At 42.0% G+C, this 101,857-nt stretch overlaps 1 protein-coding gene and 1 long non-coding RNA gene across 3 annotated transcripts; one reads left to right on the top strand and one right to left on the bottom strand.

Moving 5' to 3' along the window:
• Nucleotides 1-39,417: 39,417 nt before the first annotated feature.
• On the top strand, nt 39,418-101,641 carry LOC138751723 (glycerol-3-phosphate dehydrogenase 1-like protein). Of its 2 annotated transcripts, none has more exons than XM_069914396.1 (8): nt 39,418-39,581; nt 63,689-63,866; nt 73,044-73,184; nt 77,168-77,306; nt 79,955-80,067; nt 88,279-88,512; nt 89,104-89,210; nt 96,649-101,641. In XM_069914396.1, the coding sequence occupies exons 1-8, from the start codon at nt 39,538-39,540 to the stop codon at nt 96,743-96,745; spliced, it is 1,053 nt and encodes a 350-aa protein (XP_069770497.1). In that variant the 5' UTR covers nt 39,418-39,537; the 3' UTR covers nt 96,746-101,641. The 2 variants fall into 2 exon arrangements, with proteins under 2 accessions (XP_069770497.1, XP_069770498.1); XM_069914397.1 differs by lacking the exon at nt 39,418-39,581 and adding an exon at nt 39,875-40,010.
• LOC138751724 (uncharacterized) lies at nt 47,308-68,834 on the bottom strand. The gene is made up of 4 exons (XR_011350134.1): nt 68,524-68,834; nt 60,991-61,091; nt 56,588-56,684; nt 47,308-51,308 (listed from the first exon to the last, which is right to left on the bottom strand). It is a non-coding gene; the product is annotated as an uncharacterized lncRNA (long non-coding RNA).
• Nucleotides 101,642-101,857: the final 216 nt, after the last annotated feature.

Genomic DNA, 101,857 nt, shown 5'->3' on the forward strand with positions numbered 1-101,857 from the left:
GTGTACCAAACACATTGAAAAGGCTTTGGTTTGCATGGTATTTAGGCAAGTCACCTTACAGTTAAGTACAGTGAATAATGAAAAATAAAACAAAGTGCAGAGAATAATGTTACAATAAGTCAAATAGTGCAGCATTTATTGTTACTAGGACAATTTTCAGGATATTGTGAAAAATACAGTTAAACAGTGAGAGGTCCTTTCAAGAGACTGATAACAGCTGGAAAGAAATTGTTCTTGAATCTGGAGATCTCTTGTATTGATTTTCCTTTCATCCTGTCTGTCGGACAGTTGACCCCTCTCCAACTCATACATCTTCTCTGTTCTGAAACACCCGATATGGAGTTCCCCAAACTCCTCGTCCAATTATCTCTCTTTGTGAGAATGAAGTTAGAGTGGTGCTTCCGACTGATTTACTTCCGTCCTCAGATGACATAGGAACTAGAATCAAAACCTCCTCATTAATATCACATTTCTTCGATCAGAAATACTCAGCAAATACACAAACTTCTATTATTAAATTAAAACCAGATAAATAACCAATAGCTGCTTTTATTTTGGGCCAATGTTAGCATCATTTATGTTTTTTTACGTAGAACTTACATGATTTTTCCATTCTGAAGTGTCTTCCTACCTTCCAGGAATGATCGTTCATACAGGAACGACCAAAACTACAAATATTTGTATCACCATGAATTTAGACACAATACCTGAAGTGCAGTATTTAAGGAGGCTGGACATCCTATTCATTATCCCATTGCTCACAGATCACCTGCAGTTCAATATAGAGTCCAGGTGATCCATGAAAATAACTATGGGTCGAGAAGGTAAAACGTCGAAATGGGACTGAGTCCTTATTCCCATTCCAATCTCTTTACACAGACTGCATTCTGGAAAATTAAGAATAAATTCCTGGAACATACTGGCTGTGTTAAAAAAAACATAATTGTCTCCCCAAGAATGATTTTTGTAGAGATCTCAGGATAATCTTTAATGTCTACTGGAGAGAGCCAGAGGAAACAAAGTTTTTTGACAATAAGACTAAATAGTCTTTTAGCTTTAATTCTTAGCAATGAACCACAGTACAAGTACAGAGTCCAAGAGCTAAAAAGTATAGAAACAGGTCCTTTCTCCAAACTCTTCCATTTCCATGTGTTTGGCCTATATCCCTCTGAACTTTTCCTAATGTCTTTTAAATGCCATAATTGTACCCACGTTTACAGTTAACTTTGGAAACTTGTTCCATGAGCTCATCACTCTCCGAATGAAAAATTTGTCCCTTTGGTCCCTATTACATCTTTTCACTTCTCCCCTTAAATCTATGCTGTCTAGTTTTACATTTCAATAGCCTGGGGAAAAGACTATGACTATTTACCTTATCTTTGCACTTTTTGATATTATATACCTCCACATGGTCACCCCTCAAATTCTTACATTCCTGGGGAAAAATCCTAGCCTATTCAGCCTCTCAAGCCCTCCAGACCTGGTAACATCCTGTAAATCTTATTCGTATCTTTCCACCTTGGTGATATAATTCCTCTAGATGGATGACCAGAAATGCACACTACATGCCAAATGTGGCATTATCAATGTCTGTACAGCTGTAGTAACACCAAACTCTTGTACTCAATTTCCTGCCTGTTGAAGGCAAGCATATTGAGCGCCAACTTCACCAGGTAGTCTACCTGTGTCACCACTTTCAGAGAACTGTAACCCCCTAAATCTCTTTTGTACATTCTGCAAGGCCCTAAATTTACTGTGCATGCCTTGCCTTAGTCTGACTTACCAAAAGGCAACATCTTACACTTAGCTGAATTAAACTTCATCTGCCATTCCTTAACCCACTTTTCCATTTGATCAAAATCCCATTGAAGTCTTAGATAACCTGCTTTGCTGTTAAGTAGACAAATAACTTTTCATTTTTGAAGGTCGCTTTGGCGGTAGCCAGGAGGTGTATAGAGTTTTGTGGAAGTTCAACTCCCAATTAAATACCACACAATGGAATATGGAAATACAGAGTTGCAATCCCATGGAGAAAATCACATATAACCTATGGAGGAAACATGACACATTCATTAGACAATAGACAATAGACAATAGACAATAGGAGCTGGAGTAGGCCCTTCGGCCTGTCGAGCCAGCACCGCCATTTTACAGATCATGGCTGATCACTACCATCAATACCGCTTTCCAGCCTTATCCCCAAAACCCTTAACTCCTTTGACCACTAGAGTCTTATCTAACTCTCTTTTGAACATAATCAGCGAATCTGCCTCTACCACCCTCTGTGGCAGAGCATTCCACAGATTCACACTTCTCTGGGTAAAAAAATGTTTTCTCATCTCCGTCCTAAAGGCCCTACCCTGTATTCTTAAACTATGCCCTCTAGTCCTTACTTGCAGTACATTGGTACCCAGATAGATTGATTCCCCCCTTTTAAAAAGGAATAAGGTCCTTTAAATGCCATTTCGGACAGAGGTGTGATTATGGAAATAGGTCTTGGTGCAGACGATGGACCTGCCCTTTTCTTTTCAGGTCCTTGGTTTTCTTTTTCTTTTGAGTTTCTTTCTTTTCTTTTTAGTGTTTACTTTGAATGGTTTTGCCATTGTGATTTCTTTTCATACAGATCTTCATAGGGGTCATGTGCCCCAAGATGAGTGGGATCGAAATAAGTTTTTGAAATGTATTCACTGTGGTGGGTAGTGGGGGGGGGGGGGGGAGTGGGACAAGTACAGATTTTGGGTATGCATATCTTCGCTAGGATTCTCCTAAATAGAATAATAACTAGTGTCACCGAGAATGTTCTCCCAGAATCACAGTGCGGCTTTCGCGCAAACAGAGGAACTACTGACATGGTCTTTACCCTCAGACAGCTCCAAGAAAAGTGCAGAGAACAAAACAAAGGACTCTACATCACCTTTGTTGACCTCACCAAAGCCTTCGACACTATGAGCAGGAAATGGCTTCGGCAAATACTAGAGCGCCTCGGATGCCCTCCAAAGTTCCTCAACATGGTTATCCAACTGCACGAAAACCACCCAGGATGAGATGAGGCCCCTGGCGCGCAAGATTGTGGATGTGCCTGCCAGTGGGACTGCTTCTGGGCACCTGGTGAAGCGGTTGACCATCGTGAACAGATAGCGGAAACCCTGGGATGCTGGCAAGGGTCCTACTACGTCCACGTGGATGTGGTTGAACCTTTGTTCTACAGGCTTGAAGTGCTAAGATGGGGTCTTGGGGTACTGCTGTACTTTGGTTGTTTGGCACTGTGTGCATGCCTTCACCCACTTGCTGACCTACATGCACAATCCATGCCACATGTATTTGCTGGTCACCAGCTGGACTGTGGTCCTGATGGATGGATGAACCAGTCTGTGGATGGAGTCGAAAACCTGTCATCTCAAAGCCGCCTGGTTGATGAGTCTGACCTTACCGGTGGCCACGTCGCACAGGAAGGTCATGTTACCTGTGCCGACTGAGATGTCCTGGAGCTTCAGTCCCAATATGGCAGTCCTGCATCTCCTCATCTTTCTGCTGTGCTTCCGCCAGTGCCACGAAGTACACTCCCCTCAATAACATGTGGATACTTTGCCTGGACAGTGCGCCGGCCACCATGATGTCCTTGCCAGAGACATTCCTTACATCTGTGATGTACTCCAAGATGTAACATAGGTGTCATTGGTGGCTGGCAGACCAGGGATCAGATTTTAGCCAAGGTGAAAGTCAGGGGCTTGTGATCTGTGAAAGACGTGAAGGACCTACCCTCTTGGAAGTACGTGGTGGCAGATGGCTAAGTACAGTGCCAGTAACTCTCTGTTGAAAGCACTGTACTTTAGTTCTGGAGGCTGCAGATGTTTGCTGAAGAAAGCCAGTGGCTGCCAACTTCCTTCGATCTGCTGCTCCAGAACTCTGCTGATCACCATTCCTGAGACATCCACTTTCAGGACCGTTGGAGCATCTGACCTGGAATGTGCCAGGAGAGCATCATCTTCCAGGGCTTTCTTGGCCTTCACGAAGGCCCAGGTGGTGTCCTTTGCCTTGCCTGCCATCTGGACAAACAAGGGCTTCATGATCCAGGCAGCTGAGGGGAGGAGCCTGTGATAGAAATTGATCATCCCCATGAACTCCTGTAGTCCCTTGGTCTTGTTGAGTCTGGGGAACTTCCGGATGGTCTTCGCTTTACAGGGTAGTGGTGTGGCCCCTTCCCTGGCTATCCTGTAGCCCAGGAAGTTGATGGCCTCCAATTCAAACTGGCATTTGGCTGGGTTGATCGTCAGGCCAAACTCGCTCAGTAGATTGTAGAGGTTGCGAAGGTGTGCCATCTGCTCCTGTTGGTTCCTACTCGCCACCAGGATGTCATCCAGGTCCACGGAGGTGCTGTCCAGTTCTCGACCACTGGGTCCATGAGTTGCTGGAAGGTTTGTGTGGTGTTCTTTAGACCTGAACCAAGAGGCACCACATGAACTCACCAGGTCCATGATGGACATCCAAGTAAACGGGTGCGTTACCAACTGCTTATGGCTGGTGGTCCAGAATAGCGGCCCCCATAACTCACACATTGCATCACTGGTTTGTAGAGGAGATGGTGCCGATTGCATGGTCCAAAGTGGCAACTGTCCGCATGTGGCAATACATGTGGCAATACCTTGGACTGGCAAACTTTGGTATAATGTTCCTTTTTCCTTCATCTATCGCATACTGCCTCCTTGGCAGGGTAGTGTTTCCTCGGGTGCTTACTTTACCCACAGAAGTAGCAATTGGGGAGATCACTGCAACAGTGGCCAAGGTCAGGTCACTAAAGGAGTGGGACAGTGTGGGCGACCAGTTGCTCATGGCGCGGGATGATTCCGCCATGCCAGGATAATGGCGCCCGCAGCAACCAAGTGACGGCCAAGTAATCGTCTGAATTTTGGAGGGCCACATCCAGTGTCTCTGTCAGCTTAACCACCCTGTGTAGATCAAGTACCTTTTGTTCCAGGAGTCTCTGTTTTATGTACCTGGAGCGGACACCGACCTAGAAGCATACCAGATGAGGTCTTCAGCATTCTGGACAGCCGTCATACCCTTAGAGTTGCACGTTATGCATAGGCTCTGAAGGGCCCGTAGGTACTGATGCTTGATTCCCCAGTGGCCAGGCGGTACCTGGCGCATACCTCATTTAGTTCCTTATGCCTTCAGGATCTCCATAGCTGCTGGGTATGAGCTGGCGTCACTGATCATCGGGAATACTTGGGGGCCGACTTGCGAGAAGAGTAATCTCAGTTGGTTAGCATCCTTGGTGATAATATCCACAGCCACCGCCAGGAAGTCTTCAAAACGATGTAGTCAGAGTTTGAATGTGTTCGGGGCGTCCAGCGATTGAGGGTCGATGTTGAGCCTCTCAGGTTTCAGATACTGTTCCATGCTTCTTTTGAAAAATATAGTTAATAAAATTGATGCACCATCAATAATCATAAAAGACTAGAGTTGTAATACTATCAGGCTTTTATTAATATGGACTGGAACACCCATTGACTGATTGAGGCAGAGTGGAATGGGGAGCATGCAAGGGGCTATGGGTAGGATTGGTCTGGGGGGGGGGGGGGGTGAGTCCAGCTGGCAGCAGCCAATCATAGCATAATAGTAGTTTACCACACTGAGGCAGAAGACCAGAACAAATTCAACAAGGCTATTGAGATGTTTGATGAACACTGTTCATCAAAGGAAAATGAAACCTTCAAGAGGTATGTGTTTTCATGCACACACAATTGTAGGGAGAGAGCTTTGATACTTTTTTAACAGACTTATTTCCAGATTGGGCAACAGTTTTTTTTCCCCAAGCCATCAGGGTCCCGAGTTCACAGAATTCCTAGAAAACGTGGATAGAATGGACAGAGTACTGTGAACTTCTACTGTATACGTCTTAATATTTTAATATTTCAATGTGTTTAACTTCTATTCAACGTATATTTATGTAAATATGTTCTGTAGTCCTGGAGAAATGCTATCTTTACCGTGCAAGCATGGTATGAAGGATGCCCAATCTGGACATAAAGGCCTGAGTGCTACGGTACTTCCTACCAGATGGCAGAAGGAGAACAGTTTACCTGAGGGGTATGTGGACTCCTTCACAATATTTATTGCCTTTCACCTGCATCAAGTGTTATAGATATCCTTCATGGTTGGAAGAAAACCCCAAATGATCTTTTCCACTGAATTCGCTATCCTCTGCAGGGTCCTGTCGTCTGAGGAGGTACAACTTCCAAACCAGGCAGTGATGCAGTTTGCATAGGATGCTCTCAATACATCCTCTGTAGAATGTCATGAAGACTGAAGGCGGGAGATGAACTTTCCTCTGCAGGAAGTAAAGGCACTGCAGGGCTTTCTTCACTATGGAGCTGGTGTTAAGATCCAGGTGAGATTCTCTGCCAAGTGCACTCCAAGAAATTTGATACCCTTGACGACCTCAATGGTAGAGCCATCAATGGTCAGCAGTGCGTGACCCCCCAGGGCCCACCTGAAGTCGACCACCATCTCTTTTATTTTATTAATGTTCAGATACAGGTTGTTGGCTCTGCACCAGTCTGTTAGTGACTGCACCTCATCTCTGTACACTGACTCCCCATTCTTACTAATAAGTTAGCTGCACACTCATAGATCAGCAGAGTGAACAGCAGTGGACTAAGCACGCAGCCCTGAGGGGGAGGTGGTGTGGGGGGGGGGGGGCTCCCGTGCTCAGTGTGATGGTCTTGAAAGTGCTGATACTGATCCAAATTGCTTGAGGTCTCCCCGACAGTAAGCCAAGAGTCCAATTGTGGAGGGAGGTGTTTAAACCCAGCAGGCCCAACTTCCTTATAGGTACTGTGCTATGATTGTGTTGAATGCCGAAGTGAAGTCGATAAACAGCGTTCAAACAAACGAGCCCTTATTTTCCAGGTGGGTGAGGGCTAGATGGAGGGTGGTGGCGATGGTATCATCCATAGAACAGTTGGATCTATATATGAACTGGAAGGGGCATATTGATGGGGGCAGTTGGAGCTTGATGTGCCCATGACGAGCAACTCAAAGCTCTTCATGATGACAGATGTGAGTGCAACAGCACAGTAGCCATTGAGGCAGGACACAGACGACTTCTTAGGTACATTAGGACCATGATGCTTCTCAGGGAGATGTTAAAGCTGTCGGTGAGAATATCTGCTCGCTGAGCCATACATCCCCTGAGCAATCTGTCGGGAATGTTATCCAGTCCAGCAGCTTTGCGTGGATCGACCTTGCCTAACTCTTTCTTTTCATCAGCCACTGCAAGGCACAGGTCCTGATCATTTGGAGGTTAAGTGGTCTTCTTTGCCGGCATATTATTTTTTTTGCTTCAAAATGTGTAGAAGTTGTTCAGTGCATCTGGGAGGGAGGCATCACCAGCACAGGTAGATGGTGTAGCCTTGTGGTTGGTGATGTCTTGGATGCCCTTCCACATGTGTCACATTTCCTAGCTGTCCAGGAAGTGAATATGAATGCACTGGGCATGTGCACACTTTGCTTCCCTGATGGCTTTTGCAATATCTAGGGCTACCTTGTCATTCACTATGAAGGCAGTGTCACGGTTCCTGAGCACAACACCCCTCCAGTCCTCTCCTCTCCATGTAACTATCCAGTCTATCCTTAAATGTAACCAATGATCCCGCCTCAACTACGTCTGCCGGAAACTCATTCCACCTCCCTACCACCCTTTGTGTAAAGAAATTTCCCCTCATGTTCCACTTATAATTTTCCTCTAGTTTGAATCTCCCCTACTCTTAATTGAAAAAGCCTATCCACATTTACTCTGTCTGTCCCTTTTAAAATCTTAAAAACCTCTATCAAGTCCCCCCTCAATCTTCTACACTCCAGAGAAAAAAGCCCTAGTCTGCACAACCTTTCCCTGTAACTCACACCTTGAAATCCTGTCAACATTCTCGTGAACCTTCTCTGTACTCTCTCTATTTTGTTTATATCTTTCCTATAATTTGGTGACCAAAACTGTACACAGTACTCCAAATTTGGCCTCACCAATGCCTTGTACAATTTCATCATAACCTCCCTACTCTTGAATTCAATACTCCGATTTATGAAGGCCAACATTCCAAATGCCTTCTTCACCACACCATCTACCTGAGTATCAGCCTTGAGGGTACTATTTACCATCACTCCTAAATCCCTTTGTTGCTCTGCACATCTCAATAGCCTACCATTTAATGCATATGACCTATTTAGATTTGCCTTTCCAAAATGTAACACCTCACACTTATCTGTATTAAATTCCATCAGCCATTTCTCAGCCCACACCTCCAGCCTTCCTAAATCACCTTTTAATCTACGGTAATCTTCCTCACTGTCCACAACACCACCAATCGTTGTATCATCCGCAAACTTGCTTATCCAATTCTCCACCCCTACTTCCAGATCGTTAATATATATAACAAACAATAGTGGACCGAGGACCGATCCCTGAGGAACTCCACTAGTCACCGGCCTCCAATTGGACAAACAATTTTCTACCACTACTCTCTGACACCTCCCATCCATCTATTGCTGAATCCATTTCACTACCTCCTTATTTATACCTAATGCCTCCATCTTTTTTCCTAACCTCCTGTGGGGAACTTTGTCAAAAGCTTTACTAAAGTCTAAATAGACAACATCCACAGCTTTCCCTTCATCAACCTTTTTTGTAAAAGTATGGCAATAATTTATATATAACCATATAACAGTTTACAGAGCGGAAACAGGCCATAAGGAATGTCAATTGCGGATAGGTTAGAAAGACTTCGATTATATGCGATGGAGTTTAGAAGGATGAGGGGAGACATGATTTTTTTTTTTTTTTTTTTATTTTTCACACCATAAATCACAATAGCCATGATATACACTTTTTCTTTTTCACACATTTACAGTGACATTTTCTCCCCCCCCCACCCTCCCTCCTCCCAAGCCACCCCCCCCCTCTCATCCATTTTAGGTATACAATCTAGGTTGCATTAATTCAGTCAGACAATGTTGTCATTCAACAAAAATACACCAGAAATTCTACAGAGTCCATTCTTTTCTTTCCTTCTCCTTCCATCAACTTAGGTAATGTTTGTTCCCGGTAGGTTTTCGCTATTGTATTTAATGTAAGGCTCCCATACTTGTTCGAATATTTCAATATTATTTCTTAAACTATATGTTATTTTTTCTAATGGAATACATTTATTCATTTCTATATACCATTGTTGTATTTTCAGATTATCTTCCAATTTCCAGGTTGACATAATACATTTTTTTGCTACGGCTAGGGCTATCTTAACAAATCTTTTTTGTGCATCTTCCAAGTCAATTCTAAATTCTTTATTTTTTATGTTACTTAGGAGAAAGATCTCTGGATTCTTTGGTATATTGTTTTCTGTTATTTTATTTAATATCTGATTGAGATCATCCCAAAATTTTTCTACTCTCTCACATGTCCAGATTGCATGAATTGTTGTTCCCCTTTCTTTTTTACATCGAAAACATCTATCAGATACTGTTGGGTCCCATTTATTTAACTTTTGCGGTGTAATGTATAGTCTGTGTAACCAATTATATTGTATCATACGCAGCCTCGTATTTATTGTATTTCTCATCGTTCCAGAACATAATTTCTCCCATGTTTCCTTTTTTATCTTTATATTTAAATCCTGTTCCCATTTTTGTTTAGTTTTACCATTTGTTTCCTCATTCTCCTTTTCTTGCAGTTTAATATACATATTTGTTATAAATCTTTTGATTAACATTGTATCTGTAATCACATATTCAAGGTTACTTCCCTCTGGTAAACTCAAATTGCTTCCTAATTTATCTTTCAAGTAGGATCTCAGTTGGTAATATGCCAGCGCTGTATCTCCAGTTATATTGTACTTATCTCTCATTTGTTCAAAGGATAAGAATCTACTTCCTGAAAAACAATTTTCTATTCTTTTAATCCCTTTTTTTTCCCATTTTCTAAAGGAAAGGTTGTCTATTGTAAAAGGGAGTAGCTTATTTTGTGTCAATATTAGTTTTTGTAATTGATAATTTGTTTTATTTCTTTCTACATGAATCTTCTTCCATATATTGAGGAGATGGTGTAATACTGGAGAAGTTCTATGTTGTACCAATTTTTCGTCCCATTTATATAATATGTGTTCAGGTATCTTTTCCCCTATTTTATCTAATTCTAATCTCGTCCAGTCTGGTTTTTCCCTTGGTTGATAAAAATCTGATAGGTACCTTAATTGTGCGGCTCTATAATAATTTTTGAAGTTTGGCAATTGTAAGCCTCCTTGTTTATACCATTCTGTTAATTTATCTAGTGCTATCCTCGGTTTCCCCCCTCTCCATAAAAATTTTCTTATTACTTTCTTTAACTCTTTGAAGAATTTTTCTGTCAGCTGTATTGGCAATGCCTGAAGTAAGTATAGTATCCTTGGAAAAATGTTCATTTTAATACAGTTTATCCTTCCTATCAGTGTTAGTGGTAGCTCTTTCCAATGCTCTAAATCGTCCTGTAATTTTTTCATTAGTGGATTGTAATTGAGTTTATATAATTGGCCTAGATTTTTGTTTATTTGTACACCTAGGTATCTTATTGCCTGCATTTGCCATCTGAATGGGGATTCCTTCTTAAATTTTGAGAAATCCGCGTTATTCATTGGCATTGCTTCACTTTTATTTACATTTATCTTGTATCCCGACACTTCTCCATATTCCTTCAATTTCTTATATAGTTCTTTTATTGATAGTTCTGGTTCTGTTAAGTACACTATCACATCATCCGCAAAAGGGGAGACATGATTGAGGTATTTAGGATTATCAAAGGGCTTGACAGAGCACATGTTCCCAATGATGGGAGAGACTAGGACTAGAAGGCATAGTTTAAGAATACAGGGAAGGCCATTTAAGACAGAAATTAGGAGAATTTTTTTTACCCAGAGAGTTGTGGGTCTATGGAATACATTGCCATGGAGGGTAGTGGGGGCGGATTTGTTGGATTGATTCAAGAGAGAGTTGGATAAGGGTCTTGTGAGTAGGGGAGTTAAGGGTTATGGGGATAAGGCTGGGATTGGTTATTGAAAGGGAAAGATCAGCCATGATCCGATAAATGGCGGTGCTGGCTCGAAGGGCCAATTACTCCAGCACCTATTGTCTATTGTCTATATCGGCCCTTCGAGTCTGCGCCAGTTCACTTGAACAAATTCACTAGTTCCCCCCTCCCAGTCTCCACCCGTAACCCTCCTTCTGTGGTAATAGCTGCTACTTGACTCTGGGTATGTATTAGGGACAGGAAAGTAAACACTGTTTGTCAATTGCTCAAGGGCAGCTCCTAAATTAATGATCTCTCATGAATTTCTAGCCTATGGGACAAAGTCAACCTTCCCTGCCTATGGGACAAAGTCAACCATTTAGAATCTTTTGCCCTCAAAAATAGCCCGTCACTGCCTATTCAAATGAGGATGGTCTCACAATTGGGGTAAGATCCTTAAATTGGAAACCACGTAAGCCAAATAGCAATAGCCAATCCATTGCTTAAGATCAGATTGGCCATCTCTCCAGCGGGCTGTTTCCCTGGGGAGCCTAGTTTAGGCTCGAGTGCCACATACCCAATAGGTACCTTCACTGGCCTGGGTAACACTTTAACTGCCGTCCTGCTAGTCGTGCAGCTACTGTTCCCCAAAAAGATTGTATCCTCCCTCTTTTGGAAATTCCAGTAACATACAGTGTTTACTTTCCTGTCACTAAAAACTCCAGGCACCCGCATGTATAGCCAATGGGCACATTTGGCTTTATAGGGCGTATAATCGATAAAGGATCCCTCCAAGCATTGACAGCGACAATCGACCCTGTTTCCTGGTAGCTAGGTGCCTCACTCTTCCGATTGTAATTAGCTAAAGCCCATGCAGAGAGTAACTCACTCTGGTTAAGGGGAACTACCAAAATGGGGACTTTGGCACATACCCAACATTGATCACCGTAAACTATCTTAGCATAGTGAAAATACAAAACGAGAAAGGTGTTCTTATCTTCCTTCCCTGGAGTGGGCAGGATGGTGGCTTCAGAGTTGTCATTCTGGGAGGTCAAGTTCTGGGGGGCCCTTGTATGGTTTAGGATGCAGGTTAACAATTATGGGCCCTGCCATGAGATGGTGGAAGTGTCCTAAGGGAATAGAGATTGATAACAGAAAGAACATTATAATGTTTAGTCCCATCAGTCTTTGTTTGAAGTAGTTGCGCCGATTCATTTGCAGTCCATGTTGTGAATCTTCCTGGGGTGTCTCTTGACCTTCATTACTGAAGGGGTGGTGAGTAGAACTTGGACCTGTCCTTTACATCTCGGGCCCAGCTTCTTGTGGTCCCAGTTCTGAATGAGCATGTAATCCCCTGGGTGAATGGAGTTGTCACCCTGGTCTTCAAGGGTCATTTTCTGTGTGGCCCTGACCTGTAAATATAAAGCTGACAATATGTGGGTTCGAACTGGATGTAGTTAATCATTTTTTAAATTTAGATCAAGAGCAAGCTCCATGTTTTTCTCTGCCCTTCAAGGGGTGCGTAAAGGGTGACTGTAGATTACCTCAGTAGCTGTCAGGCTGGTGGCAAAGTGCAGGGTTACCCTAATTTCAAACAGTGCCAACCCGGCAAGACTTTTACCCACTTTAATCCCGTTTCCTCAGCCATCTTAGCGAGCTTTGTTTATAACGTTCTGTTGGCTCGTCCACTACCTCTGCCGCCAGCTGTTGATGGACACAGTGAAATTGCTGCCTTATTCTGAAATGTCTGCATATTTATTTTAGCTATGAAGTGTGGCCCATTATCAGAGCTGATGGTAGTTGGCAGTCCAAATCTAGGGATTAATTCTTGTAGTGTTATCCCCACCATTATTTCTGCTATGATGTTAGTCATGGGTACAGCTTTAATCCATCTACTAAAAAGATCTATTATTATTAAATAATATTTATAACATTGGACTCTAGGTAATTCAATGAAGTCAATTTGTATGCTTTCAAATGGACTTTGTGACATGTGCGTTACTTCCTTGGGCACTTGTCTTGGGTAAACTTATACCTCTCATTTTGTTCGTTTTAGATTGGTCACAGTGTTTGAGCTACCGAAAGAAAATAGACACACACACCGAGAGCAGTTCAGATTATATAAATGTTTATTACAAATTCAAAAGCTGATTTCACACTACAATATGCAAGCCCTTCCCAACTATACTTATCAACGCTTGGACTGGTCCCAACTGCCGAAGCGAGGCAACGACTGCACACTTGTAGTAGGTCGTCAGGGCGCCAGTAGCAGCTTCTCCACCTCCCCTGACCGGGACGTTGGCTGGACTCTAGAAGTTCTTCTTCTTGCTGAGAGATGTTGCCACCTCTCAGAGAGTCTCAAACTTCAGCAGCGGGACCATGGCTTATATTACCCAAAAACTGCTTGCCCAAGCACCTATTCCCAGCACAGCAAGATAAGCGAGCAAGTTAGCATGCCTAGGCTTCTATCGAATAACATAATTTTCAGCTTATCACTTTGAATACAATGGTTTATTTTGCATCAAGGCTAGGCCTCTGACAGTCTGTGACCAAAACAAGCAGGAAGCTTAAATGTTCTTGGTACTCAGACGTCCTTTCGTCAGATAACTGCATCTCTGGCTCCTCGGTGGAATTTAGCTTATGTCTGCTGATTCTAAAAAACAAGCAGGTTCTCAGCCTTGCAGAAGCAAAGGCTGCAAAAGTAAAAAACACGGTTAGAATCTTCCATTACAGCACTGCAATGCCTTTCCGGGATTGTTTCTTTTACATTCTGATACCTGTTTCAGGGCTTCCTGGTGAAATTTCTGGTGCCACCATTTTTCCATTCCCTCCTTTCCAGAATGAGTCAAAGAGTGCATATAAGTTAAGAGTAGTGATTGATAAGAAGATATCAGGTACACAAACTTGTCTGAGAGGGATGAGCCAAAGACCTGTGGCACCATTGATAGAACACCCTTGTCGATTGCACTCCGTAAGTTGCATGGCAATTGCTCTGCATTTGAATCACCTCCCTTATGTCAGACATTGTTTTGTCTCCCGCCAGGGAACGAGGAGGTGTCATCCTCTTGCAGCGTCCTTTGTTACCTCATCTGTAAAGGCATTCCCCAGGGTGACAAGATCGCTACCATTAGTGTGGGCATCACATTTAATGACAGCCAGAGAAGTAGGAAGGGAAATGGCTGATATGAATGAAAAAGGAATTCTTAATCAGGGTTCCTGAGGATGTCAAGTACCCCTTTTGTTGCCATGAAACCCCAAAGTCGTGTGCCACCCCAAAAGCGTATTCGGAATCAATGTAATTGTTCAGAGATTGCCCTGTCTGAGAACGCAGGAATGGGTTAAGGCAAATAATTCTGCTTGATGGGAAGAAGTGAGTGCTTGGAAAACTGCTGCTTCAATGACGGAGGTTCCTTTAGTGATGGCATACTCCAACTTCTTTTGGCCAAGTTCATTCACATAGGCAGATCCATCTACAAACAAAGTTTTGACTCCTGGCAGAGGGGTAACTTTTAAATCCATCCTTGCTCCTGTAATGGGTTTGTTCCTCTGGAGAAATTCATGGTCTGGATCATCTTGTTCTGTTGGGAGATGAGTCAGGAAAGCAGACAGGTTGATTGTAGTACAATGGTGAAATATCAGGCTCAACCTTGCCTGGGTAAGGTGGCGTGTCTGTTCAGATGTCAGCAGTGTAGCAACAGAGTACTGAGTGTAGACTTGAATTGGCTGATGAAGTGTGATATTGGCAGCTCCGGCCACAATGACATGTAAGGCTAAGAGTATTTGAGTACTGGGCTATCAGGTCTAGTCTTACTGATAAGTATGCCACTGGACTCTGGACATCCCCATGATATGAGTGAGGACTGCCGTGGCACATTCCTCCTTTAAAGAGATATATAGTTGAAATGGGTGATCATACAATGGATGTCCTCAGCTGGTGCTGAAGACAGGGCTGCCTTTAAAGCCGAAAAGGAAGCCTCTTGTTCTGCTGTCAAAGTCAAATGGTGTGATGCTTTGCCTGAGGTGTTTGGTATGGAGCACAATGTATCCATTATCCATTATCGGCAGAAATTTACTAACTCCAGCAAGTCACCCATTTGCTTTGGGATCTGTGAATGCTCGAACCTTGCATTTGGTTCCATGTGGGTGGGTGTCAATCATCTCTCCATGGCAGTCAGAGTGATTCTGAGGGATTTACCTCCCGCTATCCCCTGGTTACCTTCTTTTGCGAGATCATATATCCCCAGTTGTGTAGTGAGTTCAGCAGAGTGACCATGTCCTCTCAGTTTTTCTCCTCGCCAGGCCTGGCCATCATATTGTATCATGCTGGATCCCCTGGGGAAAGATAATTCTCCCAGCTCTTGTTGCAATATTTGGGCAAATAAGGTGGTCGAGTGCACAAAACCCTGTGGTAACCTGGTCCATGTATTCTGCTGTCCCTCGGAGGAGAATGCAGAGGTATTAGCTGTCCTGATGCAATGGGATTGCGAAGAAAGCATGCTGTAAAGATGATAGCGTTTGCCCGTACCTGACTTAATATAGTGGCAGGGTTCGGGACATTCATGTGCATGGGTGCCACAATGTCATTTATAGCACACAAATCCTGGACTAGATGCCAGTCAGATCTCCCTGGCTTGGGAACAGGGAATATAGACATGTTGCTTGATGATTTGCAAGGGACTAGCATGCCCTGAGCCAACAGGAACTGAACTAGTGGCCAAATTCCTTTCTTCACCTCTGCCTTAAATGTGTACTGTGGTATAGATGATAACCTTACTGAAGGTTTTAAAGCCACTTGAACTGGGGTGCAATTTGTCTTTCCCACCTTGTATGGAGAGGCAGACCATGCTGTTTGTAATTGCACCAGTTAAGGGTACTCGATATCAGGTGACTGTTCCTTGGACCGTCGACACCTGGGGCCACAATTCAATAGTCCCTTGCGTAAAGATCTGGGGTTCACATGTGAAGTAAGGTCACCTTGTGTCATCAGAGTCTGTGAGAGAAAGCCCAGCTCCTTACCCCTATGACCCTCATTTACTTTTAAGGTTACATAAAGGTGGACTAAGCTTGATTGTCGCCAGAGGGTGTCAGGTACCTCAATTATTAGTGATTCTCCAGGGGACCCTTTATCCCTTCCATGAATCTAGACTTCAATCTGGGTTCCCTCAAAACATGTGAAGTGATCCTCCTCTTTTCTATCTACCCCCCCGACGGGTCGTATTAGAGTGTGACATGGGGGTTTGGGATGTTGCAAAAGGTGGATGATTGCGAGAAATCCACTGACCACCATTGTGGGGTCATTAAGCGTAGTGCCATCATTCTGTTTTTAAGGTGTTCATTAAGACCCCTTTATCCACGCAAATGATCTCCAGCCCCATTCTGATCAGTAGATCTCATCCAGCCCATGAGTGATTGAGAAGGGTAGGCAGTGCATCATGCTGCCATATTCCACATTTAAGAGGTCTGTTGAATGGTATTCTTGGATTTGTCCTTCTGGCCCAGAAAGGCAGACGGTTTTGTTGCACTCCGGAATCTATATTGTTCCACCAGTTCCTGATCCAGGCTTGAGAGTGTTGCCCCAGTATCGATCAAAAATGAAATTGTGATTCCCTGTACTGTCATTTCCACGATTAGCTCACGTTCTCCCTTTGCCACCAAAGGGAACATGGTGTGAGGTGGATCGTAGTGTCGGTCATTGTCTGAAGGGGTTCCGAGAGCTAAAGGGCACTTGCCTGCCTTGTGGGGCATCTGCATAGGCATTTTTAGTGGGGTAATCCCTACACCAATGTCCTCTTCCCCCACACTGGAAACATCTATTATTCTTTGGTCAGAGGGGGGCCATTAACCATTCTGTTATAGGGTCTATCATTCTTGTTGTACATAGGCATGGGGGGTAGTGGTTCTCTTCCCCACACCCATCTTCTGGGGACAGGCGGTTGAGCCCTTTGAAATAGGATCTGAGCCCTGTCCTCTCTGACAATTTCCCTGTTGTTCCTTGAGGCTGATCAATCGGGATCATATTCATAACTGTCATCGGGGCAGAGAGGAAATTCATATTTAGTTTTGGCTTAACTGCTGTTTCCTGTTCTCTGCCGTTGGGTCAGAAAGCGATAACTGCATGCCGCTGCTGGTCTCTTGAATTGTCTGCCCAGTCAAGATTTGTCTTTATTAAGGAGGCTGTTTTATCGGTAGACTCTGCATTAATATGGCGATAAATTGTGATGTCCCTCCATTATTATAGTTTGGTCACCCGCATATCTCCAATATGCTGTAGTGAAACTTTCCCAAAAAATCCTGTGCTGTTTCCTTAGGGAGTGGATGGCACTGAATCACTTCATCCCTATCAATTGGGCGTTTTAGTCACTCAGCGAGTCCTTCAAGTATACAATTTGCTTGTGTTTATTCTGCATTTTGGGTGTGGACTAGTGTGGTAAAATCTGTGATTACAGAACCTCCCTTACCAATAAGCTGGAGCCATTTGTCATTTTCTTTTGAATCCAGAATGGCATATATCAGGGAAAACACATCTTGTGGTTGCGCTGCAAACATGATCATGTTGTGTTTATATATTTTACAAAACTTACAGGATCTTTATTTCTATCCAGGGTGTTTTTGTATATGAGCATAATCTCTTGCAGCTTCCAGGGAGTGCCTAGTTCCATAGTATCGCGCTGGTTTGCACGTCCTGCTCTTAGGTTGGGACAGTTCTGTTTGGGAATCGTCTGTTTGCCTTTTTACATCCTTGCTTTGGGCGCATTCTCATTGCTTTGGCTGTCACTCCATACCATTCCTCCTCTCTTTTTCATCATGTTTCTCCTGTGTCTGAGAGGAGTGGGATTGTTGGAAGGGGGGGGGGCACATCTTAGTTTTGGATGGGGGAAATGGGGAAAATCTGGGGTTGGGCTGGCGCATAGGGTGGAGGGGAAGCCCATGATTCCTCTTCCTCATTGTCATGTATAAATAGGGTCACTATGCCTGACAAGATGTCCTCGGGTGTATCATTCTTCTGTTGCTTTCTTTTAATAATCATCTGGCACTTTTGTTGTTTCTCCCTGTCTTCTCTGTCCTCCTGTTTATCGTGCCATTCATAGTGACTGTAAAATCTGCCATGATATGTGTTCTCCATTCAGAGTGCATATCGCTATTGCCCTGTGGGTCGCATTGCCTCTCCAGCTCTTACCTTTTTTTTTTAATCATCCCACTTCTTGTGGGCTTCCTCTTTCCATTTTTTAGCTGCAGCATTTTTCCACATTAATTCCTCCTGCTGCCAATGCTTTGTCTCCCAGTCTTTTAGTTAAAACCTCTGGCAGGAGATGGTATAGTTTACTATGGTTTGGGGGCAAATAACATATTTGCTGTACCAAGGTTCCCCCATCATTTTTGTCCATAGCTTGTCCCATTTCCCTAGCCTAATTGCCAAAACATTTCTCAAATGCAGGAGAAGGTGGAACAGAGAAAGAGAGAGAGAGAGAGAGAGAGAGAGAGAGAGAGAGAGAGAGAGAGAGAGAACTGGACTGTGTTTAAACTACTTTTTACAAACCAAGAAAATATTGAGTTCAATAGTTGCGCAGATTGTTAGGAGAGGAGGAAGTAGCCGTATTTTCCTAAGGTCATCCTAAATAGTTATTGTGAGAGATGGGAAAATTGATCTAAAATTATGAACATGGAAGAAACTAAAGTTCATCAGTAAAATGGCTGTAACCAGTTCAAACAGGATAAGCTTGGGGCTTAGGATGCAGGAAAGCAGAGTCAGCACGATTAACATAAGAATCTTCTAGTCTTTGTGACAAGACCATAGGACTAAGATAAGGAATGGTAAGGTACAATAGAATGTAGGAAGTTGAGGTAGTCTGGATCAGATAAGGGTCTCCTAGCCCTGGACAGAAGTACCAAGTCATACATTTCTAATTAGCTAACCATACACAGATTTATACATATGAAATTAGCCAACCCTAGATAGAATGAGTCAACTCTGCATATCAAGAGACTGTAGCCCAGAGAATCAGGAAGGTGTGAATAAGGACAATGACATGATGGGGCACCCACAGGATACCCCCTGGTCCTCCAAGTGTACTGAAACTGCACGTAGGCAGGAAGGATTACCTATGCCAAACCCATCCAGGGGGGCAGAAGAATGTAAGGGGGAGGGCATTCTGATACTGAAATTGACTGTATAAAAGTTGGGTGAGCCCCAGTATGTGTGTGTATTCCCAGGGTAAGGGGAAGCACCCAACTTTGCATTGTTGTAGTAATAAATGTTCTTTGTTCTCAATTTTTGTCTCGAGCAATTTCTTTAAAGGTACTTTAATTCCTAACAAATGGGGGCTCGTCCGGGATCACACTCCCTCCACTGACAGAGTGCCCCGACGACGAGAGTAGGTGCACCCCGGCTGATTCAGCTGGACTCACGGGCGACGGGTGGCTGGTCAGTGGAAGAAGCGAGTGATATCCGAGAAGAGGCATTGAGAACAAACGGCGGAAGGACGCGCGCTAGGGCAGTACTGCCAGAACTCGGTAAGAGTATTTTACTTGTTCCTAAGCATGGGAATAGCGGGCAGTAGAGATGAGAGTCCTGACACAGGACGTGACCACCAGATAGCTACGTACAGCCCGCTTGGGTTGATGTTATCTGAGTGGGGCACAGGAAAGACCCGCAGTAAAGACAAACTGACGATGGTCAGGTATTGTTGTAATGAATGGGTTAAATACCCGGTTAAAGGGAGCTCCGTGTACTGGCCAAAATTCGGATCCGAGGATGAATGGATGTGTAAAGCTTTGAACCTATGGCTCTATCAAAACCAGAAAGACAATGTTGAGAGCAGGGAATATGCAGCCTGCTGGCTCAAGGGATCCATTGAACAGCTGGTTTTGAATGAGAAAGAATCCAGGGATAAGAGAGAGGAGGAACCTTTTGTCCCTGAATCACAGGGTTGGGATGTGTTACATTCCCTCCCTCCACCCTATGTTCCTCCTATGCCAGCTCCTATCTTTCCTTCCCCTCCTATGACCTACCCTTCTGCACCTTCCCCACCTCCCCCACCACTAGAGAAGAGAGAAGAGAGCAGGAGTGGTATGATAACTTGCTCACAAAGCACTCGATTACCACCTCTGTTGGCAGGAGAGAGAGGTAACTTTAATTCAGAACAGCGTGAGACTCTTCAGGAAGAAAGGGCAGAACCCTTTGATTCATTTCCCAGGGAGCAGGAACCCAGACCTAATAAGCCAGAAACCAATTGGATGAGACCACTGCGGGAAGTTCCCATGGGAGAGGGTCTCGGTTTCGTAAATGTGCCCCTGACCAGTACTGAAGTGTGTAACTTTAAGAAAGAACTGACCTCCCTGATAGAAGATCCCCAGGGATGTGCCGAACAGTTAGACCAATTTTTGGGACCAAATATATATACAATATGGGGGTCTCGACATAGAATCCCCAGCAGGGGAACAATTGGTACTAACAGGTTTTGTTACCAACTCAGCCCCAGACATTAGGAGAAAATTACAAAAGACAGAAAATTGGCATGAGCAGGGAATAACCCAGCTTCTACAGATCACACAAAAAGCATTTGTCCAGACATCTGAGGATAAGCAGAAAGCAAAGGCTAACATTTTGATGCAAGCAGTTAAAGGAATAGTAGATGAGTAACATGAAAAAAGGCAGGGATTGTGTGCCAGCTCCTGAATGTTGGGAGAAGTGCAGGGAGTGGGAGAGTAGAGACCAGAGATAATTTCATAAATCACGACTTCCCACTTCAGTCACTGACCAATATTGATTAAAATTCATGCTAAAATTTAAATGTCATAAAGGATCATTTTTCAATACTGTAGAATTAGCGAATTTAACTACCAGTTAATTCCAATTTATGAAATAAATTGTATTTAAATGTGATTTTGCACAGGGAGTACCTGAGAGTTGAGTGATGTTATAACATTTGCAGGGAGAAATGTTTGCGCAAATAGGGTGAGTTCTATACATCTTAACTTTAAGTGTATGTGAGATAAAGAAAGGATCTGATGTGTAAAGTGGCTGGATCAGCCAGTTGAAGGGGGAGTGTGCATGTCCCTTTAAGTGCACTGTGGCACTTGAAATTGAGGCTTCAGGCTCTTGTCTTGCAGTTAGAGGTATGGAGCCCTATCAACACATTTAATACATTTCTTCTACACATTCAGCAGTCAAGGTCCGTGAGTTTAAAGATCACCCACCTCTGGAGAATAAAGATACCTCTGGGGATTCCTATGGGGATTCCTATAAGCTTAATCATTTCTCTGGTGCATTTTCCTCTGGAGTGAAATTAATGCCTCAGCACAATTTCTCTGTATTGCCGCTGTTATTTAATTCATGATAACTTTCCCCCATTCATCAGGTTTATATTTAAATCCGGTAGTGCGGAAGTTACATTGTAAATGATCACGGAGGTAAACCCTGCGCGAGTGGATTCAGCTTAATGGAGAAATAAACCTGCGAACTGGTCTATGGTGGTGTGTGAGTACTGCAATAGGTGGAATATGATTTAAATTGGTGGCATCGTTCAGAACAATTGGGCGCATAGGAATAATAATATCATTAAGAACTCACAGATCTTGTACCAGATGCTATTCAGTACATCTTGACTTAAGGACTGGAGAAATTGGCATGTTAGAATGAGATTGGCATGGCACCAATATTTCTTGATTCAATAATGACTCCACAAGCTCCAGGATTCATGCAGCAGAACTTTTAAGTGGAATATAATAGAAACTAGCCTGTACTTAAATGATTGTGTGTGCAATCTTCATAAGAACATCTTTTAACTTTTTTTGGTGCCTGTTTTACAGACTGTTTTAAATAAGGCCAGCTCCTGTGAGCTGTGGCACAAGGCATTTTACTTAAGGCAGAACTAAAGGTTGAATATGTTTCAAGTTCTCTTGCAGGGGCTCTTGTGCTGCAATGTCTGTTATGTACCCACTCTAACAAATTGGAGGGTTGTGCCCCATACAGACAAGCAGCTCCAACTGCATTTTAATAAGGTCTAACATATTCAAAACCCATGCAAATATGGTTTGTGTTTCATTTTACAATTTTTACACTAACACAAAGGAAAGTCAGATTGTTATTCATTTTATTAAAATCTAGTGATTGGTTATATGTAAAAGCATGGCAAGAGGATCAACTAAAACCTGCCTGGGATGGTCCCTTCTGTGTACTTTTAATTACAGACACCGCAGTAAGAACAAGAGAGAAAGGCTGGACCCACATTCAAAGAATTAAACCAGCTTCTGAACCACAACATCACGACACACAGATTCAAATGAGCTTTACATTTTTTGTGGTTTATTCAGTTATTGTTGTATTTTATTGCTGTTTTCAATGAGCTTTACATTTATTGTGGTTTATTCAGTTATTGTTGTATTTTATTGCTGTTTTCAATGAGCTTTACATTTTTTGTGGTTTATTCAGTTATTGTTGTATTTTATTGCTGTTTTCAATGAGCTTTACATTTAGTTGCCCATTCAGAGCCAGCTCTTCAGCGCTTGACGTCCTGCTTTGCGGAAACTGCCAAAATGTTTGGCCTGGAAGTCAGCCTGAAGAAAACTGAGGTCCTCCATCAGCCAGCTCCCCACCATGACTACCAGCCCCCCCACATCTCCATCGGGCACACAAAACTCAAAACGGTCAACCAGTTTACCTATCTCGGCTGCACCATTTCATCAGATGCAAGGATCGACAATGAGATAGACAACAGACTCGCCAAGGCAAATAGCGCCTTTGGAAGACTACACAAAAGAGTCTGGAAAAACAACCAACTGAAAAACCTCACAAAGATAAGCGTATACAGAGCCGTTGTCATACCCACACTCCTGTTCGGCTCCGAATCATGGGTCCTCTACCGGCACCACCTACGGCTCCTAGAACGCTTCCACCAGCGTTGTCTCCGCTCCATCCTCAACATCCATTGGAGCGCTCACACCCCTAACGTCGAGGTACTCGAGATGGCAGAGGTCGACAGCATCGAGTCCACGCTGCTGAAGATCCAGCTGCGCTGGATGGGTCACGTCTCCAGAATGGAGGACCATCGCCTTCCCAAGATCGTATTATATGGCGAGCTCTCCACTGGCCACCGTGACAGAGGTGCACCAAAGAAAAGGTACAAGGACTGCCTAAAGAAATCTCTTGGTGCCTGCCACATTGACCACCGCCAGTGGGCTGATAACGCCTCAAACCGTGCATCTTGGCGCCTCACAGTTTGGCGGGCAGCAGCCTCCTTTGAAGAAGACCGCAGAGCCCACCTCACTGACAAAAGGCAAAGGAGGAAAAACCCAACACCCAACCCCAACCAACCAATTTTCCCTTGCAACCGCTGCAATCGTGTCTGCCTGTCCCGCATCGGACTGGTCAGCCACAAACGAGCCTGCAGCTGACGTGGACTTTTTACCCCCTCCATAAATCTTCGTCCGCGAAGCCAAGCCAAAGAAGACATTTATTGTTGTTTATTCAGTTATTGTTATATTTTATTGCTGCTTTCAATGGGTTTTACTTTCATTGTTGTTTTACTCATTTTTTGGAATATTGTTCGTTAATGTTTTAAGTCCCCCTGGAATAGGGGCAGCAGAGGTTACAATTGTGCTCCTTTAGAATGTAGACAGGGCATAGATTTAATGTATAGTCATAGTGGGATATGGGTTAACAAGGGATTCCAATACGGACCAGGGGAACTGAACAGCTTTAGTGGAGTACATCTAATTTGTATCTTAGCCTACACAGGTATTAAAGACAGGAGTTTTGAAGCGATAGCACAAAGGACATGGTGGGACAAAGACAGACAGAATGGTAGTCAGGATTGTACATGTAACAGAGAGAGAGAGAGTTAATACATATGCTAATGTACACAGACAGGCTGCAACTCACAAGTTCAATGATACATATGCTAATGTTAGCAGACAAGCTACAACACACAGTTAAATCACAAGAAACAACCCCCCCCAGCTTGGTCTCTTTTCATCACCCCGTGAAGGGGAGCACCAGTTTCCAACAACCGTGAGCTGCTTGACACTTTAATATCAGGCTCCAAACAGCCTTCGGAGATCGGTGGCCCTAGGGTTCGGGGCTGAAGAGGACATCAGATACTAGCCACAATTCAACGGAACCGCCTGACTACTGCTACTCATTCGCTGCTGAAGGCAGCGCTTCTCACAGACTGCTACTCGTTCGCTGCTGAAGGCAGCGCTTCTCACAGACTTCGTCAGGACAACGCTTACAAAAGTCGGGTGGTTCAAAGACACTGCTTCAATGTTTCAACGTGTGGGATGGACTAGACTCTTTACTGAGAACTGGAGCCTGATACTCAAAACCCTAATAAGCAGCTGGACTCGCTACTCTGACCTTCATGGTGCTCCCCTACCTAAAGACTTTACACAGACATTACAATTCGGTTATTGACCAGCTGGGTAAAACTACACCTTACACTTGAAAGATCAGTGTTACTGATCTAAAAGAAAAGTGAGGAAAGGGTGGGGGGGGGGGGGGGATCAGTCACACTGACACTAGTAACCAAAGATCAGTAACACTGATCATGGTGAAAGATCAGTATTACTGATCTAAAAGAAAAGTGAGGATTGTGAGAGATGGGAAAATTGATCTAAAATTATGAACATGGAAGAAACTAAAGTTCATCAGTAAAATGGCTGTAACCAGTTCAAACAGGATAAGCTTGGGGCTTAGGATGCAGGAAAGCAGAGTCAGCACGATTAACATAAGAATCTTCTAGTCTTTGTGACAAGACCATAGGACTAAGATAAGGAATGGTAAGGTACAATAGAATGTAGGAAGTTGAGGTAGTCTGGATCAGATAAGGGTCTCCTAGCCCTGGACAGAAGTACCAAGTCATACATTTCTAATTAGCTAACCATACACAGATTTATACATATGAAATTAGCCAACCCTAGACAGGATGAGTCAACTCTGCATATCAAGAGACTGTAGCCCAGAGAATCAGGAAGGTGTGAATAAGGACAATGACATGATGGGGCACCCACAGGATACCCCCTGGTCCTCCAAGTGTACTGAAACTGCACGTAGGCAGGAAGGATTGCCTATGCCAAACCCATCCAGGGGGCAGAAGAATGTAAGGGGGAGGGCACTCTGATACTGAAATTGACTGTATAAAAGTTGGGTGAGCCCCAGTGTATGTGTGTATTCCCAGGGTAAGGGGAAGCACCCAACTTTGCATTGTTGTAGTAATAAATGTTCTTTGTTCTCAATTTTTGTCTCGAGCAATTTCTTTAAAGGTACTTTAATTTCTAACATTATGGATGACTTTGTTTGCACTCCAAATCTTGTATTGTAAGGATCAATTAGATCTATAGAGGTTCTATGAGTTTTTTAAAAAAATATAATTTTTGGGATGTGCCTCTAGCTGGTCTGGCATTATTGCCCGTTCCCAATTGTCCATGAGAAGGTGGCAGTGAGCTGTCCTTGGTATTCCCATTATACCATTGGGGAGGGAGTTCAAGGATTTTTAGACCCAGCAGTGATGAGGTTATGATGATGTGCAACTTGGTGGAAGAGTACATGGGTGTGGGAGGTGCTGTCAGAGTAACCCAGCTGAGTAACTGAAGTGCACTTAGTAGATCAGTGGATGCCATAGGTGTTCTATGGTTAGTAAGGGATTACTTAAAGTGATATGTGAGTGGAAAAAAAGGTTGAGAACCACTGTAGTATATGATACATATTAAAGCCACTGGTAATGGAGAAAATGAATAGTCATAGTGATGGATGAGGGTACCAATCAAGCCACAGTATGAATATACCTGTCCAGATTAATTTTTGTTCAGTGGTGACACCTAATAAAATTGACAGTGGGTAATGGCAAGAGTAATGGTGTTAAACATCAAGAATTGTTGTTGGACATGGTCACCATCTGGTGGTTTTATGCCATAATTAAGTCTTCACAGCCTAGGACTAGCAGCAAGTCACAGGCTGCTTCATTTACTGAGGAGCTGCGAATTAAAATTGATCCTTTGCAAACATCACTGAATGTCCCGTCTTTTAATCTTGCAGTGGAAAAAAAGTCAGTGATAGAGCAGCTAAAGGTGGTTGGACAAATGAGGAACATGCTCAGTAATGTACCAGGGCTGATTGACCTCCTAATCTATCTCCATCTTCATTTGTGGGGAATTGCCCAAAATGCAGATGAATCTGTGGTGATATGTAATTACACCACTAGGTCACCCACCAGGGGTCATCCCGGTGACCTTATATATAAAGCAGTCCAGAGCTACAGTCTAGCCTTCTAGGTTCGTCTTGCAGAGAGACAATACCTCTTAGTGTACATATTAGTTTATTAAAGCTGTTTTATACTCACACTGTTGGTGTGGTTATTGTCAGTACAATTTAATAAACTAATATCATAGCTACTAGGGTGGAAGCTGCTTCTACTCCAACGTGCATTCCCGACCACCTGGAGTCTCTTCATGAGGAATGGAATCCGGGGACGACCAGCACGCACGTGCATCCGAGGTCAGAGATGGCGAGGTACTGCTGTATTGGAATTGTGGTAAAATGCAGGGAAGACCACAGAAGTACGATAGGGCAGGTAAAAAATGGCCAAGAGCCCAGCCTGCCCATGGGTTTGCCAGTACAGGCGCTGCCGACCCTAAACCCCGGTCTGATCAGAAAAGGGCCACTACAAGCCTGGGTGGAAGGATCTCTACAAGTCATGCTCCCGATCACCAAGTATATGCAGAATTCCCAACCACTCCAGAGCCACAGAAAGCAGACACCTCTACCGTCACTCCCCCAGCAGCAGTTCCCCAGTACCACGGAGACCTGACGCTACCACTGTGATCCACCCTAAGCCCACTGCAAACGTCCCAAAGCCAGAGACTCAGCCAACAGCCCCAAGCACCCAGGTTACTCCTCCAGCAGACACAAGCCCCACAGAGGCTCTACCAGCAGGTCCCAGTACCCCAGGGTCCGCCCTTGCTACACCTAGACCCAGAGACCATGTGGAGACTGAGAACGACCCCTGGGGTTCCCCCACATTACCTAAGGGACCAGAGACTGCGGCTTAGCCATGTGCTGCGACCAGACGGGCTGGAGCTCAACCCCAGAAGTCCCGGAGCCGGCACGCACTTCGGCCGCTGGCAGAGATGCTTTCTGAATTACGTGGAGGCTGCTAAGGCAGCTATTAATGCTGCTGTTAGCGCAGCTGGGAGACCACTCTTACTCCCTTATACAGGATGCCAGGTCCTACCAAGAGGCAATGAGGAATTTACAGCGGCATTACAGTAAGGGGCATAGCGAAATCCACTCCCGGTACAGGCTCATGACCAGGTTACAACAAGTAGGGAAGTCTGCCAGAGACTGTCGGTCTCTGGCTTTACCCTACCCTCAATTTAGTCTATGTGTCCCCTGAGTCCAGCGTGTTGGTTAAATGAAGTGATAGGAGAAGGTATTCGGTTAAACAATCAGTTTATTACACAGCACAAGAATAAAGCTTAACAGAGCTCTGGTTCAGTCGTTAGTTCATAGGTCACCTGCACAGTGAGCTATTCCCCAAGACTGACCTCTACTGTCCAGTCTCTACAGTTTATGTAGCTCAACCTTATCATACAGAACAAAAGTTGGCTTTCTTTGCTAGATTTCTTGCATAAGATTTATCACAAGTAATTTCCTGCTCTGCAGATATCTGGGGTGTAGAGCTCCCATCTTAATCCTCAAGGCCAGAATATCCTGTTGTTTTGATCAGAAATCAATTCATACCCCAGATATTTCTAATTATTTCTTTGTTCTCATCTGTATTCTTCTGTTCTACTCAACACCTCCTTCTGTCTTAGCCTTCTTACTGAGTTAGTTTCCATTCTCTTTGTTTCTGACAGTCTCTGTCAGGATTCTCTTTGTTCTTGTCTGGCCGTCATCTCCTGTGCTCATCAACACCTCCTTTTTTAACATTCTTACTAAATTGTTTCATACATATTCTCTCTTTTGTATTTTGGGAACAGACAATTCTAAACCTACTGTAATCAGCCAACTTTGCTACATACTGTGGCTGCCCTTTACTTACATTACTCTTTCCCTTCACCATGAGGTAAATATTAAATTGTTACATAGTACTGGATTAATGAATACATAATGAATTGTACATAGGCATATTTTCTATGATTACTTAACCCCTTGGTTCCAACAAGACTTTATACTCTCTCTGAAAGACCTGGCGAGAGGCTGCAACTTTAAAGCAGTATCAGCTCAGGAGTATGCGGAGGACCTTATTAGGGACAGAATTGTTGTGGGCATACAGTCCACTGAGACGAGACATTGATTGCTGGAGGAAGGAATGGTGGGGCTAGATGAGGCAGAAACTATTGCAGAAGCTTTAGAAAGCACTGTTGGAATATAGGGGTTAATTAATCATAGAAAATATGTAGAATATATGCTTATGTACTATTCAGTTTGTATACATGAATCCAGAACTATGTAACAATTTAATATTTACCTCATGATGAAGGGAAAGAGTAATGTAAGTAAGGGGCAGCCACAGTATGTAGCAAAGTTGGCTGATTACAAGTAGTTTAGAATTGTCTGTTCCCAAAATACAAAAGAGAGAATATGTATGAAACAATTTAGTAGGAATGTTAAGGCAAAAGGAGGTGTTGATGAGCACAGGAGATGGCCAGACAAGAACAAAGAGAATCATGACAGAGACTGCCAGAAACAAAGAGAATGGAAACTTAACTCAGTAAGAAGGCTAAAACAGAAGGAGGTGTTGAGTAGAACAGAAGAATATGGCCAGATGAGATCAAAGAAATATGAATTGATTTCTGATCAAAACAACAGGATATTCTGGCCTTGAGGATTAAGATGGGAGCTCTACACCCCAGATATCTGCAGAGCAGGAGATTACTTGTGATAAATCTTATGCAAAAAATCTAGCAAAGAAAGCCAACTTTTGTTCTGTATAAGGTTGAGCTATATAAACTGTAGAGACTGGACAGTAGAGGTCAGTCTTGGGGAATAGCTCACTGTGCATGTGACCTATGAACTAATGACTGAACCAGAGCTCTGTTAAGCTTTATTCTTGTGCTGTGTAATAAAATGAACCGAATACATTCTCCTATCACTTCATTTAACGAACACGCTGGACTCAGACAACACATAGACTAAATTAAGGGTAGGGTAAAGCCAGAGTCCGACAGATGGAAGCAGATTATGAATAGGGGGGGTCACGGTTCTCAGTCAATACACACCGTGGGGCTGCACAGAGAACCATTGGTAAATTTAAGCATAGAACCCCACAGTGACAAGATGACCTTTTTAGTAGATTCTGGGGCAGCCCGGTCTAGTATTTTGCAACCACCCGAGGGTGTTAAGATAGAGGGGACAGTGATGATTTCGGGAGTAGGAGGAAGAGATTTTACGGTCCCTGTATTAAGGGATGTAAGAATACAAATGGGAGAGAAGATAGTAACAGAGGACATTCTACTGGTTCCCCAAGCTAGAGTTTGTTTGTTAGGATGAGATTTTCAGGACCAATTGGCTATCGGTCCTCCAGACCACAGGAATCAGGTGTCGGGGTTCAATTGTATGTATTAACCGAGGAGGATTGGTAACTAATAAATCCTGGAGTATGGGCAAAAAGAGGCAATAGAGGAGTGTTAGATATTCCTCCCTTGCAAGTTACGTTAAAAGATCCTGAGCAAGTAATTAGACGAAAGCAGTATCCAATTCCGATGGCTGGCCGAAAGGGGCTGCAGCCAGTAATCGACCAGTTGGTGAAAGATGGTATACTCGAAACTTGTATGTCACATTTTAATAACCCTACCCCTGAGGCGAACGACCAGTACATATCCAAATATTTAAAGGGACTTTCTGCCTCTCTAAAGGAATTAAAACGGAAGGGTTTATTAGCATCCTATTCATTTTATTAAATCTGGTGATTGAGTATATGTAAAAGCATGGCAAGATCACCAACTAAAACCTGTCTGGGACAGCCCCTATTGTGTACTTTTGATTACAGACACTGCAGTGTAAACGAAAGAAAAGGGGTGGACTCACATAGAACGAATTAAACAAGCTGCTGATCCACGGACTAAAGACATTGATAATCTACCCTCCACCTGGCGTGCAGTCCTTCATCCTTCTGATCTGAAAGTTACACTATGCCGGGAAAAAGTGCTGTAATGTTTTTACCATTTGCTGTTTTGTTTACTTGTTGGTTCCCAATTTTTGGGAAATCACCAAATTGCTCACAATATATTAAGTCCTACTGGAATAGGGGCAGCAGAGGTGACAATTATTTACCTTTAGAATGCTGACAGGGTGCAGGTATATAGTCATAGTGGGGTACCTTATTTAGTATGGGTTAATATAGGATCCCAGCATGGACCAGGGGAACAGAACGGCCTAGGGGAGTAGACTTGGTTTGTATTCCGGCCTCTACAGATATTAAAAAGAGGAGTTTTAAAGAGATAGCACAAAGAAGATGGTGGGACAATGACAGACAGAATGTTAATCAGGATTGTACATGTAGCAGAGATGATAGAGTGAATACATATGCTAATGTTCGCAGACAAGCTGCAACTCACAGGTTTAGTGACAAGAAACCCCCCTCCCCAACTTGATCTCCTGTAAATCATCCTTTGGGTCACACAGACATTCAGAATGTTAAGAACCACCACTGTAAGGGGAGTTCCAGTTGTAAACGATGTAAGCTGCTCCAGAACACCTGCTTGGCATTTAAATTGTTTAATCAGACTCCAGCCTTGGAGATCATCACCGAACAGACAGTGATGGCCCTGAATTTATGGGCTGAAGAAAGACGACAGATACGAGCCACAGTTCAACAAAACCGCCTGGCTCTCGATTACTCGTTGGCTGTGAAGGCAGCTTTTGTGAAAGACTGGTTAATGACAATGCTCACAACGGTCAGGCGGTTAAAGACACTTCTTCAGGAGTTCGAAAATCTTCCCATGCCCAGGTTCAGACTTGGCAACCTTGGTCCGGTGTGGGATGGACTAGACTTTTTATTGGTAATTGGAGTCTGATACCCACAGCCCTTATAGCAGCTGGACTCACTATTCTGGCCATTATGGTGCTCCCCTGCCTAAAGACGTGTTCAGTATTTAATTCAACGGACCCCTCGTCAGAACACTATAACCCAAAGGATGTATGTTTCCCAAATTCTGTCTGATGATGCTGAGACTGCAGTTCGTTTACTGACCCGCTGGGAAAAAGACCAAGTTTACAAGTGATAGATTCCAGTTGAGAATTCACGAAGCGTAGCTAAAAGAAAAGTGAGGATTGTGAGAGATGAGTAAAACTAATATGAAAATATGAAAGATGAAGAAAACTAGTATGGATATATGTGTAATGAATAAAGCCAGTATGAATAGGTTAAGGATAGATAATAGAATGTAGGAAGTAAAGTTAGTCTGAATAAGATAAGTGTCTTCTAGTCTTTTAGACAGAATTAGCAAGTTCTGCATATAAGAAGTTAGTAAGCCCTGAGTCAGGAAGGTGTGAATAAGGACAATGACATGACGGGACACCGACAGGATACCCCCTGGTCCTCCAAGTTCACAGAAATAGCACGTAGGCAGACAGGATTGCCTAATGCCAAACTCATCCAGGAGGCAGAAGAATGTAAGGGGGAGGGTACTTCTATACTGAAATAAACTGTATAAAAGTTGGGTGAGCCCCAGTGTACGTGTGTGTTCCCAGGGTAAGGGGAAGCACCCAACTTTGCATTGTTGTATAATAAATGTTCTTTGTTCTCAATTTTTGTCTCGAGCAAATTCTGTGAAGGTACTTCTGTTTCTCACAATGTGGACAAAGAAAGCACCCCAGAGTCCTCTGCCCTGCCAGAGAAAATGTCTGTTCCAACAGTGGAAAATGTGGGCATTATGCAAAAGTCTGCAGAAGCCCCAAGGCCACAGCCAAGGCCCATTCTCATGCTAATGAGAGCCATGAAAGCTTTTGCTTTTCTTCCTCCACAGACAAACAGAAGAAAGCCATGTGCAGCCAGCCACCTTGGACAAATGCTACAGAGCAGAGGACACGGTCTTCAGGAGATGAATATGACACCGTACTATTGGATGGAAGGACACGCCAGACTTGCTTCCCTGCGCATGAATCAGGTGAGTCCACACAATTTATCTGATGCCATTGTGTGCATCAAAATTAATGATGTGAGGGTAAATTGCTTAATAGATAGTGGAAGCACTGAAAGTTTTATTGACCAGGGTTAGTCAACCGCCTTGCCCTCCCCACATGCTCGAGTGAGCACCGGATCCTGTTAGCAGCCAGCAGCCTTGCGGCTGAGGTAAAGCAGTTTTGCAGCGTTACTCTAGAAATCCAGGGCACAAAATACAAAGGGTTCAAATTACTAGTACTCCCTCACCTCTGTGCCCCGATACTATTGGGGTTAGATTTTCAGTGCCAGTTAGAAAGCATTCCAATAGTGCTCAACGGGCCTCACCCCACACTACGCCTTACAAAGAAACAACACTGCAGCCTGTCTGTCCTGAACATAAAACCCCCTCCACTGTTCACAGACCTAACCCCAGAATGCACACCAATCGCCACAAAGAGCAGGAGGTACAGCCCGAGGGACAGAGTCTTCATTAGGACAGAGGTCCGCAGGCTACTACAGGAGGGCAGCATAGAGCAGAGCAACAGCCCCTGGAGAGTCCAGGTGGTTGTAGTCGTCAGGAGAAAAACTGTGCATGGTAGTGGATTACAGCCAGACAATCAACAAATTTACACAACTAGATGCCTACCCCCTGCCACGCATAGCAGACATGGTCAACAACATTGCGCAGTATAAGGTGTTCTCCACCATAGATCTGAAGGCGGCATACCACCAACTGCCCACTAGAAACAGCGATCACATTTACACGGCATTTGAGGCAGACAGCAGGCTGTATCAATTTCTGCAATTCTTCGATGTCACCCAATGGAGTGTCCCTGTTTCAGAGAGAAATGGACCGAATAGTAGATGAGTTCCAACTGAAAGCGGTGTTCCTCTACTTAGACAACGTGACAATCTGTGGCCACACTCAGGAGGATTTTGAGAATTTAAAATGCTTCTTCCAGGCAGCCGAGGAAAGGAACCTAACATCTTCTTTGGCTTGGCTTCGCAGACGAAGATTTATGGAGGGGGTAAAAAGTCCACGTCAGCTGCAGGCTCGTTTGTGGCTGACACGTCCGATGCGGGACAGGCAGACACGATTGCAGCGGTTGCAGGGGAAAATTGGTTGGTTGGGGCTGGGTGTTGGGTTTTTCCTCCTTTGTCTTTTGTCAGTGAGGTGGGCTCTGCGGTCTTCTTCAAAGGAGGTTGCTGCCCGCCAAACTGTGAGGCGCCAAGATGCACGGTTTGAGGCGTTATCAGCCCACTGGCGGTGGTCAATGTGGCAGGCACCAAGAGATTTCTTTAGGCAGTCCTTGTACCTTTTCTTTGGTGCACCTCTGTCACGGTGGCCAGTGGAGAGCTCGCCATATAACACGATCTTGGGAAGGCGATGGTCCTCCATTCTGGAGACGTGACCCATCCAGCGCAGCTGGATCTTCAGCAGCGTGGACTCGATGCTGTCGACCTCTGCCATCTCGAGTACTTCGACGTTAGGGATGTAAGCGCTCCAATGGATGTTGAGGATGGAGCGGAGACAACGCTGGTGGAAGCGTTCTAGGAGCCATAGGTGGTGCCGGTAGAGGACCCATGATTCGGAGCCGAACAGGAGTGTGGGTATGACAACGGCTCTGTATACGCTTATCTTTGTGAGGTTTTTCAGTTGGTTGTTTTACCAGACTCTTTTGTGTAGTCTTCCAAAGGCGCTATTTGCCTTGGCGAGTCTGTTGTCTATCTCATTGTCGATCCTTGCATCTGATGAAATGGTGCAGCCGAGATAGGTAAACTGGTTGACCGTTTTGAGTTTTTTGTGCCCGATGGAGATGTGGGGGGGCTGGTAGTCATGGTGGGGAGCTGGCTGATGGAGGACCTCAGTTTTCTTCAGGCTGACTTCCAGGCCAAACATTTTGGCAGTTTCCGCAAAGCAGGACGTCAAGCGCTCCGGTCCGGAACCTAACATACAACAGAGACAAATGCGTCTTTAGCGCCAGGAAGTTGCCAACCTGGGCTACATAGTGCAGAATGGGGAAATCAGCCCAGACCCAGCCTGTATGTGCCTTCTCCTAGACCTCCCAATGCCACACTTGCTGAAAGCACTACAAAGGTGTTTGGGACTGTTCGCTTACTACGCCCAATGGGTCCCCAACTATGCCGACACGGCCTGCCCATTTATAAAAGCCTCAGTTTTCCCACTGTGCCCAGCAGCCACCAGAGCATTCAGGGACATTAGGGACCATATCGCTAAAGCTACCTTGCAGTCCATAGATGAGTCGATCCCGTTTGAAATAGAAACAGATGCATCCAATGTGGCTCTGACAGCCACCCTAAACCAAGACGGACGACCGATGGCCTTTTTCTCGCAAACTCTACAGGGGTCAGAGGTAAGACACTCAGCAGTAGAGAAGGAGGCCCTAGCCATTGTGGAAGCAGTAAGGCACTGGCAACATTATCTGGCGTGGAAACACTTCACCCTCGTCACGGACCAACGGTCTGTGGCTTTTATGTTTGATAACCAGAACAAGGGGAGAATTAAAAACGACAAAATCCTGCGCTGGCAAATAGAATTGTCTACATTTAACTATGACATTCTATACTGCCCCGGGAGACTCAACAAGCCCCCGGACGTGCTGTCCAGAGACACTTGTACCATCCTTAACCACACGTCCCAGTTGCAGAGCTTGCACAATGAGCTGGGCAACCCGGGGGTCGCTAGACTGTTTCACTTCATTAAAACCCAAAATCTCCCATTTTCGGTAGAGGAAGTGAGGTCAGTGAACAAGAGCTGCCCCATCTGTGCGGAATGCAAACCGCAATTTTACTGGCCAGACAAAGCCACCCTGATAAAAGCTACCATACTTTTTGAACGCCTCAGCTTTGATTTTAAAGGCCCGCTCCCGTCCAATAATAGAAATGTCTATTTACTAAAAGTAATAGATGAATATTTCCATTTCCCCTTCGCAATCCCGTGTTCTGATGTATTAGCAGCCATGGTTATAAAATGCCTCCAACCCATCTTCAGCATATTTGGGTACCTGAACTACATACACACAAACAGGGGTGCTGCATTCATGAGCTTAGAAGTACAGCAGTACCTGCACGAGAGAGGAATTGCTACCAGCCACACTACAACTTACAGTCCCGGGGAAATGGACAAGTCGAAAGGGAAAATGCCACTATCTGGAAAACGGTCCTCTTGACTTTAAAAGCAAAAGACCTGCCTGTTACTAGATGGCAAGAAGTGTTGCCAGAAGCCCTACACTCTATACGTTCTTTGTTGTGTACTGCCACTAACATGACGGGCACAGTGCTCACTAAATGGATGATGACACCAGGACCTGTTCTCCAGAAGCACTGCAGACCCCACAAAGCGGACCCACTGGTGGATCAAGTGGAGTTGAGGCACGCGAACCCTCAGTATGCATTCGTCACATTCCCAGATGGAAGAATGGAAGAGAAGACTCGGTGGCCACCAGGGATCTCGCGCCGGCTGGGTGTGTGAACAACGCAGAGGAAACACAGATGTCTACGGATCAACAAGGAGCGCAGCAGCAGTCACTAGAACAGTCGTCTATCAAGTCACCCCAGAGGACTATACCACCGACCCCAGAAATCAGGAGCCTGGATACACCCGCCCCACAAAATATCACCACCCTAGACTTGATGGCAGGACCTAATCCCATACAAGAGGATCCCCAGCCCACATGGCCATCTAGTACTTCCCACTCCCACACCTCCACCAAGAAAGGCCAAAAGGCAGACCTCACTCCCCACCCCTATTCCACTACCGAGGAGGTCCAGAAAGCAACAGGAGCCACGAAAAATTTTGGACTTATGAACTTACAAACAAGGGAAGGAGGATGGGTGGGGGGGGGCAGGGGGAATAACAATATTTTAAGGGGGGGGTGAATGTGGTGATATGTAATTACACCACTAGGTCACCCACCAGGGGTCATCCTGGTGACCTTGAATATAAAGTAGTCCAGAGCTACAATCTAGCCTTCCAGGTTCATCTTGCAGAGAGACAAGACCTCTTAGTGTACATATTAATTTATTAAAGCTGTCTTATACTCACACTACTAGTGTGGTTATTGTCAGTACAGAATCAAATATATTGGGTCTGTTTTTACAGATGAGAACAGATGTTACCTGCAGTACCTTCCAAAACAATGGCCCTCTACCACCCAGCAGGTGTATTGGAATACCACTACCCACAACCCCTCTGTCAGTCCCGGCCAAATTCTGGAGCCTTTGTGAATGATAGCACTGTGGAACGATATTCGTGATCCTTGCAATTCAAGGATCTCCTTTTTTTTAAATTTTTTTTATTTTTCACACCATAAATCACGTTAGCCATGATATACACTTTTTCTTTTTCACACATATACAGTGACTTTTTCTCCCCCCCCCCTCCCTCCTCCCAAGCCACCCCCCCACCCCCCCCCTCTCATCCATTTTAGGTATACAATCTAGGTTGCATTAAGCCAGTCAGACAATGTTGTCATTCAACAAAAATACACCAGAAATTCTACTGAGTCCATTCTTTTCTTCTCTTCTCCTTCCATCAACTTAGGTAATGTTTGTTCCCGGTAGGTTTTCGCTATTGTATTTAATGTAAGGCTCCCATACTTGTTCGAATATTTCAATATTATTTCTTAAACTATATGTTATTTTTTCTAATGGAATACATTTATTCATTTCTATATACCATTGTTGTATTTTCAAATTATCTTCCAATTTCCAGGTTGACATAATACATTTTTTTGCTACGGCTAGGGCTATCTTAACAAATTTTTTTTGTGCATCCTCCAAGTCAATTCCAAATTCTTTATTTTTTATGTTACTTAGGAGAAAGATCTCTGGATTCTTTGGTATATTGTTTTCTGTTATTTTATTTAATGTCTGATTGAGATCATCCCAAAATTTTTCTACTTTCTCACATGTCCAGATTGCATGAATTGTTGTTCCCCTTTCTTTTTTACATTGAAAACATCTATCAGATATTGTTGGGACCCATTTATTTAACTTTTGCGGTGTAATGTATAGTCTGTGTAACCAATTATATTGTATCATACGTAGCCTCGTATTTATTGTATTTCTCATCGTTCCAGAACATAATTTCTCCCATGTTTCCTTTTTTTATCTTTATATTTAAATCTTGTTCCCATTTTTGTTTAGTTTTACCATTTGTTTCCTTATTCTCCTTTTCTTGCAGTTTAATATACATATTTGTTATAAATCTTTTGATTAACATTGTATCTGTAATCACATATTCAAGGTTACTTCCCTCTGGTAAACTCAAGTTGCTTCCTAATTTATCTTTCAAGTAGGATCTCAGTTGGTAATATGCCAGTGCTGTATCTCCAGTTATATTGTACTTATCTCTCATTTGTTCAAAGGATAAGAATCTACTTCCTGAAAAACAATTTTCTATTCTTTTAATCCCTTTTTTTTCCCATTTTCTAAAGGAAAGGTTGTCTATTGTAAAAGGGAGTAGCTTATTTTGCGTCAATATTAGTTTTGGTAATTGATAATTTGTTTTATTTCTTTCTACATGAATCTTTTTCCAAATATTGAGGAGATGGTGTAATACTGGGGAAGTTCTATGTTGTACCAATTTTTCGTCCCATTTATATATGTGTTCAGGTATCTTTTCCCCTATTTTATCTAATTCTAATCTCGTCCAGTCTGGTTTTTCCCTTGTTTGATAAAAATCTGATAGGTATCTTAATTGTGCGGCTCTATAATAATTTTTGAAGTTTGGCAGTTGTAAGCCTCCTTGTTTATACTATTCTGTTAATTTATCTAATGCTATCCTGCAATTCAAGGATCTCCTTAAGGATAATGAGGTATAATGTTCACTACTGCATATGCTTGTGAAGCCTTGATAATAAAAATGAACAGAAATTTTCCCAGAAATACTGGACAATAAAAGGTCCAGCACAAACAAGTCAAGAAATTCATACTGACTTGCCCATGAGATAAACCTGACACCCTAATCCCAGAAATACTGGAGAATAAAAGGTCCAGCACAAACAAGTCAAGAAATTCATACTGACTTGCCCATGAGATATACCTGACACCCTAATCCCAGAAATTCTGGAGAATAAAAGGTCCAGCACAAACAAGTCAAGAAATTCATACTGACTTGCCCATGAGATATACCTGACACCCTAATCCCAGAAATTCTGGAGAATAAAAGGTCCAGCACAAACAAGTCAAGAAATTCATACTGACTTGCCCATGAGATAAACCTGACACCCTAATCCCAGAAATACTGGAGAATAAAAGGTCCAGCACAAACAAGTCAAGAAATTCATACTGACTTGCCCATGAGATAAACCTGACACCCTAATCCCAGAAATACTGGAGAATAAAAGGTCCAGCACAAACAAGTCAAGAAATTCATACTGACTTGCCCATGAGATATACCTGACACCCTAATCCCAGAAATTCTGGAGAATAAAAGGTCCAGCACAAACAAGTCAAGAAATTCATACTGACTTGCCCATGAGATAAACCTGACACCCTAATCCCAGAAATACTGGAGAATAAAAGGTCCAGCACAAACAAGTCAAGAAATTCATACTGACTTGCCCATGAGATAAACCTGACACCCTAATCCCAGAAATACTGGAGAATAAAAGGTCCAGCACAAACAAGTCAAGAAATTCATACTGACTTGCCCATGAGATATACCTGACACCCTAATCCCAGAAATACTGGAGAACAAATAAGCAGATACCTGTATTAGAAATTACTGATCGTATTGTGGAACAAAGATATATCAATGTTGAAAATCTATTTAATCCCAAGGAATTATTCCAAGCCAGAGTTTTGAAAGAGATGACCTGGTAATACTTGGATTAGGAACTTCAACTACGCAAAGAGCTGTTGGCCAGCTGGGGAGGTTTGGGGGGTGACCTGACCATCCTGATTGTCGAGGGTTTCCCCAAGAGTTGTTCCTCCCTTGGCATCCTCGAAAGGCAAGCGCATCATGTCCACACGGCCCGTGAATGGTATTAGGAGGTCGTTAGAATCGTGTTTAAAGAGAACAACGTTAGAGGTTTTATTTCTGATAGACATTTTCCAACGACTTTCTCCCTCCCAGAACACACGTTGAAAGGGGGGAGTGGGGGGAATTGGACTCTACTCCGTCCGATACGGAGCTCCTCCCTGCACTCGCCCATCAAGAAGAAAAGTCGGCGCGGGCCATTCTGCTCCCCGCCCCTTGCCCGGTTGCCTCCGCAGAGGGAGGAGCGTCATCAGCTGACCCGGAGCGGAGGGCTGAGCGCATGCTCAGTGCCGGCTGTCAGCCTTTTCTGCTGACGCCCGGCACTTCCACTCCAGCTGCGGCGACACAACGTCAAGTGCAAATTCAGGGTGGCTTCTTTTCACTCGTTTCGGGCGCAAATGGCTGCTCCTCTGAACGTGTGCATTATTGGCTCTGGAAATTGGTGAGTCAGGTGACGGGGATGTGGTTGCGAGCCCCCCCGGTTTGGTCGCTGTTCGAGAGAGGGGGTGGGGGGGAGAGGGCAGTGCGCGGTGGCCCCGTTGGCGTTCAGTTTCGGGGGGACGTGTTTTTGTTGTTGCACGGTTTGAATGTGTGAAATTACCTTTGGCTCGGAATGTGGTCGTTTCACTGCATCGAGACTCTTCCAACGAGTCTCCCTGTTGCATGCCTTATAAAGGGATGACATTTGAATGTACTTGCCAACTTTGAATTGACATTTCAAGTGCAGGATCAACCTTTCACTGCGGGTAATTGTAGGAGAGATGAAGCCTTGACCCTCTATGCCAGGGTTATCCGAGAAGATCTTGATTACTCTGTCTATGAATCCCCTTCTAAGTTTGAGTTAACCTGGCGACCAATATTTTCATTTGTGGTGAGTTGATCTGGCTCTGTTTTCTTTCTCTGATTATGTATGATAATTGGGCTGTAAGAAGAGATCGGAGTGATCGGCGTGGTTTAGCTATATCTGTAGGTTTTTTTTAAATTCAGATTTGTTTTTTCTTCTTTTTTGGGTTTTTTTTCTCTTTTTTCATATATTGTTATTAATTATATTTTTTTTTAGAGATAGTTCACACCCTAAACTGATCAAAATTTTTTTTTAATGATATATTTTTATTCTGTAATATTATTGTTTAATATCTCTGTATTAATTCATTACTTACTATGTATTTTTTTTATATCTCTTTGAACTGTATGTGTTTATAAATTATAATAATAATAAAAAGATTGAAAAAGAAAGAAAGAAAAGAAAGAGAAGATCTTGATCAGTGGGTAATATTATACAACATAAAGGCTGAATTTATTTTCTCTCAGCTGGTTCACAATCAAATATACAGCGTGGCTGTACCTATCCGAAGTTGTGCTTGTCATTTAGAAGATGACAAGTGAACTCGACCTAGGATTAAGATTAGGAATTATGGGTGCGACCCTGCATTTCGTGCCCACGTGAATTACTCCGATCGCTGTCGCGGTTTACAAAGCTCAACAGGGTCAACAATCTCAAAGTTTCAGGAATGGTTACATCGCATCATCCGTGTTTTGTCGAGTTGGGAACTCGTGGCCAGATTCCAGAACTGAGTGGAGTTCTGCAGATACTTGCTGCTGGCCCTCAGTAGAGTTTGAACTTCAACAGCGGTATTTTATATAAAAGGCCTGTTTCAATACTTGCAATAATAGAATGCATTACATTTCCACAATCTTGGCAAATGATGATCTCTTCTGATCACTGATAACATTGTTTACAAGTTACTCTGTTCGTTTTTACAGTGAAATTTGTTTAACATCTCAGATTCATTTTGATTCAATCATTTGGAGAAAAGAAGCTGAAGGGATTTGGCAGAACAGGGAAAAAACATCATTTGGCAGCTGGTCCTAACTGTCAGATTCTCAGAAATGGAATTGAATCGGAATCAGAATTTATTGTCATCCCAGGGCAAACATTCATATTATAACCATCTTTTAACATTACTGTCAATAAAAGAAATAATGCACAAAAAGTAAGGCAGTGCCTTTGATTGGTGGGGAAAAAGCTGTTTATATCTATATATGTTTCTAATAATTTGATCTTTTTTCCCCCAATTGGTTAGTTAAAGTGAAATGGTGATCAATTTCATTGAAATATGAAACTGTAACAATATTGGTAAATAGAGTGAATACCCGATCTCAATCACATTGTACCATGGGTGTAAAGAATAAATAGTGAAAGTAACACAACACCAGTGTAACCATAGGAAAATTTAATGAAAAAGACTACATCAGGCCACTAAAAAAATATGATGGACAATGCTAACAGCCAAAACTGTAATAATTGGCATTTAAGGGATCTCTGTTTAAGTTAATTCTGTTCTATTTTCCAGCACAATGTCAGGAAATGACAAGGGTTGACTTCTGTGGTTATTTACAATGGTATATTCCCTCATGTGAATAAACTAAAAGCTTTTGAAGATAACCTCAGCTGGTTGCCAGGTCTATCAACAAGTGAAGGTCATTTATCTATAACATGTTATATAACTGAAAAACTGAAATAATGGATTTTGATTCTACTTCAATGTTTCCTCAATAATGATGTATTGAAGGAAGTTTTTATATATTTCAGTTGTGTGCAGCAAATTATCCTTTTGAGGAAATTGACAATTTGAATAAATTGAGGTTGATAACTAGAATGTTTAAAACTCTCTACCAGATATATTTATTCAGGCACTAGGCACACTTTACTTGATTCTACATACACATTCCTTTAAAAGAAAAATACATTGCATTAAAACAGAAGGTGATGACATGGACATTTTGAATCTTTGCATGAGGAATTGAAACTTTACAATGTGGTTATTTTCTTCCAAAGTTTTTGTAAAGAGTATTTGTATTCATGACTCTGCTGTGCAGAGTGTCTTGAGACAGTTGTGAAACTAAAGCACTTTATTGTGCTGTCTACAGAAAGGAAATTGGGTGGTCTGAGAATGGAACTATGCCTACACAGCATTGGCATTGTTTTCCTTCTTTGCCAATGGGATGTAAGATAGAACATTACAGCACAATACAAGCCCTTCAGCCCTTGATCCTGTGCTGACCTATATATTCCTACCAAAAATAGTACTAAACCCTTCCTATCTTTATTTTTCTTTCATCCATGTGCCTGCCTAAGAATCTCTAAAATGCCCCTAATGTTTCAGCCTCCGCCACCATCCTGACAAGGTATTCCAGGCACCCACAAGTCTTTGTGTATATAAAAAAAAAACTTACCCTTGATGGCTCCCCTAAACTTTGTATATCTGTCCTCTGGTGCTTGCTATTCCTGCCCTGGGGAAAAGGTGCTATTGTCCACCTTATACATGCCTCTCAGAATCTTGTAGACTTTTATAAAGTCTACTCTCAACCTTCTTAGCTCCAAAATGAAAAGTCTAAAACTTAATTTCCAATCCATGCAACATCCTGGTAAACTTCCTCTGTACCATTTCCATAGCTTCTGCATCCTTCCAAAAATGATGTGACCAAAACTGAACACAATACTCTTAAGTGTGGTCTCACCAGAGATTGTAGAGTTGCAACTGACCTCTTGACTCTTGAAGTCAATCCCCATATTAATGAACAGCAGCATCCCATAGGCCTTCTTGGCTATCCTATCAACCTGCATGCCAACCTTGAGAGATGTATGGATTTGGACCCCAAAGTCCCTACACTGTTAAGTATCTGACCATTAACTCTATTCTCAGCCTTCTGGTTTGACCTTCCAAAATGCATCACACTTATCTAATGGAACTGCATCTGCCTCTTTTCCACCCAACTCTGCATTCAATATCCTTTTGTAACCTACGACAACCTTCAGCACCATCCACAACTCTTCCACCCTTTGTATCATCCACAAAATTACTGACCCATCCTTCTGTCTCTTCATCTAGGTCACTTATAAAAATCACAAAGAGCAGAGGTCCCAGAACAGATCCCTGCAGAATTCCACCAGTCACTGACCTTCAGGCAGAATACTTTCCATCCATGACTAGATGCAAGCTGAATTTTGATCCATGCAGCCAAGGTTCTGTGGATCCCATGCCTCATGACTTTCTGAATGAGTCTCTCATTGGGGACCTTGTCAAATACTTAATACAGAAAAAATACTAACCTTAACGTAATGAATTAATCACTAAAGTACTGGTTAAGTTTAAATGCTTTTTTTGTTTGCCTTTAAAAGTACTGGTAATGTAACAGTTAACAATTTAATCTCTATTATAGCGTTAATGCAAAAGCCATAAGCATGAATAAAACTCATCTATGGGTTTCTAGTCAGCAGACACCTGGTACACATTGTGAGCAAAGAGAAGCTGGAGGAACTCAGTAGGTTCATGCAGCATCCATGGAGAGAAATGGTTAGTCACCATTTACATCCACGACCCTTTATTGGGGCTCTTTATTTAGGGTCCCAACCTGAAATGTTGGCTAACCATTTCTGTCCATGGATGCTGCTTGAACCTGCTGAACTCCTTCCTTTACTCCTTCAATATTCCAGTTTCTGTAGTTTTTGTGTTTCACATGGTGCATGCTGATCTGTTCTTATTCTTCCATCTGATTTAATTGGTTCTCATGTAAGTAGCTTTATTTTGAATACTATGGTATAATTATTGTTAATATTCATCTCTTACGTGTTTTCTATTAATTTTTAAATGGATTTTAAAAAAATATATCACAAAATGGCATCTCTCACATTTTTGGCTGCCTTAGTACAATATTCAGCTACCGATTTAGCTTTATAATTGCAGTAAAGTAGAAAAAAGGTCAGGGTATTTTTAACTCTTTGGACTCTGGCCATTTTTAACCTTTCATAAAATATATACCATACTCTGGACCGGGTCCATAAGTAAACCATTCCTGGAAAACCGGGACACAGAATATACATGCTTGTGGTTAGTCCCTGAAAACCATGACATGGAGTCCAAAGGTAAATATTCTCGGTGTCAATTGATCTTTTACTTTTACCCATATTTTTTGGGATCTGGTAGTCTTTAATATTTATTTCCAATCCCAACCTATTAATATGGTTGGGAATATTATTATAATACTGGAATAGCTTGATTAGGTCAGGTTGTTAGAATTATACTTAGCTTGTCTGGTCCCACATCCAGCCCTTGTCCTCCACCAGTCTTTGATGTTGCATGTGAATGGATTTGGCTGAAGATTGACTTTGACGGTCAGGATAGATAGGAAGAAGCTGAGTGCGTCAGCAGCTCATGCTAAAGACTGAACGTTATTTTGACAATTTCAGCCTTTGATTTTTGCTTCCTATCTGATGGACACGTCCTCCATTGAGGATAGGGATGTTATTGGAACCTCTTCCTCCTGTTAGCTGTTTATTTGTCCACCACAATTCTTGACAGGATGAGATAGGACTGCTGAAATTCTGTTTGATCTGAGAGCACCTTTATGAGTCTACAAAGTCAGTTGGTGTAAGTGAGGCACAAGTTTTAAGAACTTGAATCTCAAATCACACTCAGTGCATTTTAAGTTGCTACAATCTTGGCAGCATTGCTGCTGGTGCAGACCTGTGGGGAGCAAGGGAGTGGAGATGCAGCTCTCCCGTTGAGTCCAGCTACCCAGTCAACTGCTGTCGGCTCTACACAGGCTTGGAATGGCCTGTTGAGGGAGCCAACGGTGATTTTATTTGAGATCCCACTACCTCGGGGTGTGCACCCAAGATGGCAGCTCCTATTACTTAGCAGCAGCCACGAGGGGTTGCAGACTTCAGGGAAGTGGAAGAACTGGAGCTGGGCATCAGAGGGTGGGAAGATCACACCCCCCCACCCCCTGTCTGAGAAGGAGAAGTGGAAGAGATGACCCATGGGACTGTGACCATGGAGGTGGACCAGTGAGGAGGCTCTGCAGCTGAGGGGACAGTACAAGTGGCAGACTGCTGGCAATTCAAGATGAGGAACCCATGGAAACTGCGGGCTGCTGGAGACTGCTATCGGAAGACTCACACCGGGCTGCAGACTGCTGGAGACTGGCTTGATCTGGCCGGAGGATTACCAGGTATATTGGAACCGGAATGTGCTGAAGGTTTCCTGACCGTGTCAGAAATTTGGATCTAGACTTCAGGTTGTCAATGGTTTGGACTGGACTCTGGGAAGGAGTGGAGGCAAATCTACAGACTTCCCACCCTCTGATGCCCTGCTCCAGTTCTTCCACTTCCCTGAAGTCTGCAACCCCTCGTGGCTGCTGCTAAGTAATAGGAGCTGCCATCTTGGGTGCACACCCCGAGGTAGTGGGATCTCAAATAAAATCACCGTTGGCTCCCTCAACAGGCCATTCCAAGCCTGTGTAGAGCCGACAGCAGTTGACTGGGTAGCTGGACTCAACGGGAGAGCTGCATCTCCACTCCCTTGCTCCCCACAGGTCTGCACCAGCAGCAATGCTGCCAATGACTCTGGGGGGACTCTTTTACTTCTCTCACTCTCTCTGACTATAAGAAATGTGAAAGGTGCTTAGGCAATTTCTGCTGGTGCTGAATCTGTCTGCCTTGCGGCAGGCAAAGGGGAATTTTGTGGAGTAGGACACTGTTTTATTACTATGACAATAAGTTGAATCTTGAATCATTTGAGGTTGGTTCAGAAAACAACACCTTGATGCACCAAACCCTCTTTTGATCCTGGAGTCAATTAATTAATTACCAATCTTCATAGAAAAGGAGTGATAGTATGATATCGCTAAATTGTTCTTGCAAAGAGTTGACATAAACTCGATGGTAATTCTGTGACTCAGGATTTTAATTGGGATTTCAGGAGTATCTAAAAAAAATAATGAAATTGGTTCTTTTGGGTGAGCAAACTAATAGGAATGTTTCAAAGGCAGTTGAATTTCATTGTTTTAATATGCAAACAATGTCAATTATAACACTAATAATTATTAAAAGATTCCATTATATTTTGAAAAAGTCACTTAAAAAATGTTTAACATTTGAAGATTCTAAAAATATTTTTCAAGATGAATTGCAGCTGTATTAAATCACATTGCAACATGATAGTGCTTTTTTTAAACAAGGAATATTTAATTTTTTTAAAGTAAATTATATTCTAGTAATCTTACTTTTTGAGTTGATTCATGACAGCTTGTGCAGTTTTGTCAATTAGTCAAATTAACTGCTTTTGTATTTTGAATATCCAGCTACTAAAATCTGAAGAAAAAAGGTTCAAAGAATATGCCAAAGAATAGCCTTTGTTTAGAAATCATGGAACAGTTCTGTGGTTGTGGTGTTGGAATTGTTTCTTCTGACCAGTACAAGTGAATTAATTGGTCATTTTTCCATTTGAAACAGATAGCAAAGTCTGTGACTCTGGTCTCTTTTTGGTACAAAAGACCCTCCTCTTATTGCAAGTTAACTAATAGTTCAAGAAAAAATAAAAACATTGCATTTTTTTGTTGCAATTTGGAGTACTTTGTAATTCTGGTCCAAAAAAAATGCTTTGCAGGAGGAACAGTTACATGTATTTGTAATATCAAAATAAAAATAATTTAGGATCTCCTGCAGTTTATAGACTAAAATAATTTGATCTATTCCTTCTGTAAAAATAATAGATAGGTGTTAAATTAAGTGCTTACACATTTTAATTAACATGATCAGGTAAATGTAACCAACTCCTCTAGAATATGACATGAGGTTTTATTTTTCCCAGAAATATGAGCATGTCACAACATCTGTAATTGTAGCACATTATGCTATGAAAACGTATGAGGCTTAATTGGTGTATTTGGGGCAGCAATGGGTTTGTGGGTTAGAAATGCCTGTCAGCATGCTGTTTTGCTAAAATTTTAAATTGTTTTAAAAAATGCTAGCGCTGATAAGAGGACCTGATAAGAGGATCTGAAATCTATGTGCCCTCTTAGACTTTGCCTATCCATGCTCTGGTGTTTGCAACCTGTGTTACTAATGCCACTCCTCCTATTTCCTAATGGTTGTAAACCTCTGAATATTTTGAAATGCAGACCCTGTCCCTAGTTATTACGCAGTAATGAAAGGTCATTTTGCAAGCCTGCTAATCACATGATATGGTGGCTCACTTATAAATGAACCTTTGACTTGTAGTACACCACAAATCCCAGGATAATATTAACTGGTTGACAAAAATTTTATTACTTTCCACTGCCCTCTTGATTTTTAATTCCACAAGTTCTCTAACAAAGTTACTCAGTACAACAGTTAATAATGAGGTTTGAGAATTTATTGTTACTTACATAAGTACAATGTACATGTCCCTTTTTTGTTTGTAGCCATAAAGGTACGGAAGATGCACCAACATTAGTACAAGTTAAATGACCTTGTAATACCATGAGACAGAACAAGGAGATATAAAATGGATAGATTAAAAATATTCACAATTTGAATGAGTGCAGATATGTCTCTTGGTGATCCGGGAGTAGTTTAAGGTTAGGATAATGTGGGGAGGTTCAAGAACCTGATGGCTATTGAAGGTTTTTAAAAAAAGCTGTTCTTGAACCCAGAGGAGCTGGACCAGGGAATGGGGATCTTTTATGATGTTGGCTGCCTTACATTCATGTTAGGCTGTAATCTCTTTGCAGAAAGTAAACCTTTACCAAACAGCAATGTCAGAAAGCTTAATTTTTTTTGAGGAGAATAAAATGTTTGTAGGTTGTTAGTGACTTCGGATGTTGCAGCACAGAATCAAGTCTTTGGGATGACCAGGGCAGGGGTGGGGGGAGGGGTGAAAGGAAGGTGGAGGCAGAGGGACAGTAGGTGGAACTTGGTGTTCCTCAGTGAAGAAAAAATAAAAGATAGAAAAAGGAAAATTCCCCTAGGGAAAAAAGACCTAGAAATGAAGAACAAATCGCCAAAACAAAAAAGAGAGGAAAAAAATAGGCAGAAAGCAAAAGACAACAAATCCAGAAAAGATTAAAAAGTTGGATCATGAAGAACTTCATCTTGTAGCAGCCAGGACAAAGAGACCGGCCTCGGGCCTACACTGAAATCCAGACCGCCCCACGGGAAGAGACCTCACCCAGAAGGGTGAGTGAAGGCAGCCTAGATTTACGAGTGGACCGAGAAAAAGCCACAGTTAAAGTGCAGGAGCGCTGTTGGATACTCAAGAAGGTAGGACCTATGGACAGAAGGAGCGACCTTCTGTGGAGAGGTTGGCAGCGGCAATGGCAGGAGAAGAGCCTCAGACCACCTGAAATGAGGCTGGAATGAGAGGGACTCACATGGAGAGGTGATAAAAACTTCAGTAAGGCTGATTGAGCTGAGGGCTAGGAAGCAGTGATATTGGATACGCAAAGCGCTGGGCCTAGCGGGCAGCAGGAACAATGTGACCAGGGAGGCGTTGGGACTCGATGGAGAGGCAGGTGGCTGGGAAACACAGGCAGCCTGAGCCCGACAATGTCAGAAGATGAGGAGGACAATTCAAGTGGGGAGGAGGAGGAAGGAAGTGATCAGAGACAATGGACAGCGGGGAAAGGAACGAGGCAGGGACTCGATGCACTTTACAAGGGTCATCATGGAGGCCATCGACAAATTTAAAAAAACATTAAAAACACTTGATGGGCCAAAATGTGATAAAAAGAAAGACTAGATAATCTAACGGAGAGAGTAACAGTTACAGAAGATAGGGAAAGAATGGAGGAGAGATTTGAAAAGATTGAAAGTGAGGTGGACATGTGGGTGAGGGAAAGGGAGAAGATATGGGAGAAGATGGACTCCTTGGAAAATTTTAGCAGAAGAAACAATATTAAAATAGTTGGGTTGAAGGAGGGTGTGGAGGGAAGAGATCCGGTGGGATTCTTTAGAAAATGAATCCCAGAAATGCTGGGATGGGTTAACATTGAGGGAAAATTAGAAATTGAGAGGGCCCACCAGTCTCTCTCTTCCCCCCCCACCAAACCTGGACCCAGATCAACGACCTCGCTTAGTCCTGGTCAAATTTCTTTGCTACCAGGACAGAGAATTTTGTGGGCGGCAGCAGTGGGAGTGAAGGTAAAGGGGGTGCAGGGGGCTAGCAGAATAAGGAGGAAGGAAGGATCTGCACTAATATGGTGCAGAAAAGAATTCGACCAAGTTTAAAAAAAAATTAAGACAGAAGGGGATAGAATTCACCCTCCTTCACCCATAACTTTAAAAATAATAAGACATGGAGGGAAGAAGAAATTTTTGACAGATGCAAGGGAGGCAATGTGCTACGTAAAACCTTGCCATCATCATGGAACTAAATCCAATGAGGGAAAAGGCATAAAAGGGGGAATTAATGGAATTATATTGTAAATGATAAGAATTTAGATAGGAATGTTTTATTGTTTTAAAAGATGAATGTTAAAGTTAAATGAAGAGTTAATATGGGGAGCTCTAAGAAGGGTGGGGGGGAAGAATAGTGAAGGAGTTAGATAGGTGCAGTAGGCACACTCCAAAGTAATGGGCAAGTTGATACCAGTATCTTGGACATTGGTGCTGGGAGGGGAATGGGAGGTCAAGGAGGATGAAGAGAATGGGGAGGGGGGATTATATGGGGGTATATCTTGTCTTTTCCTTTTTATGATTTGTTGGTTCTAGTTTTTCTTTTAGTTTGTTTAGGTTTTATTTGGAGCAAGGCCATCTCCATCAGAGATCTGTGGAAGATAAGCTGGATGGAGGTTAAGTATCATGGAAAAAGAAGGAAGGGGAGGAAAATAATGGAGAAACTCTGGGGTAAATGATAAGGCAATTAAATTTGTGAGTTTTAACATAAATGGAATGAAAGGGTGGATAAAGGGAAAAAGAGTTTTGGCACACCTAAGAAAATAATGCAACTAGATACTGTATTTCTACAGGAGACCCATCTCACAAATCAAGAGCACATAAAGTTAAAAAGCGGGTGGGTGGACCAGGAGGTGATATCCTCCTTTAATTCCAGAGCCAGGGGAGTGGCATTCTTTGTGAATAAAACTGTTCTGGTGGTGATTTTGGGCTTAGTCGTTGACATGGATGGGAGATTTGTGATCATTCATTGTCAAATATACTTAGAATCATGGATACTTATGAATGTATGTGCCCTGAATTTTTATAACAAACAATTTTACAAAATATATTTTTGAAAGTAACAGGGGTGTGAGAATGTTTTGATTGGAGGGGATTTTAACTTTTGTCTGGATCTGGTCTTGGATAAGTCAGCAAGGAAAGTAACAAGGCCCAGAGGAGCCAAATCTACCTTGGCCTTCACGAAAGAGTTGAATTTAATGGATGTCTGGAGAAGGTAACGTCTGAGAGAGAGGGATTATTCTTTTTACATGATACAATATGTTTCCTACACTAGAATTGATTTATTTTTGGCATCAGCCCAATTGGAGGGTAGGATAATGGACACCGAGTACGTGGGTCAGACACTGCTGACCATTCATCCTTGAATCTGTTCATTATAATGCCAGATAAACAGGCCATAGCATTTAGATGGTGCCTTAAATTGTTGATGTTGGGAAAACAGGAATTTTGAAGCTTCAGTAGAGCTCAGATAGATTTGTTCTGTGAGACAAACTTTCCCTTACTGCCAATAGTTTCTTACTATGGGATTTCTTCTTCTTTGGCTTGGCTTCGCGGACGAAGATTTATGGAGGGGTAATGTCCACGTCAGCTGCAGGCTCGTTTGTGGCTGACGTCTGATGTGGGACAGGCAGATACGGTTGCAGCGGTTGCAGGGGAAAATTGGTTGGTTGGGGTTGGGTGTTGGGTTTCTCCTCCTTTGTCTTTTGTCAGTGAGGTGGGCTCTGCGGTCTTCTTCAAAGGAGGTTGCTGCCCGCCGAACTGTGAGGCGCCAAGATGCACGGTTTAAGGCGATATCAGCCCACTGGCGGTGGTCAATGTGGCAGACACCAAGAGATTTCTTTAGGCAGTCCTTGTACCTCTTCTTTGGTGCACCTCTGTCTCGGTGGCCAGTGGAGAGCTCGCCATATAACACGATCTTGGGAAGGCGATGGTCCTCCATTCTGGAGATGTGACCTGCCCAGCGCAGTTGGATCTTCAGCAGCGTGGATTCGATGCTGTCGGCCTCTGCCATCTCGAGTACTTCGATGTTAGGGATGATACACTGGCCTTATTTAAGGGGCCAGATAATTGGATATACCAAAGGTATTAAAAATGGGCATATGAAAGAGATAAACGACTTAGAGCTGGAAATAGCCCAATTGGAATAAGACGATCAAAAATCAGGCTCTGAGGGAAAAATATAGGAATTTAATGAAGAAAAAGCATAAATACAACACAATGCGAACATATAAGATAGAAAAGATGATCCTAAGATCTAAGCAACAGTATTATGAGCTGGGAGGAAGGGCCCATAAAGACGTTTCTTGGCAGGTGAGGGTGGAAGAGGTCTCAAGAACAATCAATGCGGTTCATATGGGGGGGTGGGGGTGGGGAGAGGGGAAAGACAAGCTTTCATATAAACCAAAGGAAACAAATGGAACATTTAGAGCAGGGGTGGCCAACCTTTTAATTTTTAATCTTTAATTTAGACATACAGTATGGTAACAGTCCATTTCAGGACACGTATACTTACCAGGAGTGTAGGTTAATTGGTAGCCACGGACACATAGGCCAAAATGGCCCGTTACTGTGCTGTATGTCTAAATTAAAATTTTTAAATTAAAAGGTTGGCCACCTCTGATTTAGAGAGTTCTATATAGAATTGTATAAATCAGAATTAGTGGGACATTCTGCTAAAATAGATGATTTCTTGCTTACATTGGAATGCCAAGTTTAGATCAAGATAAGCGAGAGAGGCTGAGTGCCCCCTTCTCTAGAGAGGAGATTGAGAAAGCGCTGGACTCATTGCAGGCCAACAAATCACCAGGGGAGGATGGGTTTACTGCTGTGAATTTTATAAAATGTTTAAGGATCTTTTAATGCCCCTTATTTTTTAAGGCAGTGAAACAGGCGGTGGAGACACATACACTCCCGGAATCTTTCTCAACAGCAATTATTATTAGAGATCTCCAAAATAGACAGGGACCTAATGAACCCTTTCTCCTATAGGCCCATTTCATTATTGAATGTAGATTATAAAATTATAGCAAAAGTTTTGGCTAATAGATTGGTTCAATATTTACCAAAGTTAACAAATCCAGATCAAGCTGGATTTGTACAAAAGAGACAATCAGCAGAAAATACAATGCATTTGGCACAGTCAGGGGTGGATTCAGGTGTGGCCATAGCTCTGGACACTGGACTGGAGTGGGACTTTTTTAAAGTACTGGAGAGTTTTGGAAGGGGGAACCATTTATTAATTGGGTAAGGACACTCTATCATAAACCCCAAGCTAAAATTATTACAAATGTCTAGAGTGTTCCTGCTTGGGTAGTTCTAGTAGGGAGGGCTGCCCACTGTCCCCAGCATTGTTTATACCAGCTATTGAACCACTGGCAGAAGCCATCTGATGGGATCTAGACATAAAAGGGTTCAAAGTGGGCCAGGGGGGAGTGCATAAAGTCAATTTATTTGCGGATGATATGTTAGTATATTTGACTGACCCGGGGGGTGGGGGGGCAGGGTTGTTGGCCAGGCTGAGGACCACACTGGAGGATTATGGCAAGATCTTTGGGTATAAGATAAATCTCGATAAAAGTGAAATCATGCCCTTGACAAAGGGGGAATTACAGACAATACCAATAAGGGAGTCAATTTAAATGACTTCAAGAGGGCAGTAAATATTTGGGTTTAAAAGTGGATAAGGATTTACACAACTTATATAAACAATTGCTTTGCTCCAGAAGATTGAGCAGGACCTTGGTAGATGGAGAACCTTGCCCATAACTTTGGTGGGCAGAGTTAATTGCATTAAAATGAAGGTGATGCCAAGACTATAATATCTATTTTGGTCCTTGCCCATTCCAATGCCCCAGAGCTTCTTTAAGATGCTCAACGGATGATTCAGAAAGTTCTTGTGGAATTGTAAAGTTGCTAGAATCTCCATGGAAAACTTGATTTGGGATTATAAATTGGGAGGTTTGAAATTGCCAGATTTAAAAAGTATATATTATTGGGTGGCCCAGATGAGGTTTATTGCTTCACTTTTTGAGGGGGATGTTACCCCCTCCTGGGCACAAATTTTTCTACACACAGTAGGAGAAAAGATAGGAGAGTTTATATATAAATGGGGGACGAAATTGATATCAAAGAAAACGGATAACCCTATATTAAAAGATGTAATTCATACGTGCAAAAAAAAAAAATCAATGTCTCGGAATAAAAGTGGGGATAACTCCTAAAGTGCCCTTGACCCAGAACAAATTAATACCCATGACTCTGGATAATAAAATCCTGGACACTTGGTAGTCGAAAGGGATCAGGTGTATTGAGGATTGTTATGAGCAAGGGCAGTTTGTACAGGTACACAATCCTTTATCCGGACATCTAAAATCCGGAAGTCCCAAAAACCGGACTTTTTTTGGAGCGCTTGTTTGGTGACCCAACTCACACAGGTATGATGTGGCAACGCTTGAAAGGTAGCCCGCCACATACCATCAAGTGTCAGTTGTGGCTCAGTAGTGATAGAGAGAAGACATCCATTTGCTGTCTTTATGTTTCTTGTGTCTTTGTATATAAAAATGTCAAAAAGAATTGCAGAAACCTCAATGGATAACAACGAGAAAAAGAAAAGGAAACACTTTTCATTATCAATAATGCAGAAAGTGGAGTTACTACAGAAACTTGATAGTGGTGTGTCTGTGTGCAGGCTCACTGAAGAATATGGTGTTGGAGCTAGCACTATGTATGACTTAAAGAAACAGAAAGACAAATTACTGAAGTTTTTCAGTAACATTGATGATCACAAACTTATATATAAAAAAAAATAGGAAAATTACATAGAGCAAAAAATGAAGATATTGACCGTGTGATGATAGAATGGATTCGACAACGAAGAAGAGAAAATATGTCGCTGAATGGCTTGTTGGTAATGAAACAAGCTAGAATGTATCATAAAGAATTGAACATTGAAGGAGAGTGTCGATATTCAGAAGGTTGGCTGCACAAATTTAGGAAGCGTCATGGTGTAAAATACCTGAAAATCTGTGGTGAAAAAGCTTCTGAAGATTATGATTATGAAGCTGCGGAAAATTACATTGACGAATTTGCCAAGATCGTATCCGATTGAAAACCTTTCTCCTGAACAAATTTACAATGCTGATGAAACAGCTTTATACTGGCACTACGTTCCAAGAAAAACTTTAACAAAGGCAGATGACACAGCACCAATAGGTTTTAAGGATGCTAAGGAAAGGTTAACTATTCTTGGATGTGTTCATGCATCAGGCACACACAAGGTGAAGTTGGCAGTCATTGGAAAAAGCCAACGTCCGAGATATCTGAAAGACGTACTTAATTTACCTGTGCATTATTACGCAAACAGGAAAGCAGAGGGTAACCTGAGAAATATTTTCTGACTGGTTCAATAACCACTTTGTACCAGTGGCATGAGCTCATTGTAGACAAGCTGGACTGGAAGAAAACTGTAAAATTCTTTTGTTTCTGGACAAATGCTCTGCACATCCCCCTGCCGAACTTCTTGTGAAAAATAATGTTTTTGACATTTACTTGTGACATCTACAATGTCACATTTACAATGTGACATCTATTTTACAGCCTTGTGACCAAGGAATTTTACACTCCCTGAAGAGCAAGTATAAAAATCATTTTATAAACTGTGTGCTTGAAGCAGTCAACAAAGGAGTAAGAATGGAAGACTACCTGAAAGAGTTCACACTTAAGGATGCCATTTATGCTATTGCTTGGAATGATGTTGATAAATCAACACTAACAAATGCTTGGCACAGAATTTGGCCAATACGATGTTTGATGAAAACGATCCTATCAATGATGAGTTCGAAGGATTTTGTGTCACTGATAAGAAGATGATATCAGACCTCCTAACTTATGCTAAAAGTCTATCGGATGGAAGTCTAAGTAAGTGAGAAGAAGCAGACATTAAAGAAATGCTAAACATTGACAATGATGCACCTGTTGTGCATTCCTTGAGTGTTGGGGAAATTGCTGAAATGATGTTAAATATGGATAAGAATGATGACATAGTGAACACAGGTGAAAAAATTCCTATAGATGATGTGGTGAAACTTTGTGATCAGTTAATAGCTGGCCTTAAACAACGTGCATTTATCAGTGAGCAACAGATTATGGGAGTTTACTTAATTAAAGAGACATTGCTTGGACAAAAACCTATGCTGATGAGACAGGTGACACTTGAAGAAGTCTGTAAAAATGCCTTCTCTCATAGTGCTATTTCATCACTTAAGAATCCCTTTCCTGGCGCATCAATGGAAGTCTGTCTGCAATCTGATTATGACATTGGTGACACTGACTTCTGTAGCTTAACTGCAGTCACATATTTAGCCTAGTTCGATCAAATTTATGGCTATAGCATATAAATAAACTGTAATAGTATTTGTATTCTTTCTTTATTCAAATTAGTGTGAATACTCATGCGTCTCTCTACAGAAATATTGCGGTAATGTGTATACTTATGGATTGTGTATTTTCGTTTCAAATTTTCCCACTACAGGTATTTCATTATTCATTACCAGTATATTACTCTATAAATAAATTGTAATAATGTTTTTTTACTGATTGTGAGTATTCATATGTTCTTGCTGCTGTAGTAGGACATCTGTTTTGATGTCTAGTTTACAGTCGGGCTTTTGTTCCAAAATCTGGAAAAATCCGAAATTCGGAACACACTCTCCCCCAAAAGTTCCAGATAAAGGATCGTGTACCTGTATCATTTGAACAGCTAAGGAATAAATATAATTTGTCTAATAAAACTTTCGTCTGCTATCTTCAGGTAAGATCTTTTTTAAGGGATCATTTGGGATGGTCAATGGCCCTGCCCGTGTATAGTGACATGGAGATTCTAATTCGTAAGGGGAATATGCTCAGGTTCATCTCTATGATGTATCTCCTATTCCAAAGTGAGGGTCCGAAGCTGGGCTTAAACAAGTTGAGGGTAAGGTGGGAGATTGACTTGGGCACAACAATCCATGAGCAGTGCTGGTCAGATCTGTGTCTGGACAGCATGACAGCAGTTATTAAGGCCAGGTACAGGTTGGTGCAATACAATTTCTTGTATTAACTGTACCTCACACCACAAAAATCATATAAATCTAAATCAGAAATTTCAGATATGTGTTTAGTTGTGGCAGGATCAGTGCCAGAATGAATGTTGGAGGAGGCAATTAGCGTGTTAGAGGTGGGCTCGTTCAGCAGTGGGTGTGGGTGTGGGACCTACTTGTGGACCCGGGGGGATGTTTGCCATCCAGGACCTACCTGTCAACCAGGTAACACCATCCACCCCTCTGATGTAGGAGACAAGGGCGCTCCTTTTATTGTGTCAAGTGTCACTAGATACTTCTGATGCCTACTGACGTTACGGGCATGAGTTTTAAACTGTCCAGATACCAAATTCAGTTTGTGAAGGTCACCTTGTCGATAGCCAGGAAGTGTAGAGCGGTCACATGGAAGTCCAACCCCTAACTAAGAATTACACAATGGAATACGGAAATGCAGAGTTGTACTCCCCTGGAAAACAAAATCATGTACAATTTAAGGAGGAAATATGGCTTATTTGTGAGGGCATGACAACCCTATTTGCAACACATTGATATGCAGATATAATTATACCCCTTCTGGATAAAGGAAATGCAACAATCCATTCCAGTAGTGAAACGATTGAGATCAATGAAATGAGTCGTGGCGTAGATGATGTGCTCTTGTATTTTGTTCCTTATCTTTTTTATTTTAGGTTTCTTTGGGTTTTTCTTAAGTTCCCTTAAGGGTTTGTGACTTTACTGATATTTGGTTCTTTGTATTTGTTTAATTTTTATGATCTGTTCTTTGTTGTATTAGGGTACGGGAGGGAAGGGATATTGTTGAGAGAGCTTGTGCTTGGATTTTTCTGAGTCTTTGAAAATCAAAAATAAAATATTCAAAAAGATGTAGTTGATATTCCTGTTCCATACAATATACAACTTCTTTGCAGCCAACTCTAGTTAAAGTTCTTATGTCTACAGCTTTTTCAAACTGTCTCCATTCTTTTCTGCACAAGATTTGTGGACATGATTTGAGAGACCAAAATAATTCCGGTCCACAGTGCACTGGTATCTAAAGGCCTGAACCTGTGATGCTCAAATACAAATCGGATCAGGGAACATAGGGAAATTAAGGAGTTAAACACATTGGAAATTAAAAGATAGTATCAATATCAGTGAACATTAGACCATTGGATTGTTACACAAATTTATTTGGTCCATAAATGCCTCGAAGGAAGCAAATCTGTCACATTTAACCTGTTTCGTAATGATAGAAAATCTCAATCAACTGAACTGTTTACACAATTATAAAGTTGATTAACCATAAAATTTCACTATTGTATATTTAACCAATTATGAATCCTCTCAATTTCTTTGTTCACTGAACTTCACTGTAAGTTACACTTGATTATTTTTAAGTATCCACTCAAGTCAGTTCATCGCTTTCCTTGGGAGGCCTCCTGCGCATCTGGCCTTAGTCCATTCTGCAACTGTTGTTTCAGTGTAGTTGGTTTATGACTTTGAATACATTGGATCATATTCTTAGCGTCACCTGTGTACACGAACCAATTGATATAAAATTCTTATCAAGCTAATGTCTAGACACGCTGAACTTGGTTGCAGTAATTCAGCAGATGTGGCAGCATCTCCTGGAGACAAAGCAGTTTAGGTTTTGGGTCAAAGACCCCACATCAGAACCGATTCTATGATAATCTCCACTTCAGCTGTTTCTTAAAGCTCTCCATTTTTCAGTCTTCACTTTCATACCACCCTCCATTTTGACTTGTGGAAGGCACTGGCCCTTTTCCTCTGTCCTCCTGTCTGAGCGGCAACAACATGGATACATTCTATTTCGCCTATCATAGTAACAGGTCTATGGCAGATGCCATCTCACTGGCTCTACACAAAGCCCTGGAATATCTGGAGAGCAAAGATGCATGAATCAGGATGCTCTTTATCGACTACAGTTCGGCATTCAACACCATCCTCCCCTCAAAATTGATCAGCAAATGCCAACTGCGTAATTGGATCATGGATTTCCTCACCTCCATACCAGTGAAGATTGGTAAAAACTTCTCCACAATCTCCATCAGTATCGAAACACCACAGGCCCGTGTTCTTAGTCCCCTGCTCTACTCACTTTACACTTACAACTGTGTGGCTCGGTAAGGCAATAGCACCATCTACAACTTTGCTGATGATGCCACAGTAGGGGGTTATATAAAGGAAGGGGATGAGTCAACATAAGGGATGAAGGTTGAAAACTTGGCTTAATGTTGCACCAGCAACAGCCTTGCACTCAATGTCACCAAAACTAAGGAGCTGATGGTTGACTTCAGGAAAGGAAAGTCAGAAGTAGACAATCCAGTGATCATTGAGGGATCAGAGGAAGAGAGGGTGAGGAAATTTAAGTTCTTGGCTGTCTCTATCTCGGAGGATCTCTTCTGGACCCAACATGCCAATGGTATCGTGAAGAAAACATTTCAGCGCCTCTACTTCCTCAGGAGTTTATGGAGGTTTGGTAGGACATCAGAAACCTGGCAAATTTCTACAGAGGTGCGGTGGAAAGTGTGCCAACTGGCTACATCTCAGTCTGGTATGGGGACACCAATACCCTTGAGCATAAAGCTCTTCAAAAGGTAGTGGACGCAGCCCAGGACATCACAGGCAAAACCATCCCTTCGATTGAGTACACCTATAGGGAACACTGCTGTTGGAGGGCAGCAGCAATCATCAAAGACCCACATCACCCAGCACATGCTCTGTTCTTGCTGCTGCCATCAGGAAAGAGGTATAGGTGTCACAAGACTCGCACCACCAGGTTCAGGAACAGCTGCTCCCCTCCACCATCAGACTCCTCAACAACAAACTCAATCAGGGACTCATTTAACGAATCTTACTTGTGCACTTTATTGATTTTCTTTTTGTTCTCTCGGTATTGCACAGTTTGTTAATGTTTATTATCTGTTTACAGTTCTTTATTTGTTTATGTTTGCATTGTGTACAGTTTATTTTTGCACACCAATTAGTAGTAATTCTGCCATGCCCACAGGAAAAGGAATCTCAGGGTTGTATGTGATGTGACGTATGTACTCTGACAATAAATCTGAAATCTGATTGGCAGTGCGGGGAGGTTCTGCTGCTATTGACAGGGAACTGGCGATGATGCACCTTCAGTACTGTGTATGTTTTATGGTGTCTTGAGAAACCCTGCAGAGAGGGTGCAGAGGAAGTTCACTGGGTTGATCCCAGAGATGAGGTGTTTGCCTATGATGTGGGATTGAGTCACCTGGGACTATGTTCACTGGGATTGAGTCACCTGGGACTATATTCACTGGAATTGAGAAGAATGAGAGGCGGCCTTGGAGAATCCTATCTATCCCTTTCATAATTTTATAGACTAGAGACAGGAAATTTGTTTCTACTTTAGGGAGACTAGAGCTAGGGTCATTCCCTTAAGATTCAGGGAGTAGATGTAAGACAGAGTCACAGAGATGAGGAGGAGGTACCTTTCCCAGAAAGTAGTGAATCAGTGGCATTCTCTGCCCAAGGAAGTACAGAGGGTTCCTCATTAAATATATTCAAGACACAGTTTGATATTTTGTACAGCGGGGAATTAAGGATTATGGGGAAAAGCTGAATCCACAGTCAGTTCAGCCATGATCTTATTGAATGGCAGAGCAGGCTTGCTGGACCATATGGGCGACTCCTATTGGTTAGGTACTTATGTTCTCTGCATTTGTTTAATATTGCTAGACCAGCTGATATCAGCTCACTGCAGCACCCTGTGTGGAGTTTGTTATTTCTCATCTTGCATATGGTCTCTTGTAGTCAAATGATGTTGTGAACTGCTCTCATTATGCTCTTCCCAGTCCAGTTTTCTGATTGTATTGTTATCTTGCTCTGCATTTGTTTATCAACATCACAGTTGATTCTGTAATTGCTACCAAGATAGAAGTGATACTGTTACCTTGTGCCTCAGTAACTGGTTCATTTATTATCTTACCGTTATTTGTCATTCACTCTGGAGTAAGACCAATATATAAAAATGTGATGAGTTTGAAGGTGATCGCAAAATATGCATGCATGTTGCAGTCGTATAAGACATTGGTAAGGCCCTATTTGGGGTATTCTGATCAATTTTGGACCTTGTGCTAAAACAAAGATGTTGCCAAGCTGAAGATGGTGCAGAGAAGATTTACTGCAATGTTGCCAGGACTCAGCCTGAGCTGTCGGGAGAGGTTGCATAGACTAGGACTTTATTCCTTGGAATGCAGGAAGGATGAGGGTGATCTCATAGTGGTGTATAAAATCATGGTAGGGAAGGGTAGGGGAATTAGTAACCAGAGGATATAGGTTACAGAGGGTGATAAATAGATAGAATGAGCTGCCAGAGGAGGTGTTTGAGGCAAGTACTATTGTGAAGCTTAAGAAAAATGTGGATAGGTTCATGGGTAGTATAGATTTAGAGGGACATGAGCAATTATGCCAAAGGGCCTATGATTCTATGTACCTGATCTTGCTGGCATTTGATCAGTCAGTTCCATGAAACCATGCATACCTTCAGTATGCTGAAAGATTACCCTTTGTTGGAGTTATCCATTTTCACTGTAAATCCATGTTTCCACATTGTTATGGTGCTTAACCACATCCTTTGGCTCTGCCATATACTGATCTTCAAGTTCCTCTCAGTTGCTGCTTGTACAAACATGTTATTTAAGAACAGCACTCCCTCTAGCGAAGGCAGTATGTGTGAGTGCACCAATTCATCAAGAGTCATACTGTGTTATACAAACCTGTCCTTAAATGTATTGCGTCCACCTCTTGCTGCTGGATCATTCCCTCAAAGAAGCACGGCTTATTTCATATGACAGTAAAAGTTGCAGATCCTAGTAAACTGAAAATAAAGAGGAAAATGGCAATATTTAGCAGGTCAGACAGAGTCTGTGAAAAGTAACTGGGTTAATGAGCAGGCTGAGTTAATTTTGTCAAAATTGACCAATTCAATGCAAACTGGAAAGGCTGCTTATCTGAAAATGTTTAATTCAGTGTTGCCTTTAGGAATTGTAATGTTCTGAGTTTGGCAATGAGATACTATTCCCAGAAAGTATTTTGGAATAGTGTTACAGGTAAGAGACAGAGGTTGGAGTGGGATTAAAAAAATCGAAGTTCCAGGTTACGCTTGCAGACTGACTGAAGATGCTGTTCTTCCAGTCGGCGTTTGATTTCTCCAGTGCAGAGGAGTCCACATTTTGAGCACTTTGGAAGAAGTGCAAGTGAATCACTGTTTGACCTGGAAAAGATATTTGAATCTCTGAACGCTCAGAATGGAAGCATTAAAAGGGCAGGCGATTCATTCAAAGGTGGTATGGGAAGAAAAGGAGTTGGTGGAGATAGAAGAATGAACACTCCCTTTAGAAAGGAGTTCTCAGTAATTCCCTTTGCAGATGAAGTTATGGAGAATGTACTGTGAATAGTAAGAATAAGAGTTACCTTGACCTTGTTCTGGATGGGAGGAGAGCAGGAGGGAGCAGAAGGATGGGGAATAGAACAGATATAACTGAAAGCCTTGTCAACTCAGGTGGAAGGAAAATAAGAGTTTAAAAAACAGAAAGACCACTTGGAAGCACTGATTTGCAACCATTGTCCAAATAGACATGATAGAGCATGAAACTATACAAGAATCCTTTAGAGATTAAAGGTGAGAGGGGATGGCATCAAGCTTGTTACTAATTTTTAAACTATAGACTAGAGAAGTGACCAGGAAGAGACACCAATGCAATCATCCAGAAAAAAAGAGGAGAGGACCCAAGTAGGACTCAAGTAAGGACATTTCACATATCACATGTAGAGACATATTCTGGTCTACATGGGTACTGCAGCTACATCCTTAGAGCAAGTGAGTTGATTTAAAGTAGACACTACTCAATGTAAGAACAAGTTCAGCCAGGTAAAGAAAATTGGTGGTGGAGAGAAAAAGAGCCTGATTGGACCTCTGTTTGAAGCCCACAAGCCATCTGGTATGGAATGGAGGTGTAGAGGGATTAGACATTCAGACCAGGAAGTTAGAAACTGTCAAAGTGGTAGTGAGCATCAGAACTGGTGTTAAAAATTGTGCTGAGATTGAGAATACAGTCATGATAAGGAGGTCTACTAGATGTGTCTGATTTGTGGATCTCCTAAAATGAGGTAGAAATGGACCTGGACACTTTGTGATTGGAGGAAAGATCTGATGCTCAATGGGAGACAAATGATCTAATGTTCATTGATGGAGTCTTGGACCAGAAGGAGGTATGATGAAGGATCAGAGGACTGGCATTTTGCCTGGGCAGGCAGGAGTCAGATTTGTGACCTCTCCTTTGGTAGGTTTGTGGGGGACCTTTGTGAGTGGAATACTGCAATTTCAGAGCTTGGTGAGTTAGATTGAGTAGTTGTAGTGGAGGTTATGATAGTGAAGGAAATTAGGTGAATACTACATTGAACTTGAACATATTCTAAGAATGTCTGAGGCATCATCTGTTTTTAGAAACTGGATGATTTATAGTTGACATTAAATATAATGACATTGCCTGTTGATGGTTTAAAAAATAGAAGTGCTTAGTTAGGGGCATTGGCCTTGAAAGAAAGATTCCATTCTACAAAATGAGACAAGATGTTATTTGTGCAAACATCTTTCTCCCATAGCACTTGTCCTTCTGGCGAAATAAATCTCTTTTTAAAGGAAAGCATTCAATGCAGTAGTGGTGTGGAAATGGAGGGAATTAACTTCGGTTTCTATGTTCCTACTAGATTTAATTAAAATCTTCTGTCATCTTAACTGTTCCATGACTTTCTTTTTCCCCCCTCTCTGCTTTTCCTTTTGGTTTTCTCCCTTTATCCCATTTCTCTTGAAGGAAGTGAATAATTCTACAGTGCAGTTCTACTTGTGGCAGCACCGCTTCAATATCTTGTCCACATGGCCATTCATCATGTGAGACTGGACAGTGAGTATTGCCCGATCATTTGACTGTGAGCATCATCACAGTCAGTTCCTTCTCGCCCATTGTCCATGCACTTAATAGCAGCCAGAGAACCTGAGTTAGTTCTGTTCTCTACTTTATTCCCCTCCCCTTGCACTCCAAGCAGTTTGGATACCAATTGTAGTTCCCCCAGTGCCAGCCTAGCTTATCAATGCCAAACTCAACTAGAATGGTTCTCATCTGTATGGCCTAATGCTGCCAGGTCATGAACGCTTCACTGCACTGATGTGAAGGGGGATGGAGAACTTCTGTGAATTGCAAAGAGAAAATAAGTCAATTAAAATTTGGATCTTGCATCATTAATGCATTGGCATCACTGTTCTCTCATCACCTCACTTAACTATATTTTGCACTTTTTTTGTCACGGCAAATCTCTATGTTGCACAAGTACCAATCAAATGGCATAGAAGAGATAAATAATGCAGAGAAAGGAGACAAATTTTGACCTTTTACACAAGGTTACATGTTTCCACAGGGGATCTGCAATTGCGAAGATAATCGGAAAGAATGTCCAGAAAATTCCAAAGTTTGCCAGAACAGTCAATATGTGGGTCTTTGAAGAACTGGTTAATAACAGGAAATTAACTGAAATCATCAACCAAGAACACGAGAATGTTAAATATCTGCCTGGATATAAACTGCCTGAAAATGTGGTAAGTTAATAGTCAGAAAATATGTTGCTGATGAATTGTTTCCATGGAAACTTGCTTTGATAAAGAAATCATTCTTATGCTCAAACTTGTAGTATTTTTGTTACTTTTTTAATATTAACAAATGGGCACTGGATGGTTGGCATGAGCTGAAGGGTCTATTTCCATGCTCAATGGGCGCTGGATGTTTGGCATGGGCTGAAGGGTCTTCTTCCATGCTCAATGGGTGCTGGATGGTTGGCATGGGCTGAAGGGTCTATTTCCATGTTCAATGGGCGCTGGATGGTTGTCATGGGCTGAAGGGTCTATTTCCATGCTCAGTGGGCGCTGGATGGTTGTCATGGGCTGAAGGGTCTATTTCCATGCTCAATGGGCGCTGGATGGTTGTCATGGGGTGAAGGGTCTATTTCCATGCTCAATGGGTGCTGGATGGTTGGCATGGGCTGAAGGGTCTATTTCCATGTTCAATGGGTGCTGGATGGTTGTCATGGGCTGAAGGGTCTATTTCCATGCTCATTGGGCGCTGGATGGTTGTCATGGGCTGAAGGGTCTATTTCCATGCTCAATGGGCGCTGGATGGTTGGCATGGGCTGAAGGGTCTATTTCCATGCTCAATGGGCGCTGGATGGTTGTCATGGGCTGAAGGGTCTATTTCCATGCTCAATGGGTGCTGGATGGTTGGCATGGGCTGAAGGGTCTATTTCCATGCTCAGTGGGCGCTGAATGGTTGTCATGGGCTGAAGGGTCTATTTCCATGCTCAATGGGTGCTGAATGTTTGGCATGGGCTGAAGGGTCTATTTCCATGCTCAATGGGCGCTGGATGGTTGTCATGGGCTGAAGGGTCTATTTCCATGCTCAATGGGTGCTGGATGGTTGGCATGGGCTGAAGGGTCTATTTCCATGCTCAGTGGGCGCTGGATGGTTGTCATGGGCTGAAGGGTCTATTTCCATGCTCAATGGGTGTTGAATGTTTGGCATGGGCTGAAGGGTCTATTTCCATGCTCAGTGGGCGCTGGATGGTTGTCATGGGCTGAAGGGTCTATTTCCATGCTCAATGGGCGCTGGATGGTTGTCATGGGGTGAAGGGTCTATTTCCATGCTCATTGAGTGCTGGATGTTTGGCATGGGCTGAAGGGTCTATTTCCATGCTCAATGGGCGCTGGATGGTTGGTATGGGCTGAAGGGTCTATTTCTTTTTTTAAAATTTTTTATTTTTCACACCATAAATCACATTAGCCATGATATACACTTTTTTTACACATATACAGTGCCTTTTTCTCCCCCCCCCCCCCTCCCTCCTCCCAAGCCACCCCCCCACCCCCCCTCTCATCCATTTTAGGTATACAATCTAGGTTGCATTATGCCAGTCAGACAATGTTGTCATTCAACAAAAATACACCAGAAATTCTACTGAGTCCATTCTTTTCTTTCCTTCTCCTTCCATCAACTTAGGTAATGTTTGTTCCCGGTAGGTTTTCGCTATTGTATTTAATGTAAGGCTCCCATACTTGTTCGAATATTTCAATATTATTTCTTAAACTATATGTTATTTTTTCTAATGGAATACATTTATTCATTTCTATATACCATTGTTGTATTTTCAAATTATCTTCCAATTTCCAGGTTGACATAATACATTTTTTTGCTACGGCTAGGGCTATCTTAACAAATCTTTTTTGTGCATCTTCCAAATCAATTCCAAATTCTTTGTTTTTTATGTTACTTAGGAGAAAGATCTCTGGATTCTTTGGTATATTGTTTTCTGTTATTTTATTTAATATCTGATTGAGATCATCCCAAAATTTTTCTACTCTCTCACATGTCCAGATTGCATGAATTGTTGTTCCCATTTCTTTTTTACATTGAAAACATCTATCAGATCTGTTGGGTCCCATTTATTTAACTTTTGCGGTGTAATGTATAGTCTGTGTAACCAATTATATTGTATCATATGTAGCCTCGTATTTATTGTATTTCTCATCGTTCCAGCACATAATTTCTCCCATGTTTCCTTTTTTATCTTTATATTTAAATCTTGTTCCCATTTTTGTTTAGTTTTACCATTTGTTTCCTCATTCTCCTTTTCTTGCAGTTTAATATACATATTTGTTATAAATCTTTTGATTAACATTGTATCTGTAATCACATATTCAAGGTTACTTCCCTCTGGTAAACTCAAATTGCTTCCTAATTTATCTTTCAAGTAGGATCTCAGTTGGTAATATGCCAGCGCTGTATCTCCAGTTATATTGTACTTATCTCTCATTTGTTCAAAGGATAAGAATCTACTTCCTGAAAAACAATTTTCTATTCTTTTAATCCCTTTTTTTTCCCCATTTTCTAAAGGAAAGGTTGTCTATTGTAAAAGGGAGTAGCTTATTTTGCGTCAATATTAGTTTTGGTAATTGATAATTTGTTTTATTTCTTTCTACATGAATCTTCTTCCAAATATTGAGGAGATGATCTAATACTGGAGATGTTCTATGTTGTACCAATTTTTCGTCCCATTTATATAATATGTGTTCAGGTATCTTTTCCCCTATTTTATCTAATTCTAATCTCGTCCAGTCTGGTTTTTCCCTTGTTTGATAAAAATCTGATAGGTATCTTAATTGTGCGGCTCTATAATAATTTTTGAAGTTTGGCAATTGTAAGCCTCCTTGTTTATACCATTCTGTTAATTTATCTAGTGCTATCCTCGGTTTCCCCCCTCTCCATAAAAATTTCCTTATTATTTTCTTTAACTCTTTGAAGAATTTTTCTGTCAGTTGTATTGGCAATGCCTGAAATAAGTATAGTATCCTTGGAAAAATGTTCATTTTAATACAGTTTATCCTTCCTATCAGTGTTAGTGGTAGATCTTTCCAATGCTCTAAATCGTCCTGTAATTTTTTCATTAGTGGATTGTAATTGAGTTTATATAATTGGCCTAGATTTTTGTTTATTTGTACACCTAGGTATCTTATTGCCTGCATTTGCCATCTGAATGGAGATTCCTTCTTAAATTTTGAGAAATCTGCATTATTCATAGGCATTGCTTCACTTTTATTTACGTTTATCTTGTAACCCGACACTTCTCCATATTCGGCTGAAGGGTCTATTTCCATGCTCAATGGGTGCTGGATGGTTGGCATGGGCTGAAGGGTCTATTTCCATGCTCAATGGGTGCTGGATGGTTGGCATGGGCTGAAGGGTCTATTTCCATGCTCAATGGGCGCTGGATGGTTGGCAATGGCTGAAGGGTCTATTTCCATGCTCAGTGGGCGCTGGATGGTTGTCATGGGCTGAAGGGTCTATTTCCATGCTCAATGGGCGCTGGATGGTTGTCATGGGCTGAAGGATCTATTTCCATGCTCAATGGGCGCTGGATGGTTGTCATGGGCTGAAGGGTCTACTTCCATGCTCAATGGGCGCTGGATGGTTGTCATGGGCTGAAGGATCTATTTCCATGCTCAATGGGCGCTGGATGGTTGTCATGGGGTGAAGGGTCTATTTCCATGCTCATTGAGCGCTGGATGGTTGGCATGGGCTGAAGGGTCTATTTCCATGCTCATTGATCTGATTCTAAATGCATACTTTTGACATGTCTTTCATCAGAACTGAGAAAATTTTAAGAGCCAATATTTTAAGTTTAGAGAATGGGGAGAAATGGGAGGAACAAAGGAAATGTCAGTGATAAGTTAGATACCCATAATTTTGATATTCCCAATTACACCTGTCCTTTATTTGTTAACATTTCCATTTATGGTCTGGCATGATATATCCATTGTTGCACCTTGGCCTAGTACAATTCTATGAATTGTATGCATTGAAATAGGCCCAACTTATTTAAGCCAACCAGTAGGCACCTTTCCATTAGCCTATACAAGTAAGTGATACAAGTGTTCATCTGGACACTTCTTTAATGCAATCAGTGACCCAGCTTCAAATTCTCTCTCAGGCAGTGCATTCCAGGTACTTGCCACTCTCTGGGTGAAGATGGATTCCCTCAGATCCCCTCTGAATCTCCTCCCCACTCGCCTTAAACCTATATCATTTAATTTAATCTATCACTAAAGTGGATAATGCTTTCTTGCTGTCTATCTAAGAACCCGTATTATTTTATTTATCTCAATCATTTCCCCTCTTAACCTTCTCCACTCCAGGCAGAATTGATTTCACTCCTCTACTCTTTCTTCATAACTGAATTGCTCCATCCCTGATGAATCTCCTCGGCATTCCTCTGCACTGTCATATTTTTTCTTGTGACCAGACCTACACGCAGTACTCCTGTTGATGTTTTCCGAAGTTGGAGGTTATTCTACTTTTGTATTCAATCCTTCATTGGTGGCTAGTACAGTACTTTTCCAATTATCTGAAACCCTCGGGACTAGACGTGTATCAGTTAACTGCATTTTCCAGATATCTGAGAAATGGCTTTAAGCAGCAGAATACTTGTATCAGTCATTGCTGATCCAGACACCTCCCCACCGCCATCGCCAAACCTGCCCAGGTGCCCGAGGTCCCCGCTCCGATCCCCGACACCTCCCCACCGTCATCACTGAGCCTGCCCGCGAGCTTGAGGTCTCCACTTCGATCCCAGCCCAGTAGCATCAACATGAAATAACAACAAAAACAAGGGAAGGTTTTTCAAGCATGAAATAAAGTTTAAATTCTTACCTTGAGTGCACTTGAGTACACGAGAGCTTTGTTGGATTCAAAATGGTGCTAACAGCGCGTCAGAGTCCCACTTGAATATACCAGAGCTCTGTCAGATTCAAAATGTCCCATTTGACTGCAGCGGGTAACAAAAAAAATTCAACTTGTGAAGTCATGTCGCCAATGCCGAAAATTTTCTTAGATAACTGAGAATTCAATAAAGTGGCTTTTGGATCATTGGAAACATATCACTAACCCTCCCTCAGCCCACCCTCAACTGAGTGGCCAAATTCTGCTCTAACTCCATTTACAAATTTGCAGATGACAGCATGTTAGTGGGCTGGATATCAAACAATGAGAGACACAGGAAAGCAACGGAGAACTTAGTAGCGTCATGTCATGACACTAACCTCTCCAAAATATCACCAGCAATTTGTCCTGATCCAACCTTATTGATTCTACGACCAATAAAGCACACAAGTACCTCTACTTCCTCAGAAGGCCAAGGAAGTTCAGTGTGTTCCCAATGACTCGTACAATTTATTATCGATGCACTGTTGAACTGCCTCCCTCCCACTGACTTCCCGCCAGCATGGGAAAGCATCCAACATAAAGGCTCATGCCACCTCGGTCACAGCCTCATCTCGCAGTCTCCTGTCAGAACATGTATGTTTGAAAATACCTACCACCAGATTCGAGGACAGCTTCTTTCCTGCTGTTGAACAGATTTCTCATGTAAGATGATCTTTTGATCTCGCAATCCAATCTCACCCCAATCCTTCACTGTTTTAACAGCACTTTTCTCTATAACACTGTATTCTGTACTTTTGTTTTATTCTGTTGTACATGTATACATGTTGATTCATTTGGATGGTACGTGAAACAAAGTTTTTCATTGTTGACTACTACCACTTACTCTGAGATACAATTCGAAGGTCAGGATTGAGGCTGCTTTTGGATTATACCAACAGCTGGGCTTAACTAAATTTTTTTTTCCAAAGGTCAAGGTTTGTACCACTGAAAACAAACTGATTCTTGGTACTGGTTGCTGATTTGTGGAGAACAACCATTATCAAGTAGTTCACCTTATTGTACTGGATGCAGAGCTGGTGGACGGTAGATGAACTGCATCCCAGATCCAAGAGAAAGAAGGGATAATATTCTGACCTTGTATTGTTACTTCAGTTATTATTCAAGATTCCTTTGTTGTTGTTTAATAATACAGAAATGTAATAACACACAAAATTGCCTTCTACTCTAAGGCAGAGTTGCCTTTAGTATTGCCCGGCGCCCCTTTCACTAAGTGAAAAAGTAGCAAAACAGAGTCCCTTTAGAGACACTAATTGTTTTTAGACTGCAGTGATGGGAACATTGTTTACTGATATCTCTGGCACCATTGCATTAATTCCTTCAACTCTCTGACTTATACATACTTTAATATGAGCCTTCACTTGTTGAATCAGTGTTACATGGGACAGATGGCAGTTGTGTTGCAACTCCAGAGTGTCTGGTGTACAGTAGCAGATTAACTACCACCCAGGTCCCAAGGCTGATCTTTAGTAAGACACCCCCTGATTTTTTCCCCCCCAGGTGATGCCCTCACCTTATATATTCTAAATTCACCTTATATATTCTAAATTTATTCATGTGTCCGCAGTGCTCGGCGATGGCACCATAGAATTGATGGGCAGAGTGGGAATAGCCTGGTGGAGAGGGGTGCATGGGAGGGGAGGGATGGGGCTGGTAGTGGGGTGCCTTGATGGGGACCTTAGCGTCGGGCTCCTGACACTGATGACCGTCCACGTAACAGGTTCGGCTGTGTTGGCATTTTATCCTCTGAGCCTTCCGGGTTGGGGTCAGAGAAATAACTGGAGACAAAAAACAGCTGGGTAAAAATTAAGCATCGGCAAATTTCTAATATGCAATCTACTTTTATATAATCTGTTATTAAATGTATATTTCTATTTCCGCACGGTTCCCGGCCTTTCCATTCCTCTAACCCCCCCTCCTCCCCTGCCGCCATGCTCTTGGGACACAAACTCAGCCCATTTGCTTTGAAATGTTTCTGAAGAACCCCACTTTTTCGGGCAGTGCGGCGTGGATCACAGTGGCTCATGAAGTCAATAAAATCCTCAGCAGCCTTTTGTGATTCTGATGCCAATACCTTCAATCAGAGCACTGGCCCAGGTTGTGTCATGTTCGTCAAGGTGGGGGGGGGATCCTAAACTTTCACTTGTTATAATGTTGTCCAGCATACTGGACATTAATGGCAGGATTCAACCCCATCCCCCAAATCCTCCACCTTCCCACCAAACTACTAGATTTTTAACTTCTCTCTGACCAAATTGGACACTCTAATAGTTTGGTGGGAAGGTGGAGGATTGCACATGCCGCAAATCTTTATGCCTTTGGCCCGCTGCTGCCAGCTCCCAGAAACCATCATGTGCATCACCCCAGCAATGGCGTGATGCTAACTCTGGCCCCCAGTCATCGGCTTTACCTGTGTAGTAAATATACCGAGACCAGGCTACCCTTTATTAAGTAGGTTGAACCTAGGGGCTTAAGCCCCCTTATCCTGCAGGCCCCTAGGCTTCAGCCTACTCAGCCTAATGGTTAATCTGCCACTGCCTATTTACTGCTTGCATATTACTCAGAGTATTGTGTGTGGTATGGCGAGTAAACCTTATCCTTGTATACAGTATGTATTCCCACCTATGGAGAACATGAGCACAAACGTTGATTGTAGAGAGAGCATGGAGGAGAAGCTGATAGCCAAGAATATTAAACTAGCAAAGCAGCTTATTTTAAAGAAGATTGGCCCATGCTCATTTGAGACTTTCGTTTGCAGTCAAGGCCCACTCTGTTCGAAAACAAGTGCAACAATTAATGTTATTTAAGCATCTGATATAGATTTTGTCTTTCCATGCATTTACTTATGTGCACATGGGGCCACAATGAGATTTGTAAAAATATGGTTTGTTCACAAAATATCCAGATGAACTGCATAAAAAGCAAAAGTTTCTTGACTTTCCACAGCTCTTTTATGCATCACATGGGTTTATTGTTTCTATGATTTGTATCAAGCAGGAAAAAAAATCCTGCTCTTGCAGTTAGGATGCAATGAATGTGCCTTTACAGATATAATGTAAAGGTGTAACACATTATGTTGTATTTTATATTGCATGTAGATATGTTTTAAAGGAGATTAATTGTGGCAGGTTTTTTTAAGTGTAGGTCATCCAAACAGATCTCGTTTAAAATACTGGCACTCTGCTCAAGCCAGACATTCCGGCTCCGAGTGCCTTTGCAAAAACGTTGGGGAGCACCTATAAAGATTTCACAAATGGATTGTTCTTTTGAAAAGCAACAGGTGAAAGAACTCAGAGTAGGAGGTTCAGGGCTGCAGGTTGAGTGCAGATTGTTGTTTTAAGAGGGCCATGTGGTTTTTGCAAGCAGAAGGAGTCAAACATGTTTTTCTCTGAGAGAGAGAGATAGAGAAAGAGCGAGAGAGAATTCCTACAGTTCCACAGTTCATCAGCAGCAGGAACAGGACAAGCTGGCAAGCTTGTGGAAACCCCATTTTGAAGATGGGTTGCGAGAGCTTAGTTCACCCTGGTCAAAGCACTTGCGGTCCATACCAGAGGAGAGGACTGGCTGCCTCATGTTTCACTTGAAATAAGAGAAACAGAAAGGAGCTCTGTGGTGACCTGAAAGAAAGAGGTTTTCATCTGGAAAACCCTGATGGGGCAGGTTTCTTCAGCAAGACACTGATGTGGCTGATTAAAAGGGATAGGTTTGTGTCCTAGAACATCAAATCTCTCTCTGAAAACTGACAAGAACCTTCCTGAGTGATAACCATTTATTTTTCAAGCACCAAAGCCTGGTGAAATTCATAAATGTCAATTCTGTGCACAGTATAAGAATTGCCTGCAATCAGTGAATTTGGAGGACTGAAAAGTGAGATTGGACTGTGAATTAAAGAACTTTTCTAAACTTACAGATTATATACATGTGCACTTAGAATTAGAAGGGGGTTAAGTTAATAGTAATAAGATAAAGTTTGATCCTGTTTTCATGTTTAAAGATAATTTAAAAACAACTTTTGTTTAAATAACCATTTGCCTATTGGTGCTGGGTTTTGGGGTCCTCTGGGCTCGAAACATTTTGGGGGTTTGACTCCCTCTGCTTGCAAAACCACATGACCCTCTTAGAACAGCAAACTGCACTCAGACAGCCTGTGGCTCCGAACCTAATCCTCTGAGTTCTTTCATCTGTTGATTTTTCAAAAGAACAATCCATTTGTGATGTCTCTATAGGCACTCGCCAAAGCTTTTACAAAGGCACCCGGTGCCTGGACTGTCTGGCTTGAGCAGAGCTCCAGTATTTTAAATGAAATCTATTTTGAAGTGTTTTTATGTGATCTACACTAAATATAAAATACAACATAATCTGTCACAAAGGAAATTATGGTGCTGCCAGTGGTGACTGAACATTATCTTCCTGTCTGATTCATTTCTAAATCTCTTGTCGTTTAATCACAGGTTGCTATTCCAGATGTGAAGGAAGCAGTGCGAGGTGCAGATTTGCTAGTTTTTGTTGTGCCTCACCAATTTATCCGCAAATTGTGTGATGACATTGTTGATCAGGTGCCACAGAATGCTCTTGGCATAAGCCTCATCAAGGTACCTACATAGTTAAGTGAAACATGAAAGTCTGCAGATGTTGTGATTGAAGAAAGAAAAACAAAAATGCTGGAGGAACTCCAATTGATGCTGCAAGATCTGAGCTCCTCCAGCATTTTGGTATTTTTTTAACCTCCATATTTAAAAATTATTTATTCACTCTCCTGTCATCCCATTAATTGTACCTGAGAAGTGAGACAGGTTTTGACATTAGAAACTTGGGTGAGCCTTATTCAGCTGGTGGTATTTATAAATCCTAAATGATTTACTTCACGTGTTTGTCTTTAGCTGAGTTAATTCTGGATTCAATCTTCTTTGTGTTCATTGGATATGCTATCGAACTTTTACAGGTGCATGATAGACAGTATACTGTCTGGTTGCACCTTAGCCTGGTTTGTAAGTGTCCAGAAACACAGAAGGTAGCAAACGTAGCCAGTTCCGACCTTCTATCCATTGCAGACATCAATTCTATCTGATGTTGGCTGCCTCTAGAAGGCAGCTAACATCATAAAGGATCCTCACAATCTCTCACTGATACTTTCAAGCACAAGGTACAGAAACCTGAAAACCAATAGCGCGAGGTTCAAGAACTGTTTCTATCCAGTAGCTATCAGACTTTTGAACCTCCCCTTGAACACTAATCATTGAACTGTCTGCATTATTGCAAGTCACTTTTTTGCACTAGAATTCCTGTGAATGTTTATCATGTATTCATTGTCTTTTTTAATTTAATTCAATTAGTTCTGTCCAGATGCAGCAAGTATATATTTTGGGCCTATGTACATTCAACAATATGCATGACAATAAACTGATTTTTATCTTCAGACTTCCAACAGATTTGAGGTTTTCTAAAAATGCATGTCCAGAAATGGTAAAATTTTCAAGTATAAAGTTGACACGGACATGATAAATGGGAAGAAAGATTCCCTAGTAGTAAAAGCAAGGTATAAAAGATCACAGTTTCCTTCGTAAATGTACATCAATTATTTACTCTATCCTCTCCCTCTTGCATTTCCTTCTCACTTATTGCTCTGACCCCACACCACAAAATAGTCATAAATTTGGATATGCCACAAGCCAGTTCTTCGCTCCAAAGTGAAAAGTCCTATCTCCGCTAACCTTGGCTCATATGGCTTATTTTCCAATCCAAGTAACATCCTAATAAATCTCTTCTGCACCCTCTCCATAGCTTCCACATCCTTCCTATAATGAGATGATTAGAACTGAATGCAATATTCCAAGTGTGGTCTCACCAGAGATTTTGTAGAGTTACAACATGATCTCTCGACTCTTGAAGTCAAACCCCTGACTAATGAAGACCTTGAGAGAAGTGTGGATTTGGACTCAAAGGTCCCCCGTTCCTCCGCACTGTTAAATATCTGACCATAACCCTGCTCTCAACCTTTAGGTTTGACCTTTCAAAATGCTTGACCTCACATTTAACTTCATTTAACTCCATCTGCCACTTTTCCGCCCAACTCCAAATCCTGTCTATATTCTTTTGTAACCTACGACAACCTTCAACACCATCCACAACTCCTCCAACCTTCATGTCATCCACAAACTTACTGACCCATCCTTCCGCTTCCTTATCTGGGTCATTTATAAAAATCATAAATAGCACAGGACTCAGAACAGATCCCTGCGACCTCCAGGTAGAATACTTTATGTCCACTGCTACTCTATGCTTTCTATAGGCAAGGCAATTCTGAATTCACAAAGTTAAGGTTCCATGGATCCCATACTTCATGGCTTTCTGAACAAGTCTCTTATGGGGGACCTTGTCAAATGCCTTAATAAAATCCTTAGACACCACACCTACTGTCCTACCTTCATCAATTTCTTTTGTAACCTCCTCAAAAACTCAATTAGGCTCGTGAGGCACAACTTTCCCCTCACAAACCCCTGCTGACCATCTCTGAAAAGACTGTACTCTCCAAATGCTTATAAATCCTGTCCTTAAGAATCCTCTCCAATGGTTTGCACACCACTGATGAAAGACTCACTGGCCTATAATTTGGAGGATTCTCCCTATTATCTTTTTTTAAACAAGGGAACCACATCTGCTATTCTCCAATCCTCCGGCACTTCCGCTGTGGCCAAGGAGGATGCAAAAATCATCGCCAATACTCCAGCTATCTCTTTCCTCCCTTCCCAGAGTAACCTGGGGTATAAATTGTCCAGCTTCAGGGACATCAATCAATGTTTTTAAAAAGATTCAGCACTTCCATTTTCCTTATCTAAACATGGTCCAGCACACAAGCTTCTTCTATTCTTGACCAAGGTTCTTTTCTCTAGTGAATACTGAAGCAAAGTATTCATTTAGGACCTCTCCAACCTCCTCTGCCTCCAGGCACATTGCCTCCTTAATCCTTAAGTGGTCCTAGTTTCACGCTAGTCATTCTTCTGTTCCTCATGTATGCATTGGAGTCCTCCTTAATCCTACTTGCCAAGGCTTTATCATGCTCTCTTAGAGCTCTCCTAAGTCCTTTCTTCCTTCCTGGCTACGATATAATTCCCGAGCCCTTCCTGTTTTTTTTTGCTTTCTAAATCTAATGTATGCTTCCTTTTCCTTTTTCCTCTTCACTAGCTGCTTCACCTGTTTTGTCAACCACGGTTCCATTTTCCGATGATATTTTCCCTGTCTTAATGGACAAACGTATCTAGAATCCCACACAAGAGGTCCTTAAACATCCTCCACATTACTTTGTGCTTTCTCCTGTGAACATCTGTTCCCAATTTACTTTCCCTAGTTCCTGCCTCATCCCATTGTAATTAGCCCTTCCCCTAATTAAACAATTCCCATTTTGTCTGATTTATCCCTGTCGATAACTATGCTCAAACTCTATCACTATCATTTTGGTCACTATCACCAAAATGCTCCTTCACCGAGAGGCCTGTCACCTGACCAGGTTTAATACCCAGTACTAGATCCAGTATGGCCTCTCCTCTTGTCAGCTGTTCCACATACTGTGATAGGAATCCTTGGACACACCTGACAAATTAAGCCCCGTCTGTGGATTCAGTTGGAGATGTCCCTGACCCTGGTTCCTGGGAGGCAACGTGCCATCCATGAGTCTTGTTTACAGAACCTCCTTGCTGTTTACCTATCAAATCCCCAATCACTATAGCTGACCTCTTCTCTTCCCTTCCCTTCTTAGCTGAAGGGCCAGAGACTGTGCCAGAGTCCTGACCACTATGAAATGTCCCTGGTAGATCATTCACCCCCAACAGTATCCAAAATGGTATACTTATTGTTGAGGGGAATGGCCATAGGGGTGCTCTGCGGTGACTGTCCCTTCCCACTCCTAATAGTCACCCGATTCTGCTTAATAATTCTGCTTCCCGAATTATCTGGAGTTTATCCAGCTCCAGCTCCATTTCCCTAACTCAATGTGTAAGGAGCTGCAGCTGGATGTACCTCTTGCAGGTGTAGTCATCAAGGACAATTGTGCTCTCTCAGCTATCCCCACATCCTGAAATTGGAGCATTCCACTGCCTTGGCTGCAATCCCACTACCTACTCTTTGTTACTATGAAAAAATCCTACCTGACCTTGCCTTACCTGTAAGAAGCACGTCCTCTGACTCTCTCACCAAAGCCTCTAAATCCCCACTTCTGCACCAGGCCACCACTGTCATTGGTGGTTGTCAGAAACTGAGATTGTTATCTCTGAATGATTATCAAAGCAGCTAATATATTTAGTATTTAAGAATTAATGATTTGTATATTGCATGAGAACACTTATTACACTATAATTTCAAAATGCAATACACCTGTACAGATTTTGTGTCAATGTAAGCCATGTAGTCAGGCTAAATAATAACTGTTCAAACCCAATTATGGTGTTTTAAAATTATTTACGGACTTGTTTAACTTGATTAGTAACCCACTTCTGCGCATTACTTCACATTTAAATGAATTGCAAAGATACTGCAAAATTTTATGCTCCCTATGTTTACTTTTTTAAATTTTTCATTCCAGGGAATTGATGAAGGACCTGAAGGATTAAAATTGATTTCTGATATAATCAGGGAAAAAATGAAAATTGACGTCAGTGTATTAATGGGCGCCAATATAGCCAATGAGGTGGTAGCAGAGAAATTTTGTGAAACTACAATAGGTAATTCTGTTTACGTTTTTAACAACTGCTTTTGAGTTACTGAGATTTAAAAAGAACAGCGAATTCTGCTGTCTTCTGGGACATTGCATTAGCCCTTGTGTTATGTAAATAGTGTGAGCTGGTTTGCACTATAATGTCACTGAACTTAAGAATTTGTCATAAGTTATTCTGCAGAGTACTAAATCACCAATTTGGTCATGAAATAAAAGAGAAACAGTAGTGTTTGGACCTAATTAGAAAATACAGTGACTTTAACCTAAAACATCAACTCTTATTCTCTTTCCATGGACATAACCTTCCAACATTTTCTGTTTTTCCTTCAGTTAGGAATATTGTCTAAAATATTTATTATTTAAATAGTAAGTGATTCCATCAAGCTGCCATGCAGAAGGACTTGGGAGGGCTTGTGCATGAACCACAAAAGGTGTAGCAGGCAATCAAGGAGGCAAATGGAATGTTGGCCTTCATTGCTAGAGGGATTGAATTTAGGATCAGGGAGGTTATGCTGCAACTGTACAAGGTACTGCTGATACCAAATCTGGAGTACTGTGTAAAGTTCTGCTCTGCTGACTTGAGGAAGGATGTTCTGGCTTTGGAGGTCCACCAGGCTGATTCTAGAGATGAGGGGGTTAGCCTCATACGAGGAAAGATTGAGTTGTCTGGAATTTAGAGGAATGAGAGGGGATCTTCTTGAAATGTATAAAATTATGAAAGGCATGACAAGATAGAGGTGGGTAAGTTGTTTCCATTGGTGGGGGAGACTAGAAGAGGCGTCAAAGCCTCAAGATTCAGGGCAGTAGATTTATAATGGAGGTAAGAAAGAACTACTTTTTTCCCAGAGAATGGTGAATCTATGGAATTTGCTGCCCATTGTAACAATGGAGGCTATCTCAGTAAATATATTTAAGACCAGGTTGGATAGATTTTAATATAGTTGGGGAATTAAGGGATATGGGGAAAAGGGTGATGAGCCTATAATCAGATCAGCCATGACTTCATTTAATGGTGGAGCAGGCGTGACAGGGTGGATGGTCTACCTCTGTTCCTATTTCTTATATTCATATATTTTCTTGATTTATTATTAACCTCAAAATAAGACATTCACGATGCAAAAAGTAACGGACACAGTACATCACGGGCAAAACCTCCAGTAGCTGTAATATCCTGCTCGGAGTATCCCCCGTGGCAGCTGAAAGCAGCCAGGCTGCCGGGGGCGGGCTGATGGTGTTGTCAGCCATCGACTCTGGGTTTCAGTGTTTTTTTTTTTACGCACAGCACCAGCAGCGCGAGTCGGGCAGGCGAGGGGGAGAGACCGGCAGCGCGAGTCGGGCGGGTGAGGGGGAGAGTCCGGCAGCGTGAGTCAGGCGGGAGACCAGCAGCGCGAGTTGGGCGGGCGAGGGGGAGAGACTGGCCACACGAGTCGGGCGGTATCCAGCCATGCCATAATGTACATCTCACGCAATGGGTTGATAAGTGTGCAGCATGCTTTAGGAAATGTTTGTTTTACTGTCAGGGTTGTATTTTTTTATTACGCTGTCAGTGGTATGATCAACAGTCCAATTATTCAAATGAAAGTTGATTGGGAACTTGAGGGATGCAGAGTGAAATTCATTTGTACAGCTGCAAATAAAAAATGTGCTAGATGCAAACTCAAAATATACCATTAATTTGGTTTTTTTTTGGCTGAGCTCTGAGACTTTTTGTGTCATGATATTGTTTGTCAGTCATGCCTTGACACGCTGTAAATTATGTCAAGGCAGCGTGGGCGGGACTTGGCCACAGTCCCGATGAGCCGGCGATCACTGGTAGACGGCTATCCATCAGCTGGCATGTTCAAATGACAGAAAGGTGTCCTCTCCGCGGCCACCTGAACGTGCCAGCTGTACTCCCCCAGCCGCAACTCCCAGCGCATGATCTTCTGTGGAGCATTTGAATGAGAGACTCATTTAAGGGGTCTTACTTCGCACATTATTTATTACTGAATTTTTTTTCTGTATTGGAGTCAAGCTTGTTTACATTTCTCTCTTTTATATGCATATTTTTCTTAAATACAGTTTTTTGCATGACCAATAATGAGAAATTATGCCTGGCCTACAGTAAAAAGAATCTCAGGGTTGCATTGTCAGCATACAATGCTGACAATAAATCTGAACTTTCGAATTTTAGCGAAAGGCTCTTTTAATTTGTTAGGCTCAAGGATGCACTGACTTGTGTTCTTATTTATCCAGTTAGATCATGGTGAAGCTTTGTTTTTAAACTAGTATTGGCTCCATATTCCCATAATTCTCCTAACAAAAATATCCTCATTTCATTTCTGAATTGGTTAGTCATTTTGAGGAGAATAGTAGCTGGATTTTAATCCAATGGATTCTGTGGTTATGTAAGCATTAGTCACAAGTTTTATATGCCAAGTTTAATAGCTTGCTTGAAAGCATTAGTTATAAAGCTCATGACCAAACATCCAAATCACAATATGTTGCCTTTCTGCGGCAGATCAGCAGAATCAGATAATGAACTCTTATGAGAAACTAATTGCAAGCACTGAATTTGTTTATTGCAAGAGAGCTCTGTGAAATAATTAAACGTTTGCAGTTTGCAGGAATCGTTAAAGGGCACAGAGCAAAGTAACTGACATTTCCTTTTACTAGGCAGCAAAAATATACAAAATGGAAATCTATTCAAAGAGCTCATGCAGACATCAAATTTCCGGATAACTGTGGTAGACGACGCAGATACGGTGGAACTATGTGGAGCATTAAAGGTAAGAAATGTTATTGCAGTTTTTTTTTAAATAAAAGCTTGAATTCAGGCATTGCCCAACTATCAATCTGAGGGCATTTAGAACAGTTTCCAGTTAATGTGCCAGGTGATAAAAGATTGAAGCCAAACCCTGAAGGTCTGGCCCTTTTAAAGATCTAAAGTTAAACCAGCCAAATTTCAAGGAGGTTATAACTAGAAAATCTACCTGCTGAACCTTTGCCAGGTAACATGTCATAAATTCAATGCTTTTCCTTTTCAATGCAAGGAAAAGGATTTGCGGGAGAAAGGTAAGATTTTGGGTCATCTACATTTTTAAATTAAATTGTTATATTTAATTATTTTACACTTCATTAATTTGATTAAAGTTATCCTTAAACTCTGCACCACCATTGGTGCCAGAATATTTATTTGGTTTGGTTGCAACATTGGAATTTCCTTCCAAGGTTGTTCTGACTCTGAACCTCCCTATAAAATTCAAAGGAATTTAAACAAAATTTGTCTTCATGGATTACTCCCCTGCCCCTGTTTTTTGCTTTTAGTATTTTGTTTTCCTCCTGTTTCGTGAATGCTGAGGGATATTTTCAATGTGAAAGCCGTTGAAAGTTGGTTGTGGTTACAAAAGAATAGACGTCACATTGGGCACTTTTATCCCTGGATTAAGATGAGGCAAACTATATTGATGCCTATTCCTGATTCAGCAATATCTCTGCATGAGAACCTGTACACTCAGTGAGCGTGCTTGACTTCACAGTCAAACACACTTGAGTACAATTTACAACTTTTGGTGGTAGATTTAAAAGCAAATAGCTGCCAATTGAGATCATGTATAATCTTGACCACATCACTGATGTTCAAGGGCTACCTGATGAGATTTTTCCAGCCTAGCTAGCTGATTAAATGCAAGTAAGCATGCATGTGTAACTGTAAATCTGGGTCCTGGTCAGTTGTACAACTTGAATTGGTATTGGTGGGTGCACATGGATGGAGTGTGATTTACCCAGATGTGAGCTGGTGAACTGGAAATATTTTTAAAGGGATCTCTATTGACAATGGTGAGAATTCTGTGGAACAGGTTCTTTTTTAAAATTTAGACATATAGCATAGTAACAGGCCCTTCCAGCCCGTGCCCCCCAAATATACAAATTAACCTAGGTTTTTTGAAGGGTAGGAGGGAACTGGAGTTCCCAGAGAAAACTCATTCAGACATAGAGAGAACATACAAACTGCACGCAAACAGTGCTGGATTCGAACCCGTGTCACTGGTGCAGTAATAGCATCGTATAACCACTAGGCTAACAGTGCCATCTGCATGAAGAATTTGCCACTCATGTTCCCTTTAAACATTTCACCTTTCACCCTTAACCCATGTTCTCTAGTCCTTGAAGGCTGGGATTTATTCTGAGCCCCTGTTCCCCGATTTGTGCCACCAAGACTGGAAGTTGCACTGTTCTGAGACACACTGAAGAGCAAGCTGTAGAATCACAGCAGATGAAGAAGTAAGATCAGCATTTATTGCCCATTCACATCTTTTGTTATCCATCATTCCATTTAAAATTTAGTGTATTAGCTGCCATTTTAATGTAGTTTGTACTGATAGAATACTAGTGCGAATGCTAGTGCTAATCCTGACCACTAAGGGGAGTCAGGAGACAAGCTGTGGCATCTTGGGTAAATTCACAATCCACATGGTCCTGAGTGAGTTCTTTAGCTAATAAAATATAGTTTTTTCTAAAAAAAAACAAGTTTATTTACGACAATAAAATAAACATTACATGATAAAAAGGAGTATGCATGGTACCAGGAGTGAGAATCAGTCAATATAGCAGCAGAGAAATGGAAAGTGTGAAGGTCCTGATGATATAAATTGGACTGGAAATGTCGACCGTGAGTGGAGGTAGTTCAAAGATTCATGCTGTATCTGCAAGCCATTGGACTTGAGAGCAAACTTGATGCACGGAAGACTACACTGCTACTTAACATGCAGGACCTCAAGCACTAGAGGTTTTCAATACATTTGTTTTTGCCAAGGCAGAAGACCAGGGCAAATTCAACAAGGTTAGTGAGATGTTTGATGAGCATTGTTCAGCAAAGTAAAATGAAACATTCAAGAGGTATGTGTTTTGCTCTTGCACACAGATGCAGAGAAAAAGCTTTGATAGTTTTTTAATGCATTAGAAAATAAAAGTAAGAACACGCAATTTTGGATCGCTGCAAGATTTAATGATCTATGATTAAATTGTGTTCAGAATTATTGATAAGAAAGTGAGAGAGAGGTTGCTGCGACAGAGCTTACCTGAGCTGGAGTTGTGAAGATGTGCCACGCCAGCCAGCACACAAAAAGTTTGATGATAGTGTAAAAGCCATAGAAAATGACATATCTTTCTTTGGCTTGGCTTCGCGGACGAAGATTTATGGAGGGGTATGTCCACGTCTGCTGCAGGCTCGTTGGTGACTGACAAGTCCGATGCGGGACAGGCAGGCAAATGCAGCGGTTGCAAGGGAAAACTGGTTGGTTGGGGTTGGGTGTAGGGTTTTTCCTCCTTTGTCTTTTGTCAGTGAGGTGGGCTCTGTGGTCTTCTTCAAAGGAGTTTGCAACCTGCCGAACTGTGAAGCGCCAAGATGCATGGTTGGAAGCAATATCAGCCCACTGGCGGTGGTCAATGTGGCAGGCACCAAGAGATTTCTTTAAGCAGTCCTTGTACCTCTTCTTTGGTGCACCTCTGTCTCGGTGGCCAGTGGAGAGCTCGCCATAGAACACGATCTTGGGAAGGCGATGGTCCTCCATTCTGGAGATGTGACCCACCCAGCGCAGTTGGGTCTTCAGCAGCGTGGATTCGATGCCTGCAGATTCTGCCAGCTCAAGTACTTCGATGTTGGTGATGAAGTCATTCCAATGAATGTTGAGGAGGAAGCGGAGACAGCACTGATGGAAACGTGCTAGGAGCCGTAGGTGATGCCGGTAGAGGACCCATGATTCGGAGCCGAACAGGAGCATGGGTATGACAACGGCTCTGTATACGCTGATCTTTGTGTGTTTCTTCAGGTGATTGTTTTTCCAGACTCTTTGTGTAGTCTTCCAAAGGCGTTATTTGCCTTGGCAAGTCTGTTGTCTATCTCTTTGTCGATCCTTGCATCAGACGAAACGGTGCAGCCGAGGTAGGTAAACTGGTTGACTGTTTTGAGTTCTGTGTGCCCGATGGAGATGTGGTGGGGCTGGTAGTCATGATGGGGAGCTGGCTGATGGAGGACCTCAGTTTTCTTCAGGCTGACTTCCAGGCCAAACATTTTGGCAGTTTCCGCAAAACAGGACGTCATGCGCTGGAGAGCTGGCTCTGAATGGGCAACTAAAGTGGCATCGTCTGCAAAGAGTAGTTCACGGACAAGTTTCTCTTGTGTCTTGGTGTGAGCTTGCAGGCGCCTCAGATTGAAGAGACTGCCATCCGTGCGGTACCGGATGTAAACAGCGTCTTCATTTTTGAGGTCTTTCATGGCTTGTTTCAGCATCATTCTGAAGAAAATAGTAAAGAGGGTTGGTGCGAGGACGCAGCCTTGCTTCATGCCGTTGTCAATGTAGAAGGGTTCGGAGAGCTCATTTCTGTATCTGACCCGACCTTGTTGGTTTTCGTGCAGTTGGATAACCATGTTGAGGAACTTGGAGGGGGGGCATCTGAGGCGCTCTAGTATTTGCCAAAGCCCTTTCCTGCTCACAGTTTCAAAGGCTTTGGTGAGGTCAACAAAGATGATGTAGAGTCCTTTGTTTTGTTCTCTGCACTTTTCTTGGAGCTGTCTGAGGGCAAAGATTATGTCAGTAGTTCCTCTGTTTGCGCCAAAGCCACACTGTGATTCTGGGAGGACATTTTCGGTGACACTAGGTATTAGTCTATTAAGGAGAATCCTAGCGAAGATTTTGCCTGCAATGGAGAGCAGCGTGATTCCCCTGTAGTTTGAGCAGTCTGATTTCTCGCCTTTGTTTTTGTACAGGGTGATGATGATGGCATCACGAAGGTCCTGAGGCAGCTTTCCTTGGTCCCACCAGAGCATGAAAAACTCATGCAGTTTGGTATGCAGAGCTTTGCCACCAGCCTTCCAGACCTCGGGAGGGGGGGAATTCCATCCATACCTGCTGCTTTGCCACTTTTCAGTTGTTCAATTGCCTTATATGTCTTTTCCTGGGTGAGGACCTCATCCAGCTCTAGACTCAAGGGTTGTTGAGGGAGCTGGAGCAGGGCGGATTCTTGGACTGAGCGGTTGGCACTGAAAAGGGATTGGAAGTGTTCTGACCATCGATTGAGGATGGAGATCTTGTCGCTGAGGAGGACTTCGCCGTCTGAGCTGCGCAGAGGGCTTTGGACTTGGGGTGAGGGGCCATACACAGCCTTTAGTGTCTCATAAAAACCCCTGAAGACGCCAATGTTGGCGCTAAGCTGGGTTCGTTTGTGAGGCTAGTCCACCACTCACTTTGGATCTCCCGGAGTTTGCGCTGAAGATGGCTGCATGCAAGACGGAAGGCTCGTTTTTTTCTCTGGCCAGGAAGGCTTTGCAAGGTGAGCCTGTTGGGCAGATCACTTCTTTGCCAGCAGCTCCTGGATTTCATGGTTGTTTTCGTCAAACCAGTCCTTGTTTTTCCTGGAGGAGAAGCCCAGTACTTCTTCAGTGGATTGCAGTATGGCCATTTTCAGCTGATCCCAGAGGGTTTCAGGAGACGTGTCCGTGAGGCAGTTTGGATCCTCGAGCTTTGCTTGGAGGTTTGCCTGGAAGTTTCCTCTCACTACGTCTGACTGCAAGTTTCCAACATTGAAGCTCTTTCTGGGGGCTCCACTGTTCTTGAACTTTGGCTTGAAGTGAAGGTTGAGCTTGCAGCGAACAAGCTGGTGGTCAGTGTGGCATTCCGCGCTGGGCATGACCCTGGTGTGGAGCACATCTCGTTTGTCTCTTTCTCGCACCAGAACGTAGTCCAGGAGGTACCAGTGTTTGGATTGGGGATGCATCCAGGTAGTCTTCAGGCTGTCTCTCTGCTGGAAAAGGGTGTTAGTAATGACAAGCCGCTGTTGTGCGCAGAGTTCCAACAGGAGGCGCCCGTTGTCATTGCACTTGCCGACACCATGCTTGCCAAGGATTCCTGACCAGGTTTCTGAGTCTTTGCCGACGCGAGCGTTGAAGTTGCCAAGGATGACAACCTTGTCGGCTGTAGGGGTGCGTTGGATGAGGTTGCGCAGATCAATGTAGAACTTGTCCTTTTCTGCTGGTTCCGCCTGAAGGGTTGGACCATAGAAACTGATGAGAGTGATGCGTCGCTTGTTTTGAAGGGGGAGTCGCATGGACATGATCCGGTCGGAGTGGCCTGTCGGGAGGTTTTTGAGTTTGGAGACAATGGAGTTCTTGACCATGAAGCCAACACCAGATAGGCGTCGTTCAGCCTGAGGCTTGCCAGACCAGTAGAGTGTGTAGCCCGCGCCGCGTTCTTGGAGGCTGCCTACATCTGCAAGGTGGACCGCTGAGAGCGGCTATGTCGATGTCGAGTCTGAGGAGTTCATGTGCGATGAGGGCAGACTGACGTTCAGGTCAGTGGCTGTCAGCCTTGTCTAGCATGGTTCTAATGTTCCAGCATGCTAGCTTGAGTTTGTGTGCATCTTTTGAGGGGGAGGACGTGGACCTGTCCTCGGGCCTGCGCAAAGGAGCTTTTAGGTGGAGTGCAGTGTGTGCAGTACTGGCCCCACCCTTTACACCCATAGTTCGTGTGCCGTGGCCAAGCAAGCTGGGACGTGGCAGCGAGGTCCTTGGGTCGTAAGTTTTATATCGGAGTGACCTTCTCCTATGCAGGTTGCTTAACCGGGCTGAAGAGGCCTGCCTCCCCTTTTAGATCGAACCATTTCTGGAGATCTACGACTGCTGTCCATAGTTATGGAGTGATGCGCCCTGGAATCGGCCTGCGTGTGTTTACTCCTGCCACAGCAAAGGGCAGAATCACTATGCAAAGCAATGTTTTTCCAAAGGGAAACAAAAACAGAAGTGAAACTTTACACACTGTAGAAGAAACTGCCTCCAGTGATACACTTTTCGTGGGCGCGGTAGTGCAGGAAGATCCTAAACCAACAGACACTGAACAGCCAAGTGTGAACAGGGTTGAGCAGGATAAGTAGACTGTGTCATTACATACAAATGGAGCAAATATTCATTTCAAGCTGAACACAGGACCAGTTTTATCTGTGAGCATGACATCAGGGCAATGAAGATAAAGCCATATATCCATGCAAATCCTGTACAGCTCAAAGCCTACAGTGGACACAAAAGGTATGTATAAACTCATGGTGAAGGTTAATGATAAAGAACTCCACCTCAGGTTCACAGTAGACCCAGATGGACATAAATCACTGCTTGGTGTCAAAGCATGTGAAAACTTAAGCCTAGTTAAGTGGTGTCAGAAGTGAAACCTGTTGTGTGAGTTAATGCATTATCCAGGGCAACGATGCAGAGTGAAGCACACAATGAGAGTTCCACAGAGACTGATGTGAACCTGATCATCAAATCTCTTCCCATATCTGACATGAAGTCCAAGCAGGTCACAGCTGAAACAGAAAAGGGCACAGTTCTACAGTAAGTCATCAAGAATCTGAATGAAGGTTGGCCTAGAGAAGAATGTCAGCCATACTACAACATCAGAGCTGAGCTGAGTGATGTCAATGGGCATCAGACAGAGCAGAATTATCATTCCTCGATCACTGTGATGAGAGATGCTGAAAAGGGTGCATGAGGGACACCTTGGAATTGAAAAATGCAAGAGGAGGGCCAGAGCTGCTGTTTATTGGCCAGGGATAAATGCTGACATTGACAGGATGGTTTCAACCTGATCTGTTTGAAACATCATGCAAAGCATGATGATAACTGACTTACCAACAGAACCATGGCAGAAAGTTGGGACTGATCTGTTCCACATGGATGGAAAGAATTACATGCTGGTTTTTGACTATGTATCGAACTATCTGGAGATTGTGCTGCTTCCTAACATGTCTGCTGCTTATGTGATCAAATATATGAAATTGATCTTTGCAAGACAGGGAATTCCTCAAATAGGCTACAGTGACAAAGGACCACACTACAGTTGTAGAGAATTCCAAATTTTGCAGAAGAGTATGATTTTTGGCAAGTGACTTCGAGTCCTCTGCATCCACTGTCAAACGGTAAAGCAGAGAAAGGAGTTCACATAGTTAAACAGTTGCTCAAGAAAGCACTAGACAGTGGCTGAGATCCACTCTGAGCTCTATTGAGTTCAGAGCTTCGCCACTTTAGCATGTATGTCACCCACTGAGCTTCTGATGGAATGTAGTCGACTCACCACACTTCCCTATTTTGCAGACCCAAAGAAGAACAGAGATGTTGAATGGAAACAAAAGCGCCTCCAATGGAAACAAAAAAGCAAACTATGACAAGTCAGCAAGAAGCTTAGGGTCACTGGTGCAAGATGACTCAGTGAGACACAAGAAATTCCCACACTTGGGATAAAAAGGAAGAAAGTCCAATATCCTTCACTGTCAGAAAAAGACTGAGAAGGAATCGAAAGAGCCTGCTGAAAATGCAAGAGAGACTGCAGGAACAGACAAACGCAGAAGATCCAGCCTACACAACAACAGAGGAAACACCACCAGTGCTAGACAGTAGTGGATCAGTGGAGCTGACACAAGCACCTGTGTTAAGAAGATCCACATATGTTATCAAAACACCTGACAGGCTAAATCTCTAAAAGAAAAAGAACTGCACACTTAAAAAGTTTGTGCTGCTGATGTTCGTGTTGAACTTTAAATTGAAATTGTCATGTTGTTAGATTAAACAAATCAAGGAAAGGGGATGTACTGGTAGAGTGTGAGTGCTAGTGCTAATCCTGACCACTAGGGGGGGAATCAAGAGATGAGCTGTGCCATTTTGGGTATTTTCAAATTGGATGTCTCCACATGGTCCTGAGTGAGTTCTTTAACCAATAAAGTATAGTTGATTTAAAAGAACCCATGTTTCTTTTATTACAATAAAAGAAACATCACAGATTGGCTTTGAAATAAATGTTCCTGATAAGAGTTCCAAGTTGTTTGAGTCACTGCAGTTTGTCATTGAGGTCATTCAATATATTTATCCACCTTAATAATGAAACATTGAAAACCTAGTTGTTTTCTCCATTGTTGAAGCAGCAACTCTATAAAATGGCCTGCTTCTTCTTTAACAGAACGTGGTTGCAGTTGGTGCTGGTTTCTGTGATGGGCTACTCTGTGGTGATAACACTAAAGCTGCTGTGATTCGTCTGGGTTTAATGGAGATGATTGCATTTGCCAAACTCTTCTGCAAAGGAAACGTGTCTGTTGCGACTTTCCTCGAAAGCTGTGGCATTGCAGATGTGATCACAACTTGCTATGGAGGGAGAAATCGTAAAATTGCAGAAGCTTTTGTAAAAACTGGCAAGGTAAGGGAGGATTTTATTGACTAGAATCCAGGAAAGAAGATATTAAAAAATAAATGTATATTCTAACTGTTTAAACACAGAATATATACACGCACGCACTTGATTTCCAGTCCTTCATTTAGTGATCTTTACTGGAGTGGCAATAGAGGTGCTATAACTGATCTATGGAAGGGAAAATGGTCCAGGGTTCCTTTTCTCTAGTTATTTAGCCCTCCATCCCAAGTTCTATAGCCTGTCAGCGTCCAATGGAAAAATGTCTATGTGAGAAAGATAACTGGAAATATAACTAAGCAGAAATTGGTGCTTTCAGAAGGCGAGGGTGATGGAATAAAATTCACAAAACACATTTAAACATTTCCAATATATTCACACAAAACAGTAAAAATGATGTTCGTCACAAAGCAAGAAAACACATCTACTAGAATTCCTGATTCCAAAATTTTGTTTTTATTGAACACACCCACAAACAATAGAAAACAATTATCTAATTTCATTAGATAATATGTGTTGATTGATATTAATTAACAGTCGAAATACTTTTCAGTTTCATCATGCACAAATGTTTTTTTAATGGGATTATTTTCTTCTCAGACTATTGAACAGCTGGAACAGGAGATGTTGAATGGCCAGAAACTCCAAGGGCCTCAGACATCAGCAGAAGTGTACCACATTCTCAAACAAAGATCAATGGTGGATAAGTAAGTCACTGATGTATGAGGTGGAGGCTTGTGAAACTATTTTCTTCCTTTTGGATGTCTCTGTGTTCTTTCTTGCCACCATAAGATATAGGGGCAGAAATAGGCCATTTGGTCCATCAAGTCTGCTCCAGCATTCTGTCCCTTCTCCCACTCTGACCCACTCCCCTGCCTTCTTCCCATAATCTTTTATATCCTAACTATTCGGATACCTTTTGATCTTTTTCTTAAATACTCCCATTGACCTGGCCTCCAGAGCCGGCGTGGTAGAAATTCCAGAGGTTCCCCACTCTCTGGCTAAAGAAATCCCTCCATATCTCTGTTTTAAATGTGTGCCCTTCAGTCCTGAAATTGTCCTTGACACCTCTATCATGGGAAACAACTTTGCCACATCTACTCTGCCTGGGCCTTTCAACATTTTAAATGTTTCTGTGAGATTAGGGTAGCATGGTTGGGACAGTAGTTAGCACAATGCATTTCCAGCGCCAGCGATCGGGACCAGGGTTCAAACCCTGTTCTGTCTTTAAGGAGTTTGTACGTTCTCTCCATGTCTCTGTGGGTTTTCCCCGGTGGCTCCAGTTTCCTCCCACTGTTCGAAATGTACTGGGGGAGTAAATTGGGCGGCATGGACTTGTGGGCCGAAATAGCCTGTTACAGTGCTGTATGTCTAAATTTAAAAATTTTATTTTAGATCCTCCCCCATTCTTCTGAATTTCAAGAAGTACCGTAGAGCTGTCAAGCAATTCTCATATTGTAATACTGTATGCTAATCCCTTCATTCTAGGAATTATTCATGTTGAATTCTGAGATTACAACCCAAGAACATAAAACAATAGAACATTACAGCTCAGAAACAGGCCCTTTGGCCCTTTTCATGTGCTGAGCTATTTTTGTGCCTCATCCCACTGACCTGCAACCAGACCATACCCCTCCCACGTTTTTTACAAATATTTCTTACAAAATATTTTCACACTCACGCCATCCTCCGTAAAGAAGTTCCCTCTTGTGTTCCTTAAGATCTGATGCAGCCAGACAGGACACTCTCAATTGTGTTCCTGTAAAAGGTTGTCAAGTTGGAGGCTGGTAGCCTTGTTCTCCTCAATCTCTTTAGAAAGTGTAGGCACTGCTGCACCTTCCTGACAAGGAGATGTTGTGGATTCATGCTAGGTCATCCATTATATGCACCCAAAGAACCTTAGGCTCTCCATGATGGAATACTGATGAGAATGCTTGATCTTTGTCCTGATGTCCACAGTCACCTTCAGAAAAGCCACCACTAAGATGGCTATCTGCAAAATGTTCTACATGGCCAGTTGGTGATCTCTGAAGCACATTGACTGCACTAATTTTCCACCCTCTCTGCACAGCTGCTTTGTTCTTAAGCTTCTGATGCAGTCAAAAGTGAGCAGAACTGTTTAACTTATTATTGCTATTCAGAACTATTGAATATTTCCCTAAACAGCCCAGCAAGAGGAGAATAACTATTTACTTGTATCAGGAAATCACAAATTTACATCACAGAATAAGTATTCTAATAGCTTGGGCCATAATTATTATTATTACCTCACTTCTTCAGTGAAAGGATGTGGACCATTAAAGTGGCCCTCAATATTCTTGCTCTGTGTGCTGCATTTTCCATTTCCACCCTTTCCTCATGGGCCATTGAACATATGCTTTGTCAATGTGTGTTAATCCTGAAATCATGCCTTAGATGATCACCATGTCTTCATATTCCATAGCCGAAATTCTCGCCCAGAAACCAAAATACTGCAGGTATTGAGGATTTGAGGTAAAAATGCTAAGTTCTGGAAATACTGCAGATCAAATAGTATCTTTTGAGAGGAAAAACTGAGATACCATTTTAAGCTGACAACATCTCTGGTCTTTGGTTTCATGGGCTGCAACAAACTGACATTTGTCAAATCTCTCCATGACTTCAACCGCCTTGTTTTGAGATCCCTTGAAGTGTGTCTGCATGGATCCTGTAGCCCTCCAATGCAAGGCTTCTTTTTGGCCTCCTATTCACCCTCACAGGGTGTTTATCCAGTTATCATTCCTTAATGTTTCAACTGGATGTCTAGTTAGTTCTGCCTTGGAATTTTCTGCATTTCTCAAAAATGTCTTCAAAATAATAAATGTTCATTTTCCCTAAAGTAAATCTTTGGAAGCTGCTTCCTGTAAGTTTCTTTAATGGACCACCTCATTCTGTGAGGGGTGTGCCCTATCACACTGCTTTTCAGCACAAAGGCATATTTTATGGTATAACTTGCTGGAGTTGCAACCTTAAAAGCAACACTGAGGGCAACAAAGCATCCGTGAATGAGAGTTTAAGGCTTGGAAATGGGGAAAAGCTAAGATCAAAAGCAAGCAGGTACAGACAGAGAAATAAAGTAAGAAAAAAAAGATGAGAGAGAAAAATTAAGAAATAAAGTTTAAAGAAAGGTTTAACATTTTACTAAGAACAATTGCCATTTGAGGAAATCATACTGGACAGTTTTTTTGAAAACTTTATTTATAATTTTGGAATAAAACATTTTTAATTTTTTTCCAAAATGGTTAAACTTTGTCACAAGACCAACAGTTTAATTGTACAAGAATTTTTAAGTAAATGAAGAACCATCACATAAATGTTAATATGCAGTTAATTGGTATGTGGCTTCCCGTAAATCAACTAGATTAACTTCTTCCCCTTAATATATGTAATATCGTCTTTTTACTTTTAGTCATGATAAAGGATCCTGACCTGAAATGTTGACTGACATTTGCTGCCTGGCCTGTTGAGTTCCTTCCACAGTTTATTGTTTGCCCAAGATTTCAGTATCTGCAATTTTTATGTTTCTGTGTTCTTCCAGATTACCTTCTTGTATTGTTTAACAGACAAATAATGCAAAAATCTCAACAATTATTGAAAATAATGAGGTGGGCAAAGGGTGTAGATTTGAGTTAGTGTTTGTACGCCCAAGTAACAGAATTTAAACTGATCATTAATTTCTTAAATTTCCCAATCCAGAATTATCCTATATTTGAACAGTAAGATTAAATCACAATTTAATTTTCATGACCAATGGCAATTTTTTCATTATTTCAGAATATTGTCAAAAATATTTGGAAAGGATCACTGTTTATAAAATAGAATTAAGAATAGTTCTGTATGCAAATTATGTTATGGTTAGGGCAGTAAATGGCTATTTAATAAAGATCTGGAAAGATGAGCCTCAATGATAAGATAACAATAGAAGATTCCAAAGTGGATAGCGTGGCTTTTTTCTCCCACATTACTACCCCACAGAATCTAAGAGACCGTAGAACTACTTAGATTTATAAATGAAGAATGTCCCTTTGCTCAAGATAACACAATAAATGTTCCAGACTGAGTTTGACTTTTTCCCATTGAGCTTCTCCTTGCTCATGGCTGGATCTATTGTAGGCACATTGAATTACCTTCAGTTTAAGAGTTATTTTGTGATGCATCTACAGGAATTATTTGAAAGTAAAATAGTTTTGCCTTGTTTTATTCATTTAAAAACAACAATTCCAACAAACCACAAACCTGAATACTACTGGCTTAATTTACTTGTTTAGAAAACAGTCTCCCCTTATCCACGAATATTTTTCTCCAATTGTTTGAGTCTGCTTTAGTAGCTTCTGTGGCTAATCTGCCCAATACCAAACACAGGCCTTAAATAATGGGATTGTGCTCCAGAGAAAATAAATCTAAAGAGTTTAAAGGATGGACAAAAATGTTTGTCAGAAAAGGAAAGAATGTGCACAAGGGTACACCCAGAGTTGGATAAGAAAAGGCAAGATTGGTATACAGACAAATTAAAGTTTTTTTTCCTCCAATGTGGCATTTATAGCTTGGCAGGTGAACTAATGGAACAAATGGGTGTGCTTTGTAAGGTGACCAAAGCTGGGAATTAAATATTCTGGGAAACATTTAGAAATGTTCATCACAATTGGGGTCAGGGGGAGGGGGGAAAGGATATGGTGTAGCCTGGTATTAAAGAATGGGATGAAGTTGGTACAGAGAAATGCCTCATCTGAGAAGTCGCATTATTTCATTTGGGTGAAGCTAAATGATACCTGTGTTGGTAAGTCAGACAGTTGAGGTATGAAAACAGTAAATGCTGGAAGCACTCAGCATGTCAGGCAAACAATGTGGATAGAAATGCTTCTCAAACTGCAGCATTTTCTTTGTTTTTTCATATTTCCAGCAGCTGCAGTTTTTGTGATTTGGTAACATAGAACGCTAGTCTTCTAGTCTGATCCAGACTATTAATCCATTTAGTCCCTATGACCTGCACCCAGTCCATATCCCTCCATGCCCCTCCCATCCACGTACATATCCAAATGATTCTTAAATGTCAAAATTGAGCCTGCATTCAGCTGGCAGCTCGAACCACATCCCCACCACTCTGTGTGAAGAAGCTCCCCTTAATGTTCTCTTCAAATTTTTACCATTTCACCCTTACTTAAACCCTTTTCTTAAGTTTTTAATCTCACTTAACCTCAGTGGGAAAAAGCTGTTTTCTAATAGCTTGATATAAATCAGGATATTAGAGATGCATGTTACAAAGTTGAAAGAATTATAATATGAAACTTTAATCTCTATATTAAATTGGAGCAAACTCAATCAGCAGTAATAAAGTGGAGGATGAATTTGTAATGTGGTGAAGAAGATCAGTACAGGTGCGCAATCCTTTATTCGGACATCTAAAATCCAGAAAGGTCTAAAATTCGGCAAGTGGGGAGAGAGACAGCAGCAAGAGTCAGGTGGGTGAGAGACCAGCAGTGCGAGTCAGGCAGGTGAGGGGGGTGGGGGGGGGGGAGACCGGCAGCTTGAGTCAGGCAGGCGAGGGGAGGGCGAGACTGGCAGCTTGAGTTGGGTGGGCGAGGGGAGGGGAGACCAGCAGCGTGAGTCAGGTGGGCAGGGGGAGGTGGGATGGGGGGAGATGGCAGCACAATTCGGGTGGGTTTAAATCTGGCTTTCCAAAATCTGGAAAAATCTGAAATTCGGAACACACTGTCCCCCAAGAGTTCCGGATAAAGGATTGTATACCTGTATTTTGAAAAAAACACCAGTGAGAGAATAGGCAATTTTAGAATTTGTATTAAAGGATTAATTGATATGGTTGTTACGGAGCTTTTAGGAGAAGGTGATCAATAATATGAATGAAGTTTATTGAAAAGTGAATCTGGTTTGCTTCAATCTGAGGCCAGGAGTATCTGAATAAAGCTAAATATACAGGTGTGCACATTGACTACAGGAGAACAGTATGTTCAGGAAACCAGCTTTCAAAACAAAATTATGGTTACAAATGGTGTATCCTTCTAAGGCTAAAACTGCCCAAAAGGTGGAACAATTAGAGTTATGCACTTGAAGCTAGAAATCTAAAATAAAAACAGTTGGAAATGCCAAGCAGTTCAGGCCACCTCGTCAGGAAGAGAAAATGAATCAATGCTTCTAACAAAGGTCCTTCATCAGAACGAGAATTGGAGGGTATTGGATATCCTTGCATGTAAATTGCAGAGAGCTAAGAGGCACATTCGGGAAAGATAGAGTAAAGAAATGGTTAATTGGCCTTCATTGAAAGAGGATTTAAGTGCAAGAGAAGAGACATTTTGCTCCAATTGTATAGAGCCCTAGTGAGACAATATCCAGAATATTGTGAACAAGTCTTGTCTCCCTACTTGAGGAAAGATAGGGAGACTAGACTTTAGCAAAGCTTCAAAAGATTAAGTCCTAGGAATGTGTGTTTCCCATATGTACTCAACCAATCTTGAATTTAAAAGTATGTGAAGAGATCTTACTAAAATACAAGTCTTTTTGGGAATATCCTGATAGATGCAGAGTTTATGGTCCTCTTCCTTGGAGCAATTTATACATGGGGCAAAACCTCAAAATATGGGGCTAATCATTCAATATAGAGATAAGGACAAATTTCTTTACATGGTGAGTGGTGACTGTTTTGATGGACCTATGGAGACTAATTTTCTGAGTATAATCAGGACTTGGGTGAACACATTTTTAGATATCAAGGGTAATGGGGTTAGTGCAGAAAGTGGTGCTCAGCTAGAAGATCAGCAAGGGGCCAAATTATCAGTAACTGTTTCTTATGTTAAATGACATCAAATACTGTATGTTGGCTATGAATGCACACCAGTCTCAACCAAAATAGTTTTGCATTTCATTTAAAGCTAGTTGGTTTTAACTTGAACAAGCAGTTTAAGTATTTTTTTTTTAAAAGTAAAATATAAAAATATGTTGAAACCGTGGTTGAAGTAAAAAGCACACAATGCTGGAGAAACTCAGCAGCTCAAACAGTGTCTTTTATACAGCAAAGGTAAAATTATGTAACTGTTGTTTTGGGCTTGAACCCTTCATCAAGGTATGGAAAAATGTCAGCAGGCATCTGAACAAAAGAGTAAGGGGGGTGGGGGTGGTCGCAAAGGCAGGAGGTAACAGGTGGAGAAGGGAGGGAGGGGACAGGAGTGATCAAGGGAAGGAGGGATGGCTAGGTGAAGGGAGGGGGAAGGGAGGGAGGAGAACTGGGAAGATGGAGAGGAAGAGGGGAACAGATTAGTAGAAATCAGAAAAGTCTATGATGATGCTATCTGGTTGGAAAATGCCCAGACAGAAAATCAGGTGTGGTTCCTCCAATTTGTGAGTGGTCTTGGTGGGATAGTACATAAGCCATAGACTGACAAGTGAGTATGGAAGTGTGACACAGAACTGAAATGGTTGGCCACTGGGAGGTCTCCATCACTGGTGTGGATGGAGCGAAGGTGCTCAGCGAAGCAATCTCCCAATCTGCGCCCAGTTTCTCCAATGTAGGGAAGGTCACAGAGGGAGCACTGAATGCAGTAAATCAATCCTGCAGATACACAAATGAAGTGTTGCTTCACTTGAAAGGCCTGTTTGGTGCCCCAGACTGTGGTGAGGGAGGAGATGTGGGCACAAGTGTGGCACCTCCTGCAGCCACAGAGGAAGGTGCCGGGGTAGGGAGGGATGAGTGAATGAGTGAGTCACAGAGGGGGTGGTCCTACACTTAAACTTTATTAACCTGCACATTTGTGGCAAGTAACCATATAACCATTTACGGAGCGGGAACAGGCCATGTTGGCCTTTTGAGTCCGGACCGGTTCACTGATTTTGTGTGCCTTCTTCAGGCATTGGTCCCGGTAGATCTTCATTCAATAACGATGGGCGAATTCAATGCAGGTGGAATCAGTCGTAGAAATGTTTGTGAATTGATCTCCTTTAAAACATATCTATATACAATATAACATAATCTGTCACACTGTCCCCTTTTTAATTCAACAAACTAGTTGCTGTTTAGTTGTGATTTTTTTTTTTTCTAGTCCACTTGCAGAGGACTTCCGCTGAACTTCCTTCCCTTGTTTTGGTATAAACCCACACTATTTTGGTTTCTTGTTCTAGGTTCCCTTTATTCACAGCAGTGTATCAAATTTGCTATGAAGGCAAGCCAGTGGGAGAATTGATAGCCTGCCTGCAGAGCCATCCAGAACACTTGTAATGTGGCATTACGATGGATTACGTTTGGTGTTCCTCCTGCACGGGGCTGATACTAAATATTGACGCGTGGATCACCACCTAAAGAGATCGTGTTTGACTAGATTGCTATGAAATAGATTGTGTGACAAATCGGTCATATCAATGGAAATTCCATTATATTACCAATTGATGGTTGCAATATTGTGGTGGACAGAGAAGAATATTCAGTGAAAAATGCTGCAAATGACAAAATATTGTTAATTTGAGTGCCTATTTATATTGGGAATACTGTAGCTGATGGTTTGCATGTATGTTGGATGATGTTTGAGCAAACATATATGCATAACCAAGAATAGTTATTGAGTATTGTCAACCAACAAATTCATGCATCAAAAAGCTCATGGAATCAGGTATCACTAACAGTTATCTCTTGATTACAGAACAACTTGAACTCTTAATTTTTTTTTCCAAAAGTGTTATTTTTAATACTATAATTTTAAGAAAGTTCTGTAATAATGAGCATGTTGATGTTCACTATAATTAATTGCACACCTGGTTTGTTGTAGGTTTTAGCCCATAAATAAAGTCACTTTTACTGCTGAGATGAAAATAGACCCTTTCAGTTGAGGGCAGTTCTGTTCCTTTATACTCCTGATGCATCATGTAATCTTGGAAGGGTTGGTTCTAATGTTTCTTTTCTAACCTCTGATTCAGAAGACCACGGATTCATCAGCACATCAAAGTTTTGAGGGTTTAATGCAAGGATCCTTTGATGCATTATTTGTAACGTAAAAATTATAAAATATGAGATAACATTTCCAAAACCAACACTTTTCCACTCTCCAATCTCTCACAAATCTGACCCCTGCTGATCTTTCTCCACAGTATGTCCCTCTCCCAAATTTCTGTTCACAATGCATGGCCTCCTGACTTGAAGTCTCCTATTCTTTCTGCTCCATAAATGTGACCTGGTCTCAAACTCTGATCAACCCAGCAGACCCCCTCTCCATTTGGAAGATTGCTGTGTCAAGATGAACAAAAGAAAATGCTGCCCTGAAGCCCAATGGAAAATAATTTTTCCAGGTTTCTAGGCTGCATAATTGCTCCCTGATCCCTCCTTGTCTCCACATCACAGCCACCATCACTGAATTTGTAGCTTAATCATATTCATCACATTTTAAACTGATCTAGCCATTTGCCCTATCCCATCGGGACAACGGTAGCTCTCAGAGTAATCCCAATCCCTTATTTATTTTGCTTGCAGCCAATTCTCGTGTCCCAATCAATCTCTCCCACCTTCCCCTGCCACATGGATACACTAAGGACAATTTACGGTCAGCCAGCACGTTGGGGATGCGGGATGAAGACAGAGCACCAGGTGAAAACTCATGCAGAAAGTGAAAATTCCACACTGGCAGTGGCAGAGGTTAGGACTGTCCAGGTCACTGGAGCTGTGCCATCTTGTCTGATACTTTTTATGTGACCAGATCACTAATTTTAACACTTGAGTAAGGTAGCAGGCTAGCAGTTAAAATAACCCAAGTTATCTATCCATCTCAGAGTGGCCGGAAGATAGCCTTTCCTGGTTTCATCCTGCAGCCTGTGATGTAAGAGGCAAGAATGGTAGGCCTCGCCTCTGATGTCTGGCTCCAAATGATCATTCTCAGACCTGACTGCAATTTTGTTTGATGGTCTGGCTGGGAAGTCACTCTGACTTTCCAACCAAACAAGGAAAGAGGGAAAGGAGATCCAGGGTCAGAAAAGACAAATCACTGGTGCAAAGTGCAAAAATGGGCCCTTTCTGCCACTCTGATGCCTGCCCATGCTAATTCCATTTGCCTGCAACAGACCCAAATTACCTTTCCTATCTAAGTACCTGACCTATGCCTTTTGATTGTGGTAACCAGGGGTGCAGTGCTAATATTTTAGGTGCCGGAGTTCACCAAAAATTTCCACAAGGAAGTGGTGGAGCTGCGACGAGGTGACGGAGCTGTCCCCTGAGGAGTCAGAGCGGCGCTCTGGTGAGCTCCAGCAGCACAGCACCCCTGGTGGTAACTGTATATCTGCCTCCACCCCTTCCTCTGGGAGCTTATTCCAAATGTTCACCACCCTCTGAGAAAGCAAGTAAGTTTTTTAAAACTTGCCTTGTGAGCTACATGATCTGTTTTGCTAGAGGTGACAATGAAGGCTTGGGTCTCCCTTGACACCACCCCCCAACCCCAACCCCCACCCCCGACCCAACTTTCCAACCTTCTTGATGCAATGAAACAGAGAGGTCCATGATCCTACTTCATATTATAACAGCAGGATCCTGGTTTGCACAGAAATATAACCTAACAAGACATTGATATGTTAGAATTGAAGCAGATCTGTAACAGTCTGCTGCTGCCCTGGAATCTGGAAAATTTGCTGTTCAGTTTTCACAGCACACAAAAGGCCAAACAGCTGATCAGTCATGATGTATAAAAACAAAGCTGATAATGCAGCAAATTGTTGAACTAGGTCAAAGGCAGGCTTTAGACATTAAGAGTGAGAGAATAAAACAAGTATAGATGTGCTAATTAGAGTTTCAGTGAGAACACTTCAACATTTAATAGCTTGAAGACAAATTTAGAATAGTTAAAGAGAGGTGTAAAATATGATGCCTAAATGTAAAAAAAATTGTGATAGAAATCGGTGAGAAAATATTAGGCAGCTGCCTCTTTGAAAGCTGGGTAACACTGTGGTGAATTAATTCACTGCAAGCTTCGATTTGAACATCATTGCCACTGGGACAAAAGTATTACATCATGCACCAACACAAACCTATCTACAGCGAAATGGCCTCATTTTCTTAAAAGCTATGCTCAATTGTTAATGGCTTACTGCACCAACACAAGGAAAGAGCTGGGTCTGTGGATGGGAGGGAGGAAGCGGTTAGCTATTTAACCAGGCTGAGACCTCTCAAGAAAATTATTTTTATAAATTTAGAGCAAAGAAAAACTGAGGGTTTTTTAAAAACTTGTTTGACTACCTCTGTAGGAATTTCACTTTTTTTGGAGATCCACTTAAGATGAACTTTAAAGAGCTTTTGGGTGCCTTATTTGTAAGGCCAATACTAAAGTCATCTTCACTCCAGAAGCATTGTAGCTAAATCCAGTCTGTAAACACTGCATGTAACAAAGAGCTTTGGATAAGATCACTCACTAGCAGTATCACCAGAATATGGGGTCGAATCAAAAGGGCCACATTGCTATCCTGGCTTTGATCACAAGATTATATCAAACCTAAAAGCTTGTTTGCTCTTTATGACTAATTGCTATGAGATTAAGGAGGATTACCCCCTCCATAAATCTTCGTCCACGAAGCCAAGCCAAAGAAGAAGAAGAAGAAGGAGGATTTAACTATTCTCAGTTTGGGACAATTGTATGACTTGTCAGTTCAAGGTACAGTGATGCACTTTTTGGCTCATAGTTCACATCTCACCCAGACTCCTTAGAACGTTGTTGCTGGAAGTCTGAGGCCAAATTGCTTTATTCAGCCTAGTAAATTGTGGATTGGAATAATAATGCTCATACTGTCAAAAAAATCTAACTTAAACTCACAAGTATTATAAAAGAATAGTTATTGTCCTGAAAATATATATACATATGCATCACATACATAGGATTACCTCTTTGCTTGGTGAGTAAATACAGAACTATTTTAGAAACAGAAAATGGATGTAGGTCAAAGCCATTCAGCCTTTTAAGTCTGTACAATTGTGGCTGATGAGATGAGATGACTGCAGTACCCGATTCGTGCTTACTCTCCATACCCCTTGATCACTTTAGCCAATAGGCCACAAATAATCCCCTTCTGAATATATCTAAGAAGCAGGCCTCAACAACCTTCTGTGGCATGGAGTTCCACAAAGTCACAACTCTTGAGTGAAGAAGTTCTTCCTCATCTCAGTCTTAAATGGCTTACCCCTTATCCTCAGACTGTGACCCCTTGTTCTGGACTTCGCCAACATTGGCAACATCCTTTCTCCATTTAACCTGTCCAGTCATGTCAGATTTTGTATATTTCAATGAGATTCCCTTTCAATCGTGTAAATTACAATGAGTATAACATGCAACTAAACCTTTTGGACCATGATGATCCCACATTGTTCAAGGTCAAATTGACATAAACACATAACAACAACCTTTATTTTCTTGAGAATGGCAGTGAAGTGGAAGGATGGCATTCTAAGATTAGGGATGGAACTCATGCTTCCAGTCTTCATCCATTAATTTCTTTCAGGAAGACGATGTGGGAACAGTGGCATGATGCACAGAAAAGGTGAATTGAAGTGAGTAAATGGAGCACTTCTCTTGAGTATTCAAAAGTCCAGAAACTTGGGGGAAGGAGATGTTTCATGCATAAAAATAAGCCATTCTATTTGCAGCCCAGATATTACAAATCTAAAATAGTTACCCAGAAGTTCTGACAGCATCTGTGCAGTAATAAATAGAATGTTTGAGATTAATGAACTTTAACTAAGTCTTTTATTTATACTTTTTGAACAACTATTTTGGTTTCATTAATTGAACAGGATTCTTCTGTAGTATATTGGAGAATTCTGATAATCAGTGTTCATGTATGCTTGTGTTGAAGCTCAGCGCTGAAGAATTGACAAATGGTTCCAACTGAGGCCATAAGTTCCATGCGGAGAAAGTGAATCTTAAAACACTGCCAAATAAGTAAGGTGTGCAACACATTCATGACACTGTTAGAAATAACAAAACATTAACTTATGAAAACAATTTAAATTATGAATTAAGATGTTTTACAAATGTATTAACTTTTTAACACAATCACAGATTGCCAATGTAATTGTGCTATATTGCTCCAGATATAATCTGTGAAATAATTGTAAACTAATATCTCACAATAAAGGATTTAATTATGCTGATTTTTTTTGCGTATCTTGCATGACACAACAAATAATAATTTTTCAAGACCTTTCAAAGAATAAAAAGTTTTTTTTTTAACCATGAGATACACGCCAAGACATGGAAAAGCACATTTGAGCACCATTTCATTTTTCACATTTAAAATGTTATAAATTGTAGTATACTTGTTTAAAGTTATTTATCGCAAAACACCTAGTACAGGAAGAAGGGTTCTT

Source organism: Narcine bancroftii, chromosome 1, assembly GCF_036971445.1.
Source record: "Narcine bancroftii isolate sNarBan1 chromosome 1, sNarBan1.hap1, whole genome shotgun sequence".
Taxonomy (NCBI): Eukaryota; Metazoa; Chordata; class Chondrichthyes; order Torpediniformes; family Narcinidae; genus Narcine; species Narcine bancroftii.

Coding starts and splice junctions, on each gene's coding strand:
- LOC138751723 (XM_069914396.1), top strand. CDS start 39,538: ATGGCTGCTCCTCTGAACGTGTGCATTATTGGCTCTGGAAATTG. Junction 39,582..63,688: donor ATTATTGGCTCTGGAAATTG/GTGAGTCAGGTG, acceptor ATGTTTCCACAG/GGGATCTGCAATTGCGAAGA. Junction 77,307..79,954: donor ATTTTGTGAAACTACAATAG/GTAATTCTGTTT, acceptor TCCTTTTACTAG/GCAGCAAAAATATACAAAAT.